We start from the raw sequence: 144,179 nt of genomic DNA on the forward strand, positions 1-144,179 counted from the left end.
TAGGTAAAATGAGGACCCAGATTGTTGGGGGCAATAAGCTGACTTTGTAATAATGCCGCTTGGGGGGGGGGCGAAAGCCCTAATAAGCAGGCATATACATAGAATGAAGGCTATTGCTAAGCACATCGATTTGTGCTTCTTAGATTGTAAGCCGCCCTGAGTCTTCGGAGAAGGGTGGGATATAAATGGGATTAAAAAAAAACATAAGAATAAGACTCCCAAAGGTGCTTTTTTTTTCTTTTCCATGAGGCAAGTAGACTTTCTTGTTTTTCTTTGAAGATGTTTCACTTCTCATCCAAGAAGCTTCTTCAGCTCTGAAGCATCCAAGAAGCTTCTTCAGCTCTGAAGCATCCAAGAAGCTTCTTCAGCTCTCAGCTCTTTTTGTGGATGAGTAGCGAAATGTCTTCAAAGAAAAAACAAGAAAGTCCAGTTATCTCATGAAAAAAGCACCTATTTGGCACAACCATGACCTGGATGACTGAGAACCTCCATAGATAAGAATTAGAGAGGCTTGGGAAGCTCCAGCTCAAGGGTCTTGCCATGATCCCGACTAGGAGACTTGCTCAATGCTTGGGATGAGAGGCTGTTGCTTGTTCTGGCCGGCATAAGGAAGAAACGAGTGAGGAAGTTATGTCAGGAATGGACTTTGCTCAGGGTTGAAGCAGGAAAACCAATTTGGCTAAATAAAGGTACTTAAAAAAATGACTTCCAGTTTGCTGCTGGGGCCGCTGGAACACAAGCTCTTTTTTTCACCTGTACAAGCTGCCCAAAGTAGTTTCCCCCCTGTGGAGAGAGGGAAAGGAAATTCTATCCCACCCTCTAAAAACACTGGTGACTGACTATCCAGGGGAGTTTAAAACACTGAAAGAATAACCTGGTTCTAACTGGATCTCTATCTTTCTAAAATTTGAGGACTAAAAGATTTCTTATTATGGACTTAAAAAAAACCTGGTATGGGTGACATCTTGTGGCTAAACCTGATATTAGAACTTGTTATTGTCTAAAAGAGACTTGGCTTGAAGCCCAGATTATAGATAAGACTTTTGCAACCTTGGCATATATCAGCTGTTAGAAGCCCAGCTGTGTTTTATACTCAGTGACAAAATTATTTTTATTCTCTGATTGTAAAGCTTTTAATTTAACACACCACTAAGAGAACACGGATGAAGATCAGGAACAGATTCTCTACATTGAAAGCAATTTATGAAACTATTCTTACAGCTTCTGATAAAATAAGAAGCTACAGAAAAGAACAAGATGTCAGCCTAGATATACAAACCCGAAGTTTGATTACAACTAAATAATCAACTACACAGAATATAATAGAAGTGGAACAATCAAATACTATGATAGAAGATTCAACTGATCAACAAACACAGTTAACGGAAAACCCAGAAAAGGGACTGACAACACTGAAAATGGAAAAGACATTCTATATAAACCAGAAGAAACCTGAGGATCAAGAAGAAGAACAGACCGAAGGGAAGATAAACATTTCAGGACAACTACGTCGAGATGGAAAAATAGAAAGATGATTTGTTAGCCCTTCCAAAAAAATGGTGACTGGATGGCCTCTTTTATCTCAAACAATATATATAATAACAGAGTGAGATCTATTTGATGACTTAAAAACATGGATATGGAAGGCGAGTTGGCAAAGAAAGCAAGCTAGAATAAGGCTGAGGAAAATTGAGGCTTTGATTTATTAGTAAGGATTAAAATAGCACATACTCAAATAGACAAGATGAGTACTTTGAATACTAGATTTTATTATGAACTGAGATAAAGAAAACTTTGGTCATTTAAAACTTGGAAGTATAAATATTAAAAGTTAAATTTGAATATTGATGTGTTTATAAAGGTTGAATGTAAAAGTAATTAAGATATATATAAACTAAAAATCTATCGATAAATGTAATAAACATGTTTTTACTTAGCTGATATAATAACAACTGTACTAGCTTAAAAATGAGATAGTAGACATGAGAAAAAGAAAGGAAGTATTTGATGTTGAAATGAGAAATTTTGATTACTAAATTTAAGACATTTGAAAATTAATCAAAAATAATGTTATACTGTATTATTAATTAGATGATGTAAGATGGTGAGAAATAGAATATATTCAAATAGATAAGACATGTATCCTGAATATTAGACTTTGTGATGAATTGTGATAAAGGGAACTTTGGTTACTTAAAACTTGGAAATTATAAATATTAAATGTTAAATTTAAATATTAATGGGAAACTAAAAATTGGGAAAAACTAATTAGGACATTGATTGTCTATAAAGGCTGAATGTTAAAATAATCAGGATATGTATAAGCTAAAAATTATTGATAAATGTAAGAATGTTATTTTTATTTAATTGATATAATAAGAATTGTATTAGTTTAAACATGAGACAGTAAATACTAAGGGGAAAAGAGAGGAAATATTTAAAGTGGTAGTTTGAGACTTGTACTAAAGATACTTGTATGTCACTGTATTATCGATTAACTCAGCCGCCACGTTGCTTTTTAAATACTTAAATGTAAAATCAGAAAAACAATAAAACATTACAAAAAAGAAAAATATATAGTAACATTGATCTTGTATGCAATCACTGAGCTACTAATATGTTTGTCGACATTTTTGCCTTTCCTAATTTAAATTAATTAAGATTTATGGTGAGAATGACCAGGGTGTGTAAACCTGAGAATTCTGTTTTCCTTTTCTTTATCTTTCCCTTGTCTTTGTATGTGTGTGTGCGCGTGCGTGTGTGTGTGTGTGTGTGTGTCAAAGTCTTTGTGTGCCCTCAAGATAAATGTAAATGTTAAATGTCTGCAAGCACTATAATTTTTAAATTCTGTTAGGAAAAAAAAGGTTAAAATAAGTCATAAAAAGAAAATACCTTCACCCTAGCTTGCCTGGCCAGCAAATCAGGGTGAAGAGAACTATGTTCCCTTTTTCCTCCCTGTGCCTTTAGGAACAGCCCAAGTTTGTCACGAGGGAATGGTTTTAGAGGAAAAGTTTATTTTCTGTGTGTATCATAAGTGGGTTTTACCTGTCTCTCTTTTTCCCTAAAACATGAGGTATGTCCAGTCCACAGGAGCCTCATGAACTCAAGTTTGCTTGTGTAAGGAAATAATCTTCTTTTTAAAAGTTACTTTCCTTATCATTGATCAAGGATGAACAGGCAGTAGTCAGGAAGGTTACTATTGGACTAATTCATAAATATGAGCACTTTTCAATAATAGGGTCTTTTCATTTTGACTGTGTATTGATAATACTGGGCCAAATGCTGTCAGGTTGTTTAACCATTATAAAATAAGTGTTAAAGGTCGACTCTCCTTGCCCCTCACAATTTGTACACATTAATAATTACTGCAATGTAGCGTGGTCGCACACAGAGACGGACACTCAGCTGGGTAATCGCTTCTTTATTTGGGGTCGTGAATGAAGCTGGGGCAAAAGGGGTTACCTGGCGTCTCTTTATACCTGCCCAGGTGAATCCCATCCAATGGATTCAAACCTGGGCTTCCCGCCAGTGCAGGTGGCCAATAGATTTAAACCCTGGCTTCCCGCCAGAGCTGACCATGCCCCGGGGCTGTCAGGCTTTGCTCCATTCAGGCTTTCCCGCCAAAAGCGGTTATAGCCTGGAGCCGTCCAGCCCCCTGCTGTGCTGACATCCTGTGTATGCTTTTAGTCGCATACACTACAATTATAAAATTATTTAAAACTTGCAGCATTCTCAAATTGCCCAGCATTCTCAAGCTGCCAGTCCTTAAGTCCCCTTTAAATGTGCTTTTAAAAAAAAATTAAGTTTCGTTTGTTCATTTTCAGAGGTGGGACTCTTCGCCCTTTCTTGTTCTCTTTCATCACCAAACCTGTTTTCATTATTACCAGAATCCAGCTTCTTCTTTTCCCCCCCTTTTTTTTTCCATCTGTGGTGTCCCCACTTTGTTGTGACTGGGTTTATCTGTTTCTTTAACAACGGCAGTATTCATGTTTTTTTTTTCCAAATCCTGCCTGAAAGCTATCCACCCCGCTCCACCTCTTCATGTCTACCCTGCTTGTCCCCTGGGATAAAATAGAAAATATTAGTTTCTGGGATGAAAGAATTAACATTGCAGCAAGTGTGTGCACCACTGTCAATTCTTTCTAACACACACATAGACATACACATAGTTTTGTTTTGGGTTGTTATTATTATTATTATTATTATTATTATTATTATTATTATTATTATTGCTTTTGCTTCTTGTTACCAGTGGCGTAGCGTGGGGGGTGCAGGGGGGGCCGGCCGCACCGGGCGCAACATCTGGGGGGGCGCATTAGATGCATTTTACTTTAATTACATCAGTATTTTCATAACAAACAATACATGTGCTTAGGGGGTAAGGGTTTCTTTAACTAATCTAGTGGAAGAGACTCGAGTGCTAAAATCCACGTGTTAGGGGGCGCAAATTACTTGCCTTGCCCCGGGTGCTGACAACCCACGCTACGCCACTGCTTGTTATAACTGGGTCTTTCTAGTTATGCATACAGAGCGAGTGTTGGAAGTGATGCAAATATTTACAAATTCTTCTGGCAATGGGCTCAGCGTTAATTTTCTCCCGAATGTAGCCCGGAGAGGCCAAGTGAAGCATTCTGTGAGATTGAAGTGGACTCCACGGGCTGCCTCGGAACAGGCAAAGCCATAAAAGCATCTTTCCTACATCCACCTTCTCCCCAACTCATTGAAGACAGGTGGTAGGGTTTAACAGAAGTCCAGCCGGGGGCAGACGCCTATTCAGGCCTTGGAGACGTTCTCCAGAGATGTCCCAAAGGTGCTTTTCCAAAAGGCAACTGGACTTCCTTGGGTTGTTTTTTTTTTTTTTTTAAATGATTAGCTTCTCACCCAAGAAGCTTTTTCAGTTCTGAACTTGGATGAGAAGTGAAATGTTTTCAAAGTTAAAAAAAAAAACAACCCAAGAAAGTCCCGTTGCTTTTTGGAAAAGTGCCTTTGGGACAACCATGACCTGGATGCTTGAGAATCTCCATAGACATTCTGCAGGGATGAAACTGAACAGTCTGGGCCAGCTGGAGTTCCGGATGGTATGGGTCAGTGGTGGCGAACCTATGGCCCGCGTGCCAGAGGCGGCATGCAGAGCCCGCTCTGTGGACATGTGTGCCGTCACCCCAGCCCCGCCTCCCCCCACGGCCCCTTCCTCACCAGCAGCCACCCCAGAGGTGAGTCACACCCAGGCGCAGCCCGCGTGGAGCAGCACAGCTAAGAACACGGCAGCCGGGCAGCAGGGACAAGACTCCACCCTCACACCCCATCGCAGATGATGCTGCGGGGCACGGGCGGAGGGTGTGGCCACTATGGGGCTGCAGGGCCGCCTGGGCGATCTGCTCCGGCGGGCCATGGAGGCGGTAGGTGGCCCGGCGGGTGGGTGGGGGAGTGGAGCAGGGGCGGGGGGCAGAGCGTTTTTTGGCACTCAGTGTCTAAAAGGTTCTCCATCACTAGTATAGGTTCTCCTGCTTGAGCAGGGGGCTGGACTAGAAGACCTCCAAGATCCCTTCCAGCTCTATTCTATTCAGCTATTCAGAAAAAGGCAGGGGCTTGGCCTTGGCTCTGGAAAGAATTGCTCAGCCTTTCCCCTCTTTGCTAAGGTTCAGGCTAGAGAGATCTGGAGAGGCCTTTCACATTCTGGAAGCAGAGAGTCTTCTATGCAAAACTGAGGGAAAGGCTACTGTTTTTCTAAAGCAACTCCCTCATGGAGCAAAGTGAAGAGCAAAGTTCCTCCTGAAGATGGACCTTCATAGAAACAATGGCATGAGAATGGGTCAGCACCCGTAAGGGGTTCTGCAGAAAAGATACTCAAGAAGGACACTGCACGCTCCTTCCTGTTTGTGGGTCAGTCCTGCAAAATCAATATGAGCTTTCTATTCATACCTAACATTTCTTTAAATACATTCTTCAGAAGAATCATCCCAGGGCATTCAGTTTGAAAGTCATAGCAGAGAAAGGCTTCCTGCCTCCTTCTCTCAATCCAGTTTGAGAGATACACACGCAATACTTAGCAGGCACATTGGCTAATCCTGAGCTCTGTCAAACTCTGCAAAATTATCCAGATCCCACGGGTTCCATTCCCATAAACTCAACTGGGGGCTCATAGACCTTTGTTGAAACTCAACTGGGGGCTCTAGAAGTTGGAAGAACAAATCACTGGCAATCCAGCTAAGTTCCTGTCATATTATCAAGTTCTGGACTGCTCAAGAGTTTTCTCCAGAATCACTGATAGTTGGAATAACTTTGGAAGCAATGAAGTTGCTCAGCACCAGTTACTGAATTCACATGTACGCAGAATCTAGAATCTAGAAACAACAAAGAATCATATAGTAACTCCATCAAGGTCTTGCATCAGATGTTCCTGTTCCCTGTTACCACAATAACACAAGTGGTGGCTCTGTAGGATGTTCTGAGAGCAATTCCCAGTGGGATCCAGCAAAGAAATCTGGCAATCTGGTGGTGTGTATTCCATGTAGGGATAACCTATTATCTCAAAACATTCATAGAATTTCCAGAGAGGAGGGTTTTTTTAAAATGCCAGAGGACTTTGGGTGTTTATGTACTATGTCCTTAATAGCTTCAGATATTTTCTCCAGGCAAAGGTAATCTGCTTTGTATTAATCTGTTACAATACTACAAGCTACTTAAGCACTTAAGGAAGAAAGTCATCCTTCCTTTTCTCAATGCTCTGCTTGTAGAATTAACTCTCTCCCAAAGGTGTGACTTGAACCAATGCTGATTCCCCCCCCCCAGGGTGTCAGATATTTCCTTTTCCCCCACTTGCGGTAACACACCATAAGTGGCTTGTCATATCTATTGGTTTCATTTCGCATTTATGTACTCATCTACTTTGTTACGATGATTTACTGCTTTGATTGCATGCTCCACTCTATGGGTTTCTCAGTGTTACTGAACTACAGCTTGCAACATCCTCAACTAGTGTAACCAGTGGTGAGGAATGCTGGGAACTGTGGTTCAGCATGAAGGGACATAGGCCGCCCACTCCTGTTTATGTTTACTGATAAAGGAGAATATTTGAAGCACCGGGTTGAAATGGTGCTCAGTTCAGTTTTAGTGCGGACATTTCATTAGCTTAGCTACGTAACATCATCTGTGCTAGATTACCTGCTCTACCTCCTATCTTGTGTGTGTGTGTGTGTGTGTGTGTGTGTGTTTGTGTGTGTGTGTGTGTGTGTGTGTGTGTTGGAGGGGGACATTTCTCTGTTTTTATACAATGTATCTTTTCAGAAAATGTAACACATGGATTTCTGAAAAATATTATTTGTATCTCAGAGTTGAACTGTGGGGTCCTTGATGCTCTCAGAGCTGGGTGGTTTTCTTGCAGAAGTTTTATCACCAAACTAAGTAACATCTTTGGAGCACTGATGATGTTACCCACTTTGGCTAATGAAACATTTGCAAGAAAACAAGCTCGGAGAGCACCAAGGATCTCTGTTCTGTCTTGTGCAACCATTTCCAATCGTTAGAATTTAGCGAATGCTAGAGAGGGAACAGGCATTGCTCAACGGTGGAATACCTGCCTTTCATATAGAATATTCTAGGTCTAGGAGGAATCCATTCATTCCAAGAGCGGTTTAGAACACTTGGAAAATTCTGGGGAACCAATGTCAAACTGTATCCACTATTGCTGGACTGGAGAGATCAGTATTTTTGATATACAATATAAGACAGCTCCTTCTTCTTCCTAACCTTCTATTAACACGGGCTGATTAAATTTGGAAAAAAAAGAAGAGGGTGGTGGAAAATTGTGCATAGGAGACAGTATTGTCTGATTTAGCTCTGACATAGTCCTCTGGAGAATTGCTATTCAAATGCCAGCACAGCAAAAGTTAAGGATGCCCACGGGAGAATGAGGAGCCTTGGGAGAAGAAGGTACGATAATCAAATTGGTATAAAGTCTGAAGCCACCGGTGCATATTTTAAAAGCCGCTACAGCTTTTAATATTCTGGAAGGAGCTTAGTCAGCTCAAAAGTAACAAAAAAGCAGAATCATTGTGGTCAGTCAAATTTGAAAAGCTTTCTGCTATCAAAACAAATATCGGAGAATGGGCTTGGCGTTCATTGTAATCAAGCTGATTAATCTGGCTTCTTCACATCTTCCATTTGCTTTTCTCAAAGCAAAAGTCTGATCTCATTGTTTTGCCCTGAGCGGAAGGTTTGGCAGGCTTGGCTGTAATCTCTCTACCAAGTGCTGAAGTTTGCCCTTCAAGTAAATTTTCTCTGCTCCATACTCTTTCCCTTGTTTTCTATCAGCTAGCTTTTTTTTTTTTTTTTGGTTCCGATATATCGCAGTCTTCCAAATGTAAAACTTGCAGTAAGAATGAATCCGATTGGATTGAGTATACCCCGTCCCTCTTAGTACATTTAGACTTTATTCCAGCGCCTGCCCTCTGATACACCAACCCCCACCCCCCCATCCCCCAAGATCAGATTGGGCCTGATCCTGCTGGTCTTTTCGAAACCATTGAAGACCTGGGTGTGCTCCAGGCCCTGGGCTGGGGAGGTTAAATGGCCTATTAGAATGTTTCCGTCGATTGGTGTTTCCCTTAGTGTCCGTGGTAGATTTTTATCCTTCGCTAACGTGGTTTTTTTTTAGTTTTAAGGCATTATCAGCTGCTAAGAGTCGCATTTATGAGATGAGCAGCCGTATGACTTGACTAAATAAATAAATAAATAAATAAATAAATAAATAAATAAATAAATAAATAAATAAATAAATAAATAAATACAGAGCTGTCTGAGGAATATTCAAAGAGCCACTAATCAACCTCAGATGCGGGCAGACAAAAATGTCACTTACTGGATGCCAAAGCTCGATTCATATCAGGCATGTGTTCACACAACCACATGGAGCTGAAGGTAGCTGAGCCCAAATTCTTTCTCTGACCCTGGCTTCATATCCCAGTTTCAACCTTGTAGCAAATGACATCCCAGCAAACAGAGGGCCTTTGAGGATATACAAAGTGGATCCTATTTAAGGCAATGGCCACAACAAGCCCACACCTATTTCGGAGACTTAATTTGCTTAAAGAAATATATTCTAATTCTGTTCTCACAGTTCAGTGGATTGCCTGGAATCTCTCCAGGCCCTCTTAAGGCTGCAGCCTTTGGTGGGGCTCAAATACGCCTAAGACTGCACTGCGAGTTAACTGCTCGCGTTTTTAAGAACCTCGCCACTTTTTTCTTCAGTCTGATTTTTCTCCTGGGGCTGTTCTAGGAAAAAACAACAACCATTTCCATCAGCTTAGCTTGATACTCATCCCTTATGGAGGGTCTCCATCTCCTCCTACTCTTTCCCATCGTCCTCCTAGGCACAGCTTTAACCACCCCATAAATCAAGCCGCACTTACCAAGAATTTGCTGGAGTTATTTGCACTTCTCTCTAGGGCTGAGGCTGCAAGGCAGAGAAAATGGACCCTTCCCACTCAGAGCAGCCTCTGACCAGAGGATCCAGGCCAGCTCATACAGATTTGATTACATTTGCATCCCGCCTGCCTATGAGCTGCCTGGTCCAAACGGAGCCGGCCTTATCCAATGACTTGGATTCATGTAGGGAAAACACTTTTTTTTTTGAATTGTCGTCGTTGAAAACCTTGAACTAGGAGGAGCTATAGGGGTTCCTAGGCCAGCCCTCTCTCTGTTGCTGCCATCCCAGTTTTCCATTGATTTTTCTGAAGTGCAGGGCTGCATCAATAATGCAACAAAATGGAAGCAGGAAGGGATATGGCATTAAACTACATTAAAGTGGTTTGCTGGGAAATGAAATGCAAAAGACAGTAGAGCAGCTCATCTTGCAGGGAAGAAGAGCCAATAGCCAGAAATGGGACTATATTTTTGAAGCCTCCCTCAATCCATGCTGGATCGAGAATAGTTGGGATTTGGGGGCATCAAACTGTAGTGGTTGTCTTCCTTTCTTTGCAAATAGTTCCCAGTGGAACTCTGCTAATGATGTTCATATCATCAGTATGGAGATGTTACCCAACTGTATCTTTTCATCCCAGGCTAGCCACGTGAGGCTGTTAAAATAATAATAATAATAATAATAATAATAATAATAATAATAATAATAATAATAATAATAATTCTCCTTGTCTTCTTCTTGTCTTCTTCTTCTTCCTCTTCTTCTTCTTCTTCTTCCTCCTCCTCCTCCTCCTCCTCCCCTCCTTCCCCTTCTTCTTCTTCTGTGTCTAGATCAAACTTTAAACTGCCAGAATGAAGCCACCTTCTTGACTTACTTTTGGGCAAATATAAGTCACTATCAATTGGAGGTTGACTGGGGAGAAACTAACTGCAGAGTGAGGGGCTGCGACTGTTGGGACTGTCCAGGCACAGGGATTTTCTATCTTCTCCTCAATGGGGTCACATCTCCCTGGTCAGGAATGGCGCGCAACTTCAGGGCTCTCCCATACTCACAGCTTCTGCTTGAAAAGCAGGTAGCTGCTGTGGCCAAGAGGGTGTTTGCACAACTCCATCGGTGCATCAGTTGCATCCTTTCCTGGATCAGTCAGCTCTCCAGGAACTCACACCGTGTCACCTCACGGCTCAATTATTGCAACATGCTCTACGTGGGGCTGCTTTTGAAGACCATTCCGAAGCTTCAACTGATCCACAACACAGTGCTACAAGCAGCGATAATATTGCCTCAGCTTGCTCATATGACATCTTTCTGCTCTGTGAACTAGACTAGTTGTCTGTTTCCAAGTGCAGCTCATGGTGCTGGTTATTACCTACAAAGCCCTAGGTGGCAGGCCCTGGTTATTTGAAAAACCACTGGTCTTCCTTGGTTTCTGCCTGTATAATATGATCTATTAAGGTGGCTCGTTCCAAGTCTGTTGTATTTCAGGAAGCAGGAAAGCTGAGTTGCCCGTTAGAATAGGGTCCCACCCAAGATCCATATGATCCCCCTTCCTGATGCCTTTTTGGAAGGCCTTGAAAACTTGGAATATTTACCAGGATTTTGGATAGAGAGGATGGGATACTGGTTTGTAATTATATCTGTTACTTGGACCATACCATTACACTTATTTTGCAATTATTTTTATCCACATGGGTGGATTTTTCATATTTTGTTGGTTTTAATGTTGCTCTTACAATCAGGCAGCATCCAAATTGAATGGATGAATAAACCAACTACTGGTGTTTTACTCACTCCCTGTACCTAGCTTAGAGTTATCAAGAGGGACTGGGTAGCCTTAGCCTGTGAGCTAAATGCAGATCTCCAGGCTTCTTAGCTTCTACCACTTCCAGACCTTTACAAGGAGTGCTTCTCTGCCCCCCCCACCCCAGCTCTTGAAATTGGCTAATGTATTGTTAGCCCCATCCAGCTCTGCCTCACAGCTGAAAAAACGAAGGGAACTTTGTACAGATCGTACAAGAAAAGTACCTCAATCGCATTAAATTTCTCCCCTCTTGCACTATGGACTTTTCCTCTTGATGGAAAAAAACAACAACCCCACAATCCTTTCTCCCAGAGTCTGGTTCTACTCAACTCTGCAATGGGGGTACCAAGAAAGTTCAACTAAAGAATTTGGATTGTGGGAGGGAAAGTCTCTTTCTGAACCAGGCACTTCTAGAACCACTTGTGATGGAAAATGACCTCATTCCCAACACTGTCAGGATCTCTTTGGGCAGAAATTAAGAATATAAAACACAGAAACAACCGAGAACTAACTCTCAGTTTTTACTTCCGGGTCTTTGCAGGGTGATGCTTATTTGTTTGGCTCAAGTTTCAAACTAGGTAGAGTCCCATCAATGCTTACATGGTTCATAGAGGTTGCCTGAAGGCTCACTGAAACTCCAAAGGATGAGTAGTTATGGGAACAAGCCTTCCAAACCCCAAAACGCAATTGACAAGCCAGGTGGCGTATCTCAAATGTTCCCATCCTCCCTCACCAATCCAAATGCTGGCCTATTGGTTGGGCAAACTGGGACTGTCAGATCTAGCTGAAGAACACTAGGTTGGAAAAGGGAAAGCAGGCCTACGTCTATATCATCTGGCAGAATTATACCTGTTTTATTTATAAATCAACAATTATTAGATGACGTTGAAACTGAGCTTAACATAATTATACTTGGCCTTCAGTTACGACTGGCAGCTGAATTATGCAAATTGAGGGGGGAATCAAAAGCAGTTTTTGCATCGGGTTCTTTATACAGTGGGACAAAAAAGTATTTAGTCAGCCACCAATTGTGCAAGTTCTCCCACTTAAAAAGATGAGAGGCCTGTAATTTTCATCATAGGTATACCTCAACTATGAGAGACAAAATGGGGGAAAGAATCCAGGAAATCACATTGTAGGATTTCTAATGAATTTATTTGCAAATTATGGTGGAAAATAAATATTTGGTCAATAACAAAAGTTCATCTCAATACATTGTTATATACCCTTTGTTGGCAATGACAGAGGTTAGGTGAGATCTTGTGTGGAGCCCCAGAACGAGGGAGATTATCAGTGGTCTTGTATGTCTTCCATTTTCTAATAATTGCTCCCACAGTTGATTTCTTCACACCAAGCTGCTTGCCTATTGCAAATTCAGTCTTCCCAGCATGGTGCAGGTCTACAATTTTGTTTCTGGTGTCCTTCGACAGCTCTTTGGTCTTGGCCATAGTGGAGTTTGGAGTGTGACTGTTTGAGGTTGTGGACTGATGTCTTTTATACTGATAACAAGTTCAACCATGTGCCATTCATACAGGTAACGAGTGGATGACAGAGGAGCCTCTTAAAGAAGTTACAGGTCTGTGAGAGCCAAAAATCTTGCTTGTTTGTAGGTGACCAAATACTTATTTTACCGAGGAATGTATGAATTAATTCGTTAGAAATCCTACAATGTGATTTCCTGGATTCTTTCCCCCCATTTTGTCTCTCATAGTTGAGGTATACCTACAGTTGCAAGAAAAAGTATGTGAACCCTTTGGGATTACGTGGAGTTTTGCATGAATTGGCCATAAAATGCGCTCTAAACATCATGCAAGTCACAACAATAGAAAAACACAGTCTGCTTAAAATAATACTACACAAACATTAGCTGTTGTTATGTTTTAATTGAACATAACATGTAAACATTCACAGTGCAGGGTGAAAAAAGTACGTGAACCCCTAGCCTAATGACTTCTCCAAGAGCTAACTGGAGCCAGGAGTGAGCCAACCTTGACTCCAATCAGTGTGATGATATTGGATGTGTGGCTGACAGCTGTCCTGCCCTTTAAAAACAGAAAACCTCTTTTGGGTTTACTGGTCTCAAGAAGCACTGTCTGATGTGAACCATGCCTCACAGAAAAGAGCTCTCAAAAGACCTACGATCAAGAATTGTTGACTTGCATGAAGCTGGAAAGGGTTACAAAAGTATCTCCAAAAGCCTTGATGTTCATGTGTCCACAGTAAGACAGACTGTCTATAAATGGAGAAAGTTTAGCAGTTGCTACTCTCCCTAGGCGTGGTTGTCCTGTAAAAATGACTGCAAGAGCACAGCGAATAATGCTTAATGAGGTAAAGAAGAATCCTAGAGTGTCAGCTAAAGACCTACAGAAATCTCTGGCACATGCTAACATTTTTGTTGACACATCTACAATAAGGAAAACATTAAACAAGAATGGAGTACATGGGAGGACACCACGGAGGAAGCCATTGCTGTCCAAAAAAAATATTGCAGCACGTTTGAAGTTTGCAAAAGAGCACCTGGATGTTCCACAGCACTACTGGCAAAATATACTGTGGACAGATGAAACCAAAATTGAGTTGTTTAGGAAAAACACACAACGCTATGTGTGGAGGAAAAAAGGCACAGCACACCATCAAAACCTCATCCCCACTGTAAAACATGGCTGAGGGAGCATCATGGTTTGGGGCTGCTTTGCTGCCTCAGGGCCTGGACAGATTGTTGTCATCGATGGGAAAATGAATTCGTTTATCAGGACATTTTGCAGGAAAACGTACGACCATCTGTCCGCCAACTGAAGCTCTGCAGAGGATGGGTGATGCAACAGGACAATGACCCAAAGCATACAAGTAATTCAACAAAACAATGGCTTCAACGGAACAGAATACGCCTTCTGGAGTGGCCCAGTCAGAGTCCTGACATCAACCTGATTGAAATGCTGTGGCATGACCTTAAGAAAGCAATTCACACCAGACATCCCAAGAATTTGCTACACTGAAACAGTTTTGTGAAGAAGAGTGGTCCAAAATTACTCCAGATTGTTGTGCAGGTCTGATCTGCAACTACAGGAAACGTTTGGTTGAGGTTATTGCTGCCAAAGGAGGGTCAACCAGTTATTAAGTCCAAAGGTTCATATACTTTTTCCACCCTGCACTGTGAATGTTTCCATCTTATGTTCAATTAAAACATGACAACAGCTAATGTTTGTGTAGTATTATTTTAAGCAGACTGTGTTTTTCTATTGTTGTGACTTGCATGATGTTTAGAGCGCATTTTATGGCCAATTCATGCAAAACTCCACGTAATCCCAAAGGGTTCACATACTTTTTGTTGCAACTGTATGATGAAAATTACAGGCCTCTCTCATCTTTTTAAGTGGGAGAACTTGCACAATTGGGGGCTGACTAAATACTATTTTGTCCCACTGTACATGCATACATCCATTGCCTGACGCGGCAGTCACTCTATGAGAACCAGCCTTTTTGTGCAGCTTTTGTGCATTTCTCCACTGAATACTGTAAAGATTTGGCATTATACTTACCTGCACAGCTACAAAACCTTAATTCTGTTTTTCCCCCTCAGAGAGGCACCCACTCAAACGCTTAATGAAGACACCGTTTGATCTCTTTTTATTTCTTTAATTGCAGTTAATACAAAGATTCCAAAAATAGAAAGAGTTCATAATGGCAACAAGTGCCAGCTTCAAGTTTTGGGATATTTTTTTTCTCAATTAAAACATTTAAAAAAACAAAAAAAAAACAAAACCCAGCAAGTGTGGACATGTAATAAATTTGTACAGTTTAACGAGAAGGGAAAGGAGAAGGGAAAGACTGGAGGCTCTTTCCCTTCAAAGGCCAACAGCTTCCACTTCTTGTATGAAATGGGAGCACCAAACATGACTGGATGTAAAAAGGTACCATAACAAGCGTGGATAGATTTGTGTGTGTATGTATCTTTAGTGTAGTCAGTACATGGGGCAGCCATTGAAGGCATGGCCCTGGTAAAGTGCTGGGGCCGCCTCCTGGCTGGACTTCTACCCTCATTAACCATGGTTCAATCAAGGCACAATCCCAACAATGGTAGTTTGGACCCAGGAATCCTTATGGCTCTAAAACATGATTTACAATCTTGACTCAAGAGTGGGAAGGAGCATTTCTGGGCAACATGGCAGGCACACTGCTACATACTGAAGTCCTACAGCCACTGTTTTTCCCTCCATGCAGGATTGTCCAAAGGGATTCATCACCACGTCCGCGTGACTCTCAGCAACCTACTTCTTTGCCGACCTTGGTTAAACCAAATATCCCCCAAATCTGCCTATTTCAGATCGGACTCGTTTCATACAGATCCCTCATACACCAGGACTGTGATGTTGCCCACTGTAACTTAAAGAGAGGAGAATAAATGGGCTGCCTTCTTCTCATCGTAATCCCACCCAGTTACTTCTGCAGCAAATGTAGAGTACGTTGGACTACAATCCCCAGCATCCTTCAGCAATGACCATACTGGCTAAGATTACTGGGAATTGGGTTTTTTTCTTTTTTCCCTTCAGGGGGCAGCATCTAACCTCCGTCCAACAAAGGACTAGAAACCTGTTTCATCGTGAAGAAAGGGCTGGGGCAGCTGCTGGCATGAGAAGGAGGAAGGAAGAGAGAGGCAATTGGGTCTTCGGCTGGCACAAAAGCAAAAACAAAGCTGTGAGACTAGGAAGGGAAAACAAAAACGGTTTGTTCTTTCCAACATTCATTAACTTTTAACAGCTCCTCCCGGCTTGTGTGCGTAAGCAGCAGTTGGCTGAACTGCAAGGGAGGGAAAGAACTTCCTTGTTTGTTGGTCTCTGAAATTGGAAACCTATCCCCGCTCGGGCCTTCCCCCAAACACAGGAATCCAGACCCTTAGCAAGGGAGACCAAACAGGACCAGAAAAATGAAGCCAGGAAAAAAAAAAAATCGGGCAGCAGGGCCCATTCCGCTCAAAAACTGACTGAAGTTTGACTTAAGTCTGCACACACAGTCTTCAGGACTCCACTGAAAACCAATCGGCACACTTAGAGCAAGGATGAAAATATAAAGTAGCAGGTTGGTCAGGCTAACAGTTGGCTGGTCGACCGAATAGCAGAGCTCAAAGCTTTGGTCCCGAGGGGATGAGATGACTTGCAACTTGCCCGCCACCCCCTTCTTAGCCAATAAGGCAGCACTATTTTTTTTATTTTTATTTTTTTTAAAAGAACCCGCCCCCCTGGACTCTACCCCTCTTTGCTACCAGCCCCACACTGCCTAAACCCAGATTCCCTTGCAACGTCTCGCCGATGGTGGAGAAAAAGGAAGGGGGGAAAAAAAAAGCAAGCTGGCCTTGTTGATCCATCTGGTTCCCCTTGTTTGCAGTGGCCCTCGAGAAACACACGTTCCACGGTTATGTCGGGCACAGTTCGAGAAGACAGGAGGACCTGAACACTAGGAAGAATAAAACCAATGTCCACTCCCTGCAATATAAATATTAACAAAAAATCTCCAACTACTTTTGGTTGCTTGGAGCTGAAACCAGCTGAAAATGTATTTTGGGGGGTGGGGGTGGGGGAGAGCAGGAAATAGGAGAGGGACAGTTGCTTGCTGCCAAGCAGCTGCAGCACAGAGACAGCAAGGCAGTTGTTAAGGCAAATGATATGAAGCAGGCGTGTGCGTACATGGAAAGTCTCCTAGCTCCTAATAGATTCATCCCCAACTCATTGTCACCTTCCAAGGGGCTGAGGACTGTGTCCTCACGGCGATGGAACCTAGAGCAAATCCCAAGTGGGAAGTTATGCCTTCAGCATCATCAAGCGAGGTAAAAACCACCAGGGGACAAACATCAGAATCCTTCCATCTTCCAGGCAACCGTTCACACTGAAAGACAGTGGAAGAACTGGGTTGAGGATAGGCATCCTACTGACCCGGCGGCCTCCTAACTGGGTGCCGTTTAAGGCAATGAAATCACTCCCTCCCCTTCCCCCCTCCCCAAAGAAACAGATTAAAGCTGGAGTGCAGGGACACTTCAATCTTTGAGCAAATAAGGAGTGTGGCATTGGTGGGACTGGCTAGCTCTGTCCTCACTAATGCTATGGGGGATCGTTGCAAAGGGTTTTTCTATGTCCATGGATCTCACCTTTCATCCCAGGCAAAACACAACTGCAAGACAGAATGTTAAAACACACACACACACACACACACACACACACACACACACGTAAGAAAGGATTTCCCAAAGCCAGCAGGGGCAATGAGGGCTGGAGGTGTGAAGCAAAGGTAGCTTCACCAACCAGGCAAAGAAAGCAACCACTTCAAAACAACCCAGAAAGATCCTGCATCAGAAGATCAGGCAAAAGCAGAAATATCCAAGAGTACAAAGGAGGCCATCCTGACTCCCTGCCAAGAGATGACCAGCCTCCACATATTTTCGCCTGGGGGCTGTCCAAGAAGCACTGCCAAGAATATGTAAAAGCAAGTGAGGAGGATGTACCTTTTAAAGAATCCATCCAAAATATTTGGCATTGCCTTGAGGGAGGGAGGGAGGGAGGGAGGAAGGAAGGAAGCCCCTAAAGGTTGGGCTGCAGTGCATAGATACTAGCACTATTGGGAATTGGGGGGGGGGGGTTATTTTGGATGTCCCTGCTCTTGATGGAAAGGCTAGAAGCTCTAGCATCCAGCCATACCCTGGTTGGAAACTGCTCTGGCATTGCACAGAAGGCAGCCAGGCAGATTATTGCCTCCAAAGTGCTTGTATCTGCCTTGTGGCAGGGTGATGGGGAGCAATTGCACTGTTCCCTTTCCCTCCTGGCCAATACTGAAGGCACAGAGTGAAAAAAAAAGTAGTTTCCCCAGTGGCCACAGCACTAGGAAAATGTTAGGGTGCCCTTAGTTGGCCGAGGCTGGTGTAGACATCTTCTGCTCCACTCAACTCCTCAAATACAGGAATCAGGTTCAGCAGCTCAGTGTCTGTCATGTCATCAAACCAAGACTGGACTGGCACCTACAGGACAGTCAGGAAGATAAAAGAGAAATCAATCAAAGGCATGCAGGCAGGGAACAGGGCATCGTATTTTGGAAAAGTAAAGCAGCCCAGGCAAAACTTAGGATTTGGGGAGTGGCATTAAAATGGCTCAGTGGGTTAGGACGCTGAGTTTGTCGATCAGAAGATCGGCAGTTTGGCGGGTCGAATCCTGAGTGTTGCGTAACAGAGTGAGCGCCTATTACTTGTCCCAGCTTCTGCCAACCTAGCAGTTCGAAGGCACGTAAAAATGCAAGTAGAAAAATAGGGACCGCTACGATGGGAAGGTAACAGCGTTACGTGCGCCTTTGGCGTCTAGTCATGCCAGCCACATGACCACGGAGACGTCCTCGGACAAGCGCTGGCTCTTCGGCTTTGAAACGGAGATGAGCACCGGCCCCTAGAGTTGGGGAACCTTTACCTTTATTAAAATGTAACCTCAATTATTTAACTCTTGGCTACACTCCCTTTGGTCCCTACTGGGTCAGGCCAAGGCTAGTTTCTCAAAGTGATCAACAGATGCTCTGGGAGACCTAGTAAGCTAGAGATGAAGATATAAACTTCCCTGCTCTCCCCCCCCTGTAATGGGCATTTGGGGATATGTTGCTCCAAAGTTGGGAGGCCATGTTGAGATTCTTAAGACCAATCACCCTTGAGACCTGCCTTTCAGGAATTTAGTCAAGCCTTTTAAAGGCTGTCCAAGTTAGTGCCTATTAGCATGTACTGTGTCAATGAATTCCACTACTTCATTATGGATTGTGTGAATAAGCGGCGGGGGGGGGAGGTATTTCTGTTTTAATTCTCCTTCCAATCCAGTTTCAGCTGGATGGGCCCTGGCCCTTACGTTTTGAGAAAGGAAGAAAAAAAATAAATCCCTGCCTAGCTAGAAGTGATAGTAGTCTTCCTACACCAGAGAGTGAAATCTGAGAACTGCTTGAAGTTGGTTTTAAGAAAAGGGAAGATATTTCAAAATATTAAAAAGGGAAACAAAATGGCCTGTTACTGGGATGATGCCACTTTAAAATGCAAGAAGCTAGACTAGGGATAGGCAACCTTGGCTCTTTTATGACTCGTGGACTTCAACTCCCAGAATGCCTGAGCCAGGATGGCTCAGCTTGGAAACCTCTCCCTTTCCCCACAGCATGGCTGGCTCAGGAATTCTGGGAGTTGAAGTGCACGAGTCATAAAAGAGCCAAGGATGCCTAGCCCTGAGCTACACAGTGGCTGTAGGAACGCCAGTCAAGGAGAGGGAATCTTTTTGATTATAATCTTGGTGTGTAGGACACCATTCAGTAAACTGGGAAAGGAATCAGAGGAGGGACTTGAGAATTTCTCAGTCATCTCTACATGAAGACTAAAGTCTTGCAACGATGAGGCAATGAAGAAGATTAGCAACTGCCACAACGCTATTCCTATAAATGTCTGGCTAGGAATCTGAATAGAAGCACTGTCCCCTTTTCGGTCAGTGAAGAGGGAATGTCACTCCCAAAGCAGACCGTCATTTGTATTTGGATCAAGAATGCAAACGTCACAATAAACACCACCTTAAAAGGGAGAAGCAAGGGAACAACTCTTGAAGACGCTATTGGTTTTTTTTTTAAAAAAAAAAATCTTCCAGATTAAAATGTTTTTTTTTCTTTAGCCAAGCGATCTTTCAAAATCACAGCTACAAATTAATCCACTCCTTAGCCATCATTTACGGAAGGTTAGAGAGGACTGCCCACCGCATTCTCTGGATGGAAGATGTAGGAAGCTGGAGAATTATCCAGGATCAGGGTTTTGCGCAGATCACGGCCCAGCCGGCTGAGATCCTTCACGTAACATCCCTGGTGGAACACGCACGACTCCCGGAAGAGGCGGGCCCGGAAGACTCCACACTTGTCCAAAAGGTCAGTCACTGGGTCAGCATACTGGCCAAAAGGAGAGCAAAAGAGGTGAAGAGTCTGCTTTTTCGCACAGAAACAAAACAATTACAGTCAGGATAATCTGAACACTATGCCTCTGCAACTAGGTCCCATAAAAGCAAAATTTGTTACTTGGCGTTGATTTGATTTTTTAAATGACGTTTTGTGGAATTGGCTACCTTTCTCCCTCTCTCTCTCCTGTTTTTATAAATCACTCCAAGTGGTCCACATAGCTATTACTCCTTTTCTTCCTGTTTTCCCCACCTAAGCGAGGTGGGCTGGGCTGAGAGAAAGTGATTGGCCCAAAGTTACTCAGCCAGCTTTCGGGCTTAAGGCGGAACTAGAACTCCCAGTCTCCTGGTTTGTAGCCTGGTGCCTTAACCACTAGACCACATTTTGGCGGGTAATGCCTCAGTGAGGACACCAATCCTTCCTGTGCCCTCACTCTCCAAACATGTTGGACTTCAATACTAGGAATTACTTTTGGCATGTTAAATAGAAATTTGGGTGGTTAAAATAACCATTATCTATAAAACACCCACTTCAACAAGGCTGCCATATGTATGTGCATGTTAACTTTAGAATGAGCATGGTTGCAGCCATCTTTTTCCTTCTCATTCCTAGTTGCCACATAGCAAGGAGTGGGTGGGTGGGTGTGTTTAGCCAGGTGTTGTGCTAGACAAAACAGACTTTCTCTCTCTCGGACTTTCTCTCATGGAAACCAAGGTCATCGGCTGCTCTAGGCGTTTCATGAAAAGCCCGCCAACAAGCTGAGTGGGGAAACGTAGTTGCTTGCATAGCCTTAGGGGTGGGATTTCTTAATTTTGGATTGGGGAATTGTTATGCATCTCTTCAGACTTGGTTTCACTTTTGAAGTGCCGATACTCTGTATCAATAAACATGTTCTTTGAGGAATTTACAAGCCTCGGAGCTCAGCTTTGTTTCTGTTGATCAGAACCTTGACAGTGTGTGTGTGTGTGTACACACACATACATACATGCACACACACACACACACACACACACATACATATGCGACAATCATTATTTGTGTGTGTGTGTGTGTGCGTGTGTGTATAGAGAAGAGCAACAAAGATGATTGGGGGACTGGAGGCTAAAACATATAGGGAACAGTTGCTGGAATTGGGCATGTGTAGTTTAATGAAGAGAAGGACGAGGGGTGACCCGATAGCAGTGTTCCAATATCTCAGGGGCTGCCATAAAGAAGAGGGAGTCAAGCTATTCTCCAAAGCACCTGAAGGCAGGACAAGAAGCAATGGATGGAAACTAGTCAAGGAGAGAAGCAACCTAGAACTAAGGAGAAATTTCCTGACAGTTAGAACAACTAACCAGTGGAACAACCTGCCTCCAGAAGTGGTGAATGCTCCAACACTGGAAGTTTTTAAGAAGAGACTGGCCAGCCATTTGTCTGAAATGGTATAGGGTTTCCTGCCTGAGCAGGGGGTTGGACTAGATGACTTCCAAGGTCCCTTCCAACTTATTATTTTATATATATAAGGGACATGGTGGCTCAGTGGGTTAGGACGCTGAGCTTGTCGATCAGAAGGTCGGCAGTTTGGCGGGTCGAATCCCGAGTGCCGCGTAGCAGAGTGAGCGCCTGTTACTCGTCCCAGCTTCTACCAACCTAGCAGTTCGAAAGCACGTAAAAATGCAAGTAGAAAAATAGGGACCACTACGGTGGGAAGGTAACAGCGTTCCGTGTGCCTTTGGCGTCTAGTCATGCCAGCCACATGACCACGGAGATGTCCTCGGACAAGTGCTGGCTCTTCGGCTTTGAAACGGAGATGAGCACCGGCCCCTAGAGTTGGAAACGACTAGCACGCATGTGCGGGGGAACGTGTGTGTATATCTATCTATCTATCTATCTATCTATCTATCTATCTATCTATCTATCTATCTATCTATCAATATACGCAAATAATGTTGGCCCGTATTTGGGCCGATAAGGTGTTCAAAATACTCGAGATATATATATATATATATATATATATATATATATATATATATATATATATATATATATATATATATATATATATATATATATCATATATATATATATACACACACACACACACATATACACACACACACACACATACACACATATATATAAATGTGTGTGTATATATACACTTATATACATATACATACACACAATGCACACACACACATATATATGTATGTGTGTGTATATATATGTGTGTGTGTATGCACACACACACACACACTCCTTCTGCGGTCAGTTATAAGGATTTAAACTCCCTGCAAATCTATAATTACATCTTACCAATTTCACAAAATTTAAGTCACAATTTCCTTCTTATTATAGCACCAGGCAACTTTGAAAGCATCAGACAAGCCCTATGTCCGGCAAAGCTTTCTGCAACCCACTCACCTTAGCTAAGCTGGCTGTGAAGAGCACACATTCAAACAGCTCCCCCATCCGCCTCAGGAATTCATCTACAAATGGCCGCTTCAAGACATACACCTAGAGATTAACGGAAAGGTGAGGAGATGGTACATAAAGTGCTTGCTTATATCTGCAGAGTGCTTTATAACTGGCATAGCTGAAGGTCAGGTTTAATTCCAGTGTTGCCAAAATATGCAAAGCATGGCAAATATTTTAAGGGTGAAGTGGTAAATGGAAAAGAGTTGGCAGAATGCTTCTTCGACCCATAATCCTTTTTTGTGTAATTTTTATTAAATATTTTCTTAAAAGATTAAAAACTAATACAAACTAGTATAAATGAGAAAAACAGAAGAAAGAAAGAAATCAAAGGGGAAAAAAGGTAAAAACACAAGAAAGGAAATAAAGGTAAAAGAAAAATAGAAAAAAATACAAAGAAATAACATCCAGTCTTCTTTACAGTGGTTATAAGTCTCATTATAAATTTATTTCTTACTCTTAAGGTTACAACATAGCCCTCTTCTTTCTATAATTATTCTGTCTAATCAACAAATCCATAAATCGTAAGTACGTTTATTTCTGTTTCATGCAAAAAGTCTATAAAGGAGTTTCCAAACCGCAATAAATGTAGATATTGTCTTTACTCTGGTCAGGGATCCAACCCATAATTCTTGTTTCACAATCTATCCCACCACATACTCTTCCCTTCATTACCCAGCCTTCTTTTATCCCTCAGGGTCTGACACACACGGGCAAGTCACGTAGGGAGAATAACTGCATTTCCAGACTCTATTCATTATTATTATTTGGCAAGCATCCAGGTACAGAGATCTGTGTTTGCTCAATCAAATGAATGAAGGGGTTTGGGGAAAAACTTTAGTAGGACTGGAAATCTAACTTTGCAAGCATAATAATTGATCTCAGCCTAGGTTCTGAAACAGCTGCAACAAATCTTTTTCCCCCCTTTCAAATTCTGGGAATTGCATTCCCAATGCATCTTGAAAATACCACATTTTGGAAGGTTGCCTTAGACATCCAGTGTCTGATCATCATAGAGGTGAGCAGCTCCTGGAGGAAATGTGGAACATAAATCTAACAAATAAAATAAGAAGGGAAGGGAAGACGGGCAAATCGCTAGGAGGGAACCTCATACTGTACCTCCCCAGTGTCACCAATGAAAGAACTGGATGAGGTACTGGACAGGGAGACCTCGGTTCGAGTCTCTGCTCAGCTATTATACTCAACAGAAGATACCACATCTTAATCTAAGGTACCTCACCCAATGGGCCACGCCCACCCAGCACCCGGCAATCCATAAGTGGGCTTTGGGTTGCAGTTTGGGCACTTGGTCTCTAAAAGGTTCACCATCACTGACCTACCCTATCCTAAATTCTTTGGAAGATGAAATATATAATATGAACAGGAACCGTGAATCATATAATTGTATTTACTCTTGGAAGCAAGCAGCTATGCTATCACAGTTCTCAAGAAAGGTACATTCAAGCTACTGCTTTATAATCTGCTGTATATTATCTATAAAGGACATTCCTCAAAAGAAGCAAGGAGACAAGTTGCTGGACCGTGTTGCGTAAAGGTCTCAAGGACCTTTACTTATTTTAAAGTGGGTGGTTCCTTGGTGTACTTTTTATTAAGAAGCTGCACCAGCTGGCCGGTTCATGATGATCTGCAGAATCTTTTAAGTTACACTTCCAGCCTTTGCTACAGCCCACCAATTTAAAATCTGCCAAGTCCACTGCAAGAACAGCTTCTCTTGTTGATAGGGCAAGGAGTAAGCTATGTTGTTAGAAACCAACTGCAGGCTTATTTAGCTATTATTTCAGACATTTTAGGGAGCAGAGAACTGAAACAAATGTAGATGTAGTCCCAACAGTCCTTGGTGGTCTCTGCCATTCTTCACCTGGCGACTTTTCCTCTCTAGAAGCTCCTGCTGTTGCATCATCCAATCAGGGAGATCATTTCAAGGTTGCAAGAAGCCGCCTCCTGAAACAAGTAATCAAGAATAGGCCGTGTTGCCTGGTAACAGCCTATCCTGGATTACTTGAACCAGGCTGAGGCCTTCACCGCAGGCCTTCCTCCTCTTCTCTTGTGCAGGTAGTCTTGGCTAAGAGAAAAGGCCTAAGCACACACTTGGTGCCAGGAGCGAAATAGAGCCAAACCCATCCAACTCCCAACAGTGTAAAGCAAGAGGCTTACCTCATGAGTTGTTCCCTCTATCTCAACCGGCACAATGAAGTCAGCGTTGTTGATTGGCTGAGAATTTTGTTAAAAGGGACATGTTAATTCGGCAAACAAACCCTGCGCTATTCTCCCCCTCCCCGGCAGGACCCCCTTGTCAAATGTTCTGCCTAAAGGTAGTTCCTGACTTCTTTCCAGGATTTTCCCCCCAAGATGTTATTTAATAGGCTCTGCTTCCATTTCCATTGCAAGACTCTGCATTTTGCCTCATTTTCAAAAGACCCATCTTAAATGCCTGAAGCAATGTGTATCAAAACCCTAATTTCCTGATGGGTCGGGCATTCTTTAGTCATGCTAATTCTAACTGCTGGCAGATTTCTTCCCATTTGTTGATGAGAACCACCCAACCCAAACTTGTTATTATATAATTCAGTGTTCCTTAACCTCTGTGAATTTAAGATGCATGGACTTTTAACTTCCAGAATTTCCCAGCTAGCATGGTGGCTGGGGAATTCTGGGTGTTGCAAGTTCACACATCTTAAATTGCTGAGATTAAGAAACACCGACCTAGAGTAAGCAACACAGTGCCCCCACTAAGAAGCTCTAAACTCGTAAGTTCTAAAATGGCTCCTACTACTTGGGGCTTACGAGATGTAGTGATGGCATAAACTTTGATCTTCTTTGGTAAGATTATCACTCCTTCCAAGGGCAGAACATATATGAAGAGATGTGCTGAACTACTCCTCCTTTTAGTATGATACAGGTTGTGCTAGATTTAAGGCCTGTTGCTCAGTGACCATTTGTAAGTTACAAAGGATCTACCTTGGGGTTACTTATGAATAGGATTCAAAGTTCCAATAGTCAGCCTCCATTCCCGCCTCCCATGCAACCACACGGCCGCACTTTGGGTGTTCAGCAACATTGCTGAATTCACAGTTGTTTGTGGTGTCCTGCAATCACATGACCACATTTTATTATCATTTTGCAGAAAAGTGGCACTTCCCATTTTTGGCAAAACTGTGCCCATCGCAAACCACTGATCTGCTTAACAATGAATTTACTTAATGGCTGCAGCAAAATAGGTCGTAGAACCAGACCACGGGCCAATCACGTGACCAACCCATTTTGTAACCGTTACGACGCATGACCACGATGAGCAGACTTCATTACAATCATAGGTCAAAGGCTACCTGTATGTTGGCCAATATATCTGAAAGCCATCAAACAGGAGGAAATTTAAATCAGAGGTTCCCTCTGAAGCCTCAGCCTTCATTCCCCTGCTCTAGGATGCCCTCCGGGTCTTCTTGTCCTCGTTTATCTATTATGCAATATGACAGAAATCAGGGAGCTACTCAAGGGTTTCACCTTGAAGGAACTGTGCACTAAGGTCTCATCCAGGTCAATCACCACACATATTCGGCCCTGGTCTTGTTGAGTCACCTCAGGGAGAAGGCATGTTCCAGGAATCTAGAAAAAGGAGACGTGAGCTTAGCTTCCGCTGGCTGCAAGAACCACATTTTGCGACAGGTGTCGTATCCTGTTTTAATTTTACAAGTCTTAACTTTGAAACTTTATCTTACAGCTGTGCAAAAGTGCACAAACATAGCAACTGTCAGCAACTCTTTCAATCCAACAGATCTTTTCACCACATCAAGCTCTCTGTTCCTGGAACAGAGGCAGCTGGCTTTAAGGCACTTCTTTGCAAATATTACCTGAGCCCAGTTCTCATGCATCGCATCCCATTTCCTTTTTACTCTAAATTTCCGCCCTAGTCTGCTTTATATGTTATGCATTCCCAAATGCTTCTGGGCAGCTTAGGAAAAAAAATGATGCTGTTTGGGAGGGATAATTAACAAGCTTCCTGCAGTTATATTAACAAGTGCAATATTTTGCCTTTTGAAAAGTTCTTGCTTCAGCAACTAATCCATCCTGTTTGCAGAGAAAAACAGCATGGCCAAAAAAAAACCCTACAAAAAAAACCCCAACCCCAAAATATTTAAAATGTGCGTATCACCTCAGGTTTTAGACCTCACAGATCCTTAACCCCCACAATAAAGATACAGGTATCCTTGACTTACAACCATTCAAATTAGCGATTGTTTGAAATTATGATGGTGTCACAACAGTGATGTAACAACTGGCCCTTGCACTAATGACGGTTGCAGTGTCCTTGGGTCACATGATCAGAATTTAGGCAAGTGGCTTACATTTATGATGGCTGCAGCATCCCAGGGTCATGTGATCCCCATTTGAGACCTTCCCAGCCAGCTTCGCGGAAACAAAGTCAATGAAGAAGCCAGCAGAGAATGTTGCAAATTGTAGTCATGGGTTATCTCGCTTAATGACCGAATTCCTTAGCAACAAATTTTCTCTTCAGTCAAGGATTATTGCACTCAAAAATGCTTTTCTTCCAGTTAACCAGGGGTGTCAAACTCAATTTCATTGAGGGCCGCATCAGCATTGCAGTTTCCCTCAGGGGGGCGGGTGGGTGTGGCCAGGGTGGGCATGACCTGCCGGGTGGGCGTGGCTAGAGTGCGTATGGCCTACTCTACATCCTTCACATCAAGGGTGCCTATGGGGGCCTGGGCAGGAGTGGGACAGATCTGAGGGTCTCTGGCAGAAGGAGATGAGACCAGGGCAAGTGCCAAGGCAGTGGGGGCCATTCCCTTACTGTTTCCAGGATGGCTTTGCGAGCCACATGAAACCACTTTGCGGGCTGGATCCGGCCCCCGGGCCTTGTGTTTGACATGCCTGCTGTTAACTAACAGATCTATTTTTAATTTCCTGTTTTTTTATCACAGGAGTACAATTAATACAGATGCTTTTAAAAATGTAGAACAATTCCAGTGTTATACGCTGTAGGCTCCCTATATCTTTCTATTATCTATCTCTCCATCGAATAATCACCCCGTGCCCACTTTAAAGCCTCAGTGACTTTATTTTTAGGCTAAGGATGTACCATTGTCCAGTTAACTTTCAATTCTTTTTTAAAACTTTCTAAATGTGAAGTGAGTTATATTATATACTCTTTCAGACAAGTAGATTGCAGCATTTGGTCAAAGCCAGTTATGAACAGGTGAATATGCCTTGAATTTACATACTGGGTTGACATATTAAAATTTTCTACAGCAAACATTAGATCCCTTTTCAAAGTAGTCACTGCCATTTACAGTTCAGAGAGCACATTTATTTATTTTTTTTAAAAATTAAGCCTACTTGTGTGTCATAAGGTGGTCTGTAAACTGCAACTGGTATTTATTAATTGGGTAATTTTTATTTATTTCACCTATCTTGTTTTTATCACTGAAATGTATTTTTATGATTATACTGTATTTTATTATACTTAATAAATATATTATACTTTTTTATTAATGTTTGCTGATCCCTACCCTAAACACCATTTGCTGCCAAACTGGGCTACAAATTTAGGAAAGAAATATATACTGTTCCACATTTCTGTTCACACAGAAACTTGCAAATTTTCAGGCAAACAGGTTAACAACTTCTCTCTTCATTGCCTCTCCATTCCTCATTATGGCATTTTTTAACCTCCAGGGAAAACTGTATTTATTTGACAGACAGCTACATTTCCCAGGAGCACATTGATCCACATTGCTGGCATGTGGGAGGATGCCTCTACAAGGCAGGAAAAGGGAGTGTGTATACACACCAAAAAAGGAGCAGCAGTCTGCAGAGTCAAGAATATGTTCTGCAAAAGTCCAAATTGTTGAATGGAGGAAAACACTGCCACGATAAAGCTTGCTGTATTTATCCCCCAGGTATCTCGGTAACTTCATTTACACAAAACTATTGATGAACCCATTTCTGAATTCTATCATTTCTGGTTATGAGAATATTAGCTTTCTACTCAGGACAAACACTTGTTGTAGTCCAATCTCTACTCTGAGTGAAGAAATTCCTGCATCCCAAATGGGAAAAGGTTCAGCCCTGTGAATCCTCACCAGCAACTGACAGGGGAAGAGTTTGAATTACATAGCATGCCACGTTCCTGGTCTCAGAAATTTGCTCTTCAACAGCAAGAGAACGTGACCCCCCCCCCCCTTTCACAGGAGATGAACAGAAATTTGTTTAGTCAGAGTAGGGTCATTTTCCTTTGTTCACATATACAAATAAGTGAGCACCTACACACAGAGAAGCAAGGCTGTTAACACCAGGTGAGAGCTGGGTATCTACTACATTATTTTCCTTCCTTGCTGCCCCACACATTATTTGGATTATCACATAAAAACTGAAGCTAACTGCAACTAAGTCTCACCGAAAATGCTGGCAATGTTAAACCAGCAGACACAATGAACCATTACTCGATTCACAGTAAGCAGGACCCCCCCAAACGCCACTCTTTGCTGTCCCTTACTAGGGATTTTCTTTCAGTGGGAAACTCCCTATGCCTGCCATTTATTTCCAGAGGGCAAATGAAGACTTGGCTCAAGAGCAGATACAGATCTCTCTTGCCTTTAGAACAAACACATACCTGATAAAACTGGTATTGGAGACACTGCAACAGATCAGACTAAAAGGGGGGAGAAAAAAAAGAGGAGAGCAAAGATGTAGGTTTATGAGAAAGATGAGACTGTGACACTATTCTTCAGGGAATTTCAGCAAAGCCTTCTATCTCCCTCTGACAAGGAACAGCCTTGCAAAGGCTGGTTTCACACGCTACTATACTTATTTATCACCCAGAACAATCATGGCACATGAAGAAAAAGGGTCACCAAGGAACTCTGAAAAATTACAGGCACTACACGCTTGAAAAGCTTAAGCCAGGGGTAGGCAACCTGGGCTATGACTCGTGGACTTCAACTCCCAGAATTCCTGAGCCAGCCATGCTGAGGGGAAAGGGAGAAGTTTCCATGCTGAGCCATGCTGGCTCAGGAATTCTGGGAGCTGAAGTCCACGAGTCATAAAAGAGCCAAGGTTGCCAACCCCTGGCTTAAGAGTATATTTTACAACGTATTGAGGAACAGGAGAGAGAACTTTCCCTTTCTGAGAACACAACTCACCCAATTTAAATGTGCATGGTGGTAACTCTCCTCCTTAACACTTAAGCATTGGAATAGGAAAGCCAAGCTTATCAGTTAAAGGGGACTTTAAGTCTGTTAATGCAGCACTCGTCTCCTCAGTTATGCAGCAGATATTTAGGGCAACAGACAGAAATTAAGCAGTGCTCTTACAGGCAGGTTTTTTTTTCCAAAATAAAAAAATCACAAGCAAAATAGGTGTGTTGCATCTCTGTTAGGTTTATATTTAATTTAGTAAACCACAGGCTAAATTTTAAAAAGCGAAGGGTAGGTGACTATTGATTTTAAGCGCTCCTGCCCACCAAAAGGTTTCCTATCCTTGCTGTGCATAATGGCAGTTTTCCCTTTACTAGTGGAAATTAATGTCCTCTTTTTAAAGAGGCTATTCATCCACAGCTTAGAGACAAGGCAACTAAGTGATGTAGTTTTAAAGAAGGGATAGGTATACGTCATCAGCTGTAAATTTAAGGTTTTTTTGTCTGCTTACACAATTATAGTAAATAGAATGAAGTCCATTTCGAGATAAAACAGGTTTGCCTTTCACTGTTACACTCTCCCATTGTGATTAGCTGTGTGGCTTCCCAACCCATGGAGAAGCAGAGCAATCTTCATTATGGGCAATTTATTTCCTCTTTCTATATTATATCACTTTCTGTAGATACCAGTACAGATACCACAGTCTTCCTCAACCACGTTTTCTAGATGTGTTGAGAGACTGCTGCTTTTAACTTTCCCAGTTGCAAATGCTGGGAATTTCAGTCCTTACACACTGACAAAAGTGTTGGTTTGGGAAAAGCTGCCATGATTTACAAAACAATTCTCAAAGCAATTGCTTTCAATACAACCTGGTGTTTCCTTTATAAGGGTTTGTTTGTGTAACAACAACAAAAAAAGGGAGAGATATACAGGTGGGAGAAAATTAAAAGCAAGAAAGGACACTCACAGACAGAATAGCTACTTGAATATTTGATGCCTGGGAAAGCAGGTAGAGGGTTATATCCTATGGCAGGGGTGTCAAACTCAATTTCATTGAGGGCCACATCAGCATTGCGGTTGCCCTCAGGGGGCCGGGTGGGTATGGCCTGGGTGAGCGTGGCCTACTGAGTGGGTGTGGCTAGAGTGCGTATGGCCTACTGGGTGGGCGTGGCCAACTCTACATCATTTGCATCAAGGGTGCCTATGGGGGCCTGGGCAGGAGTGGGACGGATCTGAGGGTCTCTGGGCCAGGGCCAAGGCAGTGCGGGTTGTTCCCTCACTGTTTCCAGGATGGCTTCGCGGGCCACATGAAACCACTTCACGGGCCGGATCTGGCCCCCGGGCCTTGTGTTTGACATGTCTGTCCTATGGGCACCCACTTAACCTCTGGAATGCCAGAATCCAGAAAGGAAAAGGAACTACTAGATAAAGTGGCTCCCAAGCCCACTTACTGCGTTTGCAAACCCTCTGGGTGGGTGCGTGGGTGGATTCAGCTGTGACTGCACCTGTACTTCCTCACCTTGGCAATGGTGTTAGTCTCTTCCTTATGCAACCCATGGCTGTTGCCAAAGGCCGTCTGCCCCACATTCTGTGCACGAAGGCAACAGAAAAGCGCCTTGAAGATGCTCCGGCCACGAGGCTTCTTCGGGGAAGATTTGGACACCAACACTACAAACAGAAGAAGAGTTACCATAAGAACTTGTTGCAGGTCTGCAGCTCAGGAGAACACTTCATTCCCTCTGGAGTAAGCCACCCTCAGGGACTTTGGGTGATGATTGGCCAGAAATAATCAACAATAATCCACATAGAGTGGGACAACAGTATGGATCCATCAGCCGTCAATACGTCTCATTTCTTCTTAGCTTTATTGCTGTCAATAGGTCAATCGTCAGCTTTGGTGAAAGGACTTCATTTTGTCAGAGCTTATGAAAATAAGGAAGAGGCTGAATCTTGCCTCCATTTCTCACAAAGTTCAGGGGAAACCAGCAGGTGGCACCACAGATCCACAAATATTGACCAATTCATGCATGCTCTTCCATCACTGACACTCTGGAGAAGACTGGGAAAACTTATGAAGTAGGTTAGTCCTTGACTTACAACTGGTTGTTTAGTGACTGTTTAAAGTTACAATAAGACTCCCCCAGAACTACTTACAACCGCCACCACCCCCACTTGATCACATCTGGGCACTTGGCAAATGGCCTGCATTTGCACCTGTTTGCAGTAATTCCAGTCATGCGAATGTAATTTATAATGTTTTTGACGTAAATCAGTGTTTATTTTTGATTTCCAGCAAAAAAAAAAAAAGACCCTTTGGGGGTCACTTAACGATTGGTGTAAAAAGGGTTGTAAAACTGGGCATGGTTACATGGAGACTTGCTTAACAAACACAATTTATGACCATAATTCTGGGTTCAGTTATAGCTATAAGTCAAGGACTACCTGTAGACGAGTAAAATTGGATGGAATTACCTGGAGGGGGGAAAAAGGGGAGGGGGGACTGCACTAATCAGACTTGCCTCTGGCTGTCGCCATTGTGTCACTGCAGACAGAACATATCTAGAAAGGATTACTAAAGATAGGGCCTGAAAAGCATGAGGTTCCCCATGCAAGGAAATGGGCCAATTTCACAGGCAACCAATGAGAAGCAGGGAAACTACAGGCTATAGCAGGGGTGGGGAACCTTGGCTCTTTTATGACTCATGGACTTCAACTTCAGCATGGCTGGCTCAGGAATTCTGGGAGTTGAAGTCCACGAATCATAAAAGAGCCAAGGTTCCCCACTCCTGGGCTATAGTTTGTAATTCATGTAGAACCCATTGGTTGGAAAAGGCTGTTTTCATCTGTTGCAGTTCTCTGCCCAGCGCAAATTTCTTGCACTGCCTGAAAAGATCTATGAGGAACTACTACTCCAAAGATGGATTTTTAAATAAATAAACACGTTCTACAATCAGGCAAAATTACTTTCTTAAGAGGCTGCTTGCTATCCTTTTCTCAAATACAGGTCGCCCTTGACTTAGGGCCACACCTGAGCCCAGAACCTCTGTTGATAAGCGAGACAGTTGGTTCAAGTGAATTTCACCCCATTGTGCGACCTTTCTTGCCACAGCTGTTAAGTGAATCACTGCAGTTGTTAAGTTAGTAACACAGCTGTTAAGGGAATTTAGCTGCCCCATTGTTTTTTGCATCACACACACACACACACACACACACACACACACACACACACACACACACACGAATACTGCAGCCGTCATAAATAGGAGCCAGTCCAAATTTTGATCACATGAACCCTGGGGATGCTGCAACAGTTATGAGTGTGAAAAACGGTCATGTCACTTTTTCCAGTGCTATTGTAACTTTGAACAGTTACTAAAAGAACGGTTAAGTTGAGGATTACCTGTACATTACCACATTAACTACTGTTTTTTCCCTTACTGCCGGGATAAATCTTAAGAAATGTAATTTTTTTATTCAATTACTAAATCTCTAAGTTTATGAACTACTCAGGAGCCACGCGACCCCTTTCAGGGGTGTCAAACTGCCGGCCTGCAGGCCAGATGCGTCACCAGGAAACCACACCTACCCCATTGCCGGCAATGGCGAAAAAGCTCCGATATGTTGTGCGACGTCACGTGACGTCGTGAGTTTGACATGTATGCCTTGGTGCTTCAGAGCCGGAATATAGATTGCACTCTGCAAGCCATGTGTGCTTGTATGAGTCAGTCCAGTAGGGCTGGATATGCAGAGCTAAGGTGTGATTATCTTGAAGTAGCCCCAGACACAATCATATTTGGTTACAACATATTAGCCATGTGAACTCATTCTCCATGCTGAATTTAACCAAGAAAGTTATAATTGCTGAGCTTTTGAGCAAGATCCTGGAGTGATTCATCCCAATGAATAGGAAAAAGCAGCTAATTTCTGGACAGTGTTACTGAGTATTTATTCTTACATGCATTCTACTATGTTTTGTTTTTAATCTACATTTTACACAAACATCTAGGGAAAACATCCATCTAAACATACAGTCTTGAGTGTATCTTCTCAAAGCATATGATTTTCTAAATGTATTTCTATTCTAGAATTAAGCACATGTAGTTTTATAGTTGATCGGCAAACTTCAGAGAGGCATATAAAAGTCCAACAAATGTTCACACCTGCACATTAGCCTGGAAATGCAGCTTGGCTCAAGTTCCATCGGAATTCAAAATCTTATAATCTTTTTATCTGCATTCCACTACAGTAGATAAAGTAGCCCTCAAGACCTCTCTTGCAACAAACAGAGTTGATCCAGGTTTTCTGAACACAACAGCATGATGATGTTAAAAAAACTGCACTGTGAACCATCAAACCCAAACCATAAGTCTTATTTGTGTGGGAATGTAACCTTGATCTGTACAAAAGCAACTGAATGAAGTGGTCCAAATAGGCAATCCAAAATACAGTAGTCCAAAAAGCCTTTTAAAATGATCAGCACAATTTTGACTATTCCTCCACATTACTAAAGTCCCACAAACTTCTATTCAAAGGTATTTTTTTTTCATACTCTTTACTGTAATAATGTAGAACTCTTAAATACTCAGTATCATACAACACAGAAAGAAGTAATATACTGCTTTCTGGTTTTTTTGCCCTCAATAAACAGGGTGTCTTTAAAAGAACAAATCCTCAAGAGTCTTAAAACTTCTGCAAAAGCCGTGATATTTAGTCATGTTCACTCTGCAAACTAGGGAAGGAACTCTTAGAGGCTGAGTAATCAAAGTCCTATTTGCGTCTGAGACAAATTGGAAAAAAGAGAAGCAGAAAGTCTAAGACAGATTCCAATGTTAAAAGGCAACAAACCTTTTTTTAATGTGAAGGAGGTAGGAAATTATCAAAAAAGCATCCCCTCTGTGTCCCAAATTTACATCCCCAAACCTACAAGGGAACTGCTTTTAAAAAACAAAAACAAAAACACCTTAAACTCAGACCTTGCTCTGGATAGACACTCTTGCTTCCAAAGGTCACTGTATAATATCCAGAAATAAAGCCATAGGTACTCTTAGATCTCAAACTGGCTATCTGAAATCAGACAATGTCCCTCTGGCTGTGGCCTTGGTTAATGGAAAACTTTTCATCTGCTCTGTTAAGAATCTCAAAGAACTTTTCACTGAATAAGAGGGGGAAGGGAAAAGCCGGAGATACAGATCTGGGCACCAAGGGGTTGGTTGAAAAAGTTCAAGGCATGATTAGAACGATTGCCGATGGCCAGCAGATACTCTCTGATCCATAATGGGCTAGTTTTTTTGATAGCCTAAAATGTATCTGATAGTCTCCAAATATCTTGTTGGATGGAGCTTTGTCAACTTCATGGCCCAGAGGGCTGGGTGCTGTTATCCAAGATATGAATCTATGTAGGCTGCAGAGATTGATGTGAATTACCTGGGCCTTGCTAACTATGTGGCCTTGTTAAGAGCTCACTGTTTATCAAGATTGCACTTTCTTGATCACTTTCCATGAGTGAGCAATGGCCCTATGCATTGAACGATCAAAGAATATACTCCTGCTTTAGATATGGAAACACACATGAACAACTGAGTCTAGGTTAACAGGAAAACAAAACCTGTCAATGCAAGCAAGATCCAAGTAGCCATCTACTCCAACTTGGTTCCAAGTTTAAGGATCAGGTTGCCTAAATCAGCTTCATCTAAACAAAAGCTAAATTCTTGTCTCAAGTGAGAGGGGTGACAACAGTTGAGAAGAAAATTCTGGAAGAGTTTATTAAGCATAAGATTCTGGCAGAAAAAAATAACGCACACTGGACTAGAGCACCATTGAATAGATAGAGAGCAAGTTGAACAACTGCATCTGATGAGTGTTGTACCACGGGTTTCGTGTGAAGCTGAAGAATCAAAAGGCAAACAGGAGAGGTCCATTCTAGATGCCGTGTTGTTGGCATTGTAAGAAACAAAACCACAAAACCTGTTAAGTGGTGATGGATACGGGACTTAACAAATGTCATAAGAGGACCATATCAAGGTTTTGCAGGATCAGAAGGAACACATCAGGCAGAAAGAAGCAAGCTGAATTTCAACTAGGACAAATCTCAAATTTGGATATGGGTAGGAAAAATCAAAGGCATGAATATAGGATCAGGAAGAGCAGCATATGCAAATAGGAACTGGGTGTCTTTGGGACTCAGAAGCTGAGTATGAGCCAATCATATGATGCAGCTACCAGAAAAAAAAAAGTACAATCCTGTTGCATCCACAGAAAAATAGCATCAATATCAAGAGAAGCCATTGCTTTTGTATATTCTGCATTGGTCAGTCGATTCCTAGAATACTGCATTCAGGACTAGACATTGTATTTTAGAAAGGACATTAACAGACTGGAGTGTGTCCAGAAGAAAGCAACCAAGGTGGAGGAAGTCGGAGATATCAAGTGTACTTAGTCTGGAGAAGATTGCAGGAAGATTGCATGACAGCTGTCTTCAAGCATCTGAAATATGTCACGTATAAGGAGGTTATTATTCAAAGTGGTTGAAGACAGGACAAGAAATAAAGGATTGATCGAGTTACAAACTAAATTTTAGTTGCAAATTGGAAAGAATGCCCTAAAAGTAGGAACTGTTCAATAATGGAACAGACTATTTTCAGAGGTGGTGAACTTCGAATGGAAACTAATCAAGGAGGGAACCAACCTAGAACTAAGGAGAAATTTCCTGACAACTTGAACAATTAACCAGTGGAACAACTTGCCTCTGGAAGTTGTCGGTGCTCCAACACTGGAGGTTTTTAAGAAGAGATTGGACAGCCATTTTTCTGAAATGGTATAAGGTTTCCTGCTTGAGAAGGGGATGGACTACTAGGAAACCTTTGAGATACCTTCCAGACCTGTAATTCTGTTAACTCTCCCGCTCTTACATGATTCAAAGCAAAGAGACAGTAGGAAGTACCGTAATTGCAAGAAAATGGAGTCACTTGTTCTTAGGCATTGTTTCAGTTCTGGATTAAGGTTGAAGTCTCCGCCAAAGGTTTCCCAGGATAGGAAGATTTTGAGGAACATTTAACTAAAGAACGAAATGTAGCGAAGGATGATAAAACCTCTCTTGGGAAATGTTGAACCATGGCCCTAGATCCTAAATACTTTTGTTTATTTCATGCTTTCAGCAAACTGCACCTTAACCCTTGCTTAAAAGGGGAGACTCCACCAGTCAATATTGCAACAACTGGAGCAAAATTAAAAGTTGGCAATAGACACTACAGAAAGCATGTTTTCTTTTCCTTTTGTCTACACCGCCACAGCCATCTGTTCCTCTCCTCCTCCTGTTTGTCTCATGCCTTCCCTGTCAGCTGTCAAGCTCAGCTAAGATACATCAGCGATATTATATAACTAGTAGCAAGCAAGACCCTGCAAGATAAAATTCAAGTAGGAATTTCCGACCCTCAAAGTAGACTTCAGCAGGTTAATTTGGGGGTGCATATGTGTTTGCCATCTTTGTAAATTAGTTTCGGGAACTATCACTCACGTAAAACAGCAAAAAAAAAAATGTTGGCTGAGTTTGGGTCAATGACTATAGATGCCCCAGCAAAAATATACTACTGAACCATGAACTTATTCACAGGATTGTGATGAGGACAAAAAGATTACTCAGAAGGAAGGCACCACCGTGCAATTCAAAAATAGAAATATGGGTCAGAGTTGTATTGTCTTTGTTACCCCCAAAATCTAGAAACTTTACTTTTAAGATAAGAAGAATCAACCTTCTTGAGCAAATTCATTAAACATTCATTGCTCTGCAAAGAATTGCCAAAAGACAAAAAGTCCAAGCTAGCATTTTTGAAATGGAAATCAAAGCTCCGCTTTCCAAAATATGTCTCTGTTCCTTCTACCACAGATCTTGAAGTTCTGTTTTTGACTCTTAAAGCAATGCAATGAAGAAACAATGCACAGATTTTAAGGGGACAACAAACTTCTCCAGAAGGAAAATTACAGTTGATAAGGAACTTCAGGCTGGCATCACAATACACTAGTTTTTTTCTTTTTTGGCTTTCACTTAGCAAGTTATTTAAAGCCAGCCAAATATGGCTTAGTCAACAAACTATGGCCAAGCAAATTATGATTTAGAACAGCACTCAGATCTAATCAATGTATCTTGATTGCTTCCAGATTTTTTTCTCACACAAGAGGCACAGAATGCTCCACACTCCTAGTGATATAAAATGCCCTTTTAATATCACTACTGGAAGAATTTGAGCAGTCCAGCATTCTTGTTAAATGTTTCAGATTTTTTTGCTCCTCGGGATTCCCAGACTGCATTGTGGATCTCATAAGGCTCATTTCATGCATAAAAGCAGAATTCCAGGGCAAAGGTAATTCCAGCATGTAGGTTCATAAGAGTAAAAAAAAAACAGGTTACAAAATGAAGGAGAAATCTGGAGGGAAGAGGAACAGAGCAAAATCAAGCAATAATTACTAATCATAAATGTCTCAAATTTCATTAATAGTAGAATACTGATCTCTTAAAAAGGTTTTTCTTTGGGTTTGTAGCTCGGTTGTAGGAGGAGCATGAAGGTTTCCAAACATTTCGCTAGCAGGCTAGGTAGCATCTTCAGCGGCATTTAGGGAATGTCTGTGTCAGGTTTTTTCCCCCCAGGTGGACCAAAGAAATGGTAATAGAAATTCTATCTCGCTAATAGAAATTCTGCTTTTTGAAGATTTTGTTTTGTCAAACCAGATTCTGTTTTGTTAGTTACACAGCCCAAAGACTAGAATGACCATAATTACTATCCAATGAATGCCCCAAATTCAATCACAAATCTTATATATAACATACTAATTGGGTGAGAAAAAGATATCACTACCAAAACACTTTCCCCTGTATTACTTTTACTCTAAATGCACACACACTTTGTTCTGGTTTAGAAATATTAACTGGGAAAAGGTTATTTTGCATTCTGCCCACTTCAATTGAAAAATATGAATTGATTGTATCATAAAATGCTCATCTGTGAAAGACAAACATCCATAATAAGAGGAATTTTAAAAACTAAATGCCATATTATTTCAACGTACTCTTGGAATCACAGGCCAAAATATTCTGCGAAAGTTCTTCCTCTGTCTGCTTAAAATATGCTACTTCTTTAGAACACAGGTCTTCAAACTTGGCAACTTTAAGTCTTGTGGACTTCAACTCCCAGAATTCCTCAGCCAGCCCTGACTGGCTGAGGAATTCTGGGAGTTGAAGTCCACAAGTCTTAAAGTTGCCAGGTTTGAAGTCCCCTGCTTTAGAGGTATAAATGCTGACAGGTATTATGGGTATAGGGAATTTATAGTTAGTCCTTGACTTACGACCGCAATGGAGCCTATTACAGCTGTAAGTAGTCATGGTCATAAAGCAAGTCACCTATGTGACCAGCTCGATTTTATGACTTTCATGGCAGACACAAAGTGACCATTAGAAATGTTTAAGTGAACGCTGTAGATCAGTGTCCCCTAACCTTTTGGATAGCAGGGACCAGTTCTGTGGAGAGAGGTTTTCTGCGGACCAGAGTGGGCGTGCTTTCGTGTGCTACCGGTGTCCCGTGAATGGGGCTTCTCTTGTTTGCACGGCCCAGTTTCTGGCTACGGACTGGTGCCAGTCCACGGACCGGTGATTGGGGACTCCTGATGTAGATGTTAAGGAAATCAATTGTTCGCTATGAGTTGGTTTTGCTAAAAACTGGAAGAAAACGCCAGTTTTGGGCAAAAAAAAAAATGGTTATGTGACAATGACACTGCCAACGGACATAAATGCAGGCTGGGTTGCCAAATGTTTGATACGCAGCCATGTGACTGTGTGTTTGTGTGTGTGTAAACATCAGAACTGAGTCATAAGTATCTCCTGTAAGGTCCATTTTAAACTATGAGCAGTTGCTGAGCGACCTTAAGTGAAGGACTACCTATATCCTGCCTCCTTTCCACATGCACACTCCCCATACCATGGTACTTTTTCCAAGCTCTTCTGGAATTATAATTCTTACACGGGCAATACAATAAAGAAGGAGCAGGAAAGTACTATTTTTGGATTCCTGGCCCTACAAAGTTTAAAAGAAAGAAAAAAGGCTACAGGAAAGTTAGCCCTGTCAATTTTGCACCGTCAAAATCAGTTGTGCTTCAGCCACATCTAGTGGTCAAGGCACCAGGCTAGAAACAAGGAGGCTGCGAGTTAAAAGTCCTACCTTAGCCATGAAAGTCAGCTGGGTGACTTTGGGCCAGTCATTCTCTCTCAGCCTAACCCATCTCACAGGGTTGTTGCTGTTGCTCTTGTGGGGAAAATAGGAGGTGAAAGGTATGTTGGATATGCTTGCCACTTTGAGTTATTTGTAACTATAATGAAGGCAGGATACAAATAAATAAATAAATAGTTGTACCTAAAATGTTCTACTTCCCACATCTACAACTTGAAGGCATATGAGGGAAAAAGTAATACCAAAGAGGAACTCTAAAATTACTTTTCCCAAGAGCCCTTCCTATACTGTACTATTACCTTATCTTCACCACACTCTGCAGTCTCCTGCCACTTACGCTCTCCTTGTGAGGCCAAATGTTGTAATCCTGCAGATACTTTTAAGATGCAAGCACGTGCTTTCTCCATTTGTTGTATTATTTCAGCTGGCTGCCTCATCTCCACTGTTTTGTCCTTTAACCAAGAACAGCCACCATCTTCTATCTTTCTAGCCACCTGTCTTATTAGCTGGTTAACAATTAACCAGTGGAAGGACTTTTGCCTTCAAAAGTTGTGGGTGCTCCATCACTGGAGGCTTTTAAGAAGAGACTGGCCAGCTACTAGTATAGCACAAGGGTAGGCAACCTTGGCTCTTTTATGACTCATGGACTTCAACTCCCAGAATTCCTGAGCCAGCCATGCTGAGGGGAAAGGGAGTTTCCAAGCTGAGCCATGCTGGCTCAGGAATTCTGGGAGTTGAAGTCCAAGAGTCATAAAAGAGCCAAGGTTGCCTACCCCTGGTATAGCATCTCCTGCATGAGCACAGGGGGTTGGACTAAAACAGGGGGGTCAAACTGCCAGCCCATGGGCTGGACGCGGTATGAGGAAACTGCGCCCACCCCATTGCCGGCAATGGGGAAAAAGCTCTGATATGTCACACGACGTCACAAGTTTGACATGTCTGGACTAGAAGATCTCCAAGATCCCTTCCAATTCTGTTATTATTCTATTATTTCCTGGTCAGGTGGGAAGGATTAAGAAGGCAGTCCTTCCTTCTCTTTGGTATTCTGCAAACATCATAACAGGAAACAAAACTCATGGTAAATGTGCTGATAGGTAATGAACCCATGTACCTGAATCAACCTAGGCTAGAATGTAACCACTCTTTGCTGAACAAGCCATGATAGCCTGGTTCACAGAAATAAAAAAATAAAATAGTAGGACTGCGCGGTATTAAGCCAAACAAACCGCGTTACGACATATCCTTATTTGTGATCAGACCGCTGACTACTTTATGCTACACTGGAAACAAAGAAATGGAAACAAGAAATTCTGGCCAGTGGAACCACCCCTTGCCAGTTCCATTGAAGGCTGGCTGAAGGGTTAGCAGAAGACAGAGAGAACTTGAAAAACTGGGGGTGGGTGGGGGGCGAACATAAATTATGTTTAAGGATGAGCAGTCTGTATAACCTCAGACATGCACTTTGGCATTAGTGAGCCAGTGTGGCGTAGTAACTAAGGTGCTGGCCTAGAAACCAGGAGACTGTGACTTCTAGTCCCTAGGCATGAAATCCAGCTGGGTGATCATCTTCTAATAAATTTGAACAGTGGGTACACTTTTGAGAAGGAGTATGTGCTCACCATTTTAATCTTTTTTAAAGCCCAATAAGCCAACATTTACTCTTAGCAATTGCCCTTCAAATAAAAAAAGTCACCTAAATCAGGGGTATCAAACTGCTGGCCCACAGGCTGGTTGCATCATACAGAGGCCATGCCCACCCCAGCTCCAGCAAAGCAAAAAAAAAAAAAAAAAAAGGTCACGATACGACACGTCACATGACAAGTTGACACCTGTGGCCTAAATGAATAACTCTGAAAGCATGACAACTCTGAAGTTTATCTGAATGCTACAAGTTTGAAAGGAGACATTCATTAAAACCTTTTTGAAAACTGTGGATTTACACACACAAAACAGCTTCCTATTCCATCTTCATTATATAAAATTATCTTGGCAAAGCCACAGGAGGAAATTCCATGGTGTCTTCATTATATTCTTGGTTCACACTTTATTATCATACAACTGCACAAAGCAATTTTCCATGTAGATACACAAGACCACAAGAGATGGCCTGAAGAATAGTCTTGGGAGATCTACAAAATTCAGTGTTCTCCTCCTATAGACTATTAATTCCCTTGTCTCTTATCTGGCTTATGTTAGCAAAGACAAAGCCCAAAATGGTGGAAGGAGCCAAAGACAATCTGACTCCCTCTGCAAATGTACCATTTATTCTACAGACAAGTTCATTCCTGCATGTCATCACATGACAAGATGCAGGTGTGAATGGGTTGGTGCTGCAAGAAGTCTTCTCCTTAACATACAGATGGCAATTTTTAGTGGGGTCGGTTCACATGTTCAGCTGCCTATCACTAAAGCAAAGGAAATCAAGCATGTGTAGAGGAATCCTCCTGACCTGAGCATGGGGGAAAACTCATGAAAGGTCCATTGCTACAATTCCCAGCTAGCTAAGTCAGTGCATACAAATAATAAACAATACCCAAATATAATTCAACAACCTCCGGAAGGCAACAAGTTCCTCTTCCTGATTGGGTTGACACCTCACATTAAACCCTAATGTGGTTTAATAATAATAATAATAATAATAATAATAATAATAATAATAATAATAATAATAATAAAGTTGGAAGGGACCTTGGAGGTCATCTAGTCCAACCCCCTGCTCAGGCAGGAAACCCTATACCATTTCAGGCAGGTCCTTTAGCCGGTCCAGTGTGTGAAGTCAGATTTGCTAACTACCCAGCACTTCGTGCAATGTATGAAGCCAACCACGGCCAGGGTTTCAGGTGGAAATCTTTTGACATGGTGGATTGTTGGTAGACCACCACCACCAACTTCATAAGCTACAAGATGGCCCAAAGAAGTCAACAGCTTCTAGTAAGAGTTTTTCATCTTGTTCAGCCACTGTTCTCCCCAAAACTGTCTAATCCTTTTAACCCTCCTCTATATCCTATCCTGGTTTGCAACCAGACATCAAGCAATGACATGGCACAAAGCTCATACTAAGTTCCCTCTTTGTGAGGTTTTCCTGGGATTATTTATTAGATTTATGTTCCGGCTTTCTTTCAGAAGCTTGAGGCAGCATACAAAGCACTCCCTCCTAATTTTCTTCACAACTGTGTGTAAGTTAGGTTGAGCTGAGAAGAAGCAGGCAGCCCAAAAGCACCCAGTTGCTTCTGTGGCTGATCCTGGATTTCCAACACCCCATGCCATCACCATTGTTTTATCAACGAGAATACCCAAAATCACTTTATACTGGGCCAGATGGCTTACCTAGTTCAGTTTTGCCAATACCAGGGGCAAGGGGCCACTATTGCTCTTGCACAAATGCTGAACTACAATTCCCAGCTAGCCAAGTCAGTGCATACAAATAATAGGGTTGATGCCTTACATTAAACCCTAACATGGTTTGTTTTGGCTGGTCCAGTGCGTGAAGTCAGATTTGCCAACTACCACTCCCAGGGTGGAAGTCTTTTGATGGGGTGGATTGAACCGGAAACCTTGTGTGAGCCCTATTCCCGAGCAACCTCCACTCCTTTGTCTGTTGTGTGAAGCATACCGCATTCAGAGTAAACCATCCAACCGCCTCAGCATAAGATTTAGTTGAAACTCAAGTAGGAAAGTCTGCACGTATAAAATCTCCCTCTAGGAAGGGAGGTTAGGTTTCCTCCATGTACAACTGCCATGATGCAGGCAGCAGAGCCAGAGGCTGCTCAGGAACTAATTACAAAATGGCGTTTATATTTTAAAGGCCTCTTCCTTGCTGGAAGACAATCTGGAGCGTTTTCAAACTGCTCGACTGTGTTTCGATTCCTGAACAAATAGCAGCAGACCCAGGGAGCCCTGCTGTTGCCAAAATTGTGACAATGGAAGAAACAGGAAAATTGCACAAGTTGTTGTTATTCCAGTGTTTTTTTAATGACAACTCTGCTCTCAAAAAAGAAAACTGAAAAAGGGAGGAGAAAGACGTTTAGCAGACACTTTAAATGGATCCAGATTTGGTGCTCAAAATAACGGATGTTAAAAAAAATAACTTTAAAAAAAAATCCTATTTAATTTCTGAGCATAGGTTTCATTCGTTTTGGAATTTGGGAGGAATGAAAATAACTTTGCAGTAGTGACAGGAAGGAGAAACAAAAAATCCACCCAGAATACCTCAGCAGAGGACAGGTAAGACCTGATGGAAAATGGAGTTCCATCATTCTTTTCAGGCAAATATTTTTGCAGATTTCCATAGCTACCTTTGAAAGCGTTCTGTCTCTCTGTGCCTGCATGTGTATTATCTATAATTAATTGCCTTAGATACTGTGTTGCTATTATGTTTTTGTAATGTAGATACACATTCTTTAAAAATACAGGGAAAGACAATATGCTTTATGTCTCTATGCAGTCAACAACATACAGGAAGGGGGGGGGAAGGAAAATAAAAGTTATTCTAGTTTCTCTGTTTCTGTCATATGGATGGTTGACATCTGGCCAAACTGTTGATTGCTCCCCATCTGTCACAATGTTTATCAGGCATCCTGTGGGACTAATAGTCACATCCAGCCAGGACCCCATCTTATGTCCAAAATAGATGGGGCACTAAGCAGTACAAACTAGATCACTGGTAGGCAACCTTGGCTTTATGTTCTAAGATGCTGGCGCCTGGAATGGCTGCAGCTGCATTGGCTGTTGAAGGCGAATAGTTTTGGGAGGGATAGTAAGGGCTATAGGCCACATGATCAGGAAGATTTTAATGTGTTTGAGCAACATGGTGGAACTAAGGTAACATATGACATATGACATACGACCGACAATCTTTGCTGGCATGGCGAGCTTCTAGTTGTTTTGGAACTGTTGGTGAGACCGTTAAAAGTCGTTGGCGCTGTTTGAATTTGTTCTACCAGCAGCAAGATCTGACTGCTGGCCCAGTGATGGATTCTACTGCAAATCAGGGCTGTTTCCAGAGGAGAGGACCTGGAGCTTATGGAGCGAAGGAACTGGATGAGGCTGTCAGCAGGCCCAGAGGAAGAGAGAGAGGCTTTTGGAGAAGTTGGTGGTGGCGGCAGTAGCGTGCTCCAGGGGAGAAAAGAAGCAAGGCCTCTTTAAGGAAAGGGTGGAAGAGTCAGGATCAGAAAAAGGAAAGAAGGCGAGGTTGTCAGAATACAAGCTACACCTTGAGGGCTAATCCACATGGAGCCCCATTTCCATCTGTCCTGTTTGCCATCGTTCACTTCCTAGAGACTAAAATGTACAATGTGAAATTTGAGCGGGCCCCGAACAAGGAGTATCGGAGGTGGTGACCCTTTGAGAGCTGTATGCAACGGAATTTCATTTTGATGTATGCCGATTGGTGTACATTCAAAGTGACAATAAAGTTATCATCATCATCATTTTATGACTCGTGGACTTCAACTCCCAGAATTCCTGAGCCAGCATGGCTCAGCATGGAAACCTCTCCCTTTCTCCTCAGCATGGCTGGCTCAGGAATTCGTTGCAGTCCATGAGTCCTAAAAGAGCCAAGGTTGCCTACCCCTGGCCTAGATATAACAACCCCTTTCTCTTCTATCTTCTGGGGAGGAGAGGAAGCAAAAGTTTAGTGCTGAAGAGGCAGGCGTCATGCTTTATGTGGAATTGTGGACACTGTTCAAATACAGAAGTATCAACAATCTACTTATTACAGAGGTTGTCCATCCCAGTCAGAATCACAGTGCACTGGATCCCTGCACTGGAAGGCAGATACCATAAAGAAGGGCACAGTTTAGAACAGGATGGTTCAAAGGAGTACCATGAACTGTCCATCAAAAAGTGTCCCATGACCGCCATATGTTGATATTGATATTCAGAGCTAACCTATCCAAGAGAGCTTTACATGGCTGCTGAGCTACATCAAGGCTGGATCGTAGTTGATTCCAATGGTCAACCCACTTCTACAATGCCAGTGCTATGAAGGAATTCATCCTCAGCTCACCCAAGGGGCACGTTTGGCTGTCTCAAAATAGTGGAAGCCCAAGATGGTGACTTCATGGCAGTAATAAGGAAATAGGTTGTGGCTTCTTTTTCTTAACTTCTCTCTTTTTAGCTTAAAGCCCTAGAATTCCTGGTAGTCTCTCATTCTAGTAGTAACCAGGTTTAATTCTGCTTGACTGTTTAAAGAATAGTATGCTGACACCTAGGTGGCCATTGCACCTCTAGTGTAACAAAAATCACATCAGTTGATCTTATATACACCCTTTACCCAGAAGAAAATCTCTATTCTGGGCTACCATTAATGTGTAAATATTTTCCCTTAGGCTTAGTGTATGTAGTTCACGTAGTATCTATCTATATTGATTGTACTGTTTTCCAACTCTCCAGTTCAATATTCTTCACATTCAATATTCTGTAGTGTGCCATTCTGACTATATGAAACATAGTAAGTCCATCTGCTTCCATACCTTTTCACAGCCTTTGAAAACAGCCAGTCCTTGTTTAGCAACTGCCTCGTTTAGTAACCATTTTCAGTTATGGTGGTGGAAAAGAAACTTTACCACCAATCCCCATGTTTCACAGGTCTGTAAAGCAAAGGAAAACTGAAAACTAATCATAAGCACAGTCATGGTTTCACTCGGTGGCCACTTTGCTTAATGACCGAGCTGCTGGTCCTAACTGGTCAATAAATGAGAATTATCTGCACACAACACTGATGGCTAAGGCTTCTGGGGAAGAAATGGCTTTTAGGTAGCATAGCTGATGACAATGGCAGAATGAAATTAGTGAGTAGACCAGTTCTTTGATCATTCCTGTCTAGACAAGGAGAGGACTTGAGACTGCCAACTAGTTGGCAATGGGTTTGCTTAATGACTATGGTGTTTACTTAACAACCACTGCAAAATAAATAAATAAACTGGGTCAGTCATGCGATGATCAGCTTAAAACCTGGCATGACTTATGATTGTAATTCTAGGCTCGATTACGATCACAAGTTGAGGGCTATCTGTACAAGATTTCCCTCTTCCCATTTTTCCCCACTGCAACAACACTGGGAGGTGGGCTGGGCTTATAGAAGACAACCAGCCCGAAGTCGTCCAATGAACTTCTGTAGCTGACCGTAGTGTCAAACCTGCATCTCCTGACTTCTGCCCCACAATGCACTGGGGGTCTCTACCTCATTAGATCCCCTGAGAGAAGGTGACCAATAACAGGAGGTGGCACTGCACACCCTATCAAATTTCATTGCTAATAAGAGTCTTTGGCATTAACTCACATAAAGAAGCAGCTACTGCAACAACTTTTCTTACCCCTCTAATTTTCAGTCAGTTGACACTGGATTTCTGTTTAGATGGTTTATTTCATATGCTTGATTTCCTCTCTCCAACAGCATATATTCAGACCTAATTAAATACCCAAGTGATGACATTTTCAATTATTTGGATCCATACATGGAGTCTGGCTTCAGATTGCCATTCAGACATCTATAGATTTCACCAGTTCATCAGCTCTTTCCACTGGCAGAATTTCTTTTTTTCTTTCTTTCTCACTCCTTCCCTCCTTTCCTTCCTTCCCTCTCTCCCTCTCCCCCCCCCACCTCTGCTTGTGTAAGATGCAGATGTATATTTTTTAAAGCAAACATACTAAAACCTACTTACCCAAAGAAGCCATATAATTTGTTCAGGGACAACTTGCAACATTAATCACAAATAGCATCACTGTGATGGCAATTCAGCATGCTGGAGGCCACTAACACTGCACTTGAAATTGTCACCCTTCAACTATGTTTATGAGCTTTCGCCTATCTAGTGGCCTCCAGAAATGTTCAACCAACAACTAATATCCTTAACATGCACACGGGAGTTGAAGTCCAATACATCAGAAATGCACAGGATGAGAAGCATTGGTTATGTTGAAATAACTGGGGTGACCAAGTCTAGTGTCATCTTAAATCCAGGTACACATAAAATTTAATTACAACTGGCAAACATCTGCAATTATTGAGAAAAAAAGACTTAAAGGAAACAATAGCTTTCTCAGATATGGCTTAAGATTTAACAGCAAATAATATGCCGCAGTCTATTACCAGATATGTCAGATTTAGATATTCAAATAAATTTCAATTAAGTGAAATGAATTCCACCTAATCTTGATGTGTGAACTAATCCAAGAGCTCTTCAGATATCTGGGTAAATAGAAACATGCAGATATCCACATTTTCATTTAAGAAGCTCAGGTCTTCTGTACTGCACCTTGACAAATAGAAGGCCGAGAAACCTACTCAATCCCAACACTTTAAGAAATAACAAACCATCACTACAGATTACAAGTCCCTGACTTACAACTGTTCATTTAGTGACCAAAGTTTCAACAGCACTGGAAAAAGTGACTTATAACACTTTCCCCACTTATTACCTTTGCCATATCCCCAGTCATGTGATTAAAATTTGGATACTTAGGAACTGGCATGTATTTATGACAATTGCAGTGTTCTAAGGTTGTGTGATTATCTTTTGCAATTGTTTGACATGACCGTGTTACTAGCTTAACAACAGTGGTGATTCGCTTAATAAGAGGTGAATAAGTGGCAAGAAAAGTTGTAAAATGGGGCAAAATTCACTTAACAACTCTTGTTTAGCTATGAAAATTTTGGGCTCAATTGTGGTTGTAAGTCAAGAAATACCTGTAATACAATGTATTTCGAGATTGTCCTTCTGTAGAAAATTGAGAAAGGTTTACCATAAAAATAAGAATACAAGCATTTCTCAGTCCTCATCTGGCATTTTAAGCCTCACACAATTTTTGCCCTTGGTCCTCAAGAATCAGGGATTCATATCCATATGTTGCTAAAAGTGAGTGGCTTCAAAGACTCTTTGAAGAGAGAGCAACACACACACACACAGGATTTAATGCAATATAAATGAATTAAAGATCCAAGATCACTCACTTAAAACAAACCATCCCTTCTTCAGGCAAATTGCAGCCTTAATATTAGAGTACATTGCTGCAAAATATTAATGAGGGACACACCTGAAACTGGTACATTGACAAACACAGCAGTTGTGTTACCAACAGGGATGGTAGAAGTTAATATACAGGTTCCAAAGTGATGCCAGACCAGCCTGACATCCAGATGTGAGCAATCACAACTCTCATATCCCAAGCCAGTAGGCCTGAAAGTGTGGAGGTTGTCATCTCCAGCCTCTGAAAGACATCAGCCTGGGGAAGGGTTGGTCTAGGTCAGGGGTAGGCAAGCTCGGCTCTTTTATGACTCGTGGACTTCAACTCCCAGAATTCCTGAGCCAGCAGCTGGCTCAGGAATTCTGGGAGTTGAAGTCCACGAGTCATAAAAGAGCCGAGCTTGCCTACCCCTGGTCTAGGTTGAACAGCAAACAAACTCAAACCAACCTGGACCCTTTGATCTGTGCTGTTGAAAGGGCTGCTGTCCCATTTTACAGCACAATCAAATTTTCTCTTATTATCCTGCTTTCTGACAGATAAAATGTTACGTCTTTAGAGGAATGTTCCACTGAAGTATCCAAGCTATGTCAGGGGAAACCGTACTTGTCTTTTGTCCAGAGGAAGGAAAATTGCTATTAGGCTTAATAATATTACTATCAACACCCAGGAACATAAGGTGTGCTGCATCTCAGTTACTAGAAATCCAAGTTATTTTTTTATTTTATTTTATTTTATTTTATTTTAATTCCATTTATATCCCGCCCTTCTCCGAAGACTCAGGGCGGCTTACAAGCTTAGCAGTAGCCTTCATTCTATGTATATGCCTGCTTATTAGGGCTTTCACTCACACACACACACACACCCCAAGCAGCATTATTACAAAGTCAGCTTATTGCCCCCAACAATCTGGGTCCTCATTTTACCTACCTCGGAAGGATGGAAGGCTGAGTCAACCTTGAGCCTGGTGGGACGCGAACCTGCACTAATTGCAGGCAGCTGGTGTTAAAGGAGGCATTAGCCCACTGCTCCACCAAGTTATGATTTCACACTGCAAGCATCAATTGCAAAACAGCTCCAGTTCAACTTAAGCTTCTGCTTCTCTAGAAGTGAAAAATTGTCTGAAAAAGTTATCTGCCGTATGCTCTTTATTATTGAAAAATGCAACTAATTGTAAAATAACTACAGTATGTAGAACTTTATGCACACAGCAGTACTGTAATGTTTTTGTTACTGTGTATTGGGGAAAAATCCAAAAACATATAAATCATTAACTTGGAAAGAATGTTAATTGTTTAAGGAAACGGGGAAGGAAAGAAAGTGACATAAAAAAGGTAAGGAGACGAAAACACTCCATACATTTCCTTTGGGGCAAGCCAAATTATATTCAAACTGATTTTTCTTCTGCAGATTATGTTTAAAAGTGCAGCAGATGGCAGCACAGTGTCCATCTTGTCTGGAACCCCCCAAAATATAGCAGAGTTGGATCAATTGATACTTGGATGAGAGACCACCAGAGAATTCTAGGTTGTAGGCTAGACTAAGAAGTTGGGGGGGGGGGAGAAACAAAAGCCTTAAAGGCACAATGGCCAACCACTTCTGTACAGTTGCCACAAAAAATGCCAGTAGACACTGAGCTCAGTTTTAAGGAGAATTTTCCTTTTGAAGAAAATACAAGTTAATTCCAGAGACAAAATGGAATTCCAAGAGCCTTAATCAGGCTTGAATTGTGAGTAACCAGAATTGGGACTAATGTAAACATGTGACTGTCCCTATCTCCCTTCAGGTTTCCTTTGCTTTGCAGATCTGCAAAGGTCATAAATGCAAATATTTGTCCTGAAGTTACTTTTTCATTAATATAACTGTGAATGGTTGCTGTCTGGGGCACTTATTAAATGAGAATTACCTATATAATTGAACTGAGATCCAGCAGCAAGGGTGTTGTATTGCTTTCTTAAGACAAATCTAGAGGGTTGGGGACACTGAAAACTCTATTTACAGGTCTGGAGATCAAAGGCCAATCTTGATAGAGCTCAAACTTCCAATAGAAGAAAAAACTCCATCTACTTTAAATTAGCCCTTATATCCAAAAACGTTCAGGTATAAGAACACACCTCATATGGACTTGTAGACTTGAAATTCAAGTCACAGGGCTGATGTAAACAGCAGCCATCTCAGACTTAATCTTGAGCAAATATGCTATTTGACCCAAGTTACAAAGACTTGACTGCAATAGACAAGTTTGACTTTCTATATCTCCATAGAACAGGAGACCTCATGGATTCTGTGGATCTGAAGGTGAAGATCAAGAAATCAGGGATTCTCTGGTATATGTTCTGCTTGCCCACAGCTAAACTTTCCCCTATTGCCAGCATAGCCCTCCAAGACAACTTGGTGAAAATACATATTGTTTCCTTCTGAAAGTAAATTGTGACCTTTCTGTTCTCAAGAGTTAGCACTTATGTCGTTCTCCAGTTCACCTTCCTACCATGGATAATTTTTGCATACATGTTATTGTTATCCACATGTTCCTAATGTATTAACTGGAAGGTCTGTTTTTAAGTAAGGTATCTTTGGTAACAAAATCTATTTTTTCCAGAAGGTTTTAAAGCCAGCTTCAGTGGCCTTTCTGAAAGCTGTTTTGCCAAGAAAGCAATCCACCATCAAACTTGGTCAGATTTATTCTTTGCCTCCACACACATGGCTACAACCAAACTCGGCAACTAATCCATTGTTAAGGTTCCTTCCTTCCTTCCCCGGAAAAAATATATGGGAGGGATTTGATGAGTAAAATTGATTTGTTTTAATATTAGCATTTTTTTACCTTTTTTCCTTTAATCCACCTTTCAATTTTTTCCCCACCTAGGTCCCCAATCCCTGGACTATGGCCCATTAGCAACCGGGTCATGCAAGAGAGTGAAGCTTCATCTGCACACGTGCAGGATCTAGGTAGCACATGAAGCCATGCCCCTCTCCATGGAACCGGTCCCTGGTGCCCAAAAAGTAGGGGGGGGGGTGCTCATGTAGGGAATCTACCCTATTTAGGATGGCACAATCACCTTATTTTTAATAAAAACAAAAGTAAGGTAATTGGCTTAAGTCTTGAATAGGATTGCTGCAGCTACATCTGCTTTTGACATCCTTTCGTATTTTTGCATAGACTGTCATAGCGAAGGAGACGAGCTTTGGTCGGAATAATAGGAAAGTCAGCATTAATATATAATTTCAGCCAGAGGCATCACTCCAGACACATCCAACCTAATTGTTCTCCAAATCTATGTTTTCTATCAGACTTCTATAGCAACCTAGAACAGGAAGGGTTCGTCCAAAAAATGAGTTTCTTAAAGTTCTGACTACTAAAATCAGGAAGAATGTTATATAGTAACATCACAGTCTACTTTCATATAAGGCAAATTAAAATGGCAGGTTTCTGGTGAAAGCCTGCACATGTTCAATGTAAAAGTGAGGAAGCTTGGCTCTTTTACGTAAATGGGGGAAGTCTTTCCCTAGCGATTGCTTTGGAAATGGCTTCTAGTCTTCTCATCAATCTGAGAAATCAGCTCTCAAGATCCCATATCTTCCACATCCTGAATGCTAACTATGGTTAAATTCATCAGATGTGCACCAGGCTGAAAAAGGCTCTCAAAGTATGAAGCTAAATGGGGAAATACGCAGGCACTATTCCACCTAATTGTCAGGCACTTGTTAAACTTGTTTAGGGCGTTCCTTGCACCAAATGCAAAATTTGAACCCCCATCTTCCCTCTAGAGAGCTACAGAAACCTCTCTCACACCACTAGTATTTTATTCTTGTATAGCACAGGTTAGAAGCAGGCTAACCTAGGTGAAATGCATAATGTGCAGATTTCACAATCACTTAGCATTTCATTAGTTATGTAATATTACATTTAATAATAAAATCTCTTTTGAGACAGCCATTTTCCCCCAGATTTTTCTATTTAGTCTATAGTCAGGGGATTTCTTGGTTGTCTTCCATCCAAATATGAGGAATGTGCAAAATCTATTGTTCTAGGGAACACCAGACTGTTCCATTTCCTTTATAGATCATACTAGTCCAGATGGAACACACATGAATCACAATGAATTATTGGGTTCTGGAAAACTGTGGAACACCCCAGAATGGCTGGATCAGCGTGGCCAATAAGAGAAATAGGAACATTACAGAATCCCTCACAGTACCACCTTTATACACAGTTGCGAAATACTAATCCTGCTCAGATTTTTGTGATTTGTGAAGTTACGTGTTGCCACCTTATTGGGCATGCTATATATGTCAAATGGTTTTAAATATGGTGAATGAGCATTGTGTTGCTCTTTTCCTCTTTGTATCCTTTGCCCAATCACTGTCATGATATTTCTTATATCAAAACTCAAAGCCATCTGACCCTTTTTTTAAGTTGTACTAATACAACGGTAGTTGAAACAGGAAGTGATACTGCAAACAAAAACAGCCATTATCAAAATAGTATTTAATGTAACACATAACAATATGGAATATAATTCTAAGGAAAGAGGGGTAACTCAGCTTAGGGATAAAATACCATGTTAATCAGATGGAAATTGAAAGCTAATTTTTCTGCAGTTTTAGGGGACTGTGCCCTAAAATATTTTATACTAGATGAAGAAAACAGGTCTAACACGTTAGTCTCTACAGGTGTTTCTCAACCTCAGGAATTTTAAGCTTGCTTAAACTACCAGAATTCTCCAGCCAGCATGCTCTATCACATGGCTATTTTCAGTTGGAAATCAAAAAGCATCAGACAAAACACACTAAACTGAGTATTTTAACTGCTTTATCCAACGGCTTTCTTGAAAAAAAAATAAACAGGCCCTTTATGGGAGAAATTTCAGGGCTAGAAATTGGAGTATGAAGTTGTTCTTACACGAAGGAAGGGGTATCATTTCTGGCCAACTCCAAAGAAAGCTACAGAGATGCACCCCTAAAGTCTTTGTGGAGAATTTCTCATTTTATAGGTGTGATCTTCCTCCACTTGCTACCATTCATATGTATTCCTTGGCCCCACATTCACTGTTACTTCATTCTAGTCATTTTTCCCTTTCCAGGTTATATGGAGAAAAAAAATGTAACCAAGGGATTCCAAGCTCCCAAAATCTGCTGTGGGCATTACAGTAGTTCCATGGGCCTCTTCTCTCTCTCTCTCTCTCTCTCTCTCTCTCTCTGTGTGTGTGTGTGTGTGTGTGTGTGTGTGTGTGTGTGTGTGTGTGTGTAATGAAAAAACAAATGTGACATCATAAGGCAAATACCACGACTTACCTACTTGCATGAGACATCAAGACACAAGTGTGTTGTGGCAGCAACTAGCAATGATATCATAAATACATAGGTCAAAATTTGGTGTTATTATGCTTGTTGTGCATCCTGCTGAACAGCTGAATCCAGAATGAGCGTACCCAGCAACCTTGTGAGAAGATTTGAAAACAAAGTTCTGCAAATAAGAGCCCCTTATCCGTTTGTGCGTGCCTAGTTAGTTTCTATGCATGGAGATGCCAGTTGCTCCTGGGTGAAGTCCATACAACTGTATCAAGCCAGCTTCACTTTGCAGGTACCCTAAGTGGGAAGCAACATTGAAAGAAACTCTGACTTTGCTGCAGCCAGTATATAAACCTTGCAAAGAGCTGAAAAGAAAAGAGAAAAATCAACAAGAAAACACTGCAAAAACAGATCAGAAAATCCATCAGAGAACTGTGTGTACATCTTCCAGACTGAAGGATCCTTGGAACTTCCAATTCCACTTAAGATTCACTGTCCCAAGTATACTTCCTAATGGCTCTCTCAGAAGATCATTGAAAGTAAAATCCTGTAATTTCCATTTTACATTAAGACTGGGGAGCTTTGTTGATAACGGTAGCAAGATTATTGAATGCACAAAGATGAAAAGATTTGGCAATACCCACAATGGAGCAATGGTTAGTGAAGATGATAAAACTTACTGAGGCGACCAAGCTGACTTATTTGATTAGAGAAAACAATTATCTACGTTTATTGATGACTGCAAACCCCTTATGTGTTTTTTGTGTAAAATGGAAAAGATGAACTTATGGTTTATGGTTTTCGTGATTAGACAGGATAAATTATAGAAAGAAGAAATGGATGGTGTAATTTTAGAGAAGTGAATTCATAATTATAACTGCTGTAAAGAAAATAAGAAACTACTTCTCTGCATCTTTTTCTTTTCCATTTTTCTTTTCCTTTTTCTTCATTTCTTACCCTTTTAGCTTTGTCTTTGATTTCTTTCTTTTTCTTCATGATTCTTTATTATTTTATACCTTTGTTTTTAAACTTTTAATAAAATTATTTGGGAGGAGGAGGAGGAGAAGGAGGAGGAGGAGGAGAAGGAGAATTAGAAGAAGAAACAACGACAACTGGAGATATTTGTTTGTAGGCAAAATACCTACTCTGCAGCTAAACAATGAGCCTAATAAAACAGTAACTATGTCCAATCACAACCAAGAAGACAAAACAAAGCAACCTTAATAAAGATCCATAGCAGCTTGCCTGAAAGCTTCACAAATTTCCTTTTTGCTGCCAATTCCCTTTTCTTCAGCGGAATGGGGTGAGGGATGATGGAAAATGCAAGGCTGCGTATTTTTATATTTTTAAACTTTTTATTTCCTGTGTCCTAAATCACAGCTTGCTGTCTTTTAGGGGAAAGTGTCCCCCAGATCATCATCAACAACAGCAAGAACCATTTTAAGGTCTGCAGGAAGAGATAGGCATATACGGTATATGCTAGGCACAGCCTATACCGGCTGTCACAATCTGGCATCATTTAGCTATGTTGAACTACAACTGTCATCATCCTATCCAGTACTGCCAATGGGCAGACTTGCTGGAGACTATGTAAGTTATCTGTACTAGTTCCTGAAAGAGCACAATCAACAAACACCAGTCCATAGGGTCTACTAAAAGAAGAAATTTTTGAAGACTACATTCTAGAGAAACTATTCCTGCAATCCTGTTCTCTCAATATGTAAGACAATCCATCTCAATAATCAGCTCTGAAGATAAAGACTTATCTTCTCTTACTGTTATCAAACCCTTGTAGGACACAAGGACAAATTATTTAAAGGCCAATTGTTAAGGTCCCACTGCCACATTGCCCGATCTCCACTTAAATGGCCCACTGCCTTAAGCAAAATCAAGTGAAGAAAAAGGGCACCTCCGTTACCCAACCACAAAAGAGATTAGCAGCCCCACCTCACAAGAAAATTGTGACATATTATGGAGGCTACAGCTAATCCCCTCTTTGACAAATATATTTTGGTTTCTTAAGTCGAGATATACAGCAGGCAACCGTTGCTCATGTATTCAATCTTTGGGTCCTCATTTTGTACAAGTCCAATTAAATTGGGAAAGCTGTAATTAACTATCATTTTGGAAAGAAGCTATGGTTACTAGCACTGGAGCAAGCCAAATTCTAAACCAGGGGTAGTCAACCTTGGCTCTTTTATGACTGGTGGATTTCAACTCCCAGAATTCCTGAGCCAGCATGAGTCATAAAAGAGGCAAGGCTGCCTACCCGTTCTAAACCATGTTGGTTTCAAAACTGAATCATTTCCCAACTTACATGAATCCAGAAATTATGGTTTCTATAGGAGCAAAAGGAACCATACTTACCTGTAGTAGTTCCTTCTCCAATTACAGTAGCTTTTAAGACATCAACCTAAAATAACAACTCTATTACAGCAGGTAGCTTGGATTGAGAGAGGATGAATGCATCCATTCGTGGTAGGTTTGTTTGGTTGTTTAATGTCATGTGAACCATTTGATGTGTAAAATTTGATGGCCAGGTGACAGACTATCTTGATATCATTATTCCGTTTTTTTCTCTCTCAAAACACTTCACTTGAATTGTTCTGAAGGCAGTTCCCAAGAGTGATTGTTCTGGAATGATATATAGTTGGTAGCATTCTGGACTAGCTCTGATCCTTTCAAGCTCCTAACATCAGATATAATTAAGGAAACCAGATTCACACAAAGTCTCATTAATCAGCTTTATAATGCCAGGAAAGAAAAGGTTAGGCTACAGAATCTTGGAAACTAAGTTAGTATACTTCAGTCCGCATTTATTTGTGAGTACATTAAGGTGATACAATAATTCTAGGAAATGATTACTCCTCTTTTTCAGAAACAACACTCCCCCCCCAATGAATGGACCGATGCCTCACTTAACAGATAAGACTGAAAAGTCTCTCTGATCTTTGACCACGTTTTGAAACTTCTCACTCTGTGAGACACTAGATGTCCTGTTACTGGGCCACAGAGTTCTTCACATCCTTAGAGTGTGCAAAGCTTGCATTTTGTAAGCCATGGCTTAGAATTTAGCATGACCATTAATCCCTGCTGTGATTTCTCCAATAAACTATGGCAGAAGACAGTGCATTAATCCTGCCAGTAGCTCAAACCAATTTCCTTGTTCGTTGCTCCATGCTCCACCAGGCTCATTAATTAGATTTTTGCAGAGCTTGTTCACAAACAGGCTGCTTGCACAGGTAAAAGGTTCCTTCATATCTTGGCCAATACCCAATAAAAGCAATCAGAGATAGAGGAATCCAAGGCAGGCAGCATTCAGTGATCCATCTGCCCCCTTGCTTCACCTTTCCCTGACTTGGCCTCGTATTTTATATGCCGATGCCTATTTGACACATTCCAGAATAGTTCAGTTTCTGCATGGATTTCAGAGGAAGCAACTCCTTCGTGCTTCTGCAATTAGGGAAAGGAGAAATTCTCATCTTCAGAGCACTCAGCTGTACTCTTATTACATGAATAGGCAAGCTGCACTTTCAGAGGACTACTTCCATTTTAGTCATGTTACGACAGTAATTTTTATGCCACTTGTAAGGCTGAAGCTCTATACAGCTCATCACTCCATAGAGATGAGAGAAGATAATGACTTCCCTACTGCTGGTTAACAACCAGTTATGTCAGGAAGCATAAAGGACGGAACTACTCCTATCTGGATGATGAGTAGGTTGTTTTCAACCCTGCTAGCGGTCAGTCCTTTCCTTCAGCCATCTTAGCCTAGTATCTATTATTTGCTTCCGAAGAGGAACTTGGAGATCTGCCAAAGCCTGAGCATCCTCCAATAAGCAACGTAAGTCATCTTCTTTTTCAATTGCAAGAAGCGGATTCAGGAATTAGAATGGCTACGGGCATATTTCTGCAGCATAGTTTCAATCTGTTTCTAATTCTTGAAGTGTCTGTTACAATATGAGGAGCAGGAATCAGAAAATAAAATCTAAAATGAGCCTTATGTCATTCACGATTGCATGGGTCAGCAGTTCAACTAGGGTGGGATAAGACCACCTCCTGATTCAGGAGGACAACTTGGAAATAGCTGTGGAAATAATTATGATAATGTGTTGGCCACGATTAAAAAAAGGATATGTTGTTTTGTTTTCTGTATGAAGTGATTAAGGTTGTTTTCAGAGCAAGGGATGAAAAATGAGGCAATGGCTTATTCAGAGGTTTTGTAACAGCAACAGAATATCCTTACAGCTTCTCATTGGTTTCTCCCCCACCCCCCTCAAGCACCTCTTTCTTAAAAAGATGCCCAGAAGCAAATGTTTTAGCACCAACCAGTTTTGGGCAACACTACAACCATGCATCTGGGATTGTTCCAGCTCCTTTCACAAGTCTTCATTGGTTCAGTAGCAATACTGCATTGCATTTTAAGAACAGAGGTTTACACATATTTGAAAGGAAAAAGAAAAACCCCACAGATGCAACAGAAGCAGCAGCTTCATTGAGCAGCGGAACGTCCTTCCTACCTACCCACTCCAAATGATTGTCCTGATAAAACTTAACTCATCAGAAGAATTAACCACAATACTGAAAATCGAAACCATCATACAATAAGTGGCATCTTATTAGTTTATTATATCTGGCCTGAGACTGTCCAGTGCACTAATGTTTCCATTGGTGCATTTTCTAATGCTGCACACAGGAAGGCATATCCTCAGAGGGAGGTTAGCACCAGGGTCTAAAATATGCAGGCAGTAATGTTACCCAATTCTTCAATCTAACACCAGGAATTCAGGTACATGTTAAATATGCTAAGAGGGGCCATTTCCCTCTTAGATAGAAGCCAGAAGATAAGAATTATAGTATAAAAATACACTTTGGGACCAAAGACTCCCTTTCAGAAATTTCAGAAAAATAATACACGTGGATATAGAAAACAAAGCACATTCTATTCAATTCTCCAGTAAGAAATAAACACTCCTCCCACTTTCGGATGCTCTTAATAATAGTATATACGTAACAGGATTGAGAAATCTGTTTTCCTGCCACTGATTCAGGATCAACAAGTCTTCCCTGTGTCATCTCTTCTTCCTTTAAGCAGAAGCCAGAGAGAAGGCTCCTGTTGAGGAGATCCAGGCTGGGGCAGGAGGGAGAAAGGATGAAGTGACCCAAACACACCCCAATCCCATATATATTATTTCTCTAATTTCTAGACATTTACTTTCAGATGCTCAAGCTCTGGTGGTGGGTGTAGGGCCGGGTAAGAAGAGATAGCTTCTAGCTCAGTGGTGGCGAACCTATGGAGTGCCGGAGGTAGCATTCAGAGCCCCCTTTGTGGGAACACGCACTGTCACCCCAGCCCCGCCTTCCCCCGTGGCCTTACCAGCAGCCCCCCTGGAGGAGTCGCCCCTGAGCGCAGTCCACGTGGAGCAGCACAGCCAAGGACATGGCAGCCGGGCAGCGGGGACAAGACTCTGCCCTCGCGCCGTCGTGTGCAGATGATCCTGCGGGGCGCGGGTGGAGGGCGTGGCTGCCAGGCGGCTGCTGGCCAGCCTGGGCGACCTACTCCGGCGGGCCGTGGAGGCAATGGGTGGCCTTGCAGGGGCAAAGCAGGCTGGGTGCAAAGTGAGGCGGGCAGGGAGGCACGGACGGGTTTGGGGCACTCAGTCTCTAAAAGGTTCGCCATCACTGTCCTAGCTGCTGGAATCAATTTTTTTCTTGCTGAGATTTCTAAGCTTTTTTTGGTTATGGCATTTTTTTAAATTGACAAGTCCAGAGGCATGGAATGGAAGGGGGCTTAATGCACTTTTTGACAAGTTAATTCAATGCATGGAAAATAAGCCCTCTGCATTAGCTAAGTGAAGACTTCATCTCCCAAAGCAGCATACACCACAAAAACAGCTTTCAAGGATTACATGTCCTGCTTGAGCATTTCAAAGAAGTATCTACTAGATACAAGTATCTATGGACATTATCAATCATCCAGGTCGTGACTGTCCTGGTCCCCGGACCAGGGGTTGGGGACCCCTGTACTAGATACATGGTGAACAAGTCATCTATCTGCCCTGCCTTATCTCTTTCTAAGATGTTTGTAAGAAACAAATCGTGTCTTCTCTGTTAGTAGCTAGTTACGTAAATCTGCTGTTCCTACAAAATTAAGTGCTAACTGGCAATAGCTGGATATAAACTTCCTGTAATTTTGCATACTTCTATCATATAATTCATTAATGAATAGGAAAGAGAAGGAAATGCGGAGTGAGAAAAATAGGTTATGATGCAACTGACAGAGATTGCCTGCCCTTCCTTGAATTTTCCACTATGGAGCCTTCCCTAGAGGAAGAGATAAATGTAGGGTAAACTGGAGAACCAGAACAGCTTTTAAGCAAGCGAAGACAGGAAAATCTTTTATGTCTCTTATTCTTGGGAGAGAAAAAAACCTTTGCCGGCTCCCCAAACTACTCTAGCTGAAGAATTTGGGGAGTTGAAGTCCAGGCATCTTAAAGTTGCCAAGTTTAAGAAAATACTGCACTAGTAAATGACATGACACAAGGTTTTCGGCAAAATGACAGGCAACCCCCCCCCCTTTATATAGGAAAAAAACCCCCACAAATCTGTTGAAATGTATGTTTCATCCATAATTTGCAATCATTAAGCAAGCGTTTCTGAAGGCAGATTTGAGATGGAAAAGAATGAGACAGGAGATTCTTGCTCATTTTAATACAATTATTACATAATTTTGTATAAATCACAAGAGTCGAGAGTACGGTAAGTATTTTAACCTGTTCCTTCCTTTTATCAGCTGCATTTCCTCCTGTAGCATAATTTAAATTTCAGAGAACAATTGTGCAACCGGATGCTTTTTTTGAAGAGCCACCTCTTCCCCTACTTCCTGGTTCTTTCTATATTGGCTTTCTAGTCCCTCTGGAATTAGTTCTGGTTGTTAAAAGACCAAGAAATGCAGGAAGAATGTAAAAAAAATTTGGGGGATATTTCCAGCTTTCTCCATGTATTCATTAAGCCATGCAACAACCATTTTTGTCACTCCTTAATCTATACTTTATTAACCAAATATACATATGCTTAAATTCTAATTCAGGTAGTCCACGTGTTACCACAAGCCCAAAATTTCTGTTGATAAGTGAGACATTTGTTAAGTGAGTTTTGTCCCATTTGACAACTTTTCTTGCCACAGTTAAGCAAATCAGGCTTCCGCACAGACTCTGTGGTCAGACGGTTGAAAAAGGTGATCCCATGATCCCAGGACACTGCAAGCGTCATAAATATGAATCAATTGCTAAGTGTCTGAAATGTGATCATGTGACCACGGGGCTGCTGCAACCATCGTAATAAGTGTGAAAAACTGTCATAAGTTATTTATTCCAATGCCACTGTAGCTTCAAACCATCACTAAATGAGCTGTTATAAGTCAAGGACTATCTGTAATCTATTTTCAAGATTACCCACTAACTTGATGGCAAGAACATACTTCAATATGAGAGTTACTATCCATATTTCACCCCATAGGCTTGTTCTACCTGTATAGCCAACTGCACAACTCCACCCCATCTCTCTTCCAGGAAAGTTCTGGTATAACTATTCCCAACCTGGGCACCCTCCAGAGGTATAGACTTCAACTCCCAGTATGTGTGACAATTGCTAAGAGTTCTGGAAGTTGACGTTCACAGATCTAGATAACCCACAACAAAGATGGGGAAGTAACTTCATCAACCAGTTGAATCAACTATGGTTACCTTCTGGGAGACCCTGTTAACATTTCAAAAACAAGGAGAACCTCAAATCAGAAGTGAGCAGGCATGCTATGCTATCTCCTAAAATTTAAATATGGCCCCAGGAGTTTTTTTATAGTAGATTAATTAAAATGCTGAGTGTGGGGATTTGGAGAATTAAGTTTCTGGGTGAAGGATTCCCTCTGGGGTACAAATCTGTTATAAGGAACTTCAGAACTGTGATTATTATTATTTTTTAAAAATGGAATATGTCCCTTCTATTATTTCTGCTAGCTCCAACGTGAAAGAAGGAATATTCTGCTACCAGATGTCCTTGTGTGACATCATTGCTGACGTCAAATATGTTTTCTTCAAAGTAGTTTCTGTATAACTATTTTCTTGGAAGGGGATGTTTTGTAATCAAGACTGGATTACTTGGAGCCTTTTAACTCCAACAATAACTCTGTCGAAGGATGCTTGAAATCCATTTAGCAATTTTCATCAAGCAATTACCTCCTCTTTGCTTGAGGATTAGCCTACCGTACCTCTTTAAAATAGGGGGCAGAATCTAAGGCTGCTCCTTTCCTCTGAAGCATCACAATAATTACTCATTGGTGCAGAAACCTATATCACCACAGTGCTACGGTATGAAGCAACTGCCCCATTAAAGGCAATATTTAAACTTACCCATTTGTACAAGTGCCTAGGTTTTATTAGCAACCTAGCCCAATTTAAAAAGCCAGGGTGTGCGACAGTATACGTGTCCCAAAAGTGCACAACTTGAGCTGATAGCTCCAGTGGCCTTTAAATATTATTGCAAAAGTTTTATACTCCAAAGAGGTAGAACTAAGACTTTTTTAAAAATTGATCTAACAGAAGAACTGCATTAATTAATCCTAGTTTACATGATTCTTTCTTGTAAGGTTAATGATTTTCCACCCATCGTCTGAATGTTCAAACTGGATGTTACCCAAACTTTCAGGGTCCTAACAAGGTCCTGGAATGTTCCTCTCTGAGATTCTGTGTGTATTCATCCCTCATGTTTAACCCACATGTTTGTTTTCCACAGAATTCTTTAACTAGTTTTAAAAAAAATTCAGAGAAAACTTTGCACTCCTCTGTAAAAATACAAAACCCATTAAATTCAAGAAAATGTTCTATAGGGAATATTCTAGGCAGCAACCTTCAATTATTAAACTTGTATCAATGCATGCTTTGAGAGATGCCTTTACTTTTTGGGAAGCTCTGTATATGGCGTGATCTACACAGAAAGGAATGCCATTCCAAACATTCCTGAACAAATTAAACCAACATTTCTTTTACTTTTCAAACTTGCTTCTTTTTAAACATAATTATTGCAAACGTCTAAAATTTCTCAAATCCCTCCTGCTAAAAACAGCTAACCAGTAAAAAGGCATTTGCTGCTGTGTTCAAACATTTCCCATTAATTCTACAGTTAAAATAAAATAAGTTTGGCTCTGAAACGAATCCTCTGTCCTTGTGGGGTAGGGTATAGGAAAAACATCATTGGCTCCATCTGCTAAAGGGATTTTCTTCCCTCCACCATTTTATACATTTTTTACACAGACAGACTCACACACACCAGTGTTGGGGTACCCTACCATTTGAGAACTTCCATCCAAACAAGTCTTATTTCTTGAAACCATGAGGCAAAAGACAGAATATTTTAAAAAAAGACGGCAGATATCCCAATTAAACCAATCCCTGCTGAATTCCAAAAACTAGATTTTCTGTTTTCAGTATTAATTTTAAAAGACTGTGGTACTGCAACAAAAAGAAAAAAGCGCACAATGAGCATGTCGTCCTCTGTTCATAAATACAAATCATCCCATCCCGTTACACCCGACTAATGCTAGCTTTGTTCCAATGCTCCTCCGAACAGGGGTGGGTGGACTCCCAAATGGCGGTTCTTGCTTTACAGAACATGAGACACAGATGCCCAGCTCCAGAATGTGAACTCAGCACAGGAAAGGTAAACTGAAAAGCTGAATGACGTCACCTACTCACCCTAGATCATTCTCAGAGGCAACTACTGTCTGCAAGCGTGAGAGCTTCCTAAATCAGTCTGTGCTACTAACTCCTGCACAAAATTTAACATCCTTGTTACAGGAGAACAAAAGAGCTCATGGCAACGGCAGATTCCTTCCGTGGTTCCCATTTAATGGACCCACATGCTCTCCTCCAGCAGAGTACTAAATACAAAAAACTAGATAGGAATGTAATAACTGGGACAGACTCTGCCCTGGAGTGATCCCCACAAGCCCAGCAATGTTAGGAATAGTTGGGATCCTTTAAAAAAGGCTGTTATTGTCCTTTTTTATATTGCTATATTGGACAATGAAAACCCTCCTGCTTGCCTACCTACCCCTCATGGGTATCCTGAAAATATGCTAATTCTGACAAACTGTTGCTCCTCCCCAAAAAATACTTGCCCTCCCCCCAAAAAGTATTGTGTGCATATATTTTGTATAACCCACTTTGGCTTGCCTTATGCTATGGCCTCTCCCGTTTCTAACTCTGATATATAGTAGCAGCCTTCTATTTGACACCAACTCGAGTACACATCCCAAAAATGTGCTTCTAAAAGAAGAGCACAAGGATTGATTGGAGGCCTAATCTCCATGGCAAGTTCATGTTAGACTTAAGATTCCATATTCATGTGAGCTGAATTATTACATTCTGACCAAGGTACGTGTTTATGTGTAGAATGAATTTTCTTCCAGTTTCAGATTCTACTGATTTCTGAAATTTGCATTTATTAATCTGTCTGGCACTGATGAACTTTTATGGATATGTGCCTTGCTTGTCAATAAAAATAAGCTTGCCATCCCCCACCTTCCTTCCCGAATCCACATTTGCTTCTTCACACAAACTTCTGAGTTTCATTTCTATCTCTTCTTTCTCTAAAGTTCAGGGCTATTTGCAACAACCGTCTCTAAATATCAACATTAACTTGTTTTGAGCTTAAACTCCTCCATTTAAAGGTGACCTTTAATGGAAAGCAGTTCCATAACTGAGGGACAGCGATTATAAAACAAGCACCTACCAATTTGCTCTTTTCTTTCTTGTTGGCTAATTTTGAAATAGCTGAGAAGAAATTTGAGTATTACTCTAGTCTTATTCTTTTACCATTTTCTCTACTTAAACTAAGTACACAGCTACCAGATCCTCTTCCTTTGGACAATAGCATATTTATATCCCACTTTTTTTTTTTTTACAAATCATTCAAGGCAGCAAACACACACCTTCCTCCTCCTATTTTCCTCTCAACAACAGCACTGTGAGATGAATTGTGCTGAGTGTGTGTGAAGGTCCCAAGGTCACCCAATTGGCTTTCAGACAAGACTACAGTAGAAATCATGGACTCCCGCTTTTCAGCCTAGTGCCTTAACCACTAGACCAAACTGGCTCTCTTCTGATTAAAAAAAAATTACCACCTTACATTGCATTTCGGTAACTTTTCACTTTTGTTCAGTTGTGTTTGATTTCTTGAAGACTACCAGATTCGTGCAGTTTTCTTGGCAAAGGTTTTCAAGAGTGGTTTGCCATTAACTCTTCCTAGGGTCAAGAGAAAATTACTTGCCCAAGATCACCCAGCTGGTTTTGTGCCTAAGGCAGAACTAGAACTCACTATCCCACCCCCCCAAGCCTATGCCTTAAGTACTACACCAAACTTTACTCTTTGGGTAAAAAACACCATCAGAAAATAGACTTGGTTCAGAATCCAGGATCCTCTAAGAGTAGTAATCCACACCTGTCTGCCAATCAACCAAGTAAAAAATCAACCTGCATTCTCAATTTGGTGCCACCTATACAGATTGCTAACAAAATGCACCCAGGCCCCAGGCTTTGCCCCAAGGCCTTTATCAACAAATCCTCCTACAGCCTTTATTCACATTCCTTGATCAACAAAGATTGCAGAGAACACTGCCTGTTAAATTACATGGGAGAGCTGCAATATTCGGAAACTGGCTAGTGGCCTTAAATGTACTTTGGCAGGCCCTGCTAAGGCCTTAGCTTAATTTGCATCTTGTTTGTTCACCAGAGGCTTCAATATCCAAGCTTCTCTGGATGGCTGCCACCAAAACCTCCATTTCCCTGAAAAGAGACAACTAAAAAAAAAAGGAGGGAGGAGGGCAAATGGAGAGCTGGCAACGAAACTGTTCAAGGCACTGAGAAGAAGCAGGTGGGGGGGGGGAGAGAATATGATCAAGAATTTCATTAAATGCACCAATTCAATTTTATGCATGACTCGTTTATTCCAAAGCAAATCTTTTAACACCAGCTATTTCTCCCTCTCTTCAGCCTTTTAATCTTACTCTAAGGACCTATTGCTTTCTGGGTCTTCCTCCCAAGTCATTATGCATAAGATTACCACTTTCTCCAAATCAGTCCCTTTCACTTTTCTTGACACCTACTGCATCTACTCATATAATCAGCTTTGGGTTCTTGGCAAACAGGTACTATAAGAACTTTCTAACCTCCTCCCCCCCAATCTTCATTCTTGCATAGACCCATTTCAGAGATGGATGTCCCTTCTTTTGGAACATCTGAAATTCAGATTCCACCACAAAACACATCAAGCTCTGCGGCACTGCGGAGCGTCCAGTTTTTGATCTGGCAAACTTTTATCAAGAGCAGTGACAAAATCGTGGGATGTTATTGATGATTAGATTATTATTCACAAATCACCATAAATGCAAAGGAGTTAAGATGATTCAGAAACAGCTGGGAATAAAATTATCTGGACTCATAGTAGCTGTGCTGGGTGGGACACATGGCCCTGAATTAAAAATACAATGCAGAAACAGAACTCCATTTTTCATTCCTTCTCCACCCCAAAAGAGACCAGGTATACCCAATCCTCAGAAGCAGCCTGATAGGGCTGAGGACTGCAACTCCCACAATTGGCAAACCATCTGGAAGGCAATAGTTTGGAAACAGCTGCCCAAATGCATCTGGGACAACTTTTGCATATTTAGCTGCCATGTAAATCTGCAAGCTGAACTGCTCTTTAGAAGGCCAGATCCTGAAGTTGAAACTCAAATACTTTGGCCACCTAATGAGAAGGACTCACTGGAGAAGAGCCTAATGCTGGGAAAGGTTGAGGGTAAGAGAAGGAAGGGGACGACAAAAATGAGGTGGCTGGATGGAGTCACTGAAGCAGTAGGCGTGAGCCTAAATGGAGTCCAGAAGATGGTAGAGGACAGGAAGGCCTGGAGAAACGTTGTCCATGGGGTCATGATGGGTCAGACACGACTTTGCAACAACAAAATCTGCAAGATTACTGGGGGGGAGGAGGAATAGAATCCTGCACTCATTTACCTGGGAAGAGTGGAGATAGCTTCACTGAACCTAGGAGATTTGCAACTGGAGAAGCAATTAAGTGACACCCAGCAAAGGACAAGTTGTCCAGGCTTCCCACCCTGCGTTGCTTTCTCTCCCCAAGACCCTTTCTGTCAAGATCACAAGGGGAGGGGTAACCGTTTGGCCAATAGCGAAGCAGAAAAATCTGGTTAGCCAACATCAGCTGAATAAACACCAGCACAAATGAAGAGGAGGGGGTAGGAGAAAAACAACATAAAATAGGTGGCAACATTAAAATGAAATGATTCCATCCAATCCTGTGCGTACCTCCAAAGAGGAAAGCCGATTATTACTATTTTTTTATTTTTATTTTTAAAAGATACTGAAAATACAGGTCTCAAAGACTTAGGAACCGGGGGCATTTTGTCCTCCGCCAAATTGATTTAAATGGTGGAGTCAAACTATCCGGAGGAAACCTGTCGGTAGCCCCCGTTTCCTGGCTTGTAGTAAATGTGATCCGGAGTGTCAACCTCAAAAGCCCCCGTAGTACTATGCCTACATTGGCTTGGAATATTCTAAGCACGGATTTAAGGCTGTATGTGTGTTTGTGTGTGTGTGTGTACGCGTATATGTATGTATGTATGTATGTATGTGTGTGTGTGTGTGTGTATATATATATATATATATATATATATATATATATATATATATATATATATATATTGTGTGTGTGTGTACACACATGTATATGTATATGTATATGTATATATGTGAGTGTGTGTATAATGGCTTCATCTTCATTTTAGACGATAAGGCTGAGCAAAAATAAATACATTCCAATGTGACTTTTAAGATTTGGCACTCCAAGAGCGGGTGCAAAAAAACCCAAAGCCAAAAACCCACCCACCCCTTCCAGATCCGGAACGATTCAAGAGCAACATTTGGAAGGGTTTCAAGAAGTGCGTTAGTTACGCACGCGCGGAAGAGCGACAGGATTGAAAAACAAAACGTTCCGAGGAGTTTCTCCCTTCCCCATCGGCTTCTCTGCAGAAGCCTCCAATATCTACTCTCTACCTTCTACCTTCCTCGGACCAGGCGGGGAGGGCGGGAAGGAAAACGCGGGAAGGGGCGACCGAGAAAAACAAGGCCGTTTGAGGGGGGGGGCGAGGGAATCCAAGTTCACTTCTCCTACCCCCCCCCCGCCTCGCGCAGGGGGCCGTCGATTTCCACATTTCGGGAAGGGAGGGGAGATCTCGCGCAGACCTGTCGCTACCGCCTGCCCTCCCCCCCCCCCACTGCCCGAATCGAAAGGGATTGACAGTCGCAAACACTGCTCTACACGGCACATCTGGACTCCAAGGGAGAAAGGGAGGGAGGGGGGCGAATTGGAAGCTTCTCTCTTAAAGAGACGCGCGGACTGCACACACACACACACACACACACACACACACACACACACACACAGAGAGAGTTGGGAGGAAAGTGCTTTTAAGAAACACGCATCTCCTTCCACCCACACACTAGGACTTCAGGTTTTTGGTTTTTTTGCAAGGCTCAAATAGTAGTGAAGCACACACACACACACCCCACACACGATCTTTTAATCAGGCTGCTTAAAGTGGGGGGGTTTCTTTCCTTCCCCCACCCCCACCCCTGTCCCCAGGTGGCAAGCTAGGAAGAAAACAACTTTCCAACTTACCTTGTTTCGAAAAGACCAAGGCTTCGTCCCTCTGCACTTGGGTGATGATAGACCGGCTTTCCATCTAACAATCCCGCTGACCCTGGGGATCCTTTAGTCGGGAGGAGGGAAAATATCCGAGGAAGAGGAGGAGGAGGGGGGGCAAATGAAGCAAGAGAAGGAATGGGCGCGATGGAGAAGGCAAGGAGTTCGCCCGCTCCTCCTTCAATTGCAAAGCCTCGGAGTAAGCCCTTTGCAAAGGCAGCGGTGTAGACGCTCCTCAGATCGGGTCCAACATGGAGAATCCAGGGCTGAAGCAAAGGTGGTGGTGGGGGCAACCCCACACTTGTCTGTCTTGTCCGTCTCTCTCTCGTCTCTCCCACAGGCACACAAAACACCCAGGCTCGAGGAAATGGGACGCGGGCGGTTTCCAGTCCTCTCCCTTCCAGATAAACAACCAAGCTCCGGATCCTTTCTGGGCGCCTCGCTTCCGCCCGGCGGCTTTCCACAAATCGGACCCAACGGGCTCTACGGCGTGCATAAGGGCCAAACCGGGCGGGGGAGCGAAGCCGAGGAGGAGGAGGGGGGGAGAGGGAGCCCCGTTACTCTTGCAACGTTCGAGGCTTTTGTTATTTTGTTACCACCAGCTCAGTGGCTCTCTCGCGCACAGGGAGTAGCCTTGAAACCGCTCCGGCATTTCCATTGGCCCAGAGAGAGAGAGAGAGGGGGGGGGAGAGCGAAGGAGGCGTGGCTAAAAACTCTACTATGCGGTGTTTACCTAACAAAACATTCCAGGCGCCGGAGAAAAAGAGAAGGGCAGAGGTGGCCACACCCCTTTTGGGGGGGCGGCCTTCTTGCAGGACGGCTGGCTTCTCCCAACAGGCGCTGCCTGCGGGGGTGGGGTGGGGGTGGGGGTGGGGTGGGGGTGGGTGGGAGGCAAGGGCGGAACTATTTGGAAGTTTTCTGTTTGGGAGCCTGCGAGTGGAAGAAAATATAAATGTAAATGACGGCAAGGAATGTACACAGTTTCTTCAGCGAGAGAAAGTCGACACTTAAAAAAAAAATAACCACTGACTTTATTGTCAAAGTACAACATGTACAACATGTGTGCATTGAGATTAGCTGAGCCTCCCCCCTCCCCCCTCTCCCCCCAACACACAGTGACAACATCCTACCACACACTTGAATGTGTTCCTCGGGTACTGTAAAATAATAGGAAATAATAGGAAGGTTTTTCGGTGGGGGTGGGAGCAATTTTAACTGTTAGGATTACTATGCAATTGGGTATATCTTTTTGTTCTTCTGCAAATCAGATCTACCAATAGATTTTTTTTTTTATTTTCTCTCCTTACCAGAATAAACAATGATGGTCTAATTCACAGGCGCCCAACCTTTTGGCTTGCCTGGGCTGCACTGAATGATGAGGAATTGTCTTGGATTGCATATAAAATGTATATCGCTTAAAATGATAAACATTACAATAATGTTAAATGTTTATGCTATTGTGGGGCCACATTACTAGTTATCCAGGGCTGCAGGAAGTCCATTGATTGGATGCTCCTGATCTAAATGAATTGGTTATTTATTTCAGTGACTAGATTTCCACATTGCAGTTTATTTTTACCATGCTTTATTGAATAAGTCATCATAGGATACTTCACACACAACTTCAAGCCCCTATGTAAGCCAAAACTACACCAGTTTAGTTTTTAGTACAAAATGTGATGCTAGCTAGGTATAATGCAGTTCCCATATTGCCAAATCCTGTGATACTCTGTTGTATGTGTAAGTATGAGAAAAAGAAAGTGAGACCCCAGCATACAAATGTAACCACGTGTTTGGTCCACTAAAATGTCTCAGTAGGTGGCACCACCTGGCTGATCATGTCTGGGTTCAAAAGCTAAAGAAGGCTTGAGCCTGACTATTGCTGGGACAGGGGACCACCAAGGAATTCCATGGCTGTATGCTAGACTGGGAAGTAAGCAATCATCTTGGGGGAAAAAGGGATTCGCAAAGTGAACTTCCATATTGTAGTCAGGAAAACTGTATCTCCATGTCAACAGGAACAAGCATGACTTAAATAAGATTGTACCTTATAAAGATAGTCCTTGGCTTACAACAGTTCAGGCTTACAACAGTTCAGTTAGTGACTGTTCAAAGTTACAAGGGCATTGAAAATGTCTCGGATAGTAATAGCTTGCCTTCACTATAGGCTTTCAAAAAGAGACTGGTCAGCCATTTGTCTGAAATGGTATAGGCTGGTCTCCTGCTCAAGCAGGGGGTTGGACTAGAAGACCTCCAAGGTCCCTTCCAACTCTGTTATTCTATATTCTATGTGCAGCAGAAATTGTAATAAATCAAGGACTATCTGTAGTGGTGGAATTCAGCCGGTTCTCACCACTTTGGCAGAACCGGTAGCTAATTTTTTGCTGCCCAGGCCCAGAATGGACTTCCGGAAGCGGCATCCACAGAGTGTGTTCACACATTTGAATCCCACCACTGACGTATCGGTATTCTAATACAGAATTCCCCCAAATGCTATTCTATATGTTTATAAATGTCTTTGCCCTTCAAGAGAAAAAAATGACTGCAGAGGAAGGCTTCCCATGCAAAGAGAGTGAACAATGTAAATCTGGGGTGTTCTGATGGATGGAATGGTGCTTACTCTCTGGCAAGTAAACAAAGAATTATCGGTCAAGCTGCTTTTTATTTGAGAGGGAAGGCTGACTTAGTTTTTACTGTTTTTATTGTTTCATGCTAAATGTCTATGGCAATTCTCAGTCACCCAGGTCACGGATGTCCAAAAGGTGCTTTTTCAGGAGGCAACTGGACTTTCTTGTTTTTCTTCTAAGACGTTTCGCTTCTCGTCCAAGTAGCTTCTTCATCTAGTCAGAGCTGAAGAAGCTTCTTGGATGAGAAGCAAAACCTCTTCGAAGAAAAACAGGAAGATCCAGTTGTCTCCTGAAAAAGCACCTTTTGGGATTGTTTCATGCTGTTCGCGTATTTTTATTTCTTTATGTAAATCTGTATCTTTTTTAACATTTTAAAAAAGATAGTCTTATGGTCAGTTCCAAACTTTGTATTTTTAAAATATTTTTTTTTGAAAAAACTACAAGTCTCTTAAGTTGTACAAGAAAGTCAGGTGGACCTCAATCAGATAGCAACGCCTTGCTGACTTCGTCTCAAAAGCTGAGTAATATTATGCCTGGTGAGTCCTTGGATGGAAGACTTCTAAAGGAATACCAAAGCTGTAGGCTAGACCAGGAAGATTAAAAAAACAACAACATATATATCCCAGAAGAAGGCGGTGTGGCAAACCACTTCCGTGCTGTTGCCAAGAAAACATTAAGGGTGTATTCATGAAATCAGCTGGCCTTGAAAGAGACAGACCAGAGTAAACATATCTAGGGTTGTACTGTATCGCGACTCAAATAAAAATCAGACATAAATGTTTACATCCACCAGTTACGATAACTACGCTGCTGTAAGCAGGAAATCCAGAAAAATATTGGACCTCCTAAGTAAATATATGGATTATCCAAGGGGGGGGGGCGGAGAGGCGGGCTCCACTGGACTATGATTGCTTTTCTAGGAAGACTAGCTAGCTTGACTCTTGTTTCTGGCATTGAGGGCACTACTAGAGGGGTGCAATGGAAGTTGATCATACCTGTCTTTTTTATACCTCCCTCTCTCTCTCTCTCTCCTGCACATCTGGTGTTGCTGGCCTTGGCTAAATAGGACAATGGGGCTTTTCCCCTTTGGCAGGAGCCCCCTCCCAGCTTTGCCCTCTGGCCTCATTGTCAGGAACAGTTACCCTGCTAAAGCAGAGGAACTGACCTCTGTGACCCTGGGGAGACACAGATGGGCTTGTCCAGGCCATCTGGAGAAGAATGAGTCACAGTAAGGAGCCCAACCAATCTCCTCCTCCTCCTCCTCCTTCCCTGCCTCCTTGACCCCTGAAGAGTTCACCCCCTTCTTTTCGCCTGGACCCTTCTGTCTCACTTTATCCCGTCACAAAGCAAGGAGAGAGAGACTCTTTTCTTTTGTCTAGAGGGCAGCAACAGCTTCCCTGTGCTGGGGGGGGGTGTCCACAGGAGGAGTTTAGAAAGCTGGTTTGTGGTATTTTCCCAAGTTCACGTGGTAAAAGAGATGAGGCAAAATGCTACCCATCGTCAGTATGTTTGGAAGCATTGTTTGAGGATTACCCAACATAGACCGTTCTGCAGGGAGGAGAGGCTCTGCTTTGGGTTAAGGCGTTTAGAAGAGGTGGATTAATGCGAGATCAATGAACAATGAACTTGGGAAGGCAATTAGGTGAATTGCCATGGTTTTGAAAGCAAATAGTGACGGGTAGCAAGATATGGCAGAGGATTGTCAGCAAAGGGGTGACCAGGTGTGTATTACCGAGACCTGAGTGTGACGGTTTTCTGTGTGTGTGTGTGTGCGCGCGCACGCGTTCCCTCTGAGATGTGCCCAGCTGAGTTCAATGTGTGGCACCAGCCATGTCTCCAGGGTAGAGTTGATGGGGTGGCAGTAGTAGAATGCCTGGGAAGCATTCAAGGTTGCTGTCCCTGAGATTGCTGAGTACAAGACCCTATTCATTAAGCTGGGCACCGTTGCTGTTGTACCAGCCTCTCTGCTGCGTAGCAACCTCCCTGCCAGAGATTCTTGACTCCTTGAGTGGATAGGTGGTGGAGTCCACAAGATTATGGTCTTGTTGGGGGGGGGGCTTGTCTGGTTGCAGGGTCTCAGATAGCTCAGGAGCACATGGCCACCATGACAGCCACGAGCCTCTCCCAAGACATCCAGGACCTGATGCATAATAGAGGTCATTCACTTGACCTGGTTTTTCTGCTGGAAGAGTGGCAGGGTGCTCCCCATCATCATCAGATCACAACCCGATCAGCTTTAGAGTGATCTAATACAGGGCTTTTCAACCAGTGGTACGGGTACCACCTGTGGTACATTGACACCTGGCAGGTGGTACGCGACCATCCAAGAAAAGTGGTAGCAGGGGAGGGGAATGAGCTGAACTGGTGGTAGCACCGCACAAGACTTAGTGAGAGATGGCTGGAGCTGCAGGGCTGAGCGGAAGTGCCAGGATCAGCACCAGGCTCCAGCTGGAGCTCGGCACTGATCCTGGTGCTTCTGCTGAGCCCAGAAGAAGCGTTGATCAGCTGGAATGTTGCAGCATCTCCAGGGTCTTGTGATTTACACTTAGATGCTTGGCAACTGATTTATATTTATGACAGTCAGTGTCCCAGGGTCACGTTAAGTGACCAAAACCTGCTGCAACCACCCAGCAGATGGGGAATAAAAACCAAACACCCCCACCCCACCCCCACTGCCAATACTTAACAGAAATTCTCGCAACAATGAAAACCTCAGATAGAAGGAAGAGCGCCGCCAGGCGGGCAGGCAGGTGTATTGCTCGGCTGTGGCTTCGGGGGCACTTTTTTCAGTGCCATTGTAACTTCGAACAGTCACTAAGAGAACTATTGTAAGTTGAGGACTGCCTGTATTTCATCACTTTTTTCCTTTATTATTTTTTTGGTCATCATGTTTTTGACACCTTGCTAGGCGACTGGTGGTACTCAAATGTTGCTATATCTAAAAGTGGTACAATGGGTGAAAAGGTTGAAAATTGGCTGGACCTATTAAATCAGCCCCACCCTAGGAAACTGATGGACCCAATTGGATTTCAGAGGGAGCTTGGGATTGCAGTCTGACTGAAGCCTTGGAATGGGAGAGCAGCTGTGGTTTTGAACCCGATTATGCCTGAGTGGCCTCTCTGCACTCCATGGTTCCCGCAACTCTCCGTGGTATGTGGACGAACTAAGAAAACTAAAGACAACTACAAGACACCTACAGCACTAGCAAAAAAACAACAAGAAGCAAAGACGACAGAACAAAAGCTACGACTGCTATTGGAGCCTACCCCATGACAACGAGAGCAGCAGTAATTATTCCTCTGTCATTATTGTATCCGCAAATAGTTGCCCAGCAGTCCCATTTTGTGTGATCCAGTCTTTTCTTCGAAGGTGTAATATTGGGATTTACCTACAGGGTTACTGTGAGGAATACATTGCACAACTAACAGATAAAGCCACTCATATTTGTGCTACGTTGGACTCCAGCCTTTGGGCAGAACCAGTGAATGTTATGAGGGTTGTAACATGGTTATCATGGGGGAGGGGAGGGGAATTCAATCCTGTTGAATGTGAGGAAGTGGACAGGGCTACTGCTAGTTTGGCCACTTTTGTTTTAGACCCATATTCCCCCCCCCCCGGACTGGTCAAGGGTGCCTGGGAGACAACACGAGACCAAGTCTGAGTGATGATTAATTTTTCCTTGGGGGAAGAAGTAGTCCCACCAGCTCTTGAGGTAATGGTATGTTCTTTCCTCAGTTATTACTGTAAGTTGAGGACTACTGTACTTGTACTTGGCTTTTAACTGATTTATGATTGTTCACCATCTACTTATAGAACATAGAATCATAGGGCTGTAAGGGACCTTGGGGACGACAGAGAATGAGGTGGCTGGATGGAGTCACTGAAGCAGTAGGCGTGAGCCTAAATGGACTCCAAAAGATGGTAGAGGACAGTAAAGCCTGGAAGAACATTATCCATGGGGTCGCGATGGGTTGGACACGACTTCGCAACTAACAAGGGACCTTGGAGGTCTTTTAATCCAACCTCATGCTGATGGCAGGAGACCTTATTATATTACTACAAATGAAAAAAGAAATACATTTTTATTTTAGACAAAAAAAGTAAATAAATTGCAGGACATCTGATTCTAGTTAATTCTGTTTCTGAGAAGAAAACATTGTGTTTGTATATATATTTAGTACTTTGCATTCTGCAGCTCCTGAACAAGAGGGAGGTGGGGTGGGAAAGACCAACATTACTGTTGTTTTAATAGCAGCAGCAGCACAGTTGAAACGAGCACGTTGTGTTCCAGCCGTACATGTTGGTGACACATCCGTTACAAGGCGTGCACACACTCACTCTCAAGCATACTTGCATAACAAAATGCACACCAGGGCTGTCTAGGTTAAAGAGGCCCACTGAGAATGTTTGGCCAGGACTTCTGTTACCAAATCCTGCAGCTGGCACTGAGGCCCACAACAGGAATCTACTATTTTCAGTAGACAGTAAAAGAGGCAGCTGGACTTCATAAGCTCATAATCGACATGGCTGAACTGAATTGGCCTGGATTTGGAGAATCAATCTGAAAGCACGGCAAAAGGCAAGCTTTTTCTTTGGCAGGCAAGGATAGGTTTCCTTCTCAAACAAGAAAGCTAGCTCTCCAGTCTAAAGTCCTTAATTTCAGATCCCATACTATCAGCCTCCCATAAATCAATTTTGAAAATCTAGGCTGCACCACAATTGGAGGGAACAAGGCTGGGTATGAGGTTGGTGAATGTTGACAAATAATATTTTCAAATGTTTAAAAGACTCATAGGATGGGGGAGGAATTCTGACTGATGCTTTTAAGTAAGGGGTCTGTGTCATCTGTCTGTCTGGATGTCTTTGAAAGCTTTTAGGAACTTCAGGAAGTCCTAAATCAGGTGTGATCCCATTCTCCTACATCCTGGCATCTTTGGATAGATTATCTTAGTTTGAGGTTACAGCAATAGCAGTAGCACTTATATACCATCCCACCGCACTTTACAGCCCTCTCTTAAGCAGTTTACAGAGGCGGCATTTTGCCTCCCAACCATCTGGGTTTACCGACTTTACCGACCTCGGAAGGATGGAAGGCTGAGTCAACCTTAAGCTGGTCAGGATCGAACTGTTAGCAGTAAGCAGAGTTTGCCTGCAATACTGCATGTTAACCACTGTGCCACCAGGGCTTTGGAAGTTGTAAGCCAGCACATCTGCACTGTACTGTATTCCTTACGTTGTTGGGAGGCAATATGGTGACTCTGTAAACAGCTTAGAGGGCTGCAAAGCACCGTGAAGCGTTATATAAGTCTAAGTGGTATTACCATTGGATACATGGAATATACTCTTCCACTTTTGGCTGGCTGCTGCTCAAATGTGGGGCCATTTGGAGGCCTTTAATTTTACAGAACCTGCCTGTCGTTAATAGTCATCTTCTCAGTTCCTCTCTGGGCATCCTTGTAGGCAATGCTAACTAAGAAAAGAGCCATTGCTGTGTGGTCTCCTTTTGTTGTAGGTCTCCTTACAGAGGTCTCATTTTTCTGGGCACGGGGTATTAGCGGTCAGAAGACAATGTATGTGTTGTCTATATTTCATTAAGCAGTCAAATGTGGTTTGGAAAATGTAAGTCAACTGCAAATAGAAAACAATGATGAGCTCCTCCTTTCCCCTAAAATTCTGTAAATGAGCAATTATGTAGTAAAAGTCTAACCTGGAAACACCCTAGAGATTTAGCTGTACATCCCACTTTCAGTTGGATCTACCTTGATTTAGGGAGCTCTTGCTGCACTGAGACTCAAACCAATAATTTTCAGATTTGTCTACCTGAATCCCAGCCATGGGCAAAGTAAAGTATTAAATAAAGTGAAGGAATTCAGCAATTCCAGACAAGAAATCACCTAAGGAATGTCCAGAAATACCCAGCATTTCCTCTCCCATTGCTCTAACTGGTTCTCCCATTGGCTGCCTAGTCTTTTCATCTGAATTAGGAAGAACTGAATCTGGGACTTTGTAGAGGAACTGTAGTTGAATATAAAGGAGATGCTTTACATCAGACATGTCAAACACAAGGCCCGGGGGCCGGATCCGGCCCGCGAAGTGGTTTCATGTGGCCCACGAAGGCATCCTGGAAACAGTGAGGGACTGGCCCCCACTGCCTTGGCCCTGGCCCAGAGACCCTCCTTCTGCCAGAGACCCTCAGATCTGTCCCACTCCTGCCCAGGCTCCCATAGGCACCCTTGATGCGAACGATGTACAGCTGGCCACCCCCACCCAGGCCATACACACTCTAGCCACACCCACCCAGTAGGCCCCACCCTGGCCACACCCACCCGGCCCCCTGAGGGCAACCGCAATGCTGATGCAGCCCTCAATGAAATTGAGTTTGACACCCCTGCTTTACATCAAGGGTCCCAACTTCCCGGCCGTGGGCTATTCCCAGGCTGTGAGCTGTTCGGAACTGGACCGTGGAAGCAGTGGGCAAGCACACAAGCACTCATGCATCCCCACTTGCACGAGCAGCAGGTGAGCATGTACACGCACATGCCTGCCACTTGTGCAAATGCTCATTGCTTGCGCAAAACATCGCTTCTCTCCCCACCCCACCCCCGGTGTTGGTCCACAAAGCCAGAAAGGTTTAGGAAACTGCTGTCAACGCTGCCAACATCAGATGTTTTTGCATTGACAACAGATGGAAATGTAGCCATTTTTTCTCTTTCACTTTTAGAGTTAGATGATGCTGAGAGAGGGGTGATGTGAATGAGAGAGTCCAGCTAGACATAACACTAAACTTAGCATGAGAATCAAGGTTATTCAGCCCAGAGCTGATAAAAGTATTAGCGGGCTGGAGAGCTGGAGAGGAAGTCTGTGCTTCAAGCTAATTGGGGAAAGTGATTTATGACTGTTAATTGGAGGGAATTGTGCTTTGCTACTATGTGCCCAGGGGAGGGGAATTCAGTTTTTGGCTTCGATTATGTAGTGCCGATATTATGCTACTTGAATAAAAGATCCTTTAAGGTAAACAATGCCTCGGAATTCTTTTGAAGAGTTTCATCTGTCAGAACCATGACATCTGCTTTATATAACCAAACATAAATGAATACGCAACAAATGATTAGTCAAGAGAGATTCAGTGATGCACTAGCTTAAAATCTAGGGTCAACTACATGTAGTCCTCAATTTGTAACCATTCATTTAGCAATCCTTCAAAGTTACAACAGCACTGAAAAAAGTGACTTATGATTGATCCTTGCACTTATATGACCACAGCAAAATCCCCAGTCACCTGATCAGAATTTGGGCGCTTGGCATCCAGCATGTATTTACAATGGTTGCAGCATCCTGAGGTCATGTGATCCCCACTCATGATCTTCCAAGCTGGCTTCTGACAAGCAAAGTCTAAGGGGGGGAGCCAATTTGCTTAACAACTTTGTGATTTACTTAAGAGCTGCAACAATTCACTTAACAATCATAGCAAAAAGGTTGCAAAATCAGGCAAAACTCATTTAACCACCTCCTTGCTTAACAGCAGAAATTCTGGCCCCAGTTGTGATTGTTCATCAAGAACTACCTGTATACATTATGGGGAGGGGGTGTCATTGTATATGTTTTGTGCTGAAAGGAATGCCTCTCTTGCCTCTTACAGTATCTTCCCAATTATAGATAATAACATAAGCATGACATTACATCACCATGCATCACTCCCAAACAATATTAAGAATGGATAGACAGAAGACTAGACAAACAGTGTGATGGCCATAGCCCAGCACAAAAACCCAAAACAGTCCATAACAAAATTTACAAGTCATCAAGAACAATCACAATTGATACATACTAAACATGCAGTTATAAAACCAAAGAACAGTAAAAAAAATAACAAAGATTAAATTTAATGGGAAGACAATGAAGGCTCCATAAATATAATGCATGCCACAAAAATGAAGACTGAAAAGCTTAGGTAACTTGGATGATAAAAAGAAAAATGGAACTTAACAGGCAGCTGACTAGTTGCTTTTTGTTTTTTTTAAAAAGCTTATCAATGTCAGGAGCTGCAACAGACCTGCTGGAACACGCTAGATATATCATGCAGCACCCTTAGAAACCAGAAACAAGCTTCCTGCCCAAAAGTGGAGTGGTGAGCAAAGACCTGTCAATCACTATGTAAAGTTGGTTTCGACCAGCTTCCATACATCCATACACACCAATTCATGGGAGTGTGCAGCAGTTTAGATTCAACAGCAGAAAGGACATTGGGGTGTGCGTGGATATGCAGTTGCCACCTGTTCAGCAATTCCTTAAACCAAATGTCTCTTTTCCCATAATTGCCCTGCAGCTGCAAAGGGCAGCTGTGCTATCTTGGGAAAAGATGCAGCTGCTTTAAGAAGTTGCTAACAGGTGTAGCACAAATGCCACGGTGCACTTTGAAGCACCTTTTCCTCTTCAAAGCCAAGCAGCTGCAGAGTCCTCAGATCTTATTCTAATCAGGCAACAAAAACATCCCGGCTGGGGGGGAAAAATGTCTACAGCAGGGGCCTTCAAAACTGGCCCTTTTATGACATGTGGACTTTTAACTCTCACAATTCCTCAGCTAGGCGTGCCTGGTTGAGGAATTCCACACGTCATAAAAGGGCCAGGTTTGAAGGCCCCTGGTCTACAGGGTCACCTGCTTCAGGTTGAGACCACCCTTGGAGCTGATTCTCTCAAGAGACAGGGCTTCCTGGACTTATGACCACAATTGAGCCCAACATTTCTGTTCCTGAGCTAGGGGGTTTGTGAAGTGAATTTTGGCCCATCTTACGGCCTTTCTGGCCAAGGCTGTTAAGTGAATCACTGCAGTTGTTAAGCTAGTAACATGGCCATTAAGTGAATCCGGCTGCCTCGTTGACTTTTCTCGTCGGAAGGTCATAGATGATCACACAACCCTGGAACACTGCAACTGTCATAAATGCATGCCAGTTCCCAGGCATCCAAATTTTGATTGTGTCACCAGGGGGATGCTGCAATGAATGTTTCTTACCACCCCTTAAGTGAATCACTGCAGTGGTTCAGTTGATCACGCAGTTGTTGAGCGAACCTCATTTCCCCATTGATTTTGCTCATCAGAAGATCGGCAAAAGGTGATCACGTGACCCTGAGACACTGCAGCCGTCATAAATACTAACCAGTTGGCAAGCCCCTGAATTTTGATCACGGGACTGTGGGATTGCCGCCAAAGTCTTAAGTGTGAACAATGTCCGTGTCACTTTTTCCAGTGCTGTTGTAACTTCAAACGGTCACTAAATGAACTGTTGTAAGCCGAGAACTACCTGAATTTCTTTTCCAGCCGTCTCATCAACACTTTGGAACAGCAGTACCTGGAAAGATTCGGCAGTGTACAAATCTGAACAACGACAGCAACTATATAATAGAAGATGTTAGCCTGATGAATATTTCTTTTTTTACACCTCCTAGGCCAGCTCCATCTCATTTAGAGCACATTTAGCCAGTCCCCGTTCTCAGAAAAATCCTCCCTAGGACAGTATGAGATGTTCTCAGTACCTTAAAATCATTATGGCCTTTCCATCTGTCCTGAAGGACCTACTTCCCCACCCCCTCCCAATGCTCAGCTCTGCTTAGAAAGCATAAGCAAGGGAAAAATACTGCCCCCCCCCAAGAAAGGCCTGCATTGAAGTTCTCTATGTGAACGGCTCCCCCCCCCAACCTCAGGCAGTGGGGTGGGGATGCAGTACTCTTTTCTTCTAGGGCAAGAGGTCAAAGCATCTCCCATCAATCAGCAGTGGTTCCTCAGGCCAACAAACAGTATGAATAATGGGCTGTGAACTTTAGAACCAAAAGGTCCAAACTGCACATTGCAGGGAAATAATATGCAGATGCCACAGACTATATCTCCCTGGTAACATTTTGTTAAAAAAGTGAGAGAAGGTGAACAAGCGTGGCTTCATCATGCTAGCACTTCCTCGCTTTGCTCCAGTGCGTGGCTGGGATCAATTAAGTTCCATCAGATGTCAAGATTCTCCAGGTTGTTAATGGCCAGGACGTTGGAGTCAGTGTGAGGTCTGCAAGTGATTTTTTTTTTTAAAGTTAAATTGCAATATTTGTGGAAATGAAGACAAGGTCATCCTATGTCATAAATACTATAAATTTAGGTCATGCGGACTAAATGTTTTATTGACTTTTAATATTTGTAAGCCATCCAGAGTTGCCACTAGGTGAGATGGGTGTCAAACAATTCTAATGATAGACAGACAAGACAGATAAGTAGAGATAGATGGATGGACGGACGGATGGACAGACAGATGATAGGCAGATAAATAAATAGGCAAATAAATAGATATAAATAGGTAGATGGATAGAACACAGAAACAGAGAGAGGATAGGGAGAGAGAGATGGTAGATAATAAATATGCAGATAAGTAGATATAGATAAAATAGGTAGATGGATAGAGACAGAGAGCGAGATGATAGGTAGAGATAGATATTTTCACATTATTTATCTGCAGTAATCCTTATGTGGGCCTCCTCCATTTCCCACTTACTGCTGGGAAGAGATGAGCACCCAGGACTTCTCAGCTGATTCTTTTATCGGGTTTGCCCAAGACATTTGTATTGGACACAAAATGAAGATTCTGCCGTCCCACATTAGAATCTGACCCGTGGAATAATGAAATCTTACTTCAGTATTGCAAACGTTATAGCATCTTCCCCAAAATTGAAAGATAACAAAATAATAGGTGTGGCTACAACAAACAACAATGCTCCAGTAGATTCATTTTCCATTATTGACCTCTACCTGAGACAACTTATCATGGCACTTGCTGGACTGCCTGCAATGCTTCAGGATTGCTGGCATTGTTTTAGGTGACTTTTACTCCCTCCTGAGTAGGCAATTCCAGTTCCTTCGGGAGATCAGCTCAGTGCTTTCTCCCTTAGGGGGAAATCAGAAGATTCAGTTCTCTCCCCCTCTACTGTCTAACACATTTATGTAGCCTCTGTGAGAGCGATTCGTATTTCAGGGTATAGCATCATGGTATAGTAATGATGCCCAGTTGGATATTGGATGCCTGGGCCATCCAGGACAGAGGTCCCCAACCTCTTGGGCACCAGGGACCAGTTCCGTGGAGAGGCTTTTCCACGGACTGGAGGGTGCGTGGTTTTGTGTGCTGCCTGCATCCTGTGGATGGGGCTTCACTTGTTTGTGCAGCCCAGTTGCTGACATGCTGCAGCCCAGCACTAGTCCATGGACCAGGGGTTGGGGACCCCTGATCTAGGAGATGCTGTCAACATCTTGATCCAGCATCTGGAGATTGTCCATGTCTGAATGGGATGAAACAGACTGAAGTTGAACCTAAGAAAGACAGTTGTTGATGAATGCTATTCTTTCATTGTGGTTTTCTTTTGGTTCTAAGTATTGTCTCTTGATGGGGTGGCTTTAAAAAACACAGACACCAGATCTATAATTTGTGGGTCCCCAAGGATCCATGGTTATTGCTGAATGGGCAGTGGAGATCCTAACCATGACACTGTAGCTCAATTCTTGTGGCAACACCAATGTACCATGAATAGTTTAGGAGTTTTTGTATTTTGTACTTCTTATTGGTTTATTTTAGGACATTTATATTTTCACCTTGGATGTTTTAGTGTTACTGTAGTTTGCTGTAAACCTTGTAGGGTCCTGCACTGTGATTGGAGGGAGGGAGGGAAGGAGGAAGGAAGGAATCCCCTAAAGGTTGGGGTGCAGGGCATAGATACCTTCATAGCTGGGCCAGCTGAGACCAAAATAAAAAAATGAATCTAATGCCCTAATAAGGCAAATTATGATATTAAAGTCCTCTATGGATTATGCTTAAATTTCCAAACATTTTATGAGCTAACCACTTCTTCCTATTACCTTTTAGCCTCTGACCAATGTTCTTTGTATTCTGCAAGTCCATGATTACAGTGTCCAAGTGTGACAGTTGATACTGTACGCCAAGGGTGTCAAACTCAATTTCATTGAGGGCCGCATCAGCATTGCGGTTGCCCTCAGGGGGCCGGGTGGGTATGGCCAGGGTAGGCGTGGCCTACTGGGTAGACGTGGCCAGCTCTACATTGTTCACATCAAGGGTGCCTATGGGGGCCTGGGCAGGAGTGGGACAGATCTGAGGGTCTCTGGCAGGAGGGGGGTCTCTGGGCCAAGGCAGTGGGGGCCGTTCCCTCACTGTTTCCAGGATGGCTTTGCGGGCCGCATCCGGCCCCCGGGCCTTATGTTTGACATGTCTGCTATAAACCATTTAGAGAAGGCTATAAAGCACTATGAAGCGGTATATAAGTCTAAGTGCTATTGCTTTTGCTATTAAATAACTGCCTATATTCCCATTAGAGTTCAGAGATTCCATACTGTAGAGGCTATATGCACTCAACATCAACAAAGATGTTTTGAGTCATGATGTGCAAATGTTATCATTTGGGTTATTTATGGATTGACAGTAACATTCACATGCCACTTGCCCATCCCCCACTCTGCAGGCTCCCACATGAGGTGGTCACAGAAATGTGTAATGGTCCATGCATTCTTGGAGAAGATGGGACTAGGATTTACTTGATTAACCCTCATTCCTCCCAGGTTTCTCTGATCTTCTGCACAATCACACATATGCATAAAAGACATTGCATCAAAGCTCTCTTCCTAGGACCGGTAACTTTTTTGTGCAAAAGTAGCAGAGATTTATTTAAGCAATTCAGTTTCCTGCAAAATTAAATATCCATGTATATATCATTAAACATGATGCATTGCTGCAGATTCCGTTAACACATTTTTTTTCTGCTGATTCCTTGACATGGAATGCCCATTGTTGACATTTAGCCAAAATACATTGCAACCATATTCACATGTTTCATATTAATGGAGACATATTCTAGGATACCAAAGAAATCTATTAATCCACTCATCTTACATAAACGAAGAACATATTTACCCTGAAAATACCAATATTAAACAACTTTCCTGTCTCCATACTTTGGTCTGTCAGAGTTATCGGCCTTGCAGAAATGTGATCTATTATACTTTTATTGGTGTAAAGAGGTACAAACGAAAGCATGCTTTCTGCCATGGGGGTCTCTACTACAGATAATTGTGCTCTATTAAATAACAGGTAAAGGATCATTAGAGAACCAACCTGGAATTAAGGAGAAATTTCCTGACAGTTAGAACAATTAATCAGTGGAACAGCTTGCCTCCAGAAGTTATGGGTGTTCCATTACTGGAGGCTTTTAAAAAGAAATTACAACCATTTGTCTAAAATGGTATAGGGCACAGGTATCAAACTCATCACATCACATGATGTATTGTGGTGTATCACAATGTTTTTTGCTTTTCTGGAGCTGGGATGGGCGTGGCCTGCATGTGACATTTGGCCCATGGGCCACCAGTTTAACACTCCTGGCAAAGGGTCTCTTGCTAGAAGACCTCCAAGGTCCCAACACTACTCTATGTTCTAACTCACAGAACCTGCTAAACCATCAAATAAGAGTTTATCAACTGCACTGGCTGGATTTTAAAAAAAACCACTTGAATTCAGAATTAAATAAACCAAGTTGTTGGGGAGGGGTTAGAGTTATAGAGTTGAAGCAGGTAAGCTATTAGTCTGAGTCTTCTTGCATCCCCAGACTTCCAATCTGGCTTCATCAGGTGAGTAGTTAGAAAGATTGAGATCGAAATCCATTACAAGTTGAGCTTTGCTCACTCATGCTTTGCCCCTGGCTCTAGATAAGAGATGACATAAAAAATGGGGAAAGTTAACCCTTTTCTGCCATCCAGCTTTCTGCAACCCAAGTACAGGTGGTGTGTCTTACATTTGTTTAGAGCTCATTTGAGGTCACACCACCACATAAAAAGTGATTTATGAATGGTCCTCATGCTGCAGCATCTCGTTACATGATCAAAATTTGGACACCTGGCAACTGGTTTTGTGTGTGTGTATCTATGACATTTACAGCACCCCAGAATCATCTGATCACCATTTCTAACCATCCCAGCCAGTTTCCAACAAGGAAAATCAATGGGGGGGGAGAAAGCTGTATTTACTTAACAGCCATGAGATTCACTTATTACTGCAGTGATTCCCTTATCCATGGGGGGGGGGAAAGGTGGTAAATTGGGAATGACTCATTTAAGAACCCTCCAGCTTAGCAATGGAAATTGTGATCCCATTGGTGGTTCATACGTCAAGGACTATCTGTACAAGATTCTTAGAATCTTAAAAAGACCCAAATGTTTATGTGGAATTATTTCCATCAGCTTTGCTAGAACTGCTAGTTGTTGTGTATGCAATAAATTGTTCCTAGGGTGATGCTGTTTCAGAACTGTTTTTTAAGACACGCAGATTCGTGGGAACAGTTTGAGTACTTTCCTCTGAACTCTTTATGAATTTTGTTGACTCTGGCTGGACTGGAGTTATTGTAGTGTGTGAATTTGCTCTCAAATGACTATTAGCATGACAAGTTTCACTGGTATTGTCAAGACAAGACTCGTACCACAAACTACCATTAAAGAAAGAGGCAGAGCCCGGGAAGAGAAACCTGGAAGATTTTTATTTTATTTTTCCAACAGAGTTAAAAAAGTTGCTTTCTGATCTGACAGCAGCACTGAAATTCCAAAGTTGGTTGTCAGGTGTCTTTTGAATGTTTATTACTCTTATGTAGCCAAGTTTTTTTTTTAAAAAAAAAAAACTTTCCCCAGCTTCTGTTTTAGCACTTTTCTGCCTGCCTTAACTTGAAAAGCTATTCCTTTGCAAATCTTTATGGTGAAACCTCTCCTTGCCCTTCCATTCTGCCTCCTGAACCACAGCAACACAGATAGTCCTTATGTCCAGTTGCTTAGCGACTGTTCAAAATTACAATAGTCTCCCTTCTTCCCCCCACCCCCCACAAAAAAGGTAGTTATGATCTGGTTCCAAACTTTTAATGGTTACTCCTGATTACATGACATTTTAGTCAAGTGATTTATGACAATTTCGCAGAACACTGGTATTATTTCTGTCCTTTTTAGCAAAAATGCTCCATAGCAAACAATGAGTTCGTTTAAGGACCACAGATTCACTTAACAACCATGGCAATTTGTTTAATGATCACCATCCCCAGAATTGCCCACATCGCTGCATTCCACACCAGCCATAGCTTCCAAGCACTCTTCAAGGATAGCTCCACATAGACCTCATTACAGTAGTCCAATGGAGATGACCAGGCACAAATAGATATAGTAGACTGTTCTTAAAACAAATAGAGCAGGCAGGGGTCTTCAAACATGGCCCTTTTATGACTTTGTGGACCTCAACTCCCAGAATTCTTCAGCCATTAGACAGAGCAAACAAGTGCTCAATGTTATAAATCCAGAAACACATCACTAGAAGCCAAAATCACAAGACTACATTGGATTTACTTTGGCCATGTCAAACGTGCAAATTCATTGGAGAAGTGATGCTAGTGGATCAAAAGGCAAAGATCTCACTCACTTGGTATTGGTCAAATATGATACAAAGATGAATACCTCCTTTCTTGACAGGGTAGCATGAGTCAGAAATGACTAAACGTTGAACCATTTTAAAATCTTTAAAACATATACAAGCCTGAAAACCAAGCTCAAGAGATTCCAACAAGGCAAATTGATAATTCTTAATTTTAACTTATGCTGCATGGTTTTCTATTTTGACCTCTATTGCGTTGTACAATACCCTTAGGAGCACAACCTGAAAGGTTTTCCCCTTTATTAAAACTTTCCAAGGTACACTGAGAACGTACAGAAAATGATCTTGGCAACTGGGGGTGCCAAGAGATCGGGGGTAGAAGGAAGGTGGGTTTGTGTTAGAGCAAGAGCCTGAAGCAGCCCAAGGCAAAAGTAATGAATTGCTATTCTCCAGAAATGGGACACAAATAGTAGTAGTGGAGGAGGAAGAGCTGTAAGGTCCCCGAACCCCACCAAGCCATCTACATTATTCAAATAAACCACGAATTTTGCTATTTGCCTAGATAAAGCTGGGTTCTGAATCTCCTAAATAATATTTGGGGGGGGGGATTGGGAAATTTCATCTGGAACTGTAAGTTTGATTAAGACAAATGCAGAATAACTCTAAAAGCAACAAAAGTTTTAAGTCTTTGAAACATGATGGAAAGCAAGCTGGTCCAAGATTTAATTTATATATATTTCTTAAGATGCAAGCACCACAGCAGAGACTATATTTTCCATGTATTATCTCTTTTGAAAGGACCTTATAAATGGTTGTTCATCAGAATAAGCATGATGTACATTGTTAGCCTAAACCTAGAATGCTGCCCCCTTTAAAATTAACTCTACCAACTTTTTGAAAACCCCTTTTAAGACCTTGTTGCTTATCAGTTGAGTCTCTTGAGGTATCCCTCAATTTATGACATTCTAATATTTTAGTCTTGCTTTTGGTTTTTAACCATGTTCACTGCTCACTTCTTCATGGCAGTAAAACAGAACACAATGTTTGTTGCTAGTCCCTGGGCAACATCTGTTTAACTTGTATTTTAATCTTTCAAATTTTATGTCATATAATACACCTTTGTATTGCTTCTGACACAATGAACTACCCAGAAATGCTTTGACAAAATGAGGGCACTATAAACCAAATATTGTTCAAATGGTAAATACTGAAGAACACACCCCAGGTAAGTATCAGGGTTTAATGAGGCAGAATTCATAGATGGGAAGCTGTCCCAAGGTTTCTTGGTAAAAAAAAATCATTATCAGGAGTTTGAAACAACTGTATCTGTGACATGCATTTGTCACGCAAAAGGTATTTATTCAGTAGAAAAAGATGTTATCACAAATCCCAAAGTTGTAGGAAAATTAGGGCCACAATTTATACTAGGACAGCACCAAATGGCAAGCAAAATCTTTTAATGGGATTGAAAATTAGGAGCCAGATGCATGCACCCTTCATTGTATGAATAGGAATATTAAAGTTATCTTTTGCTTGTCAAAAATAGAAACCAAATGTATGCTTGTTTTAAGGATTATTAAATAGGAGAAAGGACTATCAAGTGAGAGTATATGTGCGTGTGCGTATTATATTCACTGCCTTATAGAAAAGTGGGATGTCTAAATAAATCTTAAGCAGTGTTTCAACTCACAAAACTATTAAAATAGCCACTATAAGTCCCAGAGACCTTCACATTAAGTCTGCCAAAGCCACAAAATAATTTGGAAAAGCCTTGTTTTTTCTCTACCCAAGAAGGTATAAATGTTAACAAAAAAAAATTATCAGAAATCTGTATGGATTTAAAACAGATTTTGTCAGGGAAAAAGCTAAAGGTAGATGAACTGAATCAGGGGATTAATGGTTTATTCCTATGTATAAATATCTCAACAAATGTAGGTAATTGTGCTTAGAAATATTAGAGGGGCATCCGATTCCCCATATTGGCTGTTGCTGGGCAGAAAATAATTATGAAATTAAATATTATTTTGGGGTCTTTTGAATGTTTTTTGAAGGCTGACATAGCGTATACTGAACATGCTTCTGGACTTGGATAGTGTTTTTGCTGGAGCAGTAAAATATTGGATTAAGAGCTCAAAAAAAAGGCAAGGCAGCCATTTAACTTGAAAGCAACCTTCTATGAAATATATAATCAATCTTTCAACTAGAAAAGCAATCCAAATTTTTCTTTAAAGCCCAACAAAGCAACTCATTTTAAAAGACCTTTTATAAAACCCCTTGCTGGAGAAAATTAAATACTACTAGTAGAGTCCCAGCTACAGGCTTTATTGCTAAAAACAGCTATCTCCCTGCAAAGTTTCTAAATAAGAGCTGAATTATCTATCACCTGCCCCTTTCCTTAAAATTGCTTCTAGATTGCCCCAATAAGGAAATACAAGCAGGCCAACTATAATAAATTCCTTTAATTGCTTCAAACTGTATTTTAAGATGTTGCATTTCTTCTCTTCCAGGCTATCATTGCCTAACTTAGAAACTTTAAAGAGGACTTTTGTGTTCAAATAAACCCAGATAACAGACTTAAGATCAGTTTTGAAATACTATTTTTCCTGTTTTATGTACTGTGTAATTTTAATAGAAGAGGTTAATGTTGCGTATAGAAAAGCCTAGACTTCCAAGACCGATTTTTTTTTAAAAAAAAAAAAACCCTACATCTTTAAAATACCAGCACTAGCCCAACTTAAAGGTTAAAAAGGTTTCCTATGTAACTATTTGAAAAAGCCTCATCTTCTCTATCGGCCAGGCAAATAAAGAATGATCTCAAAATGGAAGGGTAGCAAACTTAGTGTGGGAGGGAAAAAACATGGAACTAGGAGTGCATTTTGGCAAAATGAACCTAAAATGGGCCAGAAAATTAGCAAATTTAATTACTGTTTTTAGAAACATTGAAAGGCCTTTGAACAATAGCAAGGCAGCCATTTCCTAACTTGAAGGCAACTCAGAAGATGCACCCCAAATCCTTTTCAATAGTTAAGAAAAGCAGCCAATTTCTCATCTTTTGTGTTTTGCAAAACTATTATTGGTCTAGTCCCAACTAGGCTTTTCTTGCTGAAGTAACTATCTCACTGCAAAGTTGCTAAATCTTATCACCTTCCCTTCCCATAGTTAGAAATTTATTCTAAATACAGAATTCAAACTTTCAAGCAGGGCAGTTGATGTAAAATTTCTAGAACCTTAAATCTTTCAAACTCTTCTGCCTCTTTCCCATAAAATAAACGTTTTCAGCATAACTGAAAAACCCTAGTTTTTCCAGTGAAAGAAATCCAAATTCTACACAAAACCCAGATGTGAAAAATGCAGTTAAATCAGCATTTAACTATTTTTTTTAACTATCTAATGTTCAGGATAATGTGGTGCATAGAAAGAGATTAGTTGAATTTTAGAAGATCTAGAAACCTAGTCTTAATTGAATTTTGAAATAAAACAACAGAAACCCATCCAGTTTTTTTAAAATAAAACCCCACATTTGAGCCTATAAAAAAAATTCCTGTCACTGGAAACCCCGTTTTATAAAAAGCCTTTTCTCCTTCCACTTTTAACGAAGACAAATTCCCACTAATGGAGACAGAGCGTTTGGAAAAGCTTTAGAAAAAATGTTTTCTTAATAGATATATCAGGCTCTCTCGATAAAACCCCCACCACAGAATAAACCGGAAAAAAACTAAAGAGAAATTGCAAAAGCTGGCCCCTACCGCAGCAGGAAAATAAAAAAGCGATTGTTTGAACAAAACCACCACCCCACCTCTGAAATGAACGGAGCTGGCTCTGCAGCAAGCAATATAAACTTCAAGACTATACCAACTTCAAAATGAAAGGGGGGACTCGAGGGAGAAAACTTTAAGTATCTCGAAGGGACATTTCCAGCCAGATCTCCTGACTGCTACAATGAAATCGTATTTATACTAGTTTGTAAGTCGTTCCAACCTTGTAGCATATTTTATTTCAGGAGCTGGCGTTTGACTTTTAAACTGTTCTCCCCCCACCCCCCAGTTTCTATTTGAACATTCCAGCCCGGACCAATATTTTCCAAAGCGGCAGTTTCAGTAAAAAAAAGAAAAGAAAAAAGAAAATTGCAAACTAATAATGGTTTAGTGGGTTGCATGCAAAACTTGTAATGGTTGAGTGAGTTGCATGAAAAAAAAAGGAAAGATAGCCCGAATTTTGCTCTGACTTTCTGGAAAAGCTTCTCAAGTCAAAGCGATTGTCTGCTGGATTTTGCTGAGAGGGCAACTGCTCTACACAAGTACATTCTCCCCTTTGAAGGAGAAACTGCAGTTTGCAATGCAAAATCTCCAATATAAACACAAAAGAGGATGGCATTGGAAGGGAATAAATTTCAGCTGATGAAACAACCCAGCCTACAACCCACCACTGTATGCTTTTCATTGTATGCAGATTGTATAGTATGCAAATTGTATTTATTGTCTGCAAAGTACCCTGTAAACCGCCCTGAGTCCTTCGGGAAAGGGCGGTATATAAATTTAATAAAAAATAAAATAAAATAAAATAAATGGTTGCACTTGATCGCAGTTCCTTTAAATAAATCCTGTGACATATAATAACAAAATTGATATGTTCAAATAATAATAATTGGGCTATAAAGTAAGTTGTGGAAATCTGTCTACCCCATGCATTAGTAATACTGCATGCTCATTTGGCCAAAGTCCTTGCATTTTGTCAACTTAGGTCAAAAAAGTCAAAATGGCAGCTAGGTCATTGCAAGTAAAATTTTGACTTTTTTATGTTCATTATTAAAAGACACATTTGACACCCCTGAGTTAAGGATGGGGGAACCCAACCCCCTATACTTTGTTCCAGAAGATTTTTCTTTACAATTCAGATTAAATTTAAAAATTTAATTATTTTTAAATTCTGCTTTTGACATAACCTTGTCATCTGCTTTCTACTTTATTCAGTAGTGGTGTCCAAATACTCCAGGTGGCTCATAACATCAGAAAAAAAATAAAAATGCATCAATTCAAAAGAAAATCAGCATACAGATGAAAAGACTGAAATTCATATTATATTATAGCCTTAATTTTTATAAAATGATGTTGGTATTTGACACTGGAAAAATTGTCTACAGTATAAAGGTATTTCACATTTATGCTGGAAATGTGAATAAGGGGACTTTTTAATTACTCTTGGTGGATAGGTAAAAAAGCTGAAAAAATTGGATTCAAATACATACATTAATTCAGAAGATTTTAAGTTTTAACTGTAGCCAGATATGTTTTTTTGGGACCGATTGATAAAAAGTTGGCTAAAAATCACGGAAGTTTGTTTCTCTATCTCAGGGGTGTCAAACTCAATTTCATTGAGGGCCGCATCAGCATTGCAGTTGCCCTCAGGGGCCGGGTGGGTGTGGTCTGGGTGGGCGTGGCCTACTGGGTGGGCGTGGCTAAAGTGCATATGGCCTACTGGGTGGGCGTGGCCAGCTCTACATCATTCGCATCAAGGGTGCCTATGGGGGCCTGGGCAGGAGTGGGACAGATCTGAGGGTCTCTGGCAGAAGGAGGGTCTCTGGGCCAGGGCCAAGGCAGTGGGGGCCATTCCCTCCCTGTTTCCAGGATGGCTTTGCGGGCCGCATGAAACCACTTTGCGGGCCGGATCCGGCCCCCGGGCCTTGTGTTTGACACGTCTGCAAGTGTACACAAACCATGGAATTTACTGTGGCAATTGATCTCATCCATCATTCTCAACAAAAATGAGGGCATTTCAACCCTTGTGACCATGAGTTCAGCGTCTGGTGAAATTTCTGAAGAGGTTGCACGACTGAGAGGCTGCGGAGAGAAGTTGAGCAATTTTCCCAGGAAGCAGAAGTCCAGGCTTCAGTGCCACCCACATATTGTTCTTTGTTCCTCCTGGTGCTTAGAGGGGGCAGGGCCACTCATACAAAATATCTACAGCTGAACAGATTTTCCTGGTACTTTTCTAGAAGAGGAGTCCACCCCATTACCAATGTTGCTTTCTTTCAGTTCTTTAAAGGACCTTTGCTTCCCATTCTTGTTCTCTCTGCTTCCTTATGGCAAGCAAGCAAATTTGGAGCGCAATGGGACCTACAAAGCACCTTTAAGTACTGTAATGGTGTACTCTTAATCTCAGTGAACTCTCCCAGGATTCACTCAGAAAGCTCCAGACCCTGTTTTTAGGAACTAGGAGAGTTGGTTTGCTGTTCCTGGTGGAATGCAGAGAAAATGCTAGAAGGGGCTGATTGACAGGCTGATGTCTTTTTGCCTCAGGAGTCATGGTCCCTGGTGACATCCAGAGATGTAAGAAGCCTTCAGATTTAGTGCTGCTTGATCAGGAAACCTGTCATATTTGACAGCTGAAAAGCCTTTTTACTACAACTAACATTCACTCCCTGGGAATATGTGAGAAATTTCAAAACCCCATGCTTCCATTCCTCTGGACTGAGAGTAGGAAAGAAAAAAAAACCCGAGGGCAAAATAACAATTTAATAAGGTAATGGCACAGGTGAGTTGATGTTTGTGTGCTAGCTAAAATGCCTCATGATATTTTGGGAAAAATCAGAGAAAACCCTTCCTATGTATTGAAGCCAACTTGTTACTGCTCTTATTATTGTCATCTTTTTCAACATTCAAAGCATTCCTGTTTGCCTTGATTTGTTCTGTGACTAACGCAGTAAAGCTTACTTCTGAGTAGACATAATATTGTGTGCCTGTGCTATAAGAGAAATGACTTTTAAAATGAAAAATAGCCAGCGAACACTTTCACGCCTATCAACTGTGAAATCCAGAATTTGGGACACTCATAAAGTATCCATCTCTCCCATTTATACTTGTAGTTATGCATTCAAATGCATTTATGCAATGCTGAGATACTCATCAATATACTCCAATTAGACCGACTGGGGAGAATTCTAATGCAAACAATGCCTAATAAACATGGGATTGTAAATGGCAATTGAGAAATGGAGGATAAATAATGAACTTGTAATTGCAAATGATAAATTAGGCTGAATTAATTACCCTTTGGTGACTTGCATAATCTGGAACAGCTTGGAAAACATAGCATTTAAACTCAAGACAATCACAGCTCCTGTGAGGTTTCTGATGGGATGTGTTCATTCTGACTTGGAGAAACCCACATTTTCTTTCCTGCCATGTTTAGTTAATACAAATGGGAAGGAGAGACTGTGTTGCCCTTTTCATTAATACATTTGTGCAAGTCTTCTAGGTTTGCTAATATTAAATGCAGAATATGTAAGGACCTTTCCCTATTTGCACCTAACCATGGAGGACGCATACCCCAGCAACATCTTTTAACTCCATGACGTGTCCTTCATCTTCTCTCCAGCCCATGACTGAAACAGGCTTGAATTACGCTTACCTCAAACTGCACTAGCATTAAAGGATCCTTTCTTCTACTTATTCTAAAACCTTTCAGGAATTTAGAAGCTCTTAGACCTTCTCACCCATTATCTCAGAGGAAAATTAGAAGATTGGGACTAATTTGAAATAGAGGCAGGATAGGAATCTGCAATATTGTAAGGGAGATGGGCAGATTTAAAATTAGATACCCAGAAGAGAGATGAGAGAGAGAGAAAAGTCAGACAGACAGACAGACAAAATAGGGATAGCAAATTTCATGCCAGGATAGTTTTCTGTTGATTCAAAGATAAGTGGAAAAGATTTTTACCTCAGCAATGAAGATCCTAGTGTGATTACCGTGAGGATGAGGATGTTATCCATTCAGGTGATTCTATGGGCCAGGTCTCTCCATTGCTTCCAATCTTGCACTACTTCCTCGAGTTCTTTTATGCTCAGACTGGTGTCAGCGTTGATGGTGACAGTGCAACTTGATGCCCTTTAAAAAAAAATTGCATCTATTACCGTAGGTATAGAGGCAGTTTGCATTTACCAATGACAATTGAGATTGGTGACATATTGAGTGAAGTGCCCACCAAATAAACTCTATCTCTGCTTAAGATCTTATTTTAGCTTTCCTTTGCTTTAAAGGTAAAGGTTCCCCCGCACATATGCGTGCTAGTCGTTTCCGACTCTAGGGGCCGGTGCTCATCTCCGTTTCAAAGCCGAAGAGCCAGCGCTTGTCCGAGGACATCTCTGTGGTCATGTGGCCGGCATGACTAGATGCCAAAGGCGCACGGAACGCTGTTACCTTCCCACCGGAGCGGTCCCTATTTTTCTACTTGCATTTTTACATGCTTTCGAACTGCTAGGTTGGCAGAAGCTGGGACGAGTAACAGGTGCTCATTCTGTTACGCGGCACTCGGGATTCGACCCGCCACTGCCGACCTTCTGATCAACAAGCTCAGCATCCTAACCCACTGACCCGCAAAAGTGATTAATGCAAAGATTGGTTGCAAAGTTACTTTTTCATCACCATCTTAACTGTGAACTGTCACTAAACAGGGCAGTTGCTAAACAAGGACTACCTGCTCTGCTTTTTTTTTAAAAAAAAAAGCAGGATTTTTCCTTTTGCTGTATCTTCCCTTGGAAAAGGTAGGAGAGATGTGTGAAAGCAACAGGCAGGAGTTTAGTTTTCTTGGAAACTAAAACAAAGGAAGGTTTAAATGGAGGGGGAAACTCCCATTCTCCTACAGTTCTTTCAGTGTTAGCATTGACCACCAGAATGTGTCTCATAATGCACATATGTGCACATGAATGTCTGCAGGATATGTTGGTATGTTGCATAAACCTGGCAGTCCCTGGCAAACTGTTGCATTGCACCAGATTGTAGTGCCCAAGTTACAGCAAGTTCTCTTCAAGTCACAACAGCCCAGGAAAGCGTCAGGATATGAGTGGCTGCAGAGGACTTCCGCAGCCCAGCTTGGGTGGGCTGAAGAGACTAATCAGTGTCTATTAAAGGAAAGTTTACTTGTGCTGTTGGGGTGCGGCAGCCAGGATGGTTTCAAAAAATAGCTGCAAAGTTTGGGTGGGGGATCAGGATGTTAGTATCCTGTTAAGACTGCCAAGCTGCACTGAAAGACTGGAGATTTCCTCTAAGGAAAATACCTCTTCAGCACAAAGAGAAGTGGAGTCAGCAAAAGGGTGGGAATGCCTTATTAAGCAGTGGCTGATTTGATGCAGAGCTTTTTGTGGTGTTTCCCAGTGATCAGTTTTGGCCCTTAAGAGTTGCTCCATTGGATGAACCAGTTTACATCTGCTCATGAAAGACAGTCTCCTTAGGGTCTGTAGGGGTTCTGCTGTACTTAAAGGTCCATTCACACAATCAATGTGCACATGGTTTAAGGAAGCTGTTTTCTGCAGGAATTGCAAGGGTGATGCGTACTGAGTGTTTTGATGATCATGGAGCTAAGAGGTCATATGGAGGCCATCACCATGTGATGCAAAAGGAATGTTAAGAAAGAATGGGAGAAGGAATGGGAGGAGGAAGAGGAAAAGAAGATTTCAATAGCCACTTATTCTGCTTAAATCTGTATTAAAGTTAACTGTCCTGGTGATGTTGCATAATCTTGCAATACATTTCTTTAATACAACATGCTTCTTTTCTTCTTTGCTTCTTTTGGGTCCCATAATGTCTTTGTTCACAACAGGAGCTCATAGACAGAAGCTTTTTTGAGAAGTTAACATTAAATGTTGGGGGGGAAATCAAACAGTCTTGTTGTCTGTTTGGTTACTTTCATGTAGAATTCCCCAAAACAAAACTCAAAATTATTTTTCTAGTTTCTAATTTCTTTACAACTTTCTGGAACCTGGTGCCTCTAAATGCTCAGGATCAAGATAGTTGTAGTCCATGATATTTAAAGGAAACCACGTGAGATGATCGTCTGGGTGACCATAACTTTGCTACCATGGGAGGGACTTTGGAAAGATGGAGGTATTCAGAATGTGTGCATATCTGCCTTTCTCTCTATGCACATAAGACATTCCCTCAGTCTGATTTACTTAACCTAGCCTCACTCTTGCAAAACCAACTTCAGGCAAACACCACTGTAAAACCTACAGCTTCTGCAGATCATAAATAATTCAGACAATTCCAAGTGTTTTGTTCAAGTAGGATAGTGTGGCATTTAAGTGCAAGCAGAATAGGTATATGAGCAGAGCTTTAGTTTTCAGCCACTACATCTCTAACTGTTGATTTTCATAGTTCGGGGGAACCCAAGCCTTATAATAACAAAAATAAAGTTGGGAGGGACCTTGGATGTCATCTAGCTAGCCAACCTCCTACTCAGGCAGGAAACCCTATACCATTTCAGGCAAATGGCTGCCCAGTCTCTTCTTAAAAACTTCCAGTGTTGGAGCATTCACCACTTCTGGAGGCAGGTTGTTCCACTGATTAATTATTCGGTCCGGAAATTTCTCCTTAGTTCTAGGTTGCTTCTCTCCTTGATTAGTTTCCATCCATTGCTTCTTGTCCTGCCTTCAGGTGCTTTGAAGAATAGCTTGACTCCCTCTTCTTTGTGGCAGCCCCTGAGATATTGGAACACTGCTATCGTGTCACCCCTCGTCCTTCTCTTCATTAAATTACACATGCCCAATTCCAGCAACCGTTCCCTATATGTTTTAGCCTCCAGTCCCCTGATCATCTTTGTTGCTCTTCATTATGATCTCCTTTTGTACTCCCCCTCTAAACACTATTGCCAAAAATCAGTGGCTCACCAGTGGAGGCGGGATTGGGAAGCTGTAATGTAAACCCTAAAATAAATTTCACGCAGATTTAAAGGGAAGAAAAGAGATCCAACTGCCCGCCCCCAGGAAACCTAGGAAAAAATCTGGGGGGAAAAACATAGTTCTCCTCATGTGACATGGGCAGCCCACTGTGCTCCCTCATTCCCGCCCTGTATTGAATCACCAACAGTGTGCCACCCTCAGTCTAGAGTTACCCACAAACTCAAAATATATGAAATGTAGCCAGCTTCATTTCATTTTGTAGATAGAATTTGGGCACTTAAGCTGTCCTCTTGTAAATATCACATTTGTACCAGCCCTCAAACCTTGGTTTGCTTTCCAAATCCAGAAAGTGTTTTCTTTTTCAATCATTTTTGTTTTTCTCAAAGTTTCTTAACCCTTTCTGAAAAAATTAGAAGGACATCATGTCCACTCTGGCATCTTAAATATTCTCCTCTGGCTTTCCTATGTGTTCTTGCAAAGTGCTTTATCGCACATTCATTGTGAGGGGGGGAGAAAGGGGAAAGGAATATCTCGAATTAGAGATGAACTAATGTTTGCTGCTTGAACAAGGGGTTGGACTAGAAAACCTCCGACTCCATTATTCTGTTAATTCAGTGGCTAAATGAAATTGGGGTACCCTCACTTTCCCCAAAATTCTTCTGTAAGGTTGTTCATCGCCAAAGTTAAAAATTCCGACATCATGCATTAGTTATGATCAACATCCTTACCACCATCACCACCACGGTCACACCATACTTAATAATTTAAAAGACTAAAATGATTAAACAAGGAATATCTCCAACCCCAAACACTATAAGGCGTATTTAGTACTTTCAATTGCGCAGGCGGAGGAGACACACTAAGAGAAATTCCACCACTAAATCTGTCTCTTCTGTGATCCCAGTTCTGACAGAGAGAACTGTTTCCTTGCCAGCAGAGGTAGGGAAATACCGGTAGCTGTGTCTAGTTCTTATGGATTTGATTCTCTATTGCATGTGGGTGTTCTTGGTAATCCCTTTTTAAGTCTCTAAAATAACCACCTACGTTAACTTCTGGCAATTCATGAGAAGAGGAAACATCAAATGTCTAAGCAAACTTTGTGTGGCGGGGAGTTTAAAAATGACTTTTGGGAGGTAGGGTGGAAGGAGATTCCAGTTGTAATCATCTAATCTCCTGGAGCTCTGCTAGTGTCCCACAAGAAAGGGGTGGGCAAATCAACCCTTTCCAATTGCACCACAAATCAAAAGCACAACAACTCTTTTGTCTTCTATCCAGCAGCGGAAGTGTGAAAAATGAAGCTGCGATTGGAAACTGTGCCTTTTGTGGTAACCTGTAGCCCTCCAGACGTTGCCTCATTTCCACTGCTAGCAATGGGGAAGGTTGCTTGGAAGGGCAGTGCAGAAACTTCCAATGTTCATCTATTTCCTATTTCAAAATAGTGTGGAAGTACACCGTCTGTTTACTGCAGTCAAGGTCTCCCAGGGCCACCAAAAGAGGATTTGGGAACATTTGTCCACTTTCTGTGGCCCTGGGATTTCCAGTTGTCCAGCCGTGGTCCTGTCTGATGATCTCAGAAGATCCTCTGAATTGCCTTGCTGGAACCATCCAATCTAGCAAAGGCCAGCCAGATAGTCTGATATGCTTCTGATAACCTAAGGAAAACAGCTTTCCCTTCTTATCTGTGAAATCTGGTATTCAAATAATTAGGAAGCTACAGGTCTCATTAGAAGCAGATCTTATGTCATTCCACATCTCTTTTTGAAGACTAAGTAAGCATCTTATGCACAGACACTGCACTAGTCCTCTGCAAGCAGTGGCTATTTCAATTCACCATTGCTTCTCTCCTCAGTCGCTAGGCTTTTTTCCTTCTCAACACCCACTCGCTACAGGGACTCTGTGTCCTCTTTAAACAGCAAATTCGCAAAAGGGCGTTCAGAGAAGATAAAAACACTTCCAGTTTTTCTATCCGGAAGGATAGAAAAAGATATAACATAATGTGTAATTTCAAAAATATGGAACCATGACACTTCTATGCCACAGCTGCTAGATTTACATTTTAAAAAAAAATCAAGCACCATTCTTTCAAAGCATAAGACTGGTATATTATATTATAAGAGAGGTGTGAATAAAGGCATATGTTATTTTAAAATGTTATTGGCTAGTTAGTCTGTAAGCTTTTAACATACGAATTACATTTTTAAAAAAGCTGTAAACAAATAATGAGAACTAACAAGTTTGTCTATTTTTTAAAAAAAACCAGACTGAGAAATATAAGAGCTTTGTATAACCTGTATAACATTAGCTTCTAGAAATAATTTTATACCATCTTGGAAAAAATATGATTAAGATTAGGGGAAGATGGTCACATATGGTGTAGAGGCCTCTATGTGCAGCAGTCAGACATGAGGTCCAGTTCCGTTTTGCAGAACAGACAAATAATACTATCAATTTTGAAAGAGCTGATTATTTCATGAGAGGTAGGAGGAAGATGTTGCCTGGAATCCATTTATTCCCTATCAAATATGTTATTCCCAACTGATACTGCCAATTAATAGCCTGGAGATCCCCAATATGTCAAAAAAGACCACCCGCCGAAAAAAATTATGCCCCTAGAAATCCCCCTCGACCTTTCATGACTTACTTTTTAAATGCTAAAAACCTATTTATTTATTTAAAAAAAATTAAAAAGGCAAAGCGGCAGCCTCCAAATGCATTTGGATTTGGTCCCCTCAGCAGCAGTTCAGGACTGCTTGGAAATATGCCTATGTGCTCTGAAAAAACATAATGATAAATAGGCAATGAGTGGATCTGCCCAGGATGCTGACCTAAGCTATTTAAGGGACTAGCACAAGGGTAGGCAACCTCGGCTCTTTTATGACTCATGGACTTCAACTCCCAGAATTCCTGAGCCAGCCAAGCTGGCTTAGGAATTCTGGGAGTTGAAGTCCATGAGTCATAAAAGAGCCGAGGTTGCCCACCCCTGGACTAGCATTACATTTACACAATATATTAAACGTGGTTTGTTTTAACTTTTATGACTTTGTATGCTGGGTGATTCCCTTCTCATACAATTCAATACTGTAGGCACTTGGAAAATACATTAAGAATGTTGTGTGAATTCAATTGGTGTCAGTCCTGGAGGGAAAAGAGAGAATGGCACAGAGCAAGCTCATGTGGCCACATCTATGAGGACAGATGACTACAGAGATTCTCAATCATCCAGGTTGTGGTTGTCCCAATGGTGTCTTTTTTTTTAAAAAAGGCAACTGGACTTTCTTGGTGTTTTCGCTGAAAATGTTTCACTTCCCATCCAAGAAGCTTCTTCAGTTCTGAGAATAAGAACCAGATTATTTTGCAATTGGCTCAGCTCCATCCCACCATCACGGTCATTTTCTCAGGGCACCTGCCACACGCTCTTAATGAGCCTGGTGATGGTTGCGAACTGTTGGGTACCCCTGTGACAGGCCATCTTCTTAGAAGAATCTGCAGAAGGAGGGCTGTTATGCCCATCTGCAAGGCCTGCCTTGTCTATGTAACTAATTGCACCCCAAAATGAAGTTCTCACATAAGAGGTTGAGAGGTTGGGGTGGGAGGTTGGGGGCAACAAGATATCCTGTCTGGAATTCTTTAAGTGTCTTACAGTGATTTTCTACTTTGGATCGTCAGCAAAGGCTAAATCCCACATTCTGAACGGTACTTGCAATTTGTTGCACAGCAAAAGAAGAGTGGTGTCACTGGAACAAAGCTCAAAAGTAACAGTATTAAGTATCAGGGCCTCAAGGTCATATGGCAAGGATGGTGGCAGCCAGTCCTGAGCTGGTAAATATTTAAGAACTGACTCTGCCAGTTCATTGCTGCCACTGTTAGCTGTGGAATCACTGATCAGCACACTAAGCCTAGTGCCTGGCTGAGGAATTCTGAGACTTGAAGTCCACAAGTCATAAAAGGGCCATGTTTGAAGACACCTGGCCTAGTGGCTCAGATCTGCTCCCAACTGGCTTGCAAGATTCCAGAAAATTTAACAATTGGACCTCAGCAACTGATGGGAGCCCCCACCCCAGCCCACCACTAATGGCATTTTTTTAAAGTTAGACTCTCCCATTGGCCTGCACAATTGCAGAGGGTCTAATCCACCAATGGCCAGACAAGTTGCAATTTAGGGAAACCTCTCTGATTTTAACAAGGCAATGTGGAATGGTGGCTTGAGTGGCTCAGCACAGGGCAGAACCAGATCCAAATAGTTATTCTGCCTTGAAGCCCATCCCAAATGTTTCATTGCCTTTCAGCCTCACCTCCTCAGAGGGTTTTTTGGCAAAGATCAGAAGCAGTAAATAAAATGGTGGCTGGATCACTTTTTGGTTTTTTTTTAAGCCAGCCACCACTTCATTTACTGCTTCTCATAAAAGACTAATATTAAGAATTCTGAACAACAGTGCAATAAAAGAATTCATACGCCATCTAACCAAACAGCAAGTTATTGGGCAGATTAAAAATATTAGTGATAAGCAAGCTGTGCTCCCCGGAGGACGAAAACAATAAGTAAAGGCTTCAGACTGAGAATTCTAACATATAACCCTTAGCTGTCAAACTTTGGGACAGTAATTTGCTAATCCTCCCTCCCTCCCTGCACATCATTGGCAAATCAGCAAAGGTGAGTGGAAGGGGAAGGAACTAGAGTGGGTGTCCCTCCCCCTCCTCCCTTATAATAAAAGGTTATGTGGGAAAGTATAGCTTGACTGTTATTTAGAGAGAAGCGTAAACAGACATAAATAAGGATGGATAGGGAGGCATGGGACCAGCCTATTGGGTGCTTTGCTGGAATGAATGGTAACCTTATGCCATAAGGGTCATATGACATCATACCCCAGGAGTCAAGAGTTAATTTAGCAGCCCCACTCCAGCAGATTCTCCTAAATAGGGAAGCTCTGGCGATAGATTGGGTTTCATCCCGACTGTGTTTATGGAGATGCTCTCACAACTCTTTCAACAGCAGAGGCCTCTCGGTGGGCTTCTGCCTTAGAGAGCCCTTGCCCCCGCTAAGCCAGCTGGTATACCCAGAAGTCGTCTCTCATGAAAACCGACAACCAAGAGGGTGCAGTCAGAGAGAGAAAATAGAACTTCCCTTTCATAGTCAACGTTGCCGCTTCCTCACATTGAATCTTGGCCATGTGGGGAATTATGAAGGTTGCAGTTCTCCCACCTCTGTAAAGATCCAGGTTATTGCAGGCCGGACTCACCTGCAGAAACATAACATGTTGCTCATGTAGACATAGCCGATGTCAGTTGTCATGATGGCAGCAGTGGGGAAAGAACCGGTTGTTATTGCACTCTGCTGCTAGCAATTAAAATGTCCTCAGTGTTGCCCAGCTCTATTGTACAGGTTTGTTGCTGTGGGGATAAATTGATGGGTAAGCTGCACACTGTGTTGCTCTAAGCCCCTTAAGAACAAAGGCAGGGTATACATTTAATTTCAAAAACCCACCACCCTGCTAAAAATAAAGAAATCGCAGCGTAGTGCAATACAAAACAGCAGGTAAAGGCTGTGGCCAAGAAGGCTTCAGACAATTATATCCTGTGCACCAATTGCAGCAGTTTCTGGAACAGGAAGTGTTCCTCTCATCGACCCATATCTTGGCTACCTTGTGGTTAGATTCTTGCAGTTTGGCCTGCTTCGGGTGGCCTTTGAAGGCCATTCAGAACTTCAGCATAGTTCACTAGGCTGAACTAAAATAGTTAGGCAGTAGTTTGACTGAATCATGGACCAGGACTATCACAGGATCTGCACTGACTGTCCATTAGCTTTTGAGTGCAATTCAGTGTCAATTCTCACCTCTGAAGCCCTCCTAGTTGACTCCGGGATTGGATATCTCATCTTGTCTGAGTTCAGTCTGCCTGCCTTGCCTGCCCATTGAAACCTAGTGGAGATGATTTGTTGAAAGGCTTGAATCTGAGGGATTTGCTGCTTTTCTGTATAGTTGTGACATTGCCACACAGAGAAAAAAGAGCCAAGCCTGTGTCATGGCCTGGCACCACACTATTTTCATGTTTTCAATGGGCATTTGCGGGACCTTGTTGCTTTGGTCAAAATGATGAAAGCTGCATCACACAGCTGTGTCCATCCCTTGCGTGTAATATCACCACACAGATACAAAAGGAGCAGGGCTTGCAATCCCATGACGCTGTTTCCTTATGACCTTTTTTTGACTGCCCATGGGTGCCATCACCCCTGGCAGCTATGTTAATTTTGTGCTAGGTTGCTGTGCAAGTATAACTAACCTCTGACTTCAAACTGAGCCATTCTTTTATGAGTTTGGTTTGGTTCACTGGACTTGTGCAGAGCCCTGAGAAAGACAGCATTTTTCTCTTTGGCTAATAAAATCTATTGTCTTAGCTTTCATGGCATTCTGAAACACTAAGTATATATAGGCTTCACGCAATACGCCAGGTTAAAACATAGTTGGCTAGTTTGAACAGCATACCAACAGTATGAACCTAAAAGACTGGGTTATTTGAGTATACTGTAATTAGGTTAAACTAGATTCATGCATCAAGCCAAACTATAAACCATAGCTGAGTTCACGCATCACACTAATCTAAAGTGAAACCCATCATATTGTGGCTTAGCATGATGATGGTAACTGAAAACAGATTCTAGGTCAATGTCCTCCTTATTCCTTTGTTTTGCTTGCCATCTGCCTAGCAAGACTTCTAGAGAACTAGAGAAATTTGGGAATTTCAAATTGTCCTAATAAAAATGCTGTCTTAAAATGGATCTTGAAAGTCTGCAGACAGCCAACATACCAATCTTTACTTTTTGTTTTTCCTTTAAGTGTTTTAACTCTAGGAACCCAGAACGGGCAGAGATTAGACACTCCCAGATTTATAGCTTGGGATCCCAGCTTGATCAATTCTTCTTTCCCCCCTTTGACCCACAATTCTATTACTTCATAATTTGAAGGAACAGCATTTATAGAAGCACTGAATAGATGTATATCATAATAATAAGGATGTGGTTTTAGTTATGGTTTAATTTTTGACTATTTATATGGATTGCTCTGGGAAAGCTTTGCCATGACATGTAACATAGAAATAACTAAAAAAAATAAGTGTGTGTGGGCGGGACGGGTGTGTGCATTCCCTGCTGTATTCCCACAGCTAAAAAGCTTGTTCTGAATGTTCAAAATTGGAACTGGTACCTAGATTTTGTCTAAGTAGAAGACCTAGTTTCTGGCAATATCAAGGTAGAAGCCCCTGACTTCAAATGCCTTTCTAAGTTATAAACATTAAGACCAATAAGGGGCGGGGGGCGGGGAAATGGGTATGTATGTGTAACATGACTCCGTGTACAATTATTAATTCAACTGTTCTGCTTAGCTTAACCTCTGAATAGAACCTCAGAGTTAAAGCAGGAGTGAGGAATCAAAGCCGGCAAGGTGACTTTCGGCCAGTCACTCTCTCTTAGCTCAATTTACCTCACGGTGTTATTGCTACGAGGTATGTAGGAGGAGGAAGGAGTATTAGACATATTTGCTGCCTTGAATTGTTTATAACGATAAAGGTGGGATTAAAAGATGTTTTTGAAAATGTTCTAAGATCCCAAAGGTCTTAAGAACGTCTCAACATATAAAGGACCTCGTTTACCACCCCTTGCAAATATAGTAAGAGATTCCAAAGATTCAAAGGAGGAGATTTTAGAGCAAGAGGCAACTTTTATATTGCTCCACCAAGAGAATAAGCAAACATCACAGAGGTAGTCCTCAACTTACAACAGTTCGGTTAGTGACCGTTTGAAGTTACAATGGCACTGAAAAAAGTGACTTAGAACTATTTTTCACCCTTATGACATTCCCATGGTCATGTGATAAAAAATGTTTTCAAGTGTAATGTTTTAATTTTATTTATATATAAAATACAAAGAAAAATAGAAATAGGAAATTAAGGGAGGGAAAAGGAGAGGGGAAGAGAAGGTGTGAGGTACAAGGGAAAAAGAAAAAGAAAGGCGCTGACTTCCGACTCTTTTTATCACAGTACAAGATAAAACACTCCAGCCTCAACCTTTTGTTTTTACACACTAATATATAACTAGCCATTTCTATGACAAATCTACCTAATCAACAAAACCTAAAGTCAAAGTTTCTTTTTTTCCCCATCACAAGCACAAAATCCAGAAGTGATATACAGATGAAAAACATAATTCAGATATATTCTCCTCTTTGAATAAGAACATTAGAATAGAATAGAGCTGGAAGGGACCATGGAGGTCTTCCAGTCCAGCCCCCATTGGTCATGCAATAAAATCCAGACACATGGCAAGTGACTCAGATTTATATGACAGTTGCAGTGTCCCAGGGTCACATGATCACCTTTTGCGACCTTCTGACAAGCAAGGTCAGTGGGGAATTTTTTATTTTAATCCCATTTATATCCCGCCCTTCTCCAAAGACTCAGGGTGGCTTACAATCTAAGCACAAATCAAATGTGCTTAGCAATAGCCTTCATTCTATGTATATGCCTGCTTATCAGGGCTTTCCCCCCCCCCCAAGCGGCATTATTACAAAGTCAGCTTATTGCCCCCAACAATCTGGGTCCTCATTTTACCTACCTCGGAAGGATGGAAAGCTGAGTCAACCTTGAGCTTGGTGGGATGCGAACCTGCAATAATTGCAGGCAGCTGGTGTTACTTAAGGAGGCATCAGCCCACTGCTCCACCAAGGGTCAGTGGGGAAGCCAGATTCATTAAGTCGAGGACCATCTATAGTTGTCCACGCTGCTGTTTCAGGAGGTTTAAAAGATCCATGTTTGTTGTCATAGCAATGCAGGAGGCCATTGTTACCATTTGACTGGATCTTTTAGAAAACGGAGGGGAAGCTGCAGCCCTCAGTTTAATTCCATCCAATCCTCAACATTTCCAGTTTTTCAGGACACTCCAATCCTGAGGACAACATACTTCTTTGGGGAAAGCCTCCTCTTACTAGCAAGTTTCAGGCCTTGTAGTAAGCCACAGGTTATTTTTATCATGATTTGTGGAACAAACCTCTCTGGCTGGGTTCATGCATTATGCTACGTCTCATCGAAAGAAACCCCATGCAGCTCAGGGGTTGACACAAAGAAGAGGGAGTCAATCTAGTCTCCAAAGCGCCTGAAGGCAGGACAAGAAGCAACGGATGGAAACTAATCAAGGAGAGAAGCAACCTAGAACTAAGGAGAAACTTCCTGACCGTTAGAACAATTAAGCAGTGGAACAACCTGCCTCCAGAAGCTGTGAATGCTCCAACACTGGAAGTTTTTAAGAAGAGATTGGACAGCCTTTTGCCTGAAATGGTATAGGGCAGGGGTCGGCAACCTCGGCTCTTTTATGACTCGTGGACTACAACTCCCAGAATTCCTGAGCCAGCATAGCTGGCTCAGGAATTCTGGGAGTTGTAGTCCACGAGTCATAAAAGAGCCGAGGTTGCCGACCCCTGGTATAGGGTCTCTGTCTGAGCAGGGAGCTGGACTAGAAGACCTCCAAGGTCCCTTCCAACTCTTGTATCATATCGTATTTACACTTTGAATCCAGATTACATGCATGTGCAAAGAAATGGAGGAACGGAAGCTATGCCAGAGCCATTTGGCTCTTATTCCCCCTACTGTCACACTCAAATGTAGTTGACTTTTCTCATAGGACAATGATTTCTTCTAAGATAAATTCCCTCACCTCTTTCACCCACATTAGAGGAAGTGCTTCATCTGTCAATGTTGCCTATTTCTGCTGTGCTTCCTTGTGACCATCTCTACCTCCCTTGTGGGATTTCAAGTCTGACATCCAAGAGAAAGGAGAGGAGGGGGAGGGGGAGGAGGAGGAGGAGGAGGAGGAAGGAAATCCCAGAGGGATAGTGCAGTAGTAGCAGCTGCTTTTCCATTTTTAAAAAAGGAGAAATAGGATGGCACAACATCCCTCTTCCAATTGTAGCCTGGGAATGGTTCCCTCTGCTTCTGCTTTAGATCTAAATAAACAGGGAGAGTTTAGGGTACCGTATATACTTGAGTATAAGCCGACTCGAGTATAAGCCGAGACCCCAAATTTCACCCCCAAAAACTGGAAAAAGTTGTTGACTCGAGTATAAGCCGATCCGCCGTTCTGCAAGCCTCTGCCGCCAGCAGAGGCTCGATCCGCCATTTTGCAAGCCTGAATACACAGGAATACCCTGTGTGGCCTTGGCTCTCCGGGAAGCCCTGGCTGTCCGCTTCCTCGCTCCACGTGCGTTCCCCGGGCAAATCGCGGTGCCCAGCAGGCGAGGAAACACGCCTGCTCCAGTCGCCCCCCCTTCCCTCAGGAGATGCGAAGCAAGTGACCGCCCAGAGCTTACCGAGGACTTGCTTCGGTGCTTCCAGGATCGCGCGCACCTCTCCCAAGCCGCCGCCCGGAGACCTGCCGAAGTTTGGGGAGGTTTGGGGAGGTGCGCGCGCACCTCCCCAAACCTCCCCAAACGTCGGCAGGTCTCCGTTCCTCTGTGCCCTGCCTGCCTGCTTCCTTCCACAGCGGAAAGAAGCAGGCTGGCAGGGGGCGGAGGAACGGAGACCCGGCGACGTTTGGGGATGTTTGGGGAGGCGCCCAAACCTCCCCAAACGTCGCCGGGTCTCCGTTCCTCCGCCCCCTGCCAGCCTGCTTCTTTCCGCTGTGGAAGGAAGCAGGCAGGCAGGGCACAGAGGAACGGAGACCCGGCGACGTTTGGGGATGTTTGGGGAGGCGCCCAAACCTCCCCAAACGTCGCCGGGTCTCCGTTCCTCCGCCCCCTGCCAGCCTGCTTCTTTCCGCTGTGGAAAGAAGCAGGCAGGCAGGGGGCGGAGGAACGGAGACCCGGCTTCGTTTGGGGAGGTTTGGGGAGGTGCGCGCGCACCTCCCCAAACCTCCCCAAACTTCGGCAGGTCTCCGGACGGCGGCTTGGGAGAGGTGAGCACGATCCCGGAAGCTCCAAAGCCTCGGCCGCGCACAAGTCCTCGGTAAGTTTTTTTGTTGACTGGAGTATAAGCCGAAGTGGAATTTTTCAGCCCAAAAAGTGGGCTGAAAAATTCGGCTTATACTCAAGTATATACGGTAATTTTCAAATGTTAGGATTGTGAAATTATCCCCAGCAGGCAGAATAGCCTTTAAGACCATCTTTTTTAAAAAAAAAACAGACGCAGAAGAAATATTTTTCAACAAGTTTGGACACTAACCTTGGCTAGAGGAACTTCTGAAATGAGCCACTTTTCCGGAGCAAGTCAAAAATACACGCTTTTATCAGTGTCCAATACCAGAAGTTTGAAAAAACAAGCAGGAAGCAAAGATACTTTGAGTTCCTTCTATATCTATTCTAGGACTAGGCACCTTCTCCCTGAGAAAAACTTGGGTAATATTGTAGATTATTATGGTTTAATCTATATTTTCACATGGCAGACTCGAATTCTCTCTTTTGCTTTTCAGTGTGGGATTAAGGGACAGAAAGACTTTAATGACTTTCATTTGCTCACAACTTTATTTCTCAAGATGATTCCCACTTTGAGTTGTTGAGGGATAGGAGCTGCTTCTGATTTTTGTACTGGATTGGCTTTGTGACGTCCGTAGCTTGGTGTCTGCCTCTTGATCACCAATCAGCTGGTAATATTTTTCTAGAGTAAGATGATCCGTGGATGTGAAGGTTTAGAAAGACCAGGTTTTGACGAAGTAAGCAGGTAATAAAAATTTTGAGAAAGAATGTCAGGTAACAATTTCTTCCTACTCCCCAAAGTTTTATTTTTGTACTCCAGGTTCCAGAACAGTAAAAGAATTTTGAATTATTCTAATACCTTTAACAACTGCACAGCGGGTGAAAGAGAGGCTTCCCCTTATGTCCCAAAGGGGTTCCTGTTGTGTATACAGGTAGTCCTTGACTTACAACTGTTCATTTAGTGACCAAAGTTACAGTGGCACTGGAAAAAAAGTCACTTGGACTTACACAGTATCCTCATAGTCCTTTGTTCAAAATTTGGGCACTTGGCAATTGGCAGGCATTTACGATGGTTGCCTCCCAGGGTCATATGATCGCCATTTGTGACCTTCCCAGCCAGCTTCTGACAAGCAAAATCAATGGGGAGAGACAGATTTGCTTAATGTCTGCATGATTCACTTGACAACTGCCTTGTTTAGCAATGGAAATTCTGCTCCCAGTTGTGATCATAAGTCAAGGACCACCTGTAGCATGGTTCTTAAAGGCACAGATACCCATTGTTGTTCTCTTTAGCAGAAATATCAGGGCGGTGGAACAGGGCTGGGGATACTACTTCAGAGTTGACACAACTTCTAGTGTAAGCCACATTGTAATGTGATGGTTTGGTTCTGACTTTGTGTGCTAAGTCTAATTATGGAAATTATATGTTATCATTCCATCTTAGATTTTGCAGTTTATTCCACAAACTAGGGCTAGGCATTCAACAAAGCAAGCATTTATCCCATAAACCATGGTTAAACCAATTAAACAAGTCTTAGCATGATGCACAAACCCAGTCACTGAGCAACTATCAGCTGACTGCATATAAGGTCCTCTTTCTTCAATATTCTGCAAATGTATGTGGCTCCAAGCATACGACTTCCCCATATGTATTAATGTATGTTTTAATCACTTCTTATACATATGCGGTTTCCCCATCTGCAAGCTGTACGGTGCAGCCCTGGGAAAACTGTCTAAGCATTTACCAGAAATAGCAGCATTTTCCTGGAAAGAGGACCCTTGAAAGACAGAAGTATTATATTTCCAGAGCATTCCCCAAAGCTCACTTCACATCACTTTCAAACTGTTGTCCTAAAGTCTCTTAATCTTCATCTCACTTAGAGCTTTTAATCCCTCCTCTCTACCATTGATTGCTCCGTGTAATGTTTGTTCTTAACAACACCCCTTTAAGGTGGGAATAGCATAGCTGCCCCCACATTATAGGGAAGAAAACAATTCAGCTGAGATGGTTTGCTGGAAGTGATCCAAAAGGTTTGCCTGGCAGTTAACTGTTGAATTACCCCACCTGCTTCCTGTTACTTCTTTGATCAAAACCAAGAATTAGATTCTAGAGTGTTTTGTTTTTTTAGTGCTGTTCTGCAGTACCGGTGGGCTTACTGCCTATTCCACAGAAGGCTGTTCCTATGGGAAGCTGCCCCCTCCCCTGAATATGCCCCAGAGAGCAATCTGATTCCTTTTCAGCAGAGAAGTTCTTTGTTCTGTAGTCACAATCAAATTGACCTGAATTTGCGTGGTTCAGCTAATTTTAGTGGCCAAGGCCACACTGAAACCAGGTGAAAACATTTCTCTGCGTGTACGTTTTTTTTTCCTGTGCCTGACACTGGGCAAGGGAACAACTGTCCGTCTGGTTAATCTCTTCATTCCAACAGTTCCTTGAGCGGTTTGGCTTGGAGCCTTGCTAAACCTCTATTGCAGGGGTCTTCAAACTTGGCCCTTTGATGACTTGTGCACTTCAACTCCCAGAATTTCTCAGCCAGCTTGCCTGGCTGAGGAATTCTGGGAGTTGAAGTCCACAAGTCATAGAAGGGCCAGGTTTGAAGACCCCTGCTCTATTGTCCCAATTCCAAAGGGTCCTTTAAGGCTAGAGTCTTTCCTCTTCATTTCCAGAGGGTCCTGTGTCACCAGCAGGAAGAAATATGGATGTCCCTCCTCACTTCATCTCCCATTCTGGCCTAGCAGAGCTAAAGACATGTGCTGTCATGTGTAGGTGGTGATATCAGCTCTTTGGGTTTTGTTCTGAACCTAGGACAAAGTAAGCCTTTAGCAGCTGAGCATTCCTATGTATGAGTGCAAGGAAAGCAGGTGAAGCAGCTGCGAGCATCCTGTGGCTTCCCCACCTCCCGGCAAAGGTGGTTTGTGAAGGCTTTCCTTTTTGGCTTTGTTATGCAACAGTTAGGGGAATGGTTCCACACCTGCTGTCTCTCCCAGCACCTCCTCAGGGCATTCACTTTTCTTGCCCTTTCCCGTTCTCCCTCTCTTCAGAGGTGACCTTTCTGGATTATTTTTTTTAACAAAACTTTGTGATTTTACAAATCTGCCTGCCCTGTGTTTTTTAAACTCCCTGACATTCTGCTTTGTAACTGAGCTTTGGAGAAGTGAGAACAGTAGCAGAGAGAAGTCAACCAAAAATAACATTCAGGGACAGAGAGGGCGTACATAAAAAAGAAAAGAAAAACAAATTGCAAGCTCTTGAGGGCAGACAAAATGAAGATTGCACCGTTTGACGTGAGCAGGATAGATTTTCTTAATTTCTTACCGAAGAGGCTCTTCCCTTCTGGTACTATTTTCAAAGTGTAATAGTATATTTAATATGTACTCCAAAGCATGCCTGCCTTTCCCCGCCCTGGTGTGCTGAAACAAACTCCCCCATTCCCTGCCAGCATAATGCCCTCCATTATTCCTGGTGGGCATTGCCCTATGCCCAATTCCTCCACTAGGCTCTTTCTTACCTTATGCACCTCTTTGTCTCTCCTCCTCTCCCTCCAGGGATAGAGGGAACATCTTTAAACTACGTATTAAGAAAGGCAGCATGGGACAGGATTTGGAGCCCTTAATTTTCAGAAGTCTTCTTAGATGCCCCAAGACCAGGGGTAGGCAACCTTGGTTAGCTGGCTCAGGAATTCTGGGAGTTGAAGTCCACGAGTCATAAAAGAGTCAAGGTTGTCTACCCCTGCCCAAGACTATTGACTGCTCACTCGCGACTCCAAGTTGCAGCCTTCACACCTCTGTAGGTAGACAAGCTGATGTGATGTACAATGCACAAAGTCTTAGGGTTTTTTCACTGATGTAATATTACCACATCTCCTGATGGTTCTCAGGCCTGCTTTTTAAGGGCTCTGTCTTCTCCCCCACGCAGATTGCAATGCTGAGGTCTGGGTGGCGGAATAGATTCCCCATCAGTTTGCCCAGTATGGAAAAGATAACACCTTAAGGTTGGATGCAGAATGGGACAATTCATCATGGCCAACTCACCGTGGGACAACTCGACATGGCCAACTCAACAAATTGTTGTTAGTTGCGAAGTCGTGTCCGACCCATCGTGACCCCATGGACAACATTCCTCCAGGCCTTTCTGTCCTCTACCATCTTCTGGAGTTCATTTAAGCTCACGCCTACTGCTTCAGTGACTCCATCCAGCCACCTCATTCTCTGTCATCCCCTTCTTCTCTTGCCCTCAACCTTTCCCAGCATTAGGCTCCTCTCCAGTGAGTCCTTCCTTCTCATTAGGGGTCCAAAGTATTTGAGTTTCAACTTCAGGATCTGGCCTTCTAAAGAGCAGTCAGGGTTGATCTCCTCTAGGACTGACCGGTTTGATCGCCTTGCAGTCCAAGGGACTCGCAGGAGTCTTCTCCAACAAATACAAAAGTTAAATTAATTTCGATGGCATTGTGGCTAAAAGGAATAAAAGAAAGAAGGTCAGTCCAGAAATTACAAGAGTTACAATAATTTGGAGGAAAACGTGGTCCCCAGTAATAGAAGTACCTGAATGAAATGATGAGTAAAGAGTTCAATTGTCCTGCGTTGAGTTGTCCTGCAGTGGGTTGGCCATGGTGAGTTGGTTGCAGCAAGTTGTCCTAGACCAGGGGTGTCAAACTGCCGGGCCACTGGCCAGATGTGTCATGGTGAAACCATGCCCACCCCATTGCTGGCAATAGAGAAATAAGTCACGTCACGTCACATGACATTGCAAGTTTGACTCCCCTGTCCTAGCCCCTGTTGGATGAAACGATTGTCATTTGAATCTCTGGTCTTGTCTACCTGCTTCCTAATGAAACAACAACAACAAAAAAGACCCCAGATTAGAGGGCATTTTAATAGACTGCAGAATAATTTGCAAGGAATAACATAAGTTCAAAAGATATATAGTCCTTCCCTGTGGCCATTAGCACCTGGCAGTAGCTGTTCTATCGTTGCAATAAGGAAGAAGGAGGTTACTTCCAATCACTAGGAGGTGGTGAAAAGACACCTCCATCAGCCTCCGCTTCTATCAGCTGCCCTCTGGCATCCAACAGGGGGGAAAAAGGGAGAGAAGAGGAATGCTTTCTTGGAACAGCAACATTTAGGCATTTGTCTTCTGGGTCTTTTTTAACCGATTAATTATAAGAACTTTTTAAATAGGATCTAGTTGCTGGGTTTTCTGTTTTGTAATTCCCCCCTCCCCCGCCCTTTTGATGCTGACTTCTAGATTGTAATCCTGAGGGTAGAAACTATTTAATTGTTCTGGAAGCCTCTTTAACTTATGCGCAGGAGTATAACTACTCAAGTATTCCGATTGGCTGGCTTTGCTCATTCATTTCTCAGATTTATAAGCCACTTCAGTCGAAACCAACTCTCAACAGCATACACTCAGTAAAGGAGAACACAGGTAGTTCTCAATTTACAACAGTTCATTTAGTGACCAAATTTACAAGGACACTGAAAATGGTGGCTTATCGGCATTTTTTACTCTTAACAACTGTTGCAGCCCGCCCCCCCCAGGGTCACATGATCAAAATTCAGGCACTTGGCAGCTGACTCATATATATGACGGTTGCAGTGTCCCGGGCTCATGGGATCCCCTTTTGCAATCTTCTGACAATCAAAGTCAATGGGGAAGCCTGATTCACTTAACAACCGGGTTACTAACTTAACTGCAGAGATTCACTTAACATCTATGGCAAGAAAGGTTACAAAATGGGGCAAAATTAACTTAACAACCGTCTCGTTTAGCAACAGAAATGTTTGGCTCAGTTGTGATCGTCAGTCGAGGACTACCTACAGTATATTTGTAGCTCAGAGTTGAAATGGGGGTGGGGGTCCCTGGTGCTCTCTGAGCTTGCTTGTTTTCTTGCAGACGTTTCGTTGCCCAAACTAGATAACATCATCCATGCACACTCCCTATTACTCCAAAGGTAAAAAGAATCCTATTAAAAGTAGCATCTGACTGGCTTAGCTTCCTGCTGCTCAAACACTGAGAAATGATTTCTTTTAAAAGGTGTGCCACTGTAGGCTTGACCAGCTCATTAAAAGGGCCGTGGCCTGTTTCATTAAAAGGGCCGTTGCCGGTTTCTGCGCATTGTTTGAGAGGCTTCCAGGACTGTGGGGCCCTAAATCAGTGCTTCTGATCCGATCCTAGCAGCAACAGTGTCTCCACCCTCTCCATCATTCCTGAATGTTGAGGTGGCACTATTTAGCTCTCCATAGCGTAAGACGATTTCAGGACTGCCTGTTTTGAACTGTCCAACCTTTAAACAGGAACGGGGGCAACACTGCATGGAAACTAAGCCTGGAGGATGCGGCAAGGTGGGGAGGGGAACCACATCCCACATCTCGGCGGTAGCATTTGCTGGCAGATGCTCCGTTCCAATCAAGAGATGCTTTGCAGCTAGAAAACGAGCTCTGTGTGGCACTTCGTAGACAAGGCAACAAGGCAAAGCCGAGATTTCAGCACATTACAGCAGGAGATCTGCCACCAGCTCAAAATACTTCTGTCAGCAGAACTGGTCTCAGCTGTCTCTGAAAGGGGCAGCTGCCAGGTTCGCCGATTTTGGGAGCTTTGCATGATTCCTCAGCAACAGCTGCTTTGATATATAGACGAAGCCTCCACCACTTCCTGGCAAGCAGAAGGCTGGGCTTCCTGCAGGATCCAAATCCCAGCTTCCTGAAGGCTGAATGAGGATTTGAAGAAGAGAACCGGGCTGCTTCCCCCTTGCCTTTGCACCACTACAGTAACATATATATATATATATATATATATATATATATATATATATATATATATATATATATATATATATATATATATATATATATATATATATATATATATTGAGGCATTGCTGTTTTTCCCCTCCTCTCTGCTCCTTATTTTTCACATGTAGTAGAAGCATAGAGGCTTGTCCAGGACTGAACAATGAGGGAGCTTTAATTTATGCACGAATGTCCCTTTTCAAGTGTGAATGTAGAAATCAACTGCACCAACCATTACAACGTCTTGTATCTTTTTTACATAAAGCTTTTACCTTAAAATATTTACATATCTGGTTGTCATGTACAGAAATGAAGAACAGAGAAGACCGGTGTGTATGTGTGTGTGTGTGTGTGTGTGTGTGTGTGTGAGAGAGAGAGAGAGAGAGAGAGAGAGAGAGAGACAGAGACAGAGAGACAGAGACAGAGAGACAGAGACAGAGAGACAGAGACAGAGAGACAGAGAGAGAGGGGGTGTTAGCTATTAACATTAAAGCTCTCTGGATTTTCCAAAGCACACTGCTGGTGATGTCAGATCTCCTCTATCTGCAGTCTTATTCCTCCTTCTCCATTAGAGAGAAAGTAGCTGGTTCACAGCATTTGTGAAGCACTCATAACGAACAATGCAGACAAATCTTAATGAAGCTGTTGAACTGTTTGTAGTAAAGCAGCGAAGCTACACAACAAAAACATGGCTTCTGCGTTTTATTGTATCACTGCCAGATTGGTAACTTTAGAGCTATTCTGTAAATTACTTTCTAGACAAATTATGTTTGTACTTAGATCAACCCATGCCTTTGCCTTATGCATGAAATAATGCCTCCATATAAAATTATCCAAAGCCTGATTCACAGTATTTTGTTTTTGTGAAGAGTACCTAAGGATTCATACTTCATAACTCCATCTATGCAGTAGGAACAGCGATGGGAGTGGAGGGTTTTTTTCCCAAGCTTGTGGGTTGTTTTCAGAATGTTTCGTTACCAGGCTAGGTTACATCTTCAGCAGAATTTAGGGAATGTCAGTGTTGGTGTTCTTCTGCTTAAAAAGGGCTTCGTTTGGTCAGTAGGTCTTGTGATGGGATGATCACATCAGGTGAGGGGCTTGTGATGGGTCAGGTGTGAATTGCGTCAAGTGAGGGTCTTGTGATCACTCTTGTGGTGTGTCTTGGGTCAGGTGTGGGTCATGTCGGGAGAAAATCTTGTGATGGCTCTTGTGATGAGGAGGTCACATCAGGCGAAGGTCATTGGGAGGTGAAGTGCTGGTTGGAGGGGGTTTCATGGGTTGGTTGAAGGTCGGTGCTGTTGCTAGTTGGTTGTGTGATTGATTTCAATTCTCAGGGGTTCGTAGGCTGGTTGTAGGTTGATGTGTCTGTTGATGGAATTGCTTTTGTGGAACAGAGATGCTCAGCCTATCTCTGGTAAAAAGGTAAAGGTAAAGGTTCCCCTGCACATGCCATCCTGTGAATAGAATAGAATAGAGTAGAGTAGAGTAGAGTAGAGTAGAGTAGAATAGAAGCTGGAAGGGACCTTGGAGGTCTTCTAGTCCAGCCGCCTGCTCAAGCAGGAGGACCTATACCATCTCAGACAAGTGACTGTCCAGTCGCTTCTTAAAGACCTCCAGTGATGGAGCACCCATGATTTCTGGAGGCAAGCTGTTCCACTGGTTAATTGTCCTCACTGTCAGGAAGTTTCTCCTTAATTCCAGGTTGCTTCTCTCTTTGATCAGTTTCCAACCATTGTTTAGTGTCCTGCCTTCTGGTGCTTTGGAGAATAGTTTGCCCCCCTCTTCTTTGTGGCAGCGTCTCAAATCAGCCTCTTCTCTGATTTGAAGCTGAACAGAATAGAATGCTAACAACTTGTTTAGTTTTCATTCTCCCATGCAAGCTGTTCAAAACCATGGGTCTGCATATTTAATTCAGCTAGACTTTGTGGGGTACATGTGCATTTCGGAGAGAACCGTATGCAGTGCCCGCTTTGTACTTTCATTCATGTGGCAAGTTGCTAAATTTCTGTGGTATGTAACTGGAAAGCAGATCCATGGTTGCTCACTCCAGTTTCTCAGTGCGTTTGGCTTGCGTCCATCAACATGTCTTGGAGAAGTTTCCTCCTGAAACAACAAAAATATTTGCTTTGTACCATATTTCTTCATCAAGAATAATTAGGGACATAGGAATTTGTTTCGCAAGTCTTTCCTTCATTTGGTTCCTTGCAGTTTCTCCTTGGTAAAGACGAAAATAAAGTGCCATGTGTCTAAGCTGAGTGAGCAAATATTGAGGCAAATAAACTTGTTTATCAACATAAAAGAGACAAGCATACCTCAAGCCTTCTGAATAGAAGGAAGGGAACATATGCCAGGGCAGGTGGCACGAAAACCTAACATGTAACTGCAAAGACATTTAAAATAGTATGGGTGAGAACTGCCTCTACAAGTGCTCTTATTGGCCCTACCTATAAATGCCAGTAAGGGACGCGGTGGCTCAGTGGGTTAGGACGCTGAGCTTGTCGATCAGAAGATCGGCAGTTTGGCAGGTCGAATCCCGAGTGCCGCGTAACAGAGTGAGCGCCTGCTACAATCCCAGCTTCTGTCAACCTAGCAGTTCGAAAGCATGTAAAAATGCAAGTAGAAAAATAGGGACCAGTATGGTGGGAAGGTAACAGCGTTTCGTGCACCTTTGGCGTCTAGTCATGCCGGCCACATGACCACGGAGACGTCCTCGGACAAGCGCTGGCTCTTCGGCTTTGAAATGGAGATGAGCACCGGCCCCTAGAGTCGGAAACGACTAGCACGCATGTGCGGGGGAACCTTTACCTTTACCTATAAATGCCAGTACAGGTAGTCCTTGACTTATAACTGTTTCTTTATTGACCATTCAAATTTACAACAGCCCTGGAAAAAGTGACTTGTGATTGTCTTCCACCACTGCAGCATTCCCCATGGTCACATGACCAAAATTCAGCCACTTGGCAACTGGCTCATATTTATGATGGTTTCAGTGTCCCAGGGGGGTGGGTGGGTGGAGGGTGTCACATGAACGCCTTTTGGGACCTTCCAACAAGCAAAGTCAATGGGAAAGCCAGAATCACTTAACAACCGGGTTACTGACTTGACAACGGCAGCAATTCACTTAAGAACTGTGGCAAGAAAGGTTGTAAAATGGGGCAAAACTCACCAAACACCTGTCTTATTTAGCAAGGAAAATGTTGAGCTGAGTTGTAGTCCTAAGTCAAGAACTGCCTGTATCTAATGCACACTTGAGACAGGCTATGTTCCAAATCGGGACCAAACTAGATCCTTTGTTACAAGGGTGAAATATAGCAAAACAAAGAAACTTGTTTATTGATAGTGGAGGAGCAGCAGGAGGCAAATCGGGTTCTTTGGGGATATTATCTATCCTACCCAAAAGTCACCTACAGCTGAGCCAATCACAGAATGGCTATTGCACGTATCTGTTCTTCTGTGTTGTTTTGTAGTTTACTCTCCTTTTTTTAGAGAAGAATCCTTATTGTGGGTAGACAACTTAGTATGCTTTGCATAGTTTAGATATCAGCCCCACCACGCTCCTCAATCATTGTTTATGGTTGCTGGTTGATATTGCTAAGCCACTAAAGGCAGGCTCCAAAGAATTTTCTCGGCTATATCGGTAACCTCAGAAATGAAGCTTATTCACAATGCAAAACAACAATGGTTGGTCCCTACTAGCTTGATTCAGTTCTCAGATACTCTTAAAGATATGAAACTTCATCCTCAATCTTGGTCTTCCTTGTTACACCTAATTATGAGTCCAGAGTTGCTAGATCCTTTTCTCTGCAAGAAACCCATGCTACGGTACTTGAAGATCCATGATTTGATTTCACCAATTCAAACGTAAGTAGTTAAAATTGCATAAAGGAAATTAGCTTTACTTGGAATTTGTGTGTGTGTGTGTGTGTGTGTGTGTGTAATTCTTGTTTCTCCTTTTTCCATCAACATTTCCATCCAATAAATGTGTGTGTGTGTGTGTGTGTGTGTGTGTGTGTGTCTGTCCAATTTTTCTTCCAGGAGCAAAAGGTACGTTACATTTTATAATTTATCCCCGCAGCAACTCTGCAAAGAAGACTGGGCTGTGGTTTTTCAATGATTTCTATTGTTTTAAAATATCATTTATCATTAAACCTTTTTATATATGGAAGTCTTGCTAGTTGCCCATTGAATTATATAGATTTTATTTCTGCAATTCCTAGGCTTTAGGTAAGTAAATTCAAAGCATGTTGCTTTTTATTTTTTCTTAATGTTATGCTGACAGGAGCAGCTTGGCAGAATAGCTCAGAACTCCCCCGAGGCCTGGCAAGTCCAATATTCACTTTGTACTGTGTTATTCATGAGTATGGTGACTGTGATACTAAAGTTAATCTATAGCCATATAAACCATTTGAAGTTGGACTCCTAGGAATACTGCAACTCCTGCTGCTGTACCAACCTCCCTGCTGAGCTTCCCAGCGGCTTCCCTGCCTTACATATTCCAAGCTTTCACTACTGTACGTTAGAGAGACACAGTGGCTCAGTGGCTTAAAGGCACTGGAGATGATCTCTGCTCTGGTGGTTCGAGTCCTAGGCTGGCATAGCGGAGTGAGCTCCTGTCACTTGCCTCAACTTCCACCCACCTAGCAGTGCAAAAGCATGCTACATGTGAGTAGATAAATAGGTACCACTTAGTTTGGAAACATGGTGAGGTTTCATGCAGATGGTTGGCCCTTTGCCTGTGCTGGACCTGCCTGGATGTGACACCTGTTTATGAGGTGACCTTTCTGGTGCAGAGCTAGTTTGCACCCTGTAGTGCACACTTGGATAAGCACATGAGCGTGAACTAAACGGACTAGCACTCTTCAGAAGCCAAATAACTATGTACTAATATTGTAGTCCCCTGGCTAATTCTACCATTACCGTATGCTAAGTAAGTAAGTAAATAAATAAATAAATAAATAAATAAATAAATAAAAAGTTGGCGGTGGAGTTTCCTAGGCTGATGGCTCCCTTCTCTTGGTGGAGGTTTTTAGAAGGGCTTGAAAGATCATCCTGACAACCATGAATCAGACCCAGATGACTGAGATCCCCATGTACATGGGGTGATTGCCCATTAGATCTGTTCTTTGTCTTGGGGTAGTTGTGATGATCTGAGGATGAATGACATTAACATCTCTCCTTATGGCAATCAGATCATCCTCTAATTGCTCTGGAACATTGCAATGGAGTTCAGGATGAGTCAATTTGATCGGTCTGCCACAGACTTGGATTCCAGAGGGAGTTTGATAGTAGTTATCAGAACATGCCATGTTGTGTTCTCTGTTTTTGATTACAGGGGGAGTGATTTTGGATTATATCGGGAGTATAGAGGAGCTGTGGTGGTGCAGTGGTTAGAATGCAGTACTGCAGACTCCTTCTGCTGACTACCGGCTGCCTGCAGTTTGGCAGTTCGATCTTCACCGGCTCAAGGTTGACTCAGCCTTCCATCCTTCCAAGATTGGTAAAAGGAGGACTCAGATTAAAGGGAAATAAGCTGGCTCTGTAAACCTTCTGTAAACCACTTACAGAAGGCTGTAAAGCATTGTGAAGCGGTATATAAGTCTAAGTGCTATTGCTATCAATCAGGTAATGTTACTGCTTTAGAGTTAATCATTATATTGTTTATGCTTTTATGAGACAACCCGTGATCTGTTGCATCATTGTTTCAAAGATATTTCTGTACCTAAACAGAAAAACAATGACCACAGGTGGGCAAAAAAGCAATGGGAATGGGGGTAACCTCCTCACTGACTTTCCTTGTAAAAAGTTGGCAAGGAACATTGGAAATGACAATCACGTGATTGTGACTGACTGCTACAAAGTGGCAAGGTGGCATTGAAGTAGCCACAGCTTTGCTAAATTTCAATCCCTTGGGAATCATGGGTCCCGGATTTTGGATGCATTAAGTTAGCCCATCTGATGTATGTTGATTAAAAAATTGTTGCAGGATTTTGCCCAATTGAATGTTGCCCAAACAATGTTCTCTATAGGTCACAAAGGTTTACAAATGAACCAGAACTATTGGTCTATACATTGCTTACTTCCAGTTTAAGATAAAAAAGGAACTCCTGCTATTTATATATTAAGTATAGCAAGGAATTAGAGTCACCTCAAGGCAAAGCATCAAAGAACAAACATGCTCTTTTGTTTCTCTGTGTCTTCATTAATCCTACTACTGTACAAATTCCAGATTCCCTTCTTTCCTCAAAAGAACCACATTTTTTTTTAGTTTACCTTTCATTTTTAAGTATAAATATACACCAGGCTTGTTACTGAGGTAACCTTTGTGCGACCTTGGTGTTTGTAATTTAATAAAATGCTCTGATAGTTTTACTACTGCTATATACTGCTAGATGTCTTTCTACAAAGAAAGGAGATATATTCAAGGTGACTCCCAGCAATTAACAAAGATATTGTTAAACCACCAAAATATGTATAAGCATCAGGAAAAAAAATATACTCGACAGAGTAGTCAAAATTATATGTCCAAAAAAAAAAAGAATTTGGCTTTGTTGTGATTCAGGGTCAGCCTGTGGGTTCGGCAGTTGGGTCGGACGACTCAGAGGAGGAGGAGGAGGGGGGCGTTGAAGAGCTTGCGGGGGGGGGATTGGACAGCTTGATGAGAGCCCCCAGCAAGGCCCCTCTCATCTGGTCATGATGCAGACCCAGCTGTGTGAGCCTGACAGCATGGATGAAGATGACCCACAGCTGGCCCTGTTCAAGAACGCCCGACGCAGGAGGCAGTCAGTCAGGAGTAAACAGAGGAAGGCAATGGGGCACCTCGGAAGGAGGCACAGAGAGGCCACGCCCTGAACTGTATTTAAGGGGAATGTGTGGGAGGGCTGGTTTGCTGAAGGCAACCGCTTGGATTGTTCCTGCTTCTTAGCTCGTGTTTTATGGTTGGTATCTTGTCTTGCTCTGTTTTATGTGAATAAATTTGGCAGGCGTCATTCCAGCCTCTTGCTGTTTGTAAAGGGGTTGTCCCTGCCTTTTCTGCAGGGCCGGTAGCAGGCTGGTACAGAACAGGCTTCTCCAAGGAGTGGATTCCTGAATAAACACACAACCAAAACCTTTCTCCTGGGTCACCTATCTTTCAAGAGACAACAGATGTGGCTGTTAAAAATTGGGTCGGCCTACGTGAAAAGTGATTATCCTTCAACAATGACCGTGCTCCCTCCGGATGGTGGGAATTGAGTTTTCTTAAATCTGAAGGAAACCAAGTTGGGGAAGGCTGTCCCAGCTCAGGCAGTTAAAAACCATCACCTTGGTACTTTGTCTTGAAATAGTCTGAGAACAACTGGAGATAATCTGAGGGTTAAGGTATATCCACCTAGATATTTTCTTTGCTTCTACAAGTAATCCTTGACTTACAACCCCAACTGAGCCCAAAACTTCCATTGTTAAATAAGAGATTTGTTAAGTGAGTTTTGCCCCATTTTACAACCCTTCTTGCCACACTCGTAAAGTGATTCACTGCAGTTGATGAGTTTAGTAACTCGGTTGTTAAGGGAATCTGGCTTCCCCACTGGCTTTGTCGGAAGGACGCAAAAGGGGATCACATGACCTTGGGACACAGCAACGGTCATAAATATGAACCAGTTGCCAAGCATCTGAATTTTGATCACATGATCATGGGGATGCTGCAAAGGTCGTAACTGAAAAACGGTCGTAAGTCACTTTTTTCAGTGCCGTTGTATATTTGAACGGTCACTAAATGAGCTGATCTAAACTGAGGACTGCCTATATACATTCTGTAATAACTAATTTCCAGGCCAAAAATAGTTCTTGCTTTGTCTTAGCTCACATCGGCCCCATCTGCATATCTGAAATTTCCCAAAATGATAGCTAGAAAACAGAATATTTATATAAGATGAATATGTGATACCTATTTAAATCAGTTTTGTATCTAGCCCGGTAAAACATACGTCTTTATTCTCTCTTTTTTTAAGAGAGGACATTTTTTGACTCTGACATGGCCCTACTTTGCTATGGTTAACAGAAACACAACTAAGGAACTCAACCAGTAAAGCCCACCCATTCAAAATAAATTATTGCATTTGATTTGTTACCAAAAGATAAAAAAATACAGGGAACAGAGAAAGGTTTCCAGTACATAGTAGAAACTTAGGCCATTAATCACAATGATAATGTTTAGTAAGAAAACAGTCCAGTTTCACACAGTATATTGCCACTAGAAGCAGAAGGCTGGTTGGTTGAACTTGCTCCAAGGGTAAATATTTTTAATGAAGGCTCTAGTCCATTTTGAGATGACAGTTTCACTAACATCATAGGCAGTCAGCCTACATGCTTATAAAATAATCTCCTTATCCTAAACTTATTCTGTCAAGTTATATGCAAAACACTTTGTAAACTGTATGTATCTTAAGCTACAATGCTTCTAACCAAGCTGAAGGGAGAGGAAAATATTTCATGTCTTTTTTGGTTTAGCAGCCAAGCGATATTAACTGCTTCCTGAAAACTCACCTCACTGTCCTATTGCAAATGACTTGAATCATACATAAAACCATACATAAATGCATTTATAATAATACAGTAGCAACCTTAAATAGGAGCCGTGGTGGCGCAGTGGTTACAATGCAGTATTGCAAGCTAACTCTGTCCACTGCCGAGAGTTTGATCCTGACTGTCTCAAGATTGACTCAGCCTTCCATCCTTCCGAGGTTGGTAAAGTGAGGACCCAGATTGTTGGGGGCATTATGCTGACATTTGTAAACCGCTCAGAGAGTGCTGTAAAGTACTATGGAGTGGTATATAAGTCTAAGTGCTGTTGCTACTGCTAAATAGGATATAGGGGAAAGCTCTGCATTCAGCTTGCACAAGGTAGATTTAGCTACCTTACGGAGAATCCAATACTTTATATCTGCTTTATCAAATTGCATGTGGGGACATTAACATAATAAGAGTATACACAGGACTGGATGTGAAAACACATCAGTTACCTGTCAATGTCATATATATATTTTTGTATGTAGGCAACCTCTTAATCAGGCTGGGCTCCAGTGTAATCACTACTGACGGGTCCATGAGTTCTGCGGAATGGATCTGCCCTAGAAAGATGAAAAATGTCTACCCGTGCAAGAAGATTGTTTTGCCAGAAGTGTAAACTCTCTTTGAGCTTTGCTTTTATGCATCTTCAGATACAGATGCACCTCCTGAGGGCAACACCTGGATTTTTAGAAATGAGAAACAGCCCGTGAGGTAGGTCTGAAAATGAAACCTCTTTATTATTAACTTCTTACAAGAGCTAGTTGCTGAATAATACTCCAGTTGAAGGTTGCCCAGGGAACTCTGTGGATTATGAACAACTCTGCAGGCACCCATCAGATTCATCAGAAGCTGAAATTACTCAGAATAGTGATTACACTGGAGCCCAAATCCTTTATAGGACTGTAGTAGCATCATATCTCCAGTTTTTGTCTGTTGGTATAAATCTGGGGAAGGCAACTTCTTTGCAGCTGTGACTACATGTTTACTCCTAATCTTTTTTTATATGAATTGACTTGTGAGAACAGGCCCAGAAATGTTCTCTCTCTCTCTCTCTCTCTCTCTCTCTCTCTCTCACTCTCTCTCTCTCTCTCTCTCTCTCTCTCTCTCTCCCTCCCTCCCTCCCTCTCTTAAAATTTATTTTGCATTGTTGGTATTCTGATACACGTATAGTACAATAGTCCACCTGAGGTTTTACAAACCTATTTCACTGGCTGCTTATGGAGAGAGAGAAAGTATAGAACCTCTTAATTTAGTGTCCTAATGTTCTGTTTTGCTTTTTAATTTAGGGAATTAGAAAAACAGCTTATGGGCATTGTTATGTACTGGGTTCATTGCTTAATGACGAAGACGAGGCGAGTGAGTTCAGCAAAGATCATTGTTTATTGCTTGCAGGATCTGAACTGAGAAATAGGGCTGCAAATTCAGCAATTTATACCCTGGCCTCTAGGCAGTAGCCAATAGGTTTAAAGCAACCTATTGCCGTCCTAGAGGCAACCAATAGCGGCGCTGGAGACGGGTTGTCTGAGGAGCTGGGAGCCGTTAGCCAGCTTCCCTGCTCAAGCAACCTTCCCACGTGGTGTTCCCTTAACAAAACAAGCCCAATACATTACACCCCTCCCCCCTAGAATGAACAAACATTATAGCAACAAAAGGAAAGCAATTACAGCAATACAGTTTACAACAGGTATAACAATAGTGTGAGTTAACACATTTCCATCCTAGCTAATACAGGTGATTCCTAGCTAGCAGCACAATAAATGTACATACAACATTATAGCTTCATTATTTCAGGACAAAATCTTGAAGATAAGCAGGAGGTTTGCGAGTCCTTGTGGAACGCCTGGGGGACCCAGGCACTTCCTGGCCTACCAGCTTGCCAGCCAGGCTGAGTAGGCCAGTGTCTCTCAGTTCAAGTGATTCAGGTTGGCTCGGCAATCTCTGGCTGGCCCTTCCAGGTTGGCCCACCCCAGAGTCAGTTTTTTTCTGCACAGTTAGCACAGCAGCTGTAGTACTCGGGTTGGCTTTCTCCGTCAGGGGACCCATGTTGCACTTCCGGGCTTTCCTCCCCTACGGCCATCTCCCCATTGCTCTGGCTGTTTTGGCATTCAGAGTCTATGCGTGGACCGGCCTGGCTGCCGGTTTGCGACCTGAAGCAAGGACCTGTGACGAAGTCCTCGCTTTGTGGCCGTTCTGGAAAACGCTTCCTAAGCTGATCAATATGGCGACGGACAACTCGCCCGCCCTCTAGGCCCACTTCGTATGAGAGAAGACCTGACATTTTAGTGATTTTTCCTGGCACCCACAAGTTCCCATGCCCATAGTTCCTGGCCCACACCCCATCACCCACTTGCAGCCCCCTCAGGGCTTTTGGGCAAGAGGCCTCTGCTGCCACCCGGTCTAGGTGCAACCTGTCCAGTTTCATGATTACTCGCCTCCCCCAGCGTAGCTCCGCTGGGCTTTTCCCTGTAGCCGTGCATGACATGGAATGTTGGCAAAGGAAAAAGTCGGCCAGTCTGTGGTGCCAGTCCCCAGTCACTATATGCCTCAGTGACTCTTTTGTGGTGTGAACCATACGTTCAGCTTGACCATTAGTAGATGGGTGAAACGGGGCTGATGTTGCATGCTAATGAGGTTTGCTCTCAGGAACGCCTGAAATTCTGCCACAGTAAATTGGACCCTGTTATCAGACACTATGACATCCAGCAGCCCGTGCATGGCAAAGAGTTTCCTAAGCACCTGGATGGTCCTAGCAGTAGTCATGTTTGCAATTGGTATAACTTTTAGCCATTTAGAGTGGCTGTTGACCACTATAAGAAAGAGCTGTCCCTGAAAAGGCCCTGCGAAGTCTATGTGAATCCTAGACCAGGGAGTGTGAGTCTCCTCCCATCTGTGAACTGGAGCCTGCAGCATTTCAGGCCTTGATTGCTGGCATGTATAACACCCATGCACCTGGGCCTCAATGGCTTTATCTAATCCTGGCCACCATAAATAGCTTCTAGACAAAGCTTTCATGCGAACAATACCTGGATAGCCTTCATGCAGTGATTGCAAAATCCTGTCTCTTAGTGAAGTAGGAACTATGACCCTGTTCCCCCAAAGAATACAACCCTTGTGAGCTGATAGCTCATGTCTCCTTGTAAAATAGCTCTGAAACTCAGGACCTGGGCTTTTATCCAGCCACCCTGTGTGTACCCACGATAGCGCTCTACTTAGTGTCTTGTCTGCTGCTGTTTCTGCAGCTATGTCCCCTGCATGGAGGGGAAACTCCGGCAAGTCCTGAATGGACAATATGTGGGCCGCTGGGGCCGGATCTGGTTCAGTTTGTGGCAGTGGAAGCCTGCTCAGGCCATCTGCATGGCCCATATCTTTGCCGGGTTTGTGAATGAGCTTAAACGTATAAGCCAATTAAAAAATGGACCATCTAATTCTAAGCATTCTAGGAGATAATATGTGGGGTGTCTGCCTGTCTGTAGTGAATAACCCCAATAGCGGTTTATGGTCTGTGAAGACCGTGAAGTCCCTGCTGTATAAGTAGTCATGGAATTTTTTAACTCCAGCTACTATTGCCAATGCCTCTTTGTCAATTTGAGCGTAATTACACTCAGTGGAGGACAGTGTCCTTGAATAAAAAGCAATTGGAACTTGAGTTCCATCTTTCTCTAAGTGACTTAAGACTACACCCACCCCATATGGGGATGTGTCACATTCTAAGCAGACTAGTTTAGACTCTTTGAAATGAGTGATAGTGGAACTGACCGACAGAAGTGCCTTCAATTCCTGGAAACTCTTTCCGTGAACACTAGTCCATTTCAATGAAGCATTTTTATCTAACAGCCTGTGAAGTGGCTCTGCCACTGCGGCCTTGTTAGGAAGAAATGCGTGGTAAAAATTAAGGAGGCCCAGGAATGCCTGCAGCTCTCCTTTTGTTTTAGGGCTAGGTGCCATCTGAATGGCTTTTACTTTAGACTCAGCAGGGTGGATGCCATCAGCATCAATGTGAAACCCCAAGAATTCAGTTGAAGGGACTCCAATACTGCACTTATTCTTTTTAAGCTTGAGGCCTGCTTCTCACAGCCTTTGCAGGATGACTCTCAGCCTCCTTGCTAGCACCTCAGTGGATTCTCCTGCGATGAGCACGTCATCAAAATAGGGGCAAACCCCTGGAATGCCCTTGCGTGTCTGTTCCATGATGCCCTGAAAAATGCCTGGGGCTATACTGACCCCAAATTGTAGGCGCTTTACTTTAAACGCCCCCGTGGGTTACAATTGTCTGAGCCGCAGCTGTGGCCTCATCAACAGGAAGTTGCTGATAGGCCTGAGCCAAATCTAATTTTGCAAAAGTGGTGCCACCCTGCAAGGATGCCAGGATGTGGCTTACTACTGGTACTGGGTATGCTTGTTGTTTGAGTGCTCGGTTAATTGTGCATTTATAATCTGCGCAGATTCTGACCTCCCTGTTGGCTTTTAGTGGTGTTACAATTGGGGTTTCCCACTCACCCCCATCTACTGGTTGCAAAATGCCCTGTTCAACAAGTTCATCTAATTGAGTGTCTATTTTGTGTTTGAGGGCAAATGGGACCCTACGAGGCTTAATCCTGACTGACACTATGTTCGGGTCTAGTTTGAATGCTATTAGCGAGCCCGTGTATGTTCCCAGAGCTGAATCAAACACATCTGCGAATTCCTCACATACTGTCGCTAGACTCGTGACTTGTGTCCGGTTGATTCTGGTTACTTGGATGCCTAGCGCATCAAACCAATCGAGCCCAATTAGGCTCGTTCTCTGGCCCCCTACTATGACAACATCCAGGTGGCCTGAAAACCCCTTAAATTTAATGACTAGTGTGGCTTCACCCTTGACTGCGACTCTGGCATTTTGAAAATCAGTTAATACAATATCAGAAGGCCTCAGCTTGGCCCATCTCTTACTGCGACTACAAACAAAATTAAATGTTTCAAGGGAAATAATAGAAACAGTGGAGCCTATGTCCAGCTCCATCTTGCAAGGGACCCCTTGCAGCTCCACCTGAAGTCTATACTTGGGCTTAATCGGGTGGCGAGCCCCTGTACGACAAATGCTTCTGCAGTTGGAGCAGAAACCCACACTGTGCTGTCCCAGGGCCCCGGTACCTCTCCTGGTCGGATCTTCCAACTGGCGACTCGACGGCCGGTCCCTCTGGCGACCTCTGCAGATGGACGTGATGTGGCCTATCTTCCCGCAGGCCAAGCACATGGCTGTCTGGAACCTAAAGTCCAAGCATTGGTGGCAGCTGCCACAACCTGGACATCTAAGGAAGGGATCTGCCTTATAAGTGACCTCCTGTTGCTTGTTGCTGCGACGCTGTTGGTCGAGTTGTCTGCGTAGCTTGTCAACTTATGTGTCATCTTCGGGGTCTTCTGTGTGTTCGGCGTCCTCGTGGTGGACGGCTTCTTCACGTTGTGCAGTTTTGGTGGGCCGAATGGCTTGTACAGAGGAACGTGGCGGCCTTCAGTCCGTCCTCGGCAACCTGGTTCGCTCGAAGGTAGTTCTCGACCCTGGACAGGTACGAGGGCCACTCTTCTGGCTGCTTAATGTTGAATTCTCTCAGCTTTCCAACCTTGGCCATTTCTGTTGGTCTTCGCAGCTGGTGCTCGGCGTCTTCAAATCCTGCTCCTCCATTGCCCAGGGACTGGTCCTCTGGGTGCGTGGTCGCTAGCGTGGCTGTGCTAGCCAACGTAGGGGGGTGATTGCTTTTCCCACCAGGCGTGCCTCTCCCCTAGTGACTTTCAGCTCCATCGGAGAAGCAGGATCCCACCTTTGTCGCCAGTGTTATGTACTGGGTTTGTTGCTTAATGACGAAGACGAGGCAAGTGAGTTCAGCAAAGATCATTGTTTATTGCTTGCAGGATCTGAACTGAGAAACAGGGCTGCGAATGCAGCAATTTATACCCGGGCCTCTAGGCAGCGGCTAATAGGTTTAAAGCAACCTATTGCCACCCTAGAGGCAACCAATAGCGGCACTGGAGATGGGTTGTCTGAGGACCTGGGAGCCGTTAGCCAGCTTCCCTGCTCAAGCAACCTTCCCACGTGGTGTTCCCTTAACAAAACAAGCCCAATACATTACAGGCATGGTTCAAAGTATCTATAAGTTTGTCTCCTTCCCCTGATGATACTTAGAGACTGATATTTCTCAAATTACCAGTTCAAGATGTGCCAGGAGTGTGAATCCTGATAATGCTGCCAAATGTAGCAGCTACACATAGTTGTATATGTAGCAGATCCAGTGGTGGGATTCAGCCAGTTTGCACCAGTTTGGCAGAACCAGTAACTAATTTTTTGTTGCCCAGGCCCAGAATGGACTTCCGGAAGCGGCATCTGCACAAATGACCGGTTGTTCCCATATTTGAATCCCAGCACTGAGCAGATCTCTTATTCCTTGGAATGTTGTGGATATAACGTGTACAGCAGCTGTGCAGGAATATTGTTTTTAACATCCATTTCATTTCATTTCTTTGTTGGTTGTTGTTTCTTTATGTATTTATTTCCATTCTGCATTTCTGTTTGTTGATATTTGTGTTCCCTCTTCTGTATGATAGGCCATTAAGCAGAGGTGGGGGACTGTGGCCCCACCTTGTGGACTTCCAAAATTCCTGAGGTCCACAGGTCGTAAAAGTGCTATAGTTCCCCATCCCTGCAGAGGATTGTCAGAAACAGTCTACAGTCAAAATATGAAGAGTGGGGTAAATTTAAGACATGCAGCAAAAAAAAAGGAAGATCAGAGAACACTATTCAGCCGGTGCAGTAAAAGAAGCAGGAAGATCATGGAACGGTATTCAGCCTGTGTAGATTGATGGTCTACCTTTGGCTTACAATTTGGAGATCCTTCTTTCTACCATAATGTGATTCACCTGAATTCAGGCTGAAGGCAAGTGAGCCGGGAACCATCAGTATACAATAAGGTTAGATCTCCATGAAGCATCTACATGAGGAGGAGGAGAAGGTCAAAGATAGAAAGTGCGGCGGCTTTCTGAGGCAATCTGGAAGCCCTGAAGGAGAGCAGGCTATTGAGGCGTTTACATTCCAGCCAAGCGTAGAAGTTGTTGGGCAAGAAGGAGGCTAACTTGTGGGATCTGCTGAGATAATTGCAGTTGGATTATATTCTCCTGCTCTGCAAAGTTCAAACTGACCTTGGGGTTCTCCTGGACAGGAAGTAATACATAAAAGCTTTCTTGTTTGGGCTGGGAGTTGGTTTTTTTTTCTGGCTCCGAGAATGCTATTTTAAACAGAGCAGGGTTCAGATCTGACAAGGTCACGTTCATAGGACAGTCTGCAAAAACAGAGGCGCCATGCCCTTCTAGTGTACCTCAGTTTGCATGTGTGTGCAGTGATAGCCCCTCTTGGCCTCTCTCTGTACACATAGATATATATATACGTAGGCAATCACAGCAGCAGTATTTCTGGCTTTTAGTTTTTAAAAAGAATCTTGGCAATTAGCCTAGCACTTGAAATTCTCTTGTCACATCAGAGACTCCAGCACTTGACAAACAACCTCACATCTGGATATCTTTTTAGCCTGGAAAAAAAAGGCAGAGGTATATAAAACCTTGCTTGATGTGGGGAAAAAATAGGGAGGAATTTCCATCCCATCTTCTTAATGTAAGAAACTTCGGTCATCCCATGAAAGGAAAGGAAGAGTGACCCAAAGCAAACAGAACGAAGAATGCTCTTCATCCAGAGAGCATTGCTAAACCTGGGCGAAATGGACACAGCCGCTCAACTTAGGCAGGTTTGAAAGACAAGTCTGGAACAGGGAAGCAAGATTTACTGAATAAATGGATTGATTTATTTGCTTATCTAATTCAATCACCATTGCAGGTGTAAGTAACATCCAACAGTACGGGTTGCCCTTGACTAAACGGTTCATTCAGTGACTGTTCGAAGTTACAACTGCACTGAAAAAAATGACTTGTGACTGTTTTTCACACTTAACAACCATTGCAGCATCCCCATGGTCATATGATCAAAATTCAGATGCTTGACAACTGACTCATATTTATGACGGTCGCAATGTCCCGGAATCTTTTTGTCACCTTCTGACAAGCGTAGTCAATGGGGAAGCCAGATTCACTTAACAATCGGGTTACTAACTTACCAGTTAGACTGATTCACTTAACAACTGTGACCAGAAAGGTTGTAAACTGGGACAAAATTCACTTAACAAATGCTTCACTTAGCGACAGAAATTTTGGGCTCAGTTGTGGTCAAGGACAGGCATTCATTTACAGGTCGAGGGCTGCTTGTAAATGAATACCATTTATTATTTAATTTTTCATAAACCACCACCCCTCCCTCAGAGGAACAATGAAGAAGGGAAAAGAATAACAATCCAGATACCTAGCTTGGCAATCATATTTCTGAAGAAAAGATATTGGAATTCTAGTTGACCTCAAACTGAATTTGAGTCAAAAATATGCTGGTGCTGTAAAAAAAAGGGCACGTCCAGTTTTAGACTTCACCAAGAGTAGTTTCAGAATTGTGAAAAGTACAGATAGTCCTTGACTTACAACCACAATTGAGTCCAAAGTTTCTGTTGCTAAGCGAGACAGCTGTTAATTGAATTTTGCCCCATTTTGTGCCTTTGTTGCCACCGTTGTTAAGGGAATCACTGCAGTGGTTAAGGTAGTGACACGGGAGTTAAGTGAAATCTGGCTTCCCAATTGACTCTGCTTGTCAGAAGGTCACAAAAGGGGATCACATGATCCCGGGACATTGTAACTGTCATAAATATGAGCCAGTTGCCAAGCACCTGAATTTGGATCATCGGGATGCTGCAATTGTCATATGTGTCAAAAACACGCATGTCACTTTTTTCCAGTGCCATTGTAACTTTAAATGGTCGCTAAATGAACTGTTGTTAATTCGAGGTCTCCCTGTAATAGTTTACACTTTATTTTAGATTGATCAGATCCAACCTTGCATACTATGTCCAGTTCTGAGCGCCACTTTTTTATTATTATTAATTTAAAAAAACAAGTTCTTCTGAGAAAATCTGCAAGGCTAATCAGGGCTCTAGAAAGGAAGCTGATGAAGATAAATCAATCTGAAGAAATGCAGAAGTTGAGCCTTGGGAGGAAAAAAAAAGAGGACCAAGAGGGGGGACTCTTGCAATATGTAAAAGGATGTCAAAAGAGAAGACACTCTGTTCTTCATCATTGCCTGGTGCGAAACATCCCTTCCTGACAGTAAAAGCTATTCAACAGTGGAAAGAATTATTCATAGGAGTAATAGACTCTCCTTCACTTGGTCTGGAGAGATGCTTTGATTTGGACTCCTGCACTGAGCAGCGGTTGGATTCAGAGATCTAAATGGCCTCTCTCAACATGATGATTGTGTGACGTGTTGACCAGCCAGGGAAACCAAGACACAAAATAAACTGGAAAGTAAGAGTCAACATTGGCAGAGACAAACTTAAGTGTCGCTTCAATTTGCATGTACCTGTTAAGCCAGCAACAGCTTGATTGGGTTTTAGCAATTCCCGTTCAGAAAGCACAAAGGAACAGTACTAGCACTCTGGTGCTTGTGCCTTCCCCCAAATGTAGCAGCTTGCTTTCCAAATTGGGAATTCAGTTAGCAATGGGGCATTCTTTCTTTGAAAGCTACTAGAGCTAGCCATGTGCTGCAGCTGCCAAAAGAGCCAACACAGTGCTAGGCTGCATTAACAGAGGGATAGAATCAAGATCAAGTGAAGTACTAATACCACTTTACAATGCTTTGGTAAGGCCACACCTGGAATACTGCATCCAGTTTTGGTCACCACGATGTAAAAAAGATGTCGAGACTCTAGAAAGGGTACAGAGAAGAGCAACAAAGATGATTGGGGGACTGGAGGCTAAAACATAGAGGGAACGGTTGCTGGAATTGGGTATGTGTAGTTTAACGAAGAGAAGGGTGAGGGGTGACATGACAGCAGTGTTCCAATATCTCAGGGGCTGCCACAAAGAAGAGGGAGTCAAGCTATTCTCCAAAGCACCTGAAAGCAGGACAAGAAGCAACGGATGGAAACTGGTCAAGGAGAGAAGCAACCTAGAACTAAGGAGAAACTTCCTGACAGTTAGAACAACTAACCAGTGGAACAACCTGCCTCCAGAAGTGGTGAATGCTCCAACAGTGGAAGTTTTTAAGTGACAGGACAGCCATTTGGCTGAAATAGTATAGGGTTTCCTGCCTGAGCAGGGGGTTGGACTAGATGACCTCCAAGGTCTCTTCCAACTTAGTATTAGTATTAGTGTTGTCTTTGCTGCTCAGATATGACCCAAACCAGCAGCAACACTGCTGAGGAGCTCTCCTCAGATGCCCTACATCTTCCAGGGAATGCCAGCAAGCCAAGTGGCAGTGCCCAGGGGGAGAAGTTGGCAACTGGACACTTTCATCATCCAATACATTTATTCAGTATGCCTGTCTGTTCCTTGGACTAATTTCATTCATTAACACAGACCTGGATTCAGCTTTTTAATGTCTGTGGCAAGCCTTTTTTTGGCCCTTTTCCTCAGATGGATCTGGTGAAGGTGGCATTTGTGTGGGCCAATATTTGTGGTCCAGTTTAGGAGACTAGTGAGCATGTGCGTGGAAGAAGCTAAGAGCGCAAAAGAGATTCTGTTTACATGTCATGTATATGTCATCTCTCCTCTCCTCTCCTCTCCTCTCCTCTCCTCTCCTCTCCTCTCCTCTCCTCTCCTATTCTATTCTATTCTATTCTATTCTATTCTATTCTATTCTATTCTATTCTATTCTATTCTATTCTATTCTATTTATTCTATTCTATTCTATTCTATTCTATTCTATTCTATTCTATTCTATTCTATTCTATTCTATTCTATTCTATTCTATTCTATTCATGACTCCATCTAGTATCTGTTCCTCATGGAGTGCCCAACATCACTGCCTTTTCAATTCAGATTCAGTATACGGGAAGGGAAGCTGAAGGCAAGACCTGAAAGGAGATTGGACTAGAAGATCTTCGAGGTTCCCTTCCAACTCTTTGTTCTGAAACTATCTATTTATTATGGCTGCCATACAGAGAAATCAAGGTGATTATCATTGAATCGATACTTGATTAATTGAGCATCACGTTTAATCCCACACCCATTTTGCCTAGGCATAAAACCATCAGGAAGAAGATTCTCTCTTTGTTTCTATAAAGACTCGCATCCGTGTTTTGGCAGACCTCAAAGAAAAGGCATTTCCTTCTTGCAAGGGAAGAAGGAACTCCTTTTCTGAGATGGCACTTACAGTTTTTAACTGTACCCAGCAATTTCGGTGGTTATTTTTTACAAAGGCCCTGCCTGGTTAATCACAATATATTTCTGTCTAACGTGAATGTTCTAAACTCAATCCGTCAACAGGCTGCTGCATTGGGCTTGTATTTATTTAGTCACCATGGCTTTTGCTGCTCTGAAAACCTCCCAGGCAAGGAGTTCTGCAGTGGAGAAGATGTTGTTTATATTCAGTCTGTGTTTTGAATTTGCTGCCCCTTCATGGCCTCCACTATAATCTCTGAGGTTATTTCCTATTGCTGTCACATTGGCTATGCATTCCTAAACTCTGAACAGTAACTTTCCCCCATAGGCAGATGTTAATGGAGCTGCAGCAGACTGTTAAGTGGGCAAGGCCGGAGCCCATTTCTCTGCTCCTGGTGGAAAAATACCACTGCATTTAAGACTGTTCTTGAAACTTTAAAGAGCTTCGCTGGTTATTCCCAATCACCTGTCCTACGCTTACTGTTTTTTCTTCTCGCTACCCTGATAACATGTAGTTAAAAAGCAAACAAATGAACTTTTGAGTACTGAAAGAGAAGGAGAGAGAGAGAGAGGGAGAGAAAGGGAGAGAGAAGCAGAAGTATACAAACAACAGTGGAGCTATCCTCATCGTAATAGTTTCTCTCTTTTTGCCACGCTTGGCTTATAGAAGATTTATGGAAATGAAGGGAGCATTTCAAGCAACTCGATACAGTATACAGTATCTGGGCCTCCAACAGAACTCATACAGTCTGTTTTTCTGTTTATTTTATTCAATTTGTGCGACCACCCATCTCACAACAGCACTCCGGGTAGCTAAAACAACTCCAAACACGAAGTACAAATGATTACAGTAAAATGAAAACCTGTAAAAAAAAAAGCATTCAAAAAACCCAATCACGGTAAGTTAAAACCACCTCATGTGCCCAACTAACCACCTATCCCCCCAAATTCAAGAAGAAAGTCTTAAGAGCTTTATGGAAGGCCAGCAGGCCTGGGCCCAACCTAACTTGGCGGGCTGTGATGTTCCAAAAAGCAGGAGTCATGGTAGGAAAAAACTGGAGGGGGGGCAGCTTCTCAAATAACCCAGCTGCATGTCATATAAGATTGACAACCGCACCTTGAACTGCTTTGTAGAGCAGAGGCGTAACATGGGAATCCCAAATTCATGGCAATAACTACTTGCACTCCTGAACCAATTGTAGCTTCTGGATTTCCTTCAAGGATAGATCCACATAGAGGACACTGCAGTAATCTACCCACATAACCAAAGCATGAGTGGCCAGACAGACTGTTCACAGAATTCGTAACCTCAAATTCACTTGCAATCTCTCCACATGTACATTGTTGTTGTTGTTGTTAGTTGCGAAGTCGTGTCCGACCCATTGCGACCCTATGGACAACATTCCTCCAGGCCTTCCTGTCCTCTACCATCTTCTGGAGTCCATTTAAGCTCACGCCTACTGCTTCAGTGACTCCATCCAGCCACCTCATTCTCTGTCGTCCCCTTCTTCTCTTGCCCTCAATCTTTCCCAGCATTAGGCTCTTCTCCAGTGAGTCCTTCCTTCTCATTAGGTGGCCAAAGTATTTGAGTTTTAGCTTCAGGATATGGCCTTCTAAAGAGCAGTCAGGGTTGATCTCCTCTAGGACTGACCGGTTTGATCGCCTTGCAGTCGAAGGGACTCGCAGGAGTCTTCTCCAGCACCATAATACAAAGGCTTCAATTCTTTGGCGCTCAGCCTTTCTTATGGTCCAACTTTCACTGCCATACATTGCAACTGGGAAGACCATAGCCTTGACTATACGCACTTTTGTTGACAGGGTGATGTCTCTGCTTTTTAGTGTGCTGTCTAGATTTGCCATGGCTTTCTTCCCAAGGAGCAAGCGTCTTTTAATTTCTTGGCTAAAGTCCCCATCTGCAGTGATCTTGGAGCCCAGGAAAATAAAATCTGTCACTACCTCCATTTCTTCCCCATCTATTTGCCAGGAATTGAGAGGGCCAGATGCCATGATCTTGGTTTTCTTAATGTTTAGTTTCAACCCAAGTTTTGCACTCTCCTTCTTCACTCGCAACAAGAGGCTCTTTAGTTCCTCTTCACTTTCTGCCATTAGAGTGGTATCATCTGCATATCTTAGGTTGTTGATGTTTCTTCCGGCAATCTTAATTCCAACTTTTGATTCATCTAGCCCTGCCTTTGTCATGATGTGCTCTGCATATAAGTTAAATAGGCAAGGCGACAGTATAAATAAATAAATAAATGTACATTAAGCACACGAATATCAAAGAATTCTGTGATTTTAAGGAAGCCAATTTTTCCACTGAAGACCCTGTGGCAACTACATGTGGTACTTGGTTGTTTTCATCAGCCACGCCTGAAATAGGTTGTCTTCTGCATTTGGATCATTCAGTTATTTCCACTGTCCTAAAGAAAGTGCTTCCCTTCTCCAGGCTGTCATGATACCTTCCTACCTAACCTTCATCCCAGTGAGTGCAACTGTCCAGATCAGGGACTTGTCCACACATTTGGACTGGGAAAATTCTCTTCTAATGTTAAATCTTTATGTTAAATACCGTAATATGTATAGTTTGGATTGTAGGGCTGGACTCAGATAGCTTTCAGTTTTATATGCTGTGTCCTTGGACTAACAATAACTTTTGGGGAAAATGAGTGAAATGGCTATTCTGCCTTTCTGTATAAGCCATAGGAACTTTCAAGAGCTTTCTACGCAAGCCATTCCCCTAATGTTTAATGAGACACTGATGATGTTTTTGCCCTATCCAGGACAACCAAGAACTGGAGAATTGGGCTACATAAATACTAGAGGCCAGAAAAGACTTCAATTTTGTACCTCTGTGAGATCATCAGGATCTTTGCACCAGAAATCTTGGTAGAACTGTGCCTAGAGCATTTCTTATGTTGACCATTATTTTGCCTATAGTTTCCCAAGTAAATATTGTAATGGTCTTTATCTATGCCAAAATGACTGATGATATGGTTCCCCCCAAAGACAAGATGCTGGCATAAAATGTTAATACCTCCACAACAAAACAAGTATCTTAGTATCTGTAGCAAAATAACCCCATACTGAAAAAGGTTGTCTCTTAAGGTGACATAGCACAGTGGCATTCTTGTTACATTTTAAATTGGACAGCCACAAAATTATAGCTTGGCAAATATTTCCTACCTGTCAACCTACTTTGGAGGTAAGGTGTTATTTGTATCATTACAAAAATGCAAACACAGTTTTCCCCCACTTGCTCTAGTCAAACAGGTTTTTGGTGAACTTCAGATTAAGCCTGGGAAAACCTGTTTCTTTCTTTGAGAAAAACAGATTGGAATTTGGTAATAAACCTACACTAACCAATTTAATGAATTAACATATATTTTCTCGGGAACTTAGATTGCCAGTAGATTCAAGTTACTGGTGATTACCCATTGGCCTTATATAGATTGGGTCCTTTCTACCTCTGAGACTAGCTTCTCCAAGTATTTTTTTTTACCCACATGACACATTGTAACAGAGAAAGGATATTTTAGACACCCAACTTGTAAGAGATCAAGGGTATCCAGAAAACAACATTCTGAACAGTAATTCCCTCTTTCTGGAAGAGCAGAAGCCCACAGCCTTTCAGTGTTTCAGAAACTGGTAATGGCAGTTCCTTTCAGAGAGCATTTACAGAATAACAGAATTGGAAGGGACCTTGGAGGTCTTCTAGTCCAACCCTCTGCTCAGGCAGAAACCCTATACCATTTCAGAGAAATGGTTGTCCAATCTCTTCTTGAAAACCTCCAGTGTTGGAGCAATCACAACTTCTGGAGGCAAGTCTTTCCACTGGTTAATTGTTTTAACTGTCAGGAAATTTCTCCTTAGTTCTAGATTGGTTCTCTCCTTGATTAGTTTCCATCTATTGCTTCTTGTCCTGCCTTCAGGTGCTTTAGAGAATAAGTTGACGCCCTCTTTTTTATCGCAACACCTTAGATCAGATATGTCAAATTCGCAACGTCACATGACGTCGCGCAACGTATCGGAGCTTTTCCCCCATTGCCGGCAATGGAGTGGGCACAGTTTCCTGGTGACGCGTCTGGCAGTTTGATACCCCTGCCTTAGATATTGGAACACTGCTATTATGTCATTCCAAGTCCTTTTCATTAAAAGAGACATACTCAATTCCTCCAACCGTTCTTCATATGTTTTAGCCTCCAGTCCCCTAATCATCTTTGTTGCTCTTCTCTATACTTTTTCTAGGGTCTCAATATCTTTTTTACAATTTTACATTTGAATAAGAAGGCCTTAATCAAATGGCAAAATGTTTTTACGTATAATGCATGTTTATGTAAGTTCTTTAGCTCTTACAGGAAACCACCTAAAGTCATAAAGCAGCAGCTGTGTTGGACCAGGAGCAGGAAATCCTATGTTCATCCACTTTCATCCACCACCCCAGCTTACTGACAGATGTTGGGCCAATCACTTTTTCTTAACTGACAATGGCTGTAGGAAAAAGAACACTAAGTATACTGCATTTTATTCCTGTACAAAAAAAGAGGGATGTGGAAAAAAAATAATGTTGATGATAAATATGTAAAAATTAGCTATGTCAGGGGATATGGTGCTTATATCTTCAGTAGAATTGACTACATCCCCAGTACCTCCTTTTTGGAGTAAGTTTCACAACACTTTTAATATAACAAAGGAAAATAACAAAGGCATGCACCAATGCACATATATTGTTGTTGTTGTTGTTAGTTGCGAAGTCGTGTCTGACCCATCGCGACCCTATGGACAACGTTCCTCCAGGCCTTCCTGTCCTCCAGGCCTTCCTGTCCTCTACCACATATATAGCCACCCACAAAGTTCTCTGTAGTAAAAGATTCACCAAATTAGCTGAGTGAGTATCGTGGAATCACCAGCTAAAGGGGGGGGAGTAAAAAAGCCGAGCCAGCCTGGTGTCACTACATAAGAGGAAATGGCAGATATTGCAAGCTTTATCTGCCAGTTCCCAAAGTGAACTTCAGTCTGGTGAGATTCTTGTAACTAGGCAATCGACAATAAAGAAACTGCTTGGCCCTCTCATGGAGTTGTTTTCGTTCCTTGTGCCTGACAGTAAGACACCTTTTAAAGAACCAGATGACCAAGGAGAGAAGCATGCTTGAGCCAACAGATAGGACAGGACACAAGTAAGGGGCATTAGGAAGGAGGAAGGAAAACAAAATCTGGGTGGCAAGTGTGGCACTTGCCCTTTTTAAAAGTGTGTGCAGGTGATGCAATGGATGATAAAGAGAGGTGATGCTTCAATCACATTATTGCACCTATCCTCTTGAGGTTTGTTGTTGTTGTTTATACATCTCCCGGCAAGCATTCCTGATTGCTGGATTTATTTGGAAGGAATAAGAAGGGCGGGGAGGGCGGGGAAATCACAACCTTTGCAATTCCTTTTACAGCATTGTACCAGGGGAGAGGAATACATTATGGGTTTTTTTTAAAAAAAAGTTAGCTGAATGTCTTTTCCACCACTGGGTTTTAAAACACTGATAAAAGAAAAAACAAAACAGCACTCTCGTCCCACCTTTCATCCATGCTTCCCTGTCCTTTCATTTCAAAAGCTAAAATAGTACTGTGCGTGTCAGTAGTACCATATTATTAAACTTCATATTGCTAGGCATTCTAATTACATAGCAAAGGCATTCAACTGCCTTCTTTCAATATAAATCAAATAGATTAATCTCTCCCTGTACACAGACCCACAGAGTATATGGGAAACAGATGGATTTGGTTGCTTGAAAATGTGTGTTTCCAGACACCTTGAGGAATCTTTGGTTAAATCAGTTTCCCCCCCCCCAAAACTTGGCAACTTTAACATGTGTGGACTTCAACTCCCAGAATTCCCCAGCCAGCATGCTAGCTGGGGAATTCTGGAAGTTGGGGCCCATACATCTTAAAAGTTGCCAAGTTTGAAAAAATGCTGGCCTACTCAGATGGGAGATCCACAGGGAGTGCCAGAGCCGCTGGCTAGACTACGAAGAGAAAAAAACATTCTGGATGAATACTTTAAGATTGCTGCCAAGGAAAATAGGTGGAAATGCCCCTATGATCGTTATCCTCAAGATAGATTCTACCTTCTTTAGATTAATTAATGGGCTTTAATGGCAAACTTGAGTCTTGGAATGCATAATATCTTCCTGTGCTGTTGACACTGCAGACTGGAAGGGATGTACTTACAGTACATGCTACTAATATACAGCAATAAATGCAAATACAAATTCCACTAAACGCAGCGAAACTTGTTTTTCTGGACACTTGCATATCAGAAAAAAATGAAAACTCTTTGGGTTTGGAATTGAGTTTGCCAAAATACTTCTGGCTGGAAACGCTCAAAATTTATCGTGTATATAATTTAGAACAATAATTTACCTACTTGACATTTTTCTAAAAAAAAAAACCCAACAACCCTTCCTGTGCGTTGTTTAAGGCAATATATTTTTGCTTTGCTTCCTTTAGATTACCTCATCTTTTAAGTGGAAGGCTTTTAAGCCACTCAGCCAGGAACACTGAGGTTTCTAGATTAGAAGATCCAACAACAGTGAACATATATGATTTAAATATAGCTTGTCCAGTATTACCAACATTGCATTCCTTTAGAATGAACTGCAGAAAGGTTTTCGGCATGATCTAGAGAGGCACAGCTTACACCAGGGGTCTTCAAATTTGGCTCTTTTATGACTTCTGGACTTCAACTCCCAGAATTCCTCAGCCAGGCACGCTGGCTGAGGAATTCTGGGAGTTGAAGTCCACAAGTCATAAAAGGGCCAAGTTTGAAGACCCCTGGCTTACACCATGGACAAACGTTATTCTTCCTTCCTTCTTTCTGAAATAATTCAAAAGGTATAGATTAGTGGTGAGAGCCAGAGAATTTTCAGCAACCATTTCCCCCAGTAATCAGGGGTAGGCAACCTTGGCTCTTTTATGATTCGTGGACTTCAACTCCCAGAATTCCTGAGCCAGCATGGCTCAGCTTAGAAACCTCTCCCTTTCCCCTCAGCATGGCTGGCTCAGGAATTCTGGGAGTCGAAGTCCACGAGCCAAGCTGTCCTCTCCACATCTCTACAGCACCCTCTCCCCACAGAATAAATGCGATCAAAAGCCATACCATCTCTTTTTTGTTTTGGTTTTTCTGTGCAGGTCAGTATGTTTACAAAATACAAGGAGGCCTTGATTTACAACTGTTCGTTTAGTGGCTAAGTTGCCACAGCACTGACAAAAGTGACTGACAACCATTTTTTACACTTATGACCATGGCAGCATCCTCATGGTCATGTGATCAAAATCCAGATGCTCGGCAGCTGACTCATATTGGTGATGGTTGCAGTGTCCCGGTGCACGGTGTGACCTTCTTGCAATGGGGAAGCCAGGTTCGCTTACTACAATAACCATGTCACTTACTTAACAACTGCAGTGATTCACTTAACAACTGTGGCAAGGAAGGTTGTAAAATGGGGCAAAACTAAATGAACAACGGTGTTTCTTAGCACAGAAATTTTGGGCTCAGATGCATCATAAATCATGGATTTTATGTAAATGCATTAGTGCTATCTCGATCTTTATTTTTCAAGAAAGCTTATGGCCTCTACTTCAAATCCAAAGGTATGATTTTAAAAAAAAAATTAAAAAATCATTTGGTAATTTGGCACTTTCTGGCATGGTAGCTTTCCCTGAATTTCTTTTCAAAATGGAGATAGCCTTCAAATTTCAAAGTGCCGAGGTCTAGCAGCTAACAAGAGAAACGTTTACAAAGACCCTTCCTTAAATGAAATTCTGCTTTCTGATGTGAGTCCTCTGATGCTTGTCCAATTTAACACATTCATCTAATATGATTATACGTATTTGTATATTACATGTAGTAAACACATTCATTTACTTTATGTAGTAAGCTATGAATACAAAAAAGCAGCCTACAAATATTTTAAGCTAATAAATTAAAATGAGGCCCCGAAGATCAAGATCATGAAATTTATGAATCCAAATAACAAACAGCCAAAAATGTGCAATCTTCTTTGCTGCTTAGGGATTCTTCTGTAGTAAACCTACCAGAATAAAAGTTCAACGGTGATTAATTTTCACGAGGGGGGTATTATCCTGCAGAAACTAACCCCTTCCCCTTCCCCCTATCCCTGTGCACTTCTTGAACTTCCAGACTCTCTTCTTGATTTGCAAGCCTATCGGACACACAGGCTTATCACAAAAAGCTCACAGCTGCACAGGACAGCTGCACGGGCCATGCAAATGTCTCAGACTATTCAAGCAGAAGGGAAACCATATTAAATATAATGTCATCTCGGTTACTTCCTGCAGAGGGAGGGGGGGAATGGTTGGGGAATCTATGACAAACTGCATGTGTAGAAGACTCAATCGGGTGCAGAAAGAGAGCTAAGGGCACTCCACAGCCCATAATTCTGACCTTTCCATTTTTAATCAGCACAGAATGGATTGTTCTTCAAATCTCCTTACTTGCAGTTGGAGAAGTTTTGATTCATGCACTTGCCTGCTTGTTTGGGTCTGCATCTCTTTCTGTTTTATATTAGGACATCCTTTTGCCATCTGTGGAGTGGAGGGGAAAAAAGACTCTATGAAAACCTGTGCGAATTGTGGCCACAACTGCCTTAGTTTTCCAACTCATTTGTCCTTTCATAACCACTTTTATTGGGTTGATGGAATTTGAGCTGCAAAATCCAGGCAATTATTGGTAGAAAGCAGGGGGCATCTTGCCTGCCATCTAGCAATTATCTGGAGTTTTGCCGTTCAAAAAGCACAGTAGTCTTAATTTCAACCTCTACCTTCCTTCTGCATTTTGGAATTGAAGAGCAG

The 144,179-nt window shown here is 42.5% G+C and overlaps 1 protein-coding gene and 1 long non-coding RNA gene across 3 annotated transcripts; both read right to left on the reverse strand.

Annotated features, from left to right (window-relative positions):
* Window positions 1–14,823: 14,823 nt before the first annotated feature.
* CTDSP2 (CTD small phosphatase 2) lies at window positions 14,824–69,706 on the reverse strand. Of its 2 annotated transcripts, XM_083355047.1 has the most exons (8): window positions 69,004–69,706; window positions 31,305–31,453; window positions 29,263–29,301; window positions 26,136–26,237; window positions 24,789–24,845; window positions 22,563–22,655; window positions 19,965–20,150; window positions 14,824–18,222 (listed from the first exon to the last, which is right to left on the reverse strand). In XM_083355047.1, the coding sequence occupies exons 1-8, from the start codon at window positions 69,065–69,067 to the stop codon at window positions 18,097–18,099; spliced, it is 816 nt and encodes a 271-aa protein (XP_083211173.1). In that variant the 5' UTR covers window positions 69,068–69,706; the 3' UTR covers window positions 14,824–18,096. The 2 variants fall into 2 exon arrangements, with proteins under 2 accessions (XP_083211173.1, XP_083211174.1); XM_083355048.1 differs by lacking the exon at window positions 29,263–29,301.
* Window positions 44,923–47,925, reverse strand: LOC310635781. The gene is made up of 3 exons (XR_014491520.1): window positions 47,316–47,925; window positions 46,473–46,589; window positions 44,923–45,138 (listed from the first exon to the last, which is right to left on the reverse strand). It is a non-coding gene; the product is annotated as an uncharacterized lncRNA (long non-coding RNA).
* Window positions 69,707–144,179: the final 74,473 nt, after the last annotated feature.

Source organism: Vipera ursinii, assembly GCF_947247035.1.
Source record: "Vipera ursinii genome assembly, chromosome: 2".
NCBI lineage: Eukaryota > Metazoa > Chordata > Lepidosauria > Squamata > Viperidae > Vipera > Vipera ursinii.

Excerpts from the sequence above, each read along its gene's own strand:
- CTDSP2 (XM_083355047.1), bottom strand. The coding sequence starts at position 69,067 with ATGGAAAGCCGGTCTATCATCACCCAAGTGCAGAGGGACGAAGCCTTG. Across the intron at positions 26,238-29,262 it reads TCCAATACCAGTTTTATCAG|ATTCCTGGAACATGCCTTCT; the intron begins GTATGTGTTTGT and ends TCCTTTTTCTAG. Across the intron at positions 24,846-26,135 it reads TAGTGCACAGTTCCTTCAAG|CCAATCAACAACGCTGACTT; the intron begins GTGAAACCCTTG and ends CAAAATTCTCAG.